The sequence below is a fragment of the Betta splendens genome, chromosome 4 (genome assembly GCF_900634795.4).
Source record: "Betta splendens chromosome 4, fBetSpl5.4, whole genome shotgun sequence".
In the NCBI taxonomy this organism is placed as follows: domain Eukaryota; kingdom Metazoa; phylum Chordata; class Actinopteri; order Anabantiformes; family Osphronemidae; genus Betta; species Betta splendens.
In genome coordinates, this window is record NC_040884.2 from 29,013,273 (window position 1) to 29,142,605 (window position 129,333).

The 129,333-nt window shown below is 44.1% G+C and overlaps 11 protein-coding genes, 1 long non-coding RNA gene and 2 other non-coding genes across 22 annotated transcripts; 5 read left to right on the top strand and 9 right to left on the bottom strand.

Annotated features, from left to right (window-relative positions):
• The first annotated feature begins 972 nt into the window (after nucleotides 1-972).
• Nucleotides 973-14,305, top strand: bcl6aa (BCL6A transcription repressor a). 3 transcript variants are annotated; one of them, XM_029148402.3, is made up of 10 exons: nucleotides 973-1,376; nucleotides 6,342-6,434; nucleotides 9,932-10,103; nucleotides 10,220-10,441; nucleotides 10,529-11,476; nucleotides 11,727-11,908; nucleotides 11,993-12,160; nucleotides 12,248-12,378; nucleotides 12,511-12,648; nucleotides 12,727-14,305. In XM_029148402.3, exons 1-10 carry the CDS (start codon nucleotides 1,349-1,351, stop codon nucleotides 12,868-12,870), a joined length of 2,226 nt encoding a protein of 741 aa, XP_029004235.1. In that variant the 5' UTR covers nucleotides 973-1,348; the 3' UTR covers nucleotides 12,871-14,305. The 3 variants fall into 3 exon arrangements, with proteins under 3 accessions (XP_029004235.1, XP_029004236.1, XP_029004237.1); XM_029148403.3 differs by lacking the exons at nucleotides 973-1,376; nucleotides 6,342-6,434 and adding an exon at nucleotides 7,640-7,952; XM_029148404.3 differs by lacking the exons at nucleotides 973-1,376; nucleotides 6,342-6,434 and adding an exon at nucleotides 8,033-9,451.
• A 1,051-nt stretch (nucleotides 14,306-15,356) lies between these two features.
• Nucleotides 15,357-17,029, bottom strand: smx5. Its single transcript, XM_029149315.3, has 5 exons — nucleotides 16,892-17,029; nucleotides 16,627-16,694; nucleotides 16,322-16,352; nucleotides 16,156-16,215; nucleotides 15,357-15,848 (listed from the first exon to the last, which is right to left on the bottom strand). Exons 1-5 carry the CDS (start codon nucleotides 16,892-16,894, stop codon nucleotides 15,723-15,725), a joined length of 288 nt encoding a protein of 95 aa, XP_029005148.1. The 5' UTR covers nucleotides 16,895-17,029; the 3' UTR covers nucleotides 15,357-15,722.
• A 982-nt stretch (nucleotides 17,030-18,011) lies between these two features.
• inpp5d (inositol polyphosphate-5-phosphatase D) lies at nucleotides 18,012-26,462 on the bottom strand. The gene is made up of 27 exons (XM_029145684.3): nucleotides 25,439-26,462; nucleotides 24,979-25,042; nucleotides 23,975-24,110; nucleotides 23,757-23,892; nucleotides 23,520-23,660; nucleotides 23,340-23,430; nucleotides 22,838-22,915; nucleotides 22,677-22,754; nucleotides 22,464-22,587; nucleotides 22,278-22,384; nucleotides 22,016-22,118; nucleotides 21,733-21,929; nucleotides 21,534-21,651; nucleotides 21,368-21,464; nucleotides 21,121-21,259; nucleotides 20,819-20,927; nucleotides 20,589-20,677; nucleotides 20,375-20,456; nucleotides 20,154-20,243; nucleotides 19,970-20,080; nucleotides 19,814-19,893; nucleotides 19,646-19,733; nucleotides 19,418-19,564; nucleotides 19,278-19,338; nucleotides 18,992-19,195; nucleotides 18,443-18,864; nucleotides 18,012-18,364 (listed from the first exon to the last, which is right to left on the bottom strand). Exons 1-27 carry the CDS (start codon nucleotides 25,570-25,572, stop codon nucleotides 18,324-18,326), a joined length of 3,267 nt encoding a protein of 1,088 aa, XP_029001517.1. The 5' UTR covers nucleotides 25,573-26,462; the 3' UTR covers nucleotides 18,012-18,323.
• A 134-nt stretch (nucleotides 26,463-26,596) lies between these two features.
• gpr17 (G protein-coupled receptor 17) lies at nucleotides 26,597-30,559 on the bottom strand. Of its 2 annotated transcripts, none has more exons than XM_029145691.3 (2): nucleotides 30,122-30,559; nucleotides 26,597-28,695 (listed from the first exon to the last, which is right to left on the bottom strand). In XM_029145691.3, exon 2 carries the CDS (start codon nucleotides 28,669-28,671, stop codon nucleotides 27,652-27,654), a length of 1,020 nt encoding a protein of 339 aa, XP_029001524.1. In that variant the 5' UTR covers nucleotides 28,672-28,695; nucleotides 30,122-30,559; the 3' UTR covers nucleotides 26,597-27,651. The 2 variants fall into 2 exon arrangements, with proteins under 2 accessions (XP_029001524.1, XP_029001523.1); XM_029145690.3 differs by having other exon boundaries at nucleotides 26,597-28,679; nucleotides 30,122-30,556.
• A 644-nt stretch (nucleotides 30,560-31,203) lies between these two features.
• LOC114852951 (unconventional myosin-VIIa) lies at nucleotides 31,204-44,533 on the bottom strand. 2 transcript variants are annotated; one of them, XM_029145683.3, is made up of 48 exons: nucleotides 44,430-44,533; nucleotides 44,240-44,272; nucleotides 44,049-44,150; nucleotides 43,815-43,967; nucleotides 43,111-43,295; nucleotides 42,805-42,926; nucleotides 42,594-42,736; nucleotides 42,384-42,497; nucleotides 42,161-42,314; nucleotides 41,894-41,970; nucleotides 41,705-41,824; nucleotides 41,329-41,468; nucleotides 41,015-41,225; nucleotides 40,812-40,947; nucleotides 40,554-40,729; nucleotides 40,333-40,473; nucleotides 40,097-40,255; nucleotides 39,920-40,012; nucleotides 39,745-39,839; nucleotides 39,581-39,665; nucleotides 39,284-39,502; nucleotides 38,988-39,197; nucleotides 38,702-38,914; nucleotides 38,454-38,618; nucleotides 38,065-38,364; nucleotides 37,816-37,976; nucleotides 37,613-37,739; nucleotides 37,410-37,529; nucleotides 37,151-37,324; nucleotides 36,842-37,069; nucleotides 36,596-36,763; nucleotides 36,262-36,379; nucleotides 35,925-36,051; nucleotides 35,680-35,846; nucleotides 35,415-35,596; nucleotides 35,206-35,324; nucleotides 34,949-35,103; nucleotides 34,574-34,727; nucleotides 34,181-34,336; nucleotides 33,699-33,804; nucleotides 33,490-33,603; nucleotides 33,322-33,409; nucleotides 33,135-33,241; nucleotides 32,805-32,990; nucleotides 32,319-32,435; nucleotides 32,163-32,246; nucleotides 31,965-32,084; nucleotides 31,204-31,861 (listed from the first exon to the last, which is right to left on the bottom strand). In XM_029145683.3, the coding sequence occupies exons 2-48, from the start codon at nucleotides 44,255-44,257 to the stop codon at nucleotides 31,766-31,768; spliced, it is 6,705 nt and encodes a 2,234-aa protein (XP_029001516.1). In that variant the 5' UTR covers nucleotides 44,258-44,272; nucleotides 44,430-44,533; the 3' UTR covers nucleotides 31,204-31,765. The 2 variants fall into 2 exon arrangements, with proteins under 2 accessions (XP_029001516.1, XP_055364625.1); XM_055508650.1 differs by lacking the exons at nucleotides 44,049-44,150; nucleotides 44,240-44,272; nucleotides 44,430-44,533 and having other exon boundaries at nucleotides 43,111-43,210; nucleotides 43,815-43,947.
• LOC114852960 (uncharacterized) lies at nucleotides 42,302-43,237 on the top strand. Of its 2 annotated transcripts, none has more exons than XR_003785480.2 (3): nucleotides 42,302-42,442; nucleotides 42,624-42,749; nucleotides 43,099-43,237. It is a non-coding gene; the product is annotated as an uncharacterized LOC114852960 (long non-coding RNA). The 2 variants fall into 2 exon arrangements; XR_008694640.1 differs by having other exon boundaries at nucleotides 42,314-42,442; nucleotides 42,621-42,749.
• A 643-nt stretch (nucleotides 44,534-45,176) lies between the features above and the next one.
• On the bottom strand, nucleotides 45,177-52,431 carry sap130a (Sin3A-associated protein a). Of its 2 annotated transcripts, none has more exons than XM_041070555.2 (20): nucleotides 52,304-52,431; nucleotides 51,961-52,226; nucleotides 51,434-51,601; nucleotides 51,131-51,263; nucleotides 50,916-51,031; nucleotides 50,707-50,831; nucleotides 50,373-50,511; nucleotides 50,196-50,286; nucleotides 49,987-50,091; nucleotides 49,740-49,881; nucleotides 49,270-49,385; nucleotides 48,860-49,153; nucleotides 48,609-48,780; nucleotides 48,112-48,210; nucleotides 47,666-48,024; nucleotides 47,357-47,584; nucleotides 47,143-47,268; nucleotides 46,928-47,028; nucleotides 46,696-46,809; nucleotides 45,177-46,475 (listed from the first exon to the last, which is right to left on the bottom strand). In XM_041070555.2, the coding sequence occupies exons 1-20, from the start codon at nucleotides 52,413-52,415 to the stop codon at nucleotides 46,317-46,319; spliced, it is 3,165 nt and encodes a 1,054-aa protein (XP_040926489.1). In that variant the 5' UTR covers nucleotides 52,416-52,431; the 3' UTR covers nucleotides 45,177-46,316. The 2 variants fall into 2 exon arrangements, with proteins under 2 accessions (XP_040926489.1, XP_029001518.1); XM_029145685.3 differs by having other exon boundaries at nucleotides 46,928-47,031.
• Nucleotides 52,432-56,642: 4,211 nt separating this feature from the next.
• Nucleotides 56,643-63,249, bottom strand: amotl2a (angiomotin like 2a). Its single transcript, XM_029145686.3, has 11 exons — nucleotides 63,019-63,249; nucleotides 61,731-62,492; nucleotides 61,490-61,640; nucleotides 60,987-61,131; nucleotides 60,802-60,894; nucleotides 59,545-59,840; nucleotides 59,265-59,455; nucleotides 59,076-59,177; nucleotides 58,829-58,989; nucleotides 58,409-58,579; nucleotides 56,643-58,278 (listed from the first exon to the last, which is right to left on the bottom strand). The coding sequence occupies exons 2-11, from the start codon at nucleotides 62,435-62,437 to the stop codon at nucleotides 58,193-58,195; spliced, it is 2,103 nt and encodes a 700-aa protein (XP_029001519.1). The 5' UTR covers nucleotides 62,438-62,492; nucleotides 63,019-63,249; the 3' UTR covers nucleotides 56,643-58,192.
• A 12,675-nt stretch (nucleotides 63,250-75,924) lies between these two features.
• cep63 (centrosomal protein 63) lies at nucleotides 75,925-81,007 on the bottom strand. Its single transcript, XM_029145688.3, has 14 exons — nucleotides 80,695-81,007; nucleotides 80,409-80,586; nucleotides 80,128-80,223; nucleotides 79,849-79,965; nucleotides 79,625-79,738; nucleotides 79,474-79,539; nucleotides 79,066-79,211; nucleotides 78,729-78,872; nucleotides 78,530-78,632; nucleotides 78,264-78,461; nucleotides 77,250-77,336; nucleotides 76,995-77,098; nucleotides 76,643-76,922; nucleotides 75,925-76,558 (listed from the first exon to the last, which is right to left on the bottom strand). The coding sequence occupies exons 1-14, from the start codon at nucleotides 80,742-80,744 to the stop codon at nucleotides 76,358-76,360; spliced, it is 1,884 nt and encodes a 627-aa protein (XP_029001521.1). The 5' UTR covers nucleotides 80,745-81,007; the 3' UTR covers nucleotides 75,925-76,357.
• Nucleotides 80,559-83,778, top strand: im:7152348 (uncharacterized protein LOC559250 homolog). 2 transcript variants are annotated; one of them, XM_029145692.3, is made up of 5 exons: nucleotides 80,559-80,671; nucleotides 81,902-82,119; nucleotides 82,419-82,842; nucleotides 83,036-83,137; nucleotides 83,224-83,777. In XM_029145692.3, exons 3-5 carry the CDS (start codon nucleotides 82,496-82,498, stop codon nucleotides 83,267-83,269), a joined length of 495 nt encoding a protein of 164 aa, XP_029001525.1. In that variant the 5' UTR covers nucleotides 80,559-80,671; nucleotides 81,902-82,119; nucleotides 82,419-82,495; the 3' UTR covers nucleotides 83,270-83,777. The 2 variants fall into 2 exon arrangements, with proteins under 2 accessions (XP_029001525.1, XP_029001527.1); XM_029145694.3 differs by lacking the exon at nucleotides 80,559-80,671 and having other exon boundaries at nucleotides 81,435-82,119; nucleotides 82,422-82,842; nucleotides 83,224-83,778.
• trnap-cgg (transfer RNA proline (anticodon CGG)) lies at nucleotides 81,306-81,377 on the top strand. The gene has a single exon. It is a non-coding gene; the product is annotated as a tRNA-Pro (tRNA).
• trnap-ugg (transfer RNA proline (anticodon UGG)) lies at nucleotides 81,602-81,673 on the top strand. The gene has a single exon. It is a non-coding gene; the product is annotated as a tRNA-Pro (tRNA).
• Nucleotides 83,779-85,759: 1,981 nt separating the features above from the next.
• On the bottom strand, nucleotides 85,760-117,601 carry rab6ba (RAB6B, member RAS oncogene family a). 2 transcript variants are annotated; one of them, XM_029147203.3, is made up of 8 exons: nucleotides 117,292-117,601; nucleotides 104,039-104,097; nucleotides 95,881-95,934; nucleotides 95,466-95,592; nucleotides 94,974-95,085; nucleotides 91,246-91,339; nucleotides 90,152-90,218; nucleotides 85,760-87,791 (listed from the first exon to the last, which is right to left on the bottom strand). In XM_029147203.3, the coding sequence occupies exons 1-8, from the start codon at nucleotides 117,359-117,361 to the stop codon at nucleotides 87,727-87,729; spliced, it is 648 nt and encodes a 215-aa protein (XP_029003036.1). In that variant the 5' UTR covers nucleotides 117,362-117,601; the 3' UTR covers nucleotides 85,760-87,726. The 2 variants fall into 2 exon arrangements, with proteins under 2 accessions (XP_029003036.1, XP_029003037.1); XM_029147204.3 differs by having other exon boundaries at nucleotides 95,466-95,571; nucleotides 117,292-117,590.
• Nucleotides 117,602-119,094: 1,493 nt separating this feature from the next.
• Nucleotides 119,095-128,998, bottom strand: slco2a1 (solute carrier organic anion transporter family, member 2A1). Its single transcript, XM_029148697.3, has 14 exons — nucleotides 128,610-128,998; nucleotides 125,155-125,292; nucleotides 124,542-124,704; nucleotides 123,821-124,033; nucleotides 123,638-123,736; nucleotides 123,421-123,560; nucleotides 122,921-122,993; nucleotides 122,681-122,845; nucleotides 122,375-122,567; nucleotides 122,074-122,221; nucleotides 121,094-121,257; nucleotides 120,621-120,685; nucleotides 119,902-120,022; nucleotides 119,095-119,809 (listed from the first exon to the last, which is right to left on the bottom strand). Exons 1-14 carry the CDS (start codon nucleotides 128,667-128,669, stop codon nucleotides 119,689-119,691), a joined length of 1,863 nt encoding a protein of 620 aa, XP_029004530.1. The 5' UTR covers nucleotides 128,670-128,998; the 3' UTR covers nucleotides 119,095-119,688.
• Nucleotides 128,999-129,333: the final 335 nt, after the last annotated feature.

Consider the following 129,333-nt stretch of genomic DNA (forward strand, 5'->3'; position numbering starts at 1 on the left):
GCTTTAGCAGGATTGGCTGACTATTCGTCCACTCATCCAGTGGATTATCCCATGGCTGCCATGAACATACTGTATGGACAGATCTGTCAAGCTCCCACATACATGTGTATGAAGTTCTTCTGTAGATGAACATTTGTGTGGTATTTTTCCTCACAGTGAGGCTGTGCAGCGAGAGCGAGAGCTTTGGCAGTTCCTCCCCTCTGAGGTAGGCTTATCTGTACAGGCAGCATGTGTATTCATTTAATCTCAGTTCAACATCAGGTGTCAAGTGCGATTATACACTAATACACACGCATTCAGAAGATTGAGTCTATGTTAACGTCGTGGGGAGACGAGTGCTTTATCAATGCCAAGGTTAAAAAAAAAAAGCAGCTATACTGTACATGCAGCTGTACTTTACTGAATGACTTCCTGAAGTGATATCTGCATTTTTTCATGTTTTACTGTTTTCAGGATTTTCCTTCCTAATTTTCTCCCCTGCAGCCGCATCGCTGACCTTCCTATTGGCTGTGCCAGGTTGAAGTGACAGCTGGCGTGATGTAACAGCCCCCTCCAACGAGGCAAGTTGTAAAGAGCAATATCTAGTTCCATGGATTGAGATAAGCTTAGGTAGATTAATGCTGTAGGACACTGACATGTTTGTTGTATAAAACCTCTGTTTATAAAACAATGTGTTATTGCCATATATGAAAAAGTCTCATATGGCAGATGGCCTGAGCTCCAAGAGTTCCTCCGTGTCAGCGGCACGGCCAGTCTACGGTTTGGACTTCTGTGGCTTAATGGGATTTCAGACATCCTCATTCAAATGAATTATATATAGAAAAACTAGGATTATTTTACAGGCAGTTTAATCTCTCTTTTTTTTCCTCCTCCAAAACTCAGCCTGCCCCACGGTTTTAGCATTCGTGGAAAAGTGGAGCGACTGAGTGCTACAATCAATGAACGCTAGAGTGCAGGCGGCCTATCAGCTCAGAGAGCCAGAGATGCCCTGTGGACCGTTTTACTGACATGAAGCGTGCTTAGTCGACTTGACTCACTTCAGCCCTGCTGCTGTGCCCGCCTTTCCAGAAGTGTTCCCATCCTGCTCAGCGACGGACGCAGGGCTTTGCCACAGCTGCTTGGCCACCACGCCGCACAGACTCGCTGCCCTTTCCATCGGAGGACGGCTTCTTCTTCTCTCCGAGCTCCAGGTCCCAGTTGGGAAGAGGCTCGGGCACCGGTGCCCCCCCCCCACGTCCTGGATCATCTCGCTGCTTTGCCGTAGACCACATAGCTCCAGAGCATCGTTGTCATCAGGTAGACAGGTTGACCGGTTGATTTTGACCTGATTTCGACTACAGATCCCATCATGCCTCACTCCTTCCAGCAAAAAAAAGGTGAGAGTTCTTTCTTTTGTTGTCAACACCTCTGCAGGTTAAGGGCAGTACCTCAATGCTCACTGAATGAATGACTGTATAAAGAGGATGAAGCTAAATTGCTAAAAATGGGAAATTAAATGAATTTCAAAATATAATTTTCACTACTTGCACTTGCAATGTAACCCACATATCAGCATCAGCAGCTCTGTCCAGCTAACGCTGACTTGGATTTGAAATCATGCGGCAGCTGTGGATTCTATAGGACAAATAAAACTAAATGTGGGCAGGAACGCTGGCACACGTTCTTCCACAGAACCACAGGCCAGAAACACAGGTTTGCTAAAACCTGCACTGCAGTCAATGAAAACTCTTTTTCCCATTTCCACACAGCTATTTGTGACGATCAAACTAAGTGAGGCATCAGATTAGCACAGTGCTGAATCACTACCACTGTAACAAGCCTGCAAACTCCCACTGAAGGACCTGCATTGTACATGAACTGTGATAAGAACAACTGACATCTGACATGCAAACGAGAGCTCCACATGCGAGTAATTTTCTCCTCCGTTTATCTACGTATGGAAAAACATTTAAATCAGAGGTGAGAGGAGATGTGGTCTGGGTGAAAGGAGAGAGCTGTTTGATTCACTTTTGATTTTCATGTCACCCTTCAAGAATAATTTCATCACCAAAAACAAAGGCTAAGTTAGCGCTTGCAGGAGGAGAGTTGAATCGTCCCTGGTTGGTGTAACACTTTTCACAGGTGATAAACGTATGAAAAGCTCGTGGCGCAGCGTTGCTTCAAAGTGGAGCAGAAATGGAGAAGGTCTGTGTGATGTAGAGCAGATAACACTTACGTGAGGGTTGTCTCTCTGCATCATCACTTCCACCTGCTGTTTCCTGGGCTTCCTTTAAAGCGCAGAGCAGCACAGTGGCTTTTTAAGTCTCGTACATTCGTGCGAATAAATTGTGATCAAAAATATGTTAATTCCTCATTTCAGCCTTGCACAAATGCAGATTAATGATGCTTGATGATTATTTAAGTAGATTTGTTTCTAGCAAATATACGGAGTGGGAGGATTTTCCGAATGTAGAGGGAGAAGGAACCACTGTCTGGCTTTATGTTTTATTGAAATAAGAGTGTAGGCACTGACAAAATATGAAGAAGTGTCTTTATTCTAATGAATAATCAGATATATTTAGCAAAACTAACTCAGAAACTGGGTGAAAACCAAATTACAGAACAACAGTAAAAACATGGTTCATATAGAATAGTACATGCTGTGATAAAGAGTTTGTGATATTTTAAAAACGCAGGAATGATCTCTTCAGTCCATGTCAGTTTAGTTTGCCTTTTGGGGGGGGGGGGGGGGGGGGGGGGGGGGGGGGGGGGGGGGGGGGGGGGGGGTAGAGTGGTGGACTTCTGGTGCTTGGTGGGATTGCTTTCATCCTCCCCAATCTCATGTTTCCATGTTGGATTTAAATCCATTTACTGCTTTTGGCTGGAGGATAAACACTGACATGAAAACACACCTTCAGTGCTGTACAGTATGTACTAAATGAGGCTGTGGCTGGTTCAGGCAGATGGAATCACCACTAAATTAAGGCTAATGCCTGATTTTGGGTGTAATTGCTTTATAAAAGGACTATTTGGAGAAGAGCTTCTGCAGAACTGATGTTGTGGATGTGTGAAGTGGCTCCGCTGGTGCTTTGTGCGCGGTTCTTGTTGCACCACGGCCTGGAGCTAGGGTTGTGTGGTTCCTGTTTAAGCAGCCCTGTAGACCAGTATCAGCACTTGGCTTCAGACGCAGGCAGCTACTTCGACCCGGCAGCGGGAGCAACGCAACATGGGGAGAATTTGATGTAGTCGAGCGCCAAAATTGGGCCACAGCTTGAAAGAGCTCCCTGCGAAATCCACGCCCAATCACGGGGACGCGTTCGTTGTGCGTCTCTTTTTAGCTTCACTGAAAATACGTGTAAATCCACGTACTGCACGGTGCCACGTTGAACATTTACAAAGACTGCTACTATAACAATGAGGTCAGCATCACACAGCAGCGGCTGAAGCTGTCCGTGGCCCAGTGAGCAGCAGGACTTCAGGTTAAAGGACGCCGTGGTTCCGGCTTTCACAAACTAGACAGTCAGAGCAGAGAAGATGGGCATTAACAGGTAGTGGCTGCATCCCAGAGCTTTGGAAGTAGTAACTGCTACCAGAGCGCTCAGTGCCAGTAGTTAATGAGGAGGCAGTGACTGTTTCCAATGCATCTAGAGGGTAAGATGTCACCTTTTGCTCAGATTAAGTGGATTTGATGCTTTTGTAGTCATTTTAAAATACAGTTATTTTCATGATTTTTATGGAGATTTATATAATACTAGGAACAATTTCTATATATTTCTACCATAACATAAGGATGGAATGTGGAATTATTGTACAATATAGATTTTATATTGTGGTTTTATAGATTTTATTCATTATTGATTGGGGAAGAAAAAAATGAGCCACTTCTAACCACTTAAATACTGAATTTACTAGAAAATCTCAGCAAAAGAGCATCAAGTTGTCCCAAATTCACCAGCTCTTCATCGTGTGCTCTTGGAACGCTGCTGTTTTGCAGCCCTGGGCGTGTGGGAGAACAGAAAAAGGCAGAGCAAACACTCCGACTGTGCAGATGTGTGAGGAACGGAGCTCCTGGTGCCTGTGTCCCGGTGTTCGGTGGGAGCAGCTGACCCCGGCATCCAGCAGATGGCACACTGACGAAAGCCTCTGTCTGGCATGCCTGGAAAATTCCATCAGGCAGGACTCTGCAGCCTGCATTCCTGGCTCCTCTCAGCTGGCCTTGAGAAAGTCGTGAATCTACATGCTTTGATTTGGCTAAATTGGAATTCTAGCCCACTAACGCGCCTCAGCTCTGCCCTTAGCATGTAGCTGGTGAACTCAAGGTTAGACACATGGCAAAAACTTCCTCCCTAGTTTTGTGTGTGTGTGTGTGTGTGTGTGTGTGTGTGTGTGTGTGTGTGTGTGTGTGTGTGTGTGTGTACTTCACCTTGTCAAATGGGTTGAGTGCCAAGTTTCAACCTGCAGTGTTTAAATGAGACACACAGGAGCATGGATATAATTTGATGTCAACTCTTCTGTTGGCGAGCGCCTCCGAACAGAGCGCTTCACCTGCACACACCAGCATCTGTTTATTATGCTTTTAATCCTTTCAGGTTATGTCACAATGCCTGTTGTCAGGAATGGTTTTAAATACAGTAACAAACGCGTTTATTGACGCGCTGCTTTTCATGCCTCTTTTAAAGCCGGCCGTGGTGATGGTGTGTGATAAAAGAGCGACTTTTATTGTGGATTGAAGCGGGAAAAAAATGCTTCTGGGATGGATGGAGTTAAAAAAGTGAAACTTAACAATATAAAAAGAAATTCTTTTAAAGAAAGGAACTAAAAAGACCTCTGTAGCTAACAGCATTATCTGTTTGGTGTTACAGCTCGGTTGCATCATGCCTCTCAGAACAAAACTCCACACTCACATCTTTGCTGACAATGAACACTGAAGTTGGCAGAAATTTGCTGTGAAACGAGACAAAAGTGTGCAGTTTATGAAAAAAAAAGTGAGGCAACCTCCGGGCCTCGGGCTTTTGTCAGTGGGCATTTCTATTCAATGACCGATCATGCAGCGAGTGTAGGCAATGATACGGCTTAGGAGCGCTCCACACTGTGTCAAAAGTGTACAAGGGTTCTCCCTAATGTGCAGCTGTTACTGGTCGGACAGGTTTGAGTCTACTGTCACACCCTGCTCTCTGCTCTGATTGTTTCTGAGCAGCGCGCCACACGCACAAAGAGGCCGAGATCCCAGTGTTCGATGGCAGAGCCTGAATGGAGTTACGGGATTAAGCAGAGCGCGGTGTGTAATGTGACAAGGATGCCCCTCTCGCTCTCACACGGGGCATTTCCATCATCGCCTCTTCCTCTGTCCTCTTCTAAGTGGGTCATTTATTTTCGCTAGGAATTGGTTGAGTAAAAGTTTGCCAAGGATTTGCAGTAATTATCTCATCCTTCTATAGCTGGGCACAGCATGGGGCCTCGGTAAATTACACATCTCTCTCCTAACTCCTGGATGGTTTATGGCCGTGCATTATGCATAACTGTGCTGTAGCGCCTTAAACATCCCCCAAGTGGATTGAAATAAAGTTGACGCTGCTCTTTGTTTGGAGCTCAAGATAGTCTCTATTTGGCAGTGCTGAATCGGAGATTGCTGTAAAAGCGCGCGTCTTAATTATTTTGGAGACTTTTTTTTTCCTCTCCCAAATGGTTTGCGAACACCTGGAGTGTTTTTAGTGGGATGCCGGATCCAGTTGGGTGGATGCTCGGGCGATCCACAGGGAAATGTCAGTTCAATTACAGCGGAGTGTGTTGTCGTGCAAAGGGTTAAGAAGGAAAGAAAGTAAAGAAACAAAGAGCTGCGTCTGAATTATCTGGACGATAACTGGCTCAATCAGCTCTGTCAGTTCATTCTTTTACAGTCTTTTCTTCCATGAAACACAGATTTCTTAATCGGTGTTTAAAAATTCAAAAAGGTGTCTGGTGGAAAATGTTTTTCGCGTTACTCAAAAGAAAATTAATTCTACATGAAAATCAGAGGCTTAAAAGTGTCGAACTAAGCTAAAGTATGTTTTTCTGATGTAGGTACATTTAGAAAATTAAAAACAAATCCATGAGGCAAGGCTACGTGTTCAAATGAGAGCTGTGCTGTTCTTCACTTATTCACATTATTTGCATAAACAGAGCTCACGCTTCAGTCGGTTTAACTACCGATCTCTGAAATTATCTGAATATTGGTTTTTATTATTTAAATATTTACCCACACTTTCACAATAAAGGCCTGACTTATGCAAAACAAGACATTCCGCAAATGTTAGGACTTAATGACTCCTTTACAGTTTAAAGCAGCCTAATATATATTTTGTATTTATGTTTATTTGTCTCAGCCCAGCAAATGCTCCTTCTTTGCCCAGGAGTGAATGGGATGAGAAAAGATGGGGAAGCTGTGGTCTGGAGTCACCACAAACAAAGTTTCCAAGGTGAGTCACTGACAGTAAATGTGTGCCCACAACTCGTGAAATGAATGCAGCTTTTCAAATGCACTCGCAACCGCTAACCAAGCAGTGTCTTTAAAGCATATGTAAATTCACAATAGTTGCCAGATGAAACAAAGCCAAACCATGGTTTCTGCTAAACGCCCGACTGGTGAGAAGTTTCACACTAAAAGGGCACGAAGTGAAGCCCAGCAGCCTGAGAAACGGAGACTTTAGTTTATTCTCACCCAGCTCTGAGAGATCATGCAACAGAAAGGGGAGCGCGCTTCAAATCAAATGCAGGGGGCGAAGAAATCAAAATGAATAAACGACAGCAATGCATTCAATTCATTTTCCAGGAATCTTTTACTTTGCATTACAAGGAGCAAATGTTTTGGTCACACACTAAATTTCACGTCCATCACCCACACATGAATAGCAACAGATTACAGAAGAAACAGCCACAGTGACAGGACAAGCAATAAGAGAAATAAACATAATATCTAAAAGCATATCATTATATTAATATATTAATCCTAGCATTATAGCGCACAAACCCCTGGTTTTGAACTAAGACCTATAAAGTGTGCAGCCGCTACTCGTGCCACAACTTTTCTGCAGTGAACTTGACGTAGCTGCTGTAGATGTGTCTCATAACGCGTCGTAACTATGCCCTGGTTTTATCCGCTGGCCGTCAGACGCGCGCTGACACCGGCCGCGACAGCTGTGGAAACCGTTAGATCGGCGGACAGCAATAGAAGGAAAGTCGCACTGTCCGGCCAACGAGCGCCACTTAGCAGCACGCACTCAGCCAAACACACGCATCCACGCAGCACACGCGCATCTGAGCGACCCGACAATAAGACTTGTGTTAAAGCTTTTGCCTGGTTCCACAAACCCCAGCGGCGGCTCGCAGCGTCCCCCCCGTCCGTGAAGGCAGCGTACCTGCAGGACAGCGGGCTAAAAAAATGAAGGGCCGGTGAAAAAGAAAAGGAACGCGGAGCGTGTCACTGCGACCCGTCCGCGCGGGCCTAATTGAGAGCTCGGTCTGTGTGCTGTACGTGGAGGGGCTGTGTGTTAAATGCGACGAAAGGCAGAGAAACGACACATCGCTCAAGTCGCGGAATATAAATTAGTTCTGAGAATTTCGGGGGCTGGGTTTAAGGAACTGGTGACGTCGCCGGCTCGACGTCCTGTGACTGCGGATTGAACCAAACGCGGGGGGGATTCAACCCTAATCCGACTATTTCTTCTGTTATTTGGCAGGTTTTTGCGCATTTTCGCACTTATTTGAGCGTTTGGGTCTCTCTTGGTTTACTGTGAAACCCGTCGTGTGCAGGACGCGCTAGAACCGCTGCTTCAAAAACAGAGAGCTGCCGCCTAACGGGGACCGCACGGCTCTCCCCTGCCCCGGGAAAGTGGTACGGTCCCAGGCTCAAATTCCGAGAATTGTGCTCGTCTGATTCTTAGAACTGGGGTTCTTAGAAGTGGTGATGCAAGAAGTTTCTAGGAAAGCGCTACCAGGTGATTTTTTAAATTCCTTTTTTCCTTTAATTTGGCGCGAACGTGTTATCTAATGTGTGCCGCTGATGCTTTAGACAACTATTTGTCCACTATTTGCTGTTTAAGTGCCGTGGAGCCAGCGCTGCGCGTGGGACGGTGTCTGCGGGCAGTTTGAAACTCTAGAGCGGCTCCCGTAGTGACAGGCGCTGCGCTGCGCCGCTGACGGAGCGTCCGTGTCGGCTGCGCGGCGGAGAGCTGCGTGAAGCCCCGCGCGCGACCCCGCGTCGTTACTCCGTCATGAAGCTCGGGATGCCGCGCCGTTAGGAAACGGGGGCAGAGTCGCTGTCAGAAGCCCGTGTAGTAGTAGTAGAACATGGTGATCGGGCGGCTGTGCCGCGTGTGTGCGCGTTGTGGGCGCCGTGAGCGTCAGCGCAGCCTCGGCGGCAGATGCGCTCTGATTTGAAGCTACTTTGTTGGCTCAAGTGTCAACACAGCGCGAGCGGCGGCGGCGGCGGCTGCCCGCGCGCTGTCGCGCCAAGTTCACCGGCAGCGTGGCGTCCTCGGGTTCGGGGTCGCGCGCTCCAATTACAGGGAGCCGCGTTGAGGCAGCCCCCGCGTCGCCGTAACGCTGCAGCGGAAATGTCAGTGTCGGGCCGCGTGTGCGTGCGTGCGGCAGAGACCTCCGAGGCGCGTCGTCGCGCTAAGTTGTCTCGCAATGTGTCCGCTGTGACAGCGGCGCACGGCGGAGCTCGAGCCGAAGCCCGCCCCGGTACGAGTTGAGCGCTTTGTCACAGACGCGCTCGGAGTTGACCTCAGCTCTCCGCCTCGTTTCCGAAGCTGCGACTCTCACTTAGACGCTGTTTTATTCTCAGGAAACGTTACCGCACGCAGGCCCGGAATAAAGTCTGAGCTATTTCAGTTAGTGCGCTCTCGTTGTCGGTTTATTCGAGTGCGCACTAAAATAAAAGCCGTAGAAAATGTGTTTTGGTTGTTTGGAGGACAACTGTTTGTTCTTGCTTCTATTTTCGGACGCGTCCTGTTACAGACTCCAGGTTTGACGGGTACTCATGTGTAAAAAACGTGTAAAAAACACTTGTGCCTGAAGTTGATTAAATATTAGCTTTCGCTCCTTAAAAATGTCTGAGCCGCACGTGCACAGAGTACAGTGCACGAGCCGTCAGCGCTGCTGGGCTTCATAACACGCTGTTACAGGTTTAACAGCAAACCAGGAAAAGTGTCAGTTACTGCACCTGGTTAGTCTGCAGCTCGACACGCGGCCAATATTATGACGCGCAGTCTGTTGTTTGCGCGACTAAACTTTTTATCTGAGGGGGTTCTCAAATGATTGTCGTTTATTGAAAACGCATGCCCTTAATTAACTATTGCACAACTGCTAAAGCAAAGACACACTTAACTTTTCTGCGTTGTATTTAAGGTCAGACTCGGTTAAAGACTCGGTGTTTATGATGCGTATGTCGATATTGGATTTAGATATGGCTTCAATAAAAAATGATTTACAGGTTAGTGACTTTTATATGTCTAGAACACCAGATAATTGAATGTGTGTTATTTTGAATTATCAACCGAGTCATCTTTTGTATTGCTAAAAAGTATAGTTGTAGATATATAGATTAAGTATATCAAAAGTATTTTTGTCCGTCAATATATTTAACTCGTGTAAATGTAAAAGTTTATTATTGATACTAATCTGTAAACCAGCTCCTCAAAGAAAAGTAAGGAGGAGACAAATTACTCTTACGGTAGAAATTGAAACGTCTAGACAGTGTTTATTTAATAAATGGCGCCGCCTTCTGGTGAAAGTCTGGATCTGTCGCTCAGACACGTTGATAAAGACCCATTCGAGGGTCATAAATAATTGTAGTCGTTAATTTGCCCATGGATTAGCTGTACTCCAGCTTTAAAACTGCCAGGTGTAAAACAAAGCCTTCTGTGCACACGTGAAATGATCTTTGTTTGTTTGCTTGGTCCGTTTCTTGCAGAACTTGACAAAATGGCTTGCGCAGCAGACAGCTGCATACAGTTCACGCGCCATGCAAGCGATGTCCTGCTCAACCTGAATCGGCTGCGCAGCAGAGACATCCTTACCGATGTCACCATCCTGGTGAACCGGCAGCAGTTTCGTGCACACAAGACCGTTCTCATGGCTTGCAGGTTTGTGTGTGTGTGCGCGTGTGTGCGTTTAATGTTAAATGAGGCAATTTTTCTGCTGCCGTTTGAAGAAAGATTGACTGATCTGTGCGCGTCCTTCTCTCCTTTCATCACTGCAGTGGGCTCTTTTACACTATCTTTACTGACTCCCACAAGTGCAACCTTAATGCTATCAGCCTGGACCCAAAGGTGGACCCAGAGGGATTTGCCATCCTGCTGGAGTTCATGTACACCTCCCGTCTGACACTAAAGGAAAATCTGATCATGGCTATTATGAACACAGCCATTTATTTGCAGATGGACCACGTTGTGGACACCTGCCACAGGTTCATCAAATCCAGGTTGGTAGAAGAGTCATTTGTTGCAAATCGGCACAAGTCCATTGTTGTCTTCTGCACGTTTCTCACCTTCTCACACACTTTCCGCAGCGATCCATCTGCCAAGCTGTCCAGAGACGAGTTTTTGGTCAGTCCCTTGGTTTTGCCTCAGGACGTTCACGCTTACCGGCCCCACGACGTCGTCGACAGTCTGCACAGCCGCATGGCTCCGTTCAGAGACGGGAGGCCCTACGGCGCCAACATGTTCAACAGGGTCAGCACCCCGAGCAACTACCATCTCTACGGGCAGTTTCCCATGCCAGGATTTCCTTTCCCCCTCTGCAAGCTGAGCGATGCCAAAAACACTTTTGCTGACCTCTCAAAGAGCGGGCTCCACCACGACGCCGCCAACACCATCAGGGCCGAGTACGGCAGAGCGGTCGGCACGGGCGCCTCCAGCATCATTCACTCCACCACCTACGCGACCAGGGAGGTAGGGAGAGACGAGGAGATGAGGAAGGAAAGCCACGACGGGGCGGGCCAGGCTGTCGGGCTCGGCATGAGGAAGCGCGCGTTTCCGGTGTTGACCCTCGAGCACCAGAAAGACTCTGGCAAAGAGCACGCTCCGCCGGCGGAGGAAGACCTGATCCATCAGCACTACCCGCTGGGAATCTCCTCCGCCGGGCGAAAGAGCCTGATGAGCAGCCCGCAGAGCCCCCTCAAGTCAGACTGCCAGCCCAACTCGCCCACAGAATCCAGCAGCAGCAAGAACGCCAGCCTCGCTCACGCGGCGGGAGCGCAAGCCCTGCAGGGCTCGCAGGACCCCAAAGCTCGCAACTGGAAGAAGTACAAGTTCATTGTGCTCAACCAGAGCACGAAGGAGGACGAGGTGGGGCTGAGGGAGCCCGGGCTGCGTTCGCCCCAGCGCGTCGCCCTGCAGCCGTACCTCCACCCCAGCGACTCGGAGAATCTGGACCCGCAGACCACGAGCAAAAGCAGCGAGCACAATGAGGACCTGCCTGTGCCGCAGGCCAGCCGGCTCAACAGCATCATCAATAGGTGAGGAATGCACACATACGTGAGGCGTTCAATCTTTTTATTGTCCAACTTCAGATAGAGTCTAATAATATCTAGAGATGATATTGTCTTTATTTATTAGTCATTAAAACTGATTTTCTAGAATTTTTGGACATTAACCGGAATATATTTCTATTTTTGAATTCTTTTTGATCCGAAGCGTCTGTAACTCATAACTTCAATTTGATTTGTCCAAGATGTAACTTGAGGCATGTGTTTTTATTGCTCATAGTGCACTTGAGGGGTCACTGAGAAACGGTGAGAGTCACCCGTCACACTACCTGAGCCGCCTGAACTGCTCATCCTGTGGCTCCCAGTCCCCACAGCACTCCGACGTCTGCCCCAACACCTCCAGGTCTCGTCTGGCAGAGGACATGGCAGAGCTGCACTCCGAGTACTCCGACTCCAGCTGCGGTGAGTCTGTCGCAGGTGGTAATTGTCAGCCATAAGCGCGTATCGTTTCCGCCGAGGGGTCAACGCTCCCGCTTTGTTTGACAGAAAACGGCACGTTCATCTGTAACGAATGCGAGCTGAAGTTCGCTGAGGACGAGGCGCTGAAGCAACACATGCTTCAGGTGCACAGCGACAAGCCATACAAGTGCGACCGCTGCCAGGCGGCTTTCCGCTACAAGGGCAACCTCGCCAGCCACAAGACCGTCCACACAGGTAACGCACGGCGGCGCGTGATCTGCCGTCACTCGCGCTCATTTGTGCCACGCGTGACGCCTCATTCCTGGAACTGGTGTTTTTCAGGAGAGAAACCCTATCGCTGTAACATCTGCGGTGCTCAGTTTAACAGACCAGCAAACCTCAAGACTCACACTCGCATCCACTCAGGAGAGAAGCCATACAAATGTGAGACGTGTGGCGCTCGTTTTGTACAGGTAATAACACAAACATACTCTTGCTCATGAACGAACACCAACTCTCAGCTGTACTTATGCCTGGGCCAATCGGTCCATATAAGTGTATAAGTCTATACAATATATAGAGCATTTGTCTTATTCACGCTGCAGGTTGCTCATCTCCGCGCCCACGTGCTGATCCACACGGGCGAGAAGCCATATCCATGCGAGATCTGTGGAACGCGCTTCCGCCACCTGCAGACGCTGAAGAGCCACCTGCGCATCCACACGGGAGAGAAGCCCTACCACGTAGGTCGCCCCCCGTCGGCTCACCCGAGTCCACGGTAAAAGCGCTGTGCAATAACCACCCTCCGTTTCCCTTCGCAGTGTGAGAAGTGCAACCTGCACTTCCGCCACAAGAGTCAGCTGAGGCTGCACCTTCGGCAGAAACACGGCGCCATCACCAACACGAAGATCCAGTACCGGATGTCCACGGCCGACATGCCCACCGACTTGACGAAGGCGTGCTGAAGCCGGAACGGAGGAACCTTTTTTTTCGACCTTGGCATTTTAAGACACAGCCCTCCCCCCCTCGACTTGTACAATCATTCAAAATTGTAGTGCCACACTGTGTTTATCAGACAAATAAATTGGCTGTGTACGCCATTCTAAACGGGTTTCCACTACATGTGAACGTAGAGCCACATACGGCTTCTTAGTCACTTTATTGTTTCTATATAAAAATATATATGTATGTTGGAAGTGTTTCTAAGCTTTGAAGGTACGTATATAAAACTTTATTTTGAAGGATGGAATGTAAACAGTGTGTTTTGTTTTCCTGAAAATACTGTATTTTATATCAGAGTACTTACTTTTCTGACAGTATTGAAACATTTTAATTGACGGGTGGTACATATATTTTAAGATAATGGGATTTGCGGCTGTATAGAGCTGTCTATACATTTCTATGTGGTTGTATGTACATGTTGCATTATATCAATTAATTGGTTTGGATTGGATCGAGTCAAACATATCAGATGACTGCTGCTGTCTGATGAGGATATGCATGAGGCACCGTCACGCCACTGCTGGTTGACAGTGTACGTGAGGTGGGCAACATAAATATTGTGATATATGTTGTAATTATATTAAATCTGTGGGATTGCTCTCTGCTGGCAGAGCCAATCCAAGTGTTGACATGCATTTTAAGGTACTGCTTTGTTATGACCAAGAAAATATTTTGCTCCAAACGTATTTGTATAGATGTGTGACTTTGTTTTTGTTTCTTTTGCTAATTTTTTCAGAAGTGAAGGTTTACGGTTTCTGGTCATTGTTCTAGATCCTACAGTAAAGTTGTGTACGTGTCAAGGTTTCTGTTTGTACATACACTGTGTATTCAATGTGCCTTTCTCTACGGTGACTGAATTCCTCTCGACCCCATCCATTATCCAAGCCACCTCGCTCTGAGGGGTCACAGCAGAGCCAGAGCCGATCTCCGTGGAACCTGGGGGCATTGAAAGGTGGGGAGGACCACCTGTCCATCGCAGGGCTGACAGACGGCCAATCACGCTCACATCTACAGACATTTCGTAGTTGCCAGTGAAGCTATTGTGCAGGACTTGGGGCTCTGAAATAATACAGGAGGCAGCGCAAACTCCACATAGAAAACCACAACTTATCACAAGTGATGGCAATCTCATCCCCCGCTCCACGTCCCCCTCCTGTCATCCCAGCTGTACTGAGGAGCAACTGATCGACACCACCTGCCCTACATCCCTGTGTATGTGTGTGTGTGTGTATATATTTTTAAATGCTTTTCACCAACCATAGAACTTGCAAATTAATCACTGTAAATCTTCAGGATGTGTTTTTGGATTGGGCTTTTTTAACTGCATTAAAAAATATTGTACAACGTTATAGGTGTATGAATGTAAAATAAAGGTATTGGATTTCTATGTATGGACAACAGAGTAAACTCTTATTTCTGTGTTTTATGTAAACAAGAATTGGTCAAATGCAAGTTGACCTGTTGATAATATATATGTTTTAAAAAAGCTTGTTTTGACCTGCAGCCACTTGCAACCTTTACAGAGACACAACCTTTATAGCTCAGACTGATTTTTAAGAGATCTGAATCCTAGGAAATGTGTTGACATGTGTGCGCTGCAAATACTGTAGTAATAAAAGAAGAACACACATACTGGACGCTGTGTGAAAACACCAGCTTAGAACAGAAAATAGCAGGCCTTAGTGAAAGAGACTGTGAAGGTTAATGTAAGACTAAAAGAGAGAAAAGACAAAAAGCTGGGCGGCACGGTGGTGCGGTGGGTAGCACAGTCGCCTCACAGCAAGAAGGTTCTGGGTTCGATTCCCGGAGGCTTTCTGTGTGGAGTTTGCACGTTCTCCCCGTGTTTGCGTAGGTTCTCTCCGGGTTCTCCGGCTTCCTCCCACAGTCCAAAGACGTGCATTAGGTTGATTGGCCTCTCTCCATTGCCCGTAGGTGTGAGTGTGTGAGTGTATGTTGCCCTGCGATGGACTGGCGACCCGTCCAGGGTGTACCCTGCCTCTCGCCCGTAGCCAGCTGGGATAGGCTCCAGCACCCCGTGACCCCGCAGTAGGGAGTAAGCGGTTAAGAAAATGTATGGATGGACAAAAAGCTACAGAAAAGAAGCTACAGAAAACTTGTGTCGAATTTGCCAACAAAAAATACCAGGCCATGTTAGGATGTACTGAACGTAATGACATAATGATGTGCAATGAAAACAAGTATAAGTGTGTTTTAATTATTGCCTCTTTAAGGAGCAGCTGTTTGGCATCACAACTATGTCTCACATGTCATGTTTGCATTCTAATTTAGAAGACAATAACAGACATGTTTTAGTTTGTTCATTTTATTTGCCATGAATAAAGATAGTTCAAAATGTTTAGATAAATATAAATTTAATGCCCCAACTAAAACCTTAAAATATGTTCATTCACATGATAACTACAAAACAAATGATAACTTGAAGAGGAAATAAATAAAATAACTTTTTATTGTGAAGGGGCATGGGAAAAAACATGGCATTTGAAAGCATCAGTATGAAACAGAACCATGACAACTATTTTTACATCTACTGAGCTCAAAACTAAATGTAGTTTTATTAAAAAAAAAAACAACAAGTGAACAAAAGCCCATCCTGGGAGCCAACGAGTATTTCTAATATTTACTGTTTTGTAAATCAGGGTTGGAATTAAATTGTGGAAAAGAAAAGCTCACATACCAACACGGCGTCATTAGAGCTGCACAAATGGTCTTGTTGAATGAACTTAACTCAAAACTACTCAATCTACTAAGCAGTCACCGACGTTGCACCTCACCACCCACCCAAAACAGCCCCACATCACTGCTTCTGCTGCATCGCTTCCTTTCGTGCAGCATCTTGTAGCAGCTGAGTGTCCACTTCATCTGCAGGTAACTGAACATACCGAACCACAGATCCGCGGATGAAACAGTTTTTTACTGACAGCTGGAGCGGACACAAAACAGTATCAAGATTAGAATTAAAAATTGGTTTAGAACAAAAATTGGGTTGTGTACATATATAATAGTGCAGGAATGTCCTTATCAGTGTGTTATACCAGGTAAATAGTGTAAACACATTTCTTGTGTAGCAGATGTCTGAAATGCCAAGAATTCAAATTTACATTTATTACATTTATTATTTTTGTGCAGTGATAGAAGGGCATGAAAATATGAAGGCCGAATTAGACGCATTGCGTCAAAGCTAAAACATGACAAAACTGAGTGAGAGGCAGCTGGAGCAGCTAACTTACCATGTGTGGGTATTTCTCTGGATCTGTCACACTGATGTCTGTGAGCTTAATGTTAAGGTACTGAAACACACACAGAACCATGATGTCAGTATAACAGAAGTGACAACTGGGTAGTCACAAACAAAAAGTTCAAACTTGATGTAAGGTAGAAAGCATTATTTCCAACCTGGTCAACAGAATGAAGAGTTCCACAAATGCTGCAACATAAAAGATTATGAAGAAAATTAATCACATATGCGTATATCTACTCATAGATACTTGAAAGGGAAAACCAAAGTAATAATGTCTAAGAATCAAAACAATAGCAATACATTTTATTTGTACTAATGTAATATACTGCATTTTGAGCTTCACTAGCTGCCGTCACTCATGCTGCGCCTCCAAACAGCTAGCGCAATGTTGCAAGTCAATTATAAACACAGTACAAGAGAATACTGTTAATGTTACAAAATAAAATTAAATAAAACTAACCTCAGGTCGTTTTTGAGCTCCACCACCACGTCCTTCCCCACTAGTGATTTGAAAAACGAGTAGAAAAGCTGGAAAAACACAACGGCATGGTAACGTTAATGCTAGCTGCGGCTAAATATGAAGCGTAATACAAGCTTCTAACAACCTAAAACGCATTGCAGCAACACAAAGTGCCGAGAGTAATTCAAAACCACACTAAATGCATACACAAGTTGTTTAATGTGAACTGTGAAACTATATCCATACGTTCACAACTAGTTCTCACCATTTTCGCTGCTGTTTTCCGTCGCTGGTCTGTCGAATGTTGATGACGTAGTGCCTGCGTGTTATTGCTGCGTCTTAACTGGGTGCAAATACACAAACTTTCCACACGAGGAAGCCAGAGGTGCGTTTAGTGCTTATACTGTAGGTGTGTAATATAAGAGCAGAAAAATAGCATCATAAATAAATTGTAGCTATAACGTAGCATGAATGTAATGTTTTGTATGTTATTATGTTGCGGATAAAATTATTATTTTTTAAATCCTTCTGTCTCAAAAGATTTCCAACATCATAGCAGGTCCAACCATGGGAAATGTCCTGTTGGCCCCAGTCTCATTTTGTGTCACTTCAACAATTACATTGTTAACAACACTCAAAGCTTTAAGAGACATTTTATATCTTTGCCCTGAACTGTGCCTTACAATAAAATACTGATGTGGGGATTTATAGAGAAGGCGCACCTTGGTTTTTGTCCTGCCATGTAATGTAGGGTGTAATAAACAGGTCAAGTCAATTCAGTTTGCCACAAGTGGACTCCAAGAAAGTTCAAGACTTCTCAAAATGAAATAAAATCAGTAAAAACAATTTAAAATTTGAGAATTTTAAAGTAATTCTATAATTAGTCATTTTTTTCATTTTACATACTGGCATTAACATTTATTAAAAAATGGAGGAGTATGAATCATTTCTGTAGCAACTGCGTGTACAGTATATTGCACTGTATGTGTAATGTCAACTTATATACTTTGTAACAGTGAGCCTGTGATTGAATCTACATTTAATGCCGTTATTGCCATGAAGACATAACACTAACCAAGAATTTAGACAACAACAATTCAATCTGTTTAGCAAGTGTTGCCTTGCTATAGTTTACACTTGACCTCAGAAGGTCTATTATTAATATATAGTGCACCACAAAACCTCCTTACTGTGGAAACACATCCATTGATCTTTAATTAAATTTAGTAAAAGTAATTTATTAGGAGGAATTAAATATATTACATCAATCACAGTTTGAGTCACGTCTTATTCAGGAAAGTAAATCTAAGCATGATTTAACACAGTATCTTCTTAAAAATCAAGTGACAGTCATGTAGACAATAATAAGAATCAAAACATCCAAATCTCGCAAAGCTTTAACATTTAGATTTATTTGGAGTATTATACACAAGAATAAGAATACTTTATGGTAAACAATAGTAACTGTATAGTGTAAAACTCTACCTACAGTAAAATGTAACCAACATATTTCTAAGCAGAGTTCCAGGTAAACCTATGTTTTAATGCAAGCTAAGCAGAAATGACATGTAAAAGTGAGTCTAATGTTCGTCTAAGTTCATTAGAATACACTTTGGGAAACTGAGTTATTCTCCATCTTGCTAGGATGCAGAAATAAAGAATATAGAAATATTTCCCAAATTGTCAACTCCCTGATTTCACTTCACAGAACGGCCCATCTTGGGGACATCAGGATGCACTAAAGAGGATGAGAAAAGAGTTGCTATCATCGTATACATGACATAATGAATTTAAACCTAATTAGGACTTTTCTTACTGTCTTTCTGAGGCTGTGGTTGGCCGGGTCTTGCCGGGACCCTGAGTTTGCTGGCCAGTTCCGAGCTGTCTCTGTAGTCCCTGACTTTCAATGCCTGCGGTTCTGGTACAGCGGGCCGGAACTTAGCGGGCAAAGGAGGCCGGTTGTGTGCCATTCCTCCCTCGGAGCGAGAGGGCATCACCGGCTTCTTCTGCATTAGGGGGTGCAGGGTGATCGGGGCTGAAGGCTGAGGTTTAGTCTCTGAGCAGGTGAAGGAGCGGTTGCGTGGGGTGGGCACCGGCGGGCGCTCGGGTTCCACTTCCGCCTGTTTGGAGCAATATGCAAGAACGGGGTCGGGGGCCGTCAAATGGTCTTTCTGGGCCTTTCCCATTGACCCGTACAGAGGGTTGTCAAACATTTCGGACCCTCTTTCCTCCTCCCCCCTGCAATACAAAGAATAAAAAAGACATTCAGTTTCACCTTCGACTAAATCAAATCAGCCCCTGGTCATTATTTTTAGACAGGTGTTTTCCTGCGTCTCAGTCTCAGAGACCTGAAACACACACTTACTGGGGACATGGCTTTCCTGTGGGACTGCGTACACCCACATCATAACCAGTCTTCTTAGAATCTTTACATCCCTGCCCTGCACAAGGTTGGTTTTTAGGGGGCATGCTGTAACTCCAGCCTTTATCTATAACGTTCCCAGTTTTGAAGGACATCCCCACCATGTAGTTTGGGTTAGAGATATCATGCGCTTGGGTCATGGAGAACCTGTTAAGAAGAAGACAGGAAACATGAGCAGGAAATCAGGTTTGAGGCATCTTGAAGTAACCAAGAGAAATGGATGTCTTACTTATTGCAGTCTCCGCCTTTGCCCTTTGAGGCGACATCATCCCGCTCAACCTTTATGAAGTCTGAAAGCAGAGGGAAACAGCTGATGATGCAGCCAGAGTCGAAGCAGAAGGCCCACGATGGGCTGATTCCCCCACTCACCGTACAGCTTCTCGGTGGGCTTGCCCTCGGAGGTATGCAACTGGATGCCACCGGTGAGGACGCCCGTCTTCTCCCCCTGGTGAGTCAGCGTGACCTGAAACTCCGTGTAGCAAAACTGGGCGGCTCGCAGCGCCACGCAGCCTTCGCCTGTTGGAAACGACACGGCAGCGGCTCGTTAACTCACGCCTCCGCGCTGCTGCCCCCAAAAACCACACGGTCGCTCGTTACCGAAAGACTCGTCGCAGTCTGTGGACTTCACGCAGATGAGGATGTGCTGGTCCAGGAGGTACTCTGGGTCGGAGATGATGGGGGTGAGCTTCAGGAGAGGCAGAGGACAGAATCATTGGACGCCGCTCGATGGCGCAGGAGGTGAAGAACTGAGAAGCTTCACTTTACCTCCACCTGATTTCCAAACCAGACTTTAACCGACCCCTCTGTGTCACACGTGTTCTCACCCTCTGAAGTTTTCACCGTTTCTGTAGATGATACAGTAGAATTGAAGTCAGACTCCAAGCAACTCGGTTAACAGCGGACTATAAGAGAGACACATACTTTCCAAGCAGCTGGAGTGATATTCAATGAAGAACTTGGTCTTTGATTTTGTGCGTAAAGTGGCCTTGCAGTTCATGATCTGGATCCCGCCCTGATGGGCACTGTTGGGATCTGAAACATGGAACGACAACACTGCAGAGCACCTTCACACATCAGTGGCCACACACTGGAGGACGTAACGGACCTTGTTTGGAGACAAACTGCGAAGCTACGCCAACTTCAAACGAGGCGAAAACCGGCGAGTGGTCACTTGTCAATATGTCGTTGGTGCATCCTGTGGAAGTGATTCAAACACGGAGGATTTCATTTCCAAAACACTAATGCGCTACAAAGTGTAGCATTTTAACATCAAGGTCTCAGCAGATTACACAGTCGTTTATAAGAGGCTTATGGAAAATGACTCACCGTACGCTTGGCAGACGACGTGAACCAGAGGGTACGACTTTCTTAGGACTCGATCACACCATGAGGGTAAATTGTATTTAGTCTGCAAAGGCACAAACACGGTTAACAGAGAAGATGACGCAGTTGTGTCATGAGCGAAACAACCACACGGTTTCACACAGAGACGGGTTAGTTCACTGTTTCCAGACTATGACCAGTGAAAGCGCCAGCTCACCCCTGTGGCCTTGGCCTTGGTGTAAGCATACTTGTCTCGCGTGTCTCTTTCGAAGCGGTACGTGGGAGCAAACGTGATTTCCTCCTCATCTGCCATCAAATAAAAGGAGGGAAAGAAGGAAGGCGTGTGTTTAATATTAGGATGCATGCTTGTGCAGAGAATCAACAGACATAAGCTGTTTCAGGCAAAGCCGGCCTCAGAGGCCGAGCAGCACAGTGGCCAAGACTCACCAAAATGCAAGAAGACCCTTCCCTCATTCCTCTCCATGCTGAGCTGGTCTTTACTGAGCAGTTCCTGGTACTGCTGCTGTTTGATCTTAGTCACAATGTTCTCAGCTTCCTGTAAAGGGAAACAGTGCAAGCAGTGACTTCGCCTGCCTCAAAGCAGCTCAGGCACCTGACAACCAGCAGCTGGCCAATGCGCCAGCCGCTGAACGGCACCCACGCATAGAAAAGAAGAAGTTTACAGTGCAAATTAAAACAGAAAACATTTTGTGCATTCTTTTCTACATGCGTCTGCCTCCGCTGCTTACTGAAGAGGGGAGGTCCACTCGGTAGTTCAGGTCACCGAGCCAGAAGAGGTGCGTGAACCGGTGAGTGATGTCAAACGGATTGAGCTTCTTATCTCCCAGGTTGAGAAATCGCAGGATATTGATGTAGTTTTGGTTGCGTCTAAAAACACAGTGTTCACAGGTGACCATGTTTTAATGTGAAACTTGTCCAAAGGAACAGATTATCTTAAACACTTTCTGAATAGTTTGACAGTAAACAGCTGCTGACCTGAGCTTCTTCTCACTTCCGGAGGTCAGGTGACTGTTGACGAAGCCAAAGGACGTTCCATTGAACATGAAGGACACTCCCACCGCTCCCTTGTTCCCTAAGACACACACGCGTCACATCACGACTGGAGCCATTATAAGGTCTGTGAAGAAGTGGAAGTGCTTACCCAGAGTGTTGGCAATCCCCGTCTTCACGCTGTCAGAGAAGACATGGGAGATCCTGTTCTCATGCTCGGGTTTCACTAGAACCATGATCCGAATGTTCCACAGACTGTGAACGGCCACCTGCACGTTGAGAGGCATGGACGGATTGACAGTGTATCCTTGCTGCTGTGCATTCTGGGTATTGTGATCGTGGCCACTCACTTGTTTGAAGCTGATGTTTGTTGTATTCCTCAGGACGCTTTTGACGGTTTCCGCCCAGTCCCGCTCACCCATCGGATCCTCCTGCGTCCCGATGACGTAAAAGTCGTGTGGGATGTGATCGGCAGTGTCGTCCCGCGTCTTCCCTTGGCCCTTGCACTGGAACCAGGATTTGATGTTGGAGGGAGAACCGACATTCCCTGCAGTTTCACGTGTAAATCTGTTACTCTTGACCTTTGACCTTAGACAAATTCAGCTTTGTTCAACCTCGTGTAAGCGTCTTTACCCATGTTCCATGTGCCAATAAAGACTGTGATCATGTCTGGTTCAGGCTTTTCAGAGTGTTTGTTCTTCATTTGTTGAAGTAGTTGACAGAATCCTTCCCTTTTCTGGTGAAACAAATACAAATGTGATTCCTGATACTGAACACAAAGCTTGTAGGAGCGACACTGGGTTTCTGTATGGATCCATCATTTGGGTTGTGGTACAGTAATGTCATGTCGTGAAACAGTGAGTGCGTTGATCAGCCTGAAGCTGCCGTTTGTCACCTTTGTGTCGTCAAACACAAACTCCTTACGCAGAATCTTCTCTCTCTCTGTTTCGACCACAATGACGAGCTTGGCGTGCATTTTCTGGGATTTCACCAGCTGCAAGACTGAGAAACAACAATAATAAACAATACTGGGACTGTTTGATTAGAACTGCTGTATTAGTCAGTCAGAACCACTTCCTACTTTTATTGTGCATGAAGCATTTGTCTTCAGGTCCATCTTTAGATTTCTTGAAGATGATCTTCCCGCTTTCCACATCGACTTTCAGAAACATTTTTGTGGAGATGCCGAGAGATTCTTGTTTGACCTAAGCAAAAAAACAAGAAACTGATTAAATAAACCAGCAGATGTTTTGTTTTCCTACTGTATCATAAAACAACGCATTTAGCGAAGCACCTCAAATGTAACAGCTGGTATGAGAGATTTTCTGTGGCCGCCGTCATATCCAGTGGACTCAAACACAGAACCTTTCACCTGAGATGAAAAACAGAGGTGTTGTTTAACATGTACATCATTCAGTCAAATGTCAAAATGCAAGATTGTTGAAGAAACGTCACCTTGTCTTCTACTGAGTAGAGCAGTTTTGTCAGTTGCTCGAGCTTAAACACTACAGACTGACTTGAATCTGCAGAAATCTGCAAAAGGAAATAAAACATGATGATAAGGGTGTGATCGCGTGTGTGTGTGTGTGTGTGTGTGTGTGTGTGTGTGTGTGTGTTTGTGTGTGTGTGTGTGTGTGTGTGTGTGTGTGTGTGTGTGTGTGTGTGGGTGTGTGTAAGCATGTGTGTGTGTGTGTGTGTGTGTGTGTGTGTGTGTGTGTGTGTGTAAGCATGTGTGTGTTTGTGAGCATGTGTGTGTCTGTGTGGGAGCATGTGTGTGTGTGTGTGTGTGTGTGTGTGTGTGTGTGTGTGTGTGTGTGTGTGAGTGGGTGTAAACATGTGTGTGTGTGTGAGCATGTGTGTGTGTGTGTGTGAGCATGTGTGTGTGAGCATGTGTGTGTGTGTGTGTGTGTGTGTGGTTTTATACCACAGGTCTGGTGGCGGACTGAATGCTACTCACTTGTCGTGTGAACTGTCCGGGCGCTGGAGAAAGCTGCTGGTCCAGCACTCTTTGAAAAGCCTCTAGCGCCGGGAGGATACGAGACATTTCACTGCCTCACAGAAAAGGTCACATGTTTAGGTCAGGCCTTCGCGTGACGACACGTACAGCTTAATGCAATGGGTCAGTCGGAGACGCTACCTGTTCAGGTTTTTACAGATCGCCATCGTCAGCTTCTTCAGCCCAGGGAGGTGGTGGTTGCCGTTCTGGATTTGTTCAGCATCTAAGAGGATGGAGGTCCGGAAGTAATCCTGAATCGCCATTTGATGCTCCTCACATATTCTGCAAATATTTAGAGCAGGGATCAGTTCAGCGGTTCTCACATGGCAGCAGCTATTTCATGCTCTGTGATGGGTGATGGGTGGGGGGGGGCATTACGAGGACAGGTCCATGTACTGCAGCCTCGCCAGGAGGGTGTCTGATAAGGACTTGCTGGGCTGCTCCGGAGCCTCGCTTTCTTTCACTTCATTACAGGTGAAGTTTCTTGGTGGGAGCTGTGGTGGAAGACTGGACTCTGCAGCAAGGACACGTTACACATTTAGAACTGGACACGCTGTGTTTTACAGCCACTACACATGAAGCAGCGTTTCTTTCACCTGGCTCCTCCTCCACGTCCTCCTCCCTCATGACGGCGTACTGCAGATGCGTGACCAGACCCATGTTGGGATTGTAATAGGCGTCGACCAGCTCCGGCAGCATGGTGAAGAACCTAATGGGGACGCCCTCAGATGCCTGAGGGAAGATCACAGCGCTGTCGTCTCGTGTTTTTTGTGGTACAAAACGCTTAAGTAGATCTGAAATACCAGATTTCTTTGTTTTGTTCCTAAAGCAGGTGACATAACCTTTAAGTCTTACTTCACACATAATGTCAGATGTACTGTCTTGCTTTCTATCAGCTGTACTTTGACAGTGTAGCTGTCATATTTTAAGCCTTTAATACAAAGCATAACTGGGCACCTGCACCTGAAGCACCAAACTGGTTCAGCCTCTACCTCTGCACACACTTATCACTAGCAGCAGTATTTGAAACGACATGCAAAGCAGACTGTAAACTATGCAGGTGCATGAAAGCAGGAGCTGCACAATTATAGACACGTGTCCACATAATATCATGCCTCATGTGTCCTTGACAAATATAATAATAAGTAAGATTCTGGTTTCTCATAATAAAAAGAGAAGGATTATGAATAAGATAAATCCCAAATATGCTGGTAATATTCTCCTCATTTGATGAAGTGCAACTGGATCAATAAGACTGAGAGGGTACATTGGTGCAGCTCTCTAAGGGTTCAGCACATCCACTGTGTAGTGCAAACAGAAAACAAGGGGATGGACTCACACACACTCACTGGAGCATGACCTGTAAAGCAGCACCACCAGCCTGCTCCCTCATCGTTTGCATAAAGGTACTGGATGGAAATTCTGTGCTACATTTAAATGGAAACTGCTTTTTATGCAGCATCAGTAATGTTTCACTTTTAACACGTTCCCTACATTTAATAGCGTGAAGGTCAAGATCACCATTTGATCCTGAAGTAGGGATGAATGTTTCTGATGGTGACGTTGAATAAAAAAAGGAGGTCGGTGTCGGTGGACCCACCTGCACAGAGAGCTTCTTGTCCTCATTGGGCAGAATCCTGTACGTGTACACACAGTTCTGGAATCTGTGATTGAAACAGCAAAAATGCAAGCAGTCGCTGAAAAGATGATTAAAGATTAGATTAAAAGGCCTCTAGTCTCGTGAAACATGACGCAAGCTGAGGAGGGCAAAGGGTGTCGCTTTGTGGCAGCACAGTATGCAAATAAAGGGGAACTAGCCCTGTGTTGCAGCGCAAATGTGAAAGAAAAAAGACATTAAACACTGGGGCCTTTAATGTCAAAGAAGGTCACACATTACAACTATTTGATGCTAAACCTAATGTTACAAACAACATCAGAACATGTCCTTTTGAGATTCTTCCATTTTTAGGCTCATACAGTTTTGCTCAGCCCAGAACCAGACGAACCAACTATTGTTACATTCATGTGCAACAGCTACAAACAAGTCCGGTCCTACTTACAAAACACAGAGGGCGTACGCTCCTTGTATGGACTCACTGTCCCGGATAAGGAAGCTCCCATCCCTCGCCGCCTTGGATAGAAGATCCTCGGCTTTGGATCGAGTTATATTACCATGGTACCAAGGCTTTTGCATCCTGTTTCTCGCCAAAAGAGCCTCCGCTCAGGAGTCTTGCATTTGTTGTCGAATATGTTCCAGCAAACCAGCCACACACTCAATTTCTCCTCTTGGCTATTTTCATCATTTCGGAGAGCGTAACGTTTGCAAGTCCTTTCTTTCACTTGTTCATCCCCTGCCTCCGAAAGCTGTAAAAGGAAGCTGCTACTGGCTCTGCTCTGAACTTCCTCATTTGAAAAGTTAAGAGAGGAGGGCCTTCGCTGCTTACATGTCACATTCACCGTGCTGCTGATGGAAACGCAGACTTTCTCTCGCAGCACAAGGCTCTGTCGCACTAATCTAATGACTCATCTGGAGCTATTTATTCCCTGTACACCTGCTGGTCAACGGCAGCTGTTCATACAATTGTGAAGCTGGAATAGTTAAAATAAAATAGTGGTAAATTAGTGCTGCTGTGATATGGACACATTAAATGTAGTATCAGAAACATATTAGCTGTTTAACGTTGTTATTTCTAGTGATTCACAACTCAACACTATTCTTGGGGCTTTGCAGCAGTAACAATAGTTGAATCATCCTGATTTAAAACCCAAGTGACTTTTTTAAGATCAAAGTGTCTTTGTCCTTTGACCTATAACCTAAAAAGCCCTGTGTTCTGAAAGGCCCAGCATTCAGTAGTTCCATTCAACATGAATCACAAGAGCTCAAGATTTTTTGAATTGATACAGGCTACATTCAGGAAGCGCACGTTTAGGCTGGTTTGCCGCGTTCATGTGATGGACAGGAAGTCTTGCAGAAGTATGAAGAGTGGTGGGGGGGAGCTGCTCGAAAAACCGCAGCACAGGTCATGTGACCCAAAAAGCGAACTACGCGCAGATAAGTCACTCTAGCCGCGGAGGTTTCTGTCCCAGCGCTTGAAATAGTTTTTGCCACTTTCACAAACTGCCTGTCGAAGTGTCTGACTTGAAGTGAGAGTTAAGACGATGAACACGACTTAACACGGACGTGGAAGTCATAGTCAGTTTCAACACACAACAAGGGAAAGGTTGTCAGCTGACTTCTTTTATATAGAGTAACAGCGTTGAAAAGTAGATAGTATTGATACAAAACATGGAAATGAAAACAGTAAAATTATTATTTTTTACATGTTGAAAGATCTGAGCGCAGTTCCTGTATTGGGTTGAATTGAGTGAGTGAAGCCCATCATGCATAAATAAATGCACAGCATAGAGGAGTTAGCTGCATTAAAAGAATTGATATACACTGAAGATTTGTCATGCAAAACAAAAGCGAAAGGACACAAGTTAACACATTTCAAGTATACATAACAAAGTGGTATGAAATATGAACATTTTAAAAATATATCTTACAACAAACACAAGGTTAAGACCCCAATTGCGGTTTACAGTTTTACAAGTGCTTCCATGACAACATTTCTATCTATGTAATGTCCATTAAGCCATTTGTCTGAGTCTGAGCGTGATTTACTGTCAGACACTTGATGCTGTGGTCATGGCAACGCTTCAGTAAGCTCTTTTACCACCATGTGGACGGAGCCTGATCACCTGCACATGCGGTCAGCGTGTCTGAACGTGGAAAGCTAAATACAGCTAAAAAGCTAAACACAAAAAAGCTAACGAATAAGTATTTAGCACATGTAAAACAGTAACAGGATAAAACATTGGGTACATTTTTGATCAGTCTTTTGGTTTTTGACATAAAAATATCTTTACATCACCTTGAGGTTTGTGTAAAGTAGGAAGTCATCATTCGTTTATTTGCGGCATCATATCTAGAACTAACAATCAGATTATAAATATAAAATGTTTGCCGGCTGCTACTCATCTTATAAGTGCTTTTTATCTCTCCTCGTGTGATGCTTAGTGAACTGACACTCACACGGGTGATTTCAGTGAATGTCTGTGGCAATGGTGGACGCTGGAACTGGACCTGGCGTTGGAGCTGAGGGGAAGATGTGCCACATTAGCTACTTTATTACATGAGGCCACACCTTAAGTGAAACAAAGGCAGCAGCCAGTCAACAGAAGGACCAACTCCAGGTTCTGTTGGTAAAGCATTAGTTTGAGTCCTTCCCCCTCAGAACTCAGACTTGGCGCTGACAGAGCTCTCGTGTGTTCCTTTCAGCTCTCCGCTGGTGGCTCCTGAAACCCCCGCCTTATCCTTGCAAAAGAGCCGAGTTAGAGTCCCGCGGAACTTCTCCGCCCCAAACAGGTAGACGAGCGGGTCCAAGGCCCCGTTCAGGCAGGTGAGCGAGGAGGTGAGGCGGTTGGCCAAACCCAGGCCTCGTCGGGTTTGGCAGGAGACGCCGGGGTGGTTGTAGCCCAGGATGAAGGTGGCCCTGCTCACGTGGTAAGGCAGGAAGCAGACCACGTAGATGAGCATGACCAGGCCAATGGTGCGCAGGGCCCTCAGCTTGAGAGCCGGCTCCAGCCTGGAGCCCCCATTCAGACTGTGAATGATGAGCAGGTAGCAGGACAGCGTGGCCAGAAACGGGGGGGTGAAGGCCACAGCCAGCGAGATCAGAGCGCTGCGCGAGGCCTTCTCTCTGTACAGCTGCAGACAGACCGTTGTGCCGTCCACGTCCGTAGTCTGGTGGGTGAGCAGCAGTGGCGCCATGGAGACGGTCACCAGGGCCCACAGAGAGAAGCTGATGACGTGAGCGTAGCGAGCACGCCGCACCTTCAGTGACCTTACGGCGTGCACCACAGCCAGGTAGCGGTCCCCGGCCACACAGGCCAAGAAGTACAGGCTGGCGTACATGTTGACGTAGAACAGGAAGCCCGCCACCCTGCAGGGCACCTCCCCGAAGGGCCAGTGTCCGCCCGTGAGGTGGTAGGTGGCCCTCAGGGGCAGGATGATCACGTAGGACAGGTCGGCCACGGCCAGGTGTATCAGGAAGACGTTGGCTGGAGAGGAGGCACCGCGCTGGTGGGAGAAGATCCACAGAGCCAGGCTGTTCCCGTTCAGCGCTAGAACGAAGACCAGGATGTAGAAGCATCCGAACAGCGTGTCCTCGGTGGCGGTCTCCACCGCAGCACAGCTCTCTGAAGACTCATTATACAGAAGGGAGGGCAGGGCCGTCGTAGCAGACTCCATGATGGTCTCTGAGGGGAAAGAGGGCTGTTAAAAATGACCAAAATAAAAAAAGAGATGTTGTTAGTATTCAAACAGCAAACTACCTGTGACAGGAAACCAGGCCAACACACACACTGACAAGAGGCAGAGTGTTTGTCACGGTGCCAGCGTTAGAAGGTAACAATAGACGTCAGGCCCAATGCTCACATGCCCTAAGTGGGTAATTACTCCATTCCCACCACAAGTGCTAGGCTTCCTCTGCACTTTCAACTCCAGGAAGTTGTCTAGAGCTTATTAGAGCTGAGGGGCCCTTAAAGTTTCATTTGTCAGAATGAAATCTAGATCTGTTCATTTATAGCTGGACAAACAATAAATCGCAGGGAAAGACTTGTTTTCCTCAAAGATCTGTCATTTGAGGCTTTTATCTGCAAATCGTCCAGACAAATAAGGACCTTTAAACTTCTATAATTCGTTTAAATGCAAATCTCTGGCAGCCTTTGGATCCTTTCCTCTACGTGACCATTTAATGTTTAATCTTCGCCACACTGACCCACACATATCCCAGCATTCCTCTGAGGATCGTAAAGTGATTCTTCATCCCAGCTATTTAGACACACCTCAAAACTGACCAGCCGCTCCCATGTCCCTCTCCCATTGTCCTCTGCTCTTCTTTTTTTTGTTGCTTCCTCCCCAACATCTACCCAAACATCAGTGGGTGTGAACAGCTTGGGCTGGAATTAATTAAACTCCAAAACAATGCAGGTTGTTTCTCAAACTTTCATTTTGGAACTTGTAACGCATTCAAGAACAACATAAAACCACACGCAACATCTGTAGCTGAAGGGAGGTTCCCACATGTACAGTGCAGATTCACCAAACACTGGACTGAAAACTACATGACTAACAAAAACCCAAAAGCACTGCTTGTCCCACTCTCACCCCATTTTTAGCAGCCTACCATCCAGACTTCTTGCCCATTTGGAACCAGCCAGATGTAGCGAGTGTGTCCTGCGAATCCCCCTGAACCCCAACAATGGAGGCTGTTTCTCAGCCAAGGCTCAGGATCGCAAGCCCCTCCTGCCACTCATACAAGAAAAGGTCTGAAATCCCAGCAGGGATAAGAAACGCAGAAATGCACAACTGAGGAGACAAGCTCCGGATCCCAGAGGGATAATGTAGGAGACAATCGTGAAACATGCCGTCATCCCAGCGATTAGTCTGCAGCTCGCTGCAGGTGAGGAGCATCTTGCTCTAGCTCTGGCAGCTAAAATGTAGTTAGTGGTTTAAATGTGAGAGCAACGTCACATTCACTTTAAAGAACTGCTTCTCAATATAATAATCTGCAATAGGTACATGATAAATATTACTAAATGCCATTATCTTTTTAACCAATAGTGGATCAAATTAGGGAAGATGAAATTAAATGTAACTCTGCATTTTATTCAAATTGAAGGGAGAAATAAAGACTTACCCGAGCTCCGGCTTGTTTCAGAGGGCGCCCAAACAGACAGAACACTTGTCCGATTATGGAACTGTTCACTCAGAAGAGTTACGCAGCAGTTGCATATGGAGCAAAGTGAAGACTGAGGGTCCGTCCGCTGAGCTGTGGAAGAACAGAAGCCCTGACATAAAGAATGCTGTCCTCTAACCCCCCTGTCGCTCCCTCAAGATGTTCTTGGGAATGAGACTGTAGCTCTTTTTGTGCCTCAACAAATTTGATAACAGAACGGGAGTCCCGATGGGAGCCTTTCGTTTGAACCTTGACCCCACCCTTTCTTTCTCCGTCCCCTCCTCGTCAGAGAGCCACTTGTGTGCTCCACAATAGCCTGAGTCAGAATAAGCAGCACTTTCTAGCAGCGGGGAGAAGAATGGCATGCCTCAGTCGCAGAGACTCCTGGAGTATGACTCCATGGAAACCAGCCTAGTGGCGCAGCGCGCGCCTCTACCGCGAACTCCCACCCTCCCACTGATAGATAGAAGATGGACTGTGTAGTTAATGGAGCAGTCTATGACTGAAGTCTTAGAGATGATCTTTTGTCGATGGGCTGTTTTAAAGAGGGCCCCATACCCTATAGGAAAGCCCATGAAAAACAAGAGAAGCAAGGGAGGAGGGGGGGGGGTCGTAGGAAACAGAGGCCCTTGTTGGGCGCTCGCCTCCTGGGGGCCATCCTGAATTGGAATGCCCAAAATAATCAGTTGCATAGCCATCAGACAGATGTGGAGAAAAGAGCCACTGGCAGGAGAGGGATAATATTTCATTCATCCGAGGGCCTCACAGCTGTGTGTCAGACACATCGTCTCTTTCTCTTTTCTGCAGCATCCTCATGCTAATGCTATTCTCCAGACGTCAAAGGAGCTACTATCAGCGCAGCCTCGACACCACCACACTGTTAATCCACAGCCAACCGCTAATTGGGGGGAAGCTCCCCACTTTTGTTGGGCTCCGCCGCGCTCTCTGTAGCGCGTCTCATAAGCCCCAAGCAAAAACATTGGCTTGCTATCACAAATATATCTGTCGCGCTGCTGATGTGGGCGACTCAGTAGAAAAGAGGCAATAAAACCCATCACCCTTGACTGAGAGAATAGTTTAATTGCTATAACGGAAATCATTTCTCAACAATGAACGTTTTCTCATCTCAAAGCAAGAATCACTGGTTAAAATGTTCCCTGGAGAGAACTAAGGAGCAATATCTTGACAGACATGTCAGTAGTTCTACATAGATATCTGCACTAACACATGCGTTTAATTTCATTCCACTCATCAAGACTTCAGACAACACTATAATATAATGTTGTGTGTCATGTGCAAAAAGTGATGATTCTCAAAATGCAGTTCCCTTTCCACAAATACATGATTAAACTTCAATAAATATGTAGAACAAATATTCCTGTGCAGCTCCAAAACTGTTTTATTTTCTGAAGACACCTCTCATATCTGTAAACATAAATCATTGCAAACAACACTGTTGTCACTGATACTAATTTCTGTCCTCAGTGCACCATCCTGCACAGATTTCCTTTAACTTACTGCAGAGCACAAATAAATTCGAGCACTTTCAGAAACAGAAAAACGATCTTGCTCTGTCTCTTCAGGTAGGTTAAAGCCTGTCGCTGCTCAGATGTTGAAGCGCTGGCCTCTGGTCTGCGCTGGCCTCCGGTCTCTGAGGTACATGTTGACATAGGAGGTTATGAGATCGTCCATCTTGTAACCCTTTTAAAGAGAAGATTGAGATGTGAAGCCAAAGGAAATGGAAAAGCACACTTTCAATTAGCTGAGCTGAGAGTCGAGCCTCGTGTGTGATCACGGTTCTTACCAGTGAGGTTTCACACAGGAATTTGCTGCCTTTGACTAAGTTACCGATAGTCATGTGAAAATAGGTGCTTCCACTGCACCAGCTGGCGATGCGGTTGAAGGGGTGATTGGCCAAAACATCCTTTGCAAAGACAAGTTAGGGTTAAAAGTGAAAAGTTAGGTAAGCGAGTTGCATCGAAGCACTCAGTCTTTTTTCCACCTTGGTTTTTGGATGGATGATGGTGAGTCCTTGCTTGCTGATGGCGATGCGGACGATGTCTGGGAAATTAGGCTCTGATGTTTGCTGAAAAGACAGTGGAACTAGTACCGCCAACCTAAAAGAAAGCGTGAAGGCAAGTAGGAGTGCGGTTCTCACCTTTACTTCGAAGAACGCACAGCCGAATGTTGGCCAGCGGCTGACGGCCTTCAGAAAGGCCACCTTGGTCTCCTCAGCAGTCATACCGGCCTGTTTGTTATAACAGGCAACAATATTCTGAAAATGAGAAAAATATAATCACACTGTCATAATGAGCTCTTTGTCAACACTTTCCCCTCCGCGTTTCACAGCGTAAATGAGGTTAATGATTTTCCAACTTCCCCACTGCCCTCAGGCAAAACTGTCAGCAGGCCCACATAGATCACAGCGACGCCGTAAAACACGCACAGCACAATATGAAATGTCTGGGAACGACTGTGGGAGGAAACGCAGGGAGCGGAGAGATGACGTGACCTTTACATCAGGGCGTTTCTCCTCACCACAAAGCTTAGTCGAGGCTCCTTAAATTTTTTTTCTCTTTGTATATTATTCCTAAACACCTAATGTTTTCTCATATAGAGCCAAAGCGTCTTCATGAATGCAAACCTTCTTCCATTCGTTTTCAGACATGACCTTCAACTGGTCAACAGGCACCAGCTCCTTCAGCATCTTGGGAACCATTGTTAGTTGATTCTTATCATTGTTGGTCTTTATCCTGAAGAGAAGAGTTGCAATGTTGATCATTTCCTCCTTGGTGCAAACATGGTAACCTCTTAGATACTTGGGCATTTCCTGGAAGAAAGAAGATTATTGAATAGGTTTACAAAATGAGGTGAACTTTGACCCTTTAAAGCAGGTTTTCTACAAACAAAAAAAGAAACTAAGTAACAAGGATGGAAAATATAGGGCCCTCTCCTGACCGACATTCAAAAGTACCTGAGGGAAATGGAAGATAAGATCGGCCTGTGCGTCTCTGCCAGGGATCACGTTAAACCACAACTTCCTCATGAAGAACACATGGTACGATATGCTGACTGGCCCACCTGAGAAGCGTGTGGACATACAAACAGGTCAATGTTGTCAATGCATCCGTTGCTCCTCAAATCATAAGATGTGCCGTTACCATCTTTAATCCTCTTAGCTCTCTTGGACCAGTCAGTGATTTGTCTCAGACTATCAAAGAAGTAGTCGGTGTCATTCAAACTTAGGACCTGTAATAAGAAGAATTACTGTTTTTTTTTTAAAACCAGCAGGTTGGTTAATCATGAAAAGGTTCTAAGCTGAGCTCAACCTTGTCATCGGTTTTCACAAAAATGCTGAAGCCGTCCGCTGAGGCCAGATTGAGCTTGTTGGCGATGTTCAGGATGAGGTCCTTGATCCTGGTGTTGGTCGCTACCTCAAATACCTGGAGACAGACAGGCAGGCAGCAACACTGGCATCACTGGACGAGTATGTGATTTGAAGTGTTACGCGACCTACAGGCTCCGGTTCACACAGTACCTCGTCTGTGTCGTTGGGGAAGTTGATTTTGTGGAAGATCTGGGTGCTGTTTTGCTGGATGGCGTCTAACTCCACCTGGTGCGGCGGGAGCTTCCTGGGCTCCATCCTACACAGAGAATAAATGGTTTGCTGTGTGATTTTGCTTTGACTTGGTTATTTTGCTACCAGGTCACAGACTGAGCTCAGACGATGCCACATGTATGAAGGAGGATAGACATAATAGGGCCTCTCATCAGCCGGGTTGTTGTGCTGTAGGTAAATTAGGTTTATTTATAGAGCAGACTGTGCAAATACTGGCTGATCACTTCACTCTGACATTTCATCTTCTCACGCTGGGCCCAAACTGGGTTAGAATGTTGCAACGGCTCCGTGTTCGTCTACAAGCAACATTATCTGCTCTATTTGGATCGCGTAGCAGCTGTGCACACTCTCTAATTGTCATTGTGTGGTCAGGAATGTATAACGCAGCGTGCCGGCCCGACCTCAGGGAGCTCTGGAGCCGCTTCAGACAGTCGGAGGCTAGCGGCTGTTTGCGTCGGGTCTCCAGGAAGCGCTGAGCGTGTTTCAGAAGAGTCTGGCTGGGGGGAAACAGGCCACAGCAGAGCCACAGCAGCTGCCAGCCCTGCTCCATGCTGAACCTACGTGACGGACGAGGCAACATTTACACCCACGCATTGTTTATAATTAAATCCACCTTAATCATTTTACTTCTTCTTTATGTTTCCTATTATCTCAACAGACAAAAACATTCACTCGAGCAACATCAATGCACAATTCGGGCTCAGTTTAACATTATTTCTTCTGTAAACCAATATGCTCATAATTAGCTTAAAACCTAAGCATTTGAAATAGTGATGGTGCAAGAAATACAATACCGATTGTTATTGCTTGTCATTTGCTTCATGATCTGGCAGTAGATCTCATCCCTCAGGGCCTCGTGTTGAGTGGCAGGGCCAAAGATCTGGTCAGTGAGCTCCAGGGGACTCTGCATCTGCTTGGAGGGGTAATCTCCCATGTACTTCAGGATGGGTGCACAGCAGTCAAGGGTGGATAAAAGAACTGGGACCGGCCTTACTAGCTGGTAATGCTGTGGATGCGTTTAGCTTGTTTGGTTGGGGGGCTGAGCCAAAGATCTGATCTTAGATCTTAGATTAGTGCAGAGACGTCGCTGGACCACGTCTCTTGTCTAAATCCGGATACATAGGTAGTAAATATATACTAAAGCTCACATTTCATTGTGTGAAGGATATCTGTGAAGGCCAGACAGGCACTGTGGCTGACCTCTGCGTTTCCTAACAGCTTCTTCAGGAGCGGCTGGCGGATGGGCTCCCTGGAGTTAGCCCACAGCCTCTCGGGTGCAGCGTTCCTGGAAATCACCTGGCGGCTCACGTCCTTAATGGGCTGCCTGCAGGGTCAGAGAGCAAGACACAGACCGCCCGCTCCAGTCAGCGCAGTTACGTGAGTGTTCCCCCGGCCAACGTGGAGAAGCTGGTGTATTTTTAGCAACCTGAAGTACTGGACGGAGAACTCCTTGAGCGTGGCGGGAGCCAGTCTCTCCATTGTGCCCGTTTCCTTGTGTGCTTGTATGATGTCCTTCCTCTGGTTTGGAGACATGTTGAGCAGGCTCTGAAATAAAAAGCATCATCACGTTATACCCCACGTAACCAGGGCATCAAGGTTCAGTCCAGTAAAGACACACCAGCGACGTCTCCGTACCATGACCTCGTAGGTGGGTTTGCTGAGTGTGGGAAGGATCAAGATGGCCTCGATCGGGACGGCCCCCGTTCTTCTCGTGCTCTCGGTTTGGCCCTTCACCCAGCCTCGCTGCGGGGAGAACTCATCGTCTTTGATGAGTGTAATGAGGTCCCCTTTCTTGAAGCTGAGGAATGTGGGGTCATCTGGGAAGGAAGTCATCGGTCATTTAGCAGTTAGCATGAATAGTCATTTAGCAGTTAGCATGAATGGCACCAGGTCCCCTCACCTTGTGTGTCAGCGTCCTTCAGGGCCACGGCGTACTGAGAGCGCTCCGTCAGGCCGCTGAGGAACATGGTGATCAGCTCATACATGTCCTCAGTGGTGGAGCCACTTAGAGTGAAGTCCCCTTTCAGAGTGCGCAGACACACCGCCTGACCCGTCCCCTTGACCTCCCTGAGGGTGCAACCCTACGCGTTAGCACTACGCTATAGAACATACCTCTGTACCTGGACCACTGACTGCCGACTGTACCTTATGGTGTTGACTCCTGTCACTTCAGGGAAGGAGAGCTGCAGGAGCCTCTTCTCCTTTTCATCCAAGAATGTGATACCAGTCCAGTTTATGGCTACAATGAACTTGCTCTTTGGCAGTGGAGGGCCTAGATCATTCATAAACAGAAGAATAGAACAGTCCAATAAATCAAAGAGGCACGAGGAGACCGTCTCTGTCCAGCAATCTGGCACATGCTAATGTAATTTTATCAGTATTTTAAACTGTTGCAAAGGTTCTATTAACATAATCTATAATTCATATTATTTCAATAACCCGAAATAAAGATGCCTGACACTTCTGACTAATAGATCCTTACCTGACACTTTGGAAACTTCAAAGAACCTGGAGAAGAACATGGGCCACTTCTCCCTGGCGTAGTCAACCATCTCTGCCTTTACTGAATCTGCCTTTTGGCCTGAACTCAAATATGGAGCCTGGAAGAAATACACAGAACATGAATTCACACAGACGCAATAGGCATTTTATTGCTTTTATTGCTAATTTTCATGTTAAATAAGTTCATGTTAAACAATAATTGTTTATCACTCTTAATAAGGTGGTACTTAAGGAATAGGTTTGCAACCTTAATAACCATAACAACGTATTGATTAAAATTTCACTGTAAAGCTCTGACACAGGGCACGGCTGACCTGAGCGTGAGCAGCGCCGACCATTTGGAGCCATTTGGCCTCTGACTTGGCCTCCAGCAGAGAGTTGTTGATGCACTCCTGAACGGCTTCCCTCACACGGCTCGCGCTGCCGTCGGAGCCGTGCTGGATGTACAGATGTTTGGCCGCGAGCTGAACAAAGTCATCCTCCTGCGAACATGAAACATGGACAAAGGGTAACGTCTACAAGTAGAGAAAGAGCAGGAGCTTCGTTGAGCTGACAGATACCTTTTCACTCTGGTACTCTCCGAACTTCAGACCATGGATGATCTGCTTGTATATGAGGTCGGTGCTGATCAGGTCCTCCTTACAGTCATGCCAGGGGGTGAAGACCTCCTTGCGGAAGAAGAGGCGCCAGGGAGCGTGCTGCTCCTGCCCTCCTTTCCTCTTCACCTCCTGTTCACACTGGGAGATGGCGTCCATCACATGCTCTCGCCCACCGCCCAGAGCCCACACCTTCAGGACAGGTTAACGCCTTAGCGTTGGGTGTCTAAAGTGACATTTGTTCATGTACAGTGTTGTGATGAGACTGCTAACCTTTTCGTACAAGGCCACATAAAGAGAAAAGCCAAACGTGTCTTTAAGTTTGACTTTGTTGGAGAGAAGCTGGCAGATTTCTTTTGAGGTAGATGCAGAGTCAACAGGCACGTTGATGGAGCGTCCGTCCATCAGTGTCACCGACACGACCATGGGCTTCTTGGTCTTGGTTGCCTATTACAGAGAAATGATTAGTTGGTGTTTCCTCTGGGCTCTTTGGATGCTGTGAACAGCAGGAACACATGCGTATCTGAAGTACCTGCAGCTCCAGCCAGGCCGGAGGCTCCCCTCGCATCCCATTCATCACTGTGCGCCGCAGTCTCTCGGCGCAGTAGTCGGAGTAGCCTGCCGGAGCGGAACGGATGAAGCTCTGGAGGTACTGCAGGGACGAGAGTGAAAAGGTTTGGGTCAAACAGCAAAAGGGGAATTCTGTTGACGCCTGAGCAGAACTACCTTACTTACCTTTATAAAGCGCTCAGTTGGAGGGAAAATGCCCAAACACAGGGACAACAGGATCCAACCGCGGAAATAGCTGTTCCGATTGTTGTTATCCTGGAGCTGCTTGCAGATCTGACAATAAATCTCATCTCTAAACGGGTAAAGCGGGAAATGCTGTTAAATAATGACAAAAAGTTAAAAAAGAGAGTTAATGCTGATTATTATACCTGAGGTCACGTCTGAAGATGGCGTAACCCACAATAATGTGGAGCTTCTCCAGAGAGGTCAGAGGACGGTCCAGGGTGGGCTCCTCCCCACTCATGACATTGCTGTTCTCCTTCACAGTGTCCAGAGTGGGAGGCCTGGCCACTGCAGTCAGATCATCAGACTGGCAGAGACAAGAATGTCAAAGCTTCATGAATAAATGAAGGAGTCGGCACCGATTCAGTCAGCATGTACACGGGTTTCCACTTCACCTCCTCCATGATGACCGAAGGTTTCCTGAAGCTCGAGGCCGGTTTTTGGAGGCCGTTTTCCTGAACAGCGAACGGTTTTCGGTTCCTGGACAGCATGTCGGTGAATGTGGATCCCTTCCTTGGCCGAGCGCCTCCGTCTGGTACGGTGTACGCCCTCGGGTTCGGAGCCGACTCCCCGCCTGGAACGGCAGCTTTCTTGCTTTTTGTCAGAAGGTCTGTGAACACAGAGCCCTTCCTGGTTTGTGCCGGCTGCTCTGGAACGGCGGCGGGTTGTGCTGCTTTGTTGTTCCTTAGGATCCTCTAAAATCAACACAAACGATATCTTTTCAGTCTAGAAGAAAGTACTGTTCACGTGCAATAAAAGGAAATAATATATAAAAGTGATTTACCTGATCCAGCCCCACCATGTGGCTGAGGCGCCTGTCCTTTCGGGAGATGAGCTCCTGTGGCAGATTGCGGATCTGTGTGGAGGCTCCTCTGACTTGAACCTGCCTCTTTGGTTCAGGAAGGTCTCCCATGAACCTCAGTATAATCCACCACACTGTCAGTGAAGCCTGGTGAAAAACAAAACATGGCATAAATGTGATTTAAGCTTGCAGTCAAGATCAAAATAAATAAAGAGGCCCAAGACAAGCACCAGAACGTCCTCCTCATCCTCATGATAGAGCAGCGGCTGCTGAAGCCTTTGGCGGATGTGGGTGTAGGACGCTGCCCCCTGGAAGTACATGGAAGCGAATTTGGAGAAGGAGTACTCATCCAGGTCGTCATAGTCTTCTTTGGGAAGGTCTTCCTCCATGGGGAGGTCATCAATGTCGATCTCCTCCATAACCGTCCTTTTTCTGTCAAAGTTCTGAAAACACAAGCACTCGTTAATGCAGCGAAAGTCAGTCCAGAGGGATGTGCCGGACGTTTGACGCGCACACCTCAAATCCCACAGGTGCCTGTCCCTCCTGTCCTCCAACCATCGCGGGCAGGAAGCCAAAGATGCTGTCCACCATCTCCTGGTCCGTGATGGATTCGGACCGGGCTTTGGTCTCCATCTCCCGCTTCTGCCTCAGCACTTCCTCCAAGCGCTGCTGTCGCTCCAATGCTGCACGGCGTTCCTCCTCTTTCTCCCTAGCAGAGAGGTACATCTGGAGACAACAACAGGAGATCAGGTCTCCACACAAGCAGCATATGGCACCTTAGCAGAAGGATGGGAATCAGCGGTGGACCCTACGTCTCTTTTGATCTTCTGCAGAGCTCGTCGTGCCAGCATGCCCCGGGTGTGCGCCTGCAGGAGGACCACGGCGGCTCTCTTGCGTTTCCACTCCTTCCTGGCAACGTATCCTCGGGCTTGGGCCTGCAGCACCACGGCCGCCTGCCGCTGCTTCTTATAGTGGACGTGCAGCTGACGGGAGCGGACCTGCGCCTGCAGCCTGGCAAAGCCCAGCTGGACCTGGTTGAGGATTATTGTACCATAGGTATTTCAAAAGCACTTTGGGTTTGCTATATGCTGATATATTCGGTGACTCACCACTTTGTACAGTTTTCTGCCTTTGTGGCCTCTCCAGTGCTTCTGGATGACGAGTGCCGCTGCCCTTTTCCTCAGGAACTGTTTTCTTTAAAAGACATAAACCCAGACATGAAATTTGTGTCACACCTGCAGCCGATTCAACAGACTTTTTCCTCGTACTGCACCTGTATTTGTGGCCTCTCAGTACTTTTTGGATTAAAACTGCTTTGGTGTTCAGTGCTTTCATGCGCTCCAGCTCAAGGGTGGTGTCATGGAAGTCCTGTTGGAAAACAGCAGCAAGTGTAGCTGTCCGTCTAACCTGAAATTGGAATCATAAAATGCTTTTGTGCGTGTTCACACCTTCAGGAATATCTTGGTCTTGCCAGTCTTCCAGTCCCCCTCCCCAGCAAGCACAGTCTCACAGATGCTCTGGCAGCATTTCTCTTTGCTTTCCTGTCGAAATAAAACACACACCGTCAACGAAAAATGGCTCCTCGTGTGGTGCTCAAAAACATTTCCTTACACTGTGCAACTCACTGTCTTGGGATCACAGAGTGATGATCTGAGAAGGGCCCGGTAGCGCTGGAGGAACTCATCGAAGGTGTAGCGTACTGGATACCCAGCTTTCCGGATCTTGATGGTTTCCATCATTCCGGAGTAACGGAGCTGCCGTATGCACAGCTCCCTGTCAAACAGCTGGCACACACAAAAATAGTTTTGGTTCGGTTGCATATACATTTTATGGAGGTTCACTGAGTTCAAGCTTTAATTACCATGGGCTTCTTGAAGTCATTGGGTTTAATGCAGCGTATGAAATAGGGCTGGCACGCAGTCAGTGTTTTCATCAGGGAGTCCAGAGACTGGCGGAACTGGCCGGCCAGCGTTGGGACGCGCTTCTTGGTGTCGGTGGTTTGCTGTCAGACACAAACACACGTCAAACTGCGAGCGAGTCGCTGCGAGACTGATCCTCGCTGTGTCTGATGCTGACACTGACCCGGAGGCTGTTCTTGGGCGTGTGGAGGGTGAGCCTGGGGTTGTTGCTGCTCTTGTTCGTGTTGGTGTTCAGGGACAGCTCGTTTTGAAAAGCCTGTTTGAGCAGTTTGTTGGTTGACGTCTCCACCAGCTGAATGAGATCAGAGCTGAGCGCATCGCGGTTTTTCTCCAGGAAACCTTCAAAATGAGACGAAACAGACGAGAACGTCACACACAACGTGGCACCAGAACTGTTTGTCGAGTTTCAAACTAAAAATACCTTTTGAATCGTAGTAGACCTCTCCAGCAAAATGGCATATTCCAAACTGTGTCTCGTAGTTGTTCTTAGGGGACACGTAGATCTTGCCTTTGCCGTGGACCTGATTCATCTTTTGAAGAAGAGTGTTGTCTGTGCCCTGAAAATGAGGAAAGGGTTAAACTATGCTTGGCTTTGTCACAAGAGACGGGAACAAGGATAGAAACCTGTGGGAAGTTGCTTTCTTCATCAATAAGCGCCAGCATGTTCATGGGCTTGCTCGCGAGCACGTCCAGGGTGCTTTGGTTGTCTTTGTAGTCGATGTGCTTCCAGACGATGTTCTCTCGGGCGTACTCCTCCTGCTCCAGCTTGAAAACGTGCCGGACAAAGAACTGCTGCAGCTGCTCGTTGGCGTAGTTGATGCACAGCTGCTCAAAGCTGCATCAGCAGCACAAAAGAGAAGATTGATGAGGGCTTTGAGCCAATTCAATAATGGTGCCCTGCAACTGGGCCCTAAACAGCAAAGCGATGGGCTGCCGACCTGTTTATCTTGAAGTTCTCAAAGCCAAAGATGTCCAGCAGGCCGATCGAGTGCCGAGCCTCGTCGGCGTCCTCGTCCGCTTTGTGAATGACAGAGTTTATTTTGTCAACGACCCAGATGAAAAGTCTTCCATAAATCGCCTGAACAAAGACAGAGGATAATAAATATTGCATGGTAGCACACACTGCACCAACAAACCAACACTATCTCACTATTATGACATTTGACCCAGATCATGTATGTTAATAAATTTAATGTTATTCCTATGATAGCATAGTAACATGCCAACATTAGCATTCATTCAGAGGGAGTTTGATAAAATGTTCTATACTGTTCTTTTCCTTTAGGTGAACGCATGACTTGTGTTTCTATGTACTTTGACGAAGGCGTCACGTCCGTCCACAGCCTGAGCGCAGGTCAAAGACTTGGTCACACTTTCCCTAGCGGTCATGAAGGAGCGCTGAGTCAGGGCTTTCTCCAGCACTTTAGGGTCCACCTACGCAGACGCAGACAAACATCATCTCTGCTCTCCACTGGTTGGTTTGACTCGAGTTCAGGTTCGTACCTCCAGAAGCTGACTGGCCATGTTGAAGTGGGAGGATTTGAGGATGTCAGAGCCCTCCAGGTTGTTCACTATGGTCCCTAAACATAAGCAAGTCAAAATGTTATGCTTTTCAGATTTATATTAATGCACTGATCCACATACATGTTTATCTCAAAGATTCTGTTAAGCAGGATGGACACTTCTTTGATCCATCCAGTTGCCACCTTTGAGATAAAATTGACACAGATGAATAAGACACACTATTTAATTGTGTAGCACTGATCTTACCCTCAAAGTCAATGTTTCCCAGGTGAAGTATAGCAGCGAGCAGTTTGGAGATTTCCCAGGAGTCATTCTCTTTGAACATGAGGATCTTCATAGCTGAGCGGAAGTGGGCATATTCCTTAATATCATCACGGCCGTCGCAGCTGGTGCAGTTTCCCTGGTGATACAACAACTTGTTTACTTGTTTAGACCAGCATGCAACTTTACAAGCCATCATTGTCCGTACCATGGTCAGGTAGTTGTACTGTGCAGCGTTCCCAAGGGACAGAATCTTCTTCTGCTCAGGTGACATGCCCATCAACATGTAGTAGAAGACGTGGTAGTTCCTCTCCTCTGGGGCCTGCATGTGAACACGCATGTGTTTTATCACAAGACAGCCTCACTTGAACCCTGATCCTGTCCCTGTATATGTGATATTAGCGACAGGTTCACCCACCTGACGACAAACTCTGCTTTTCTCCAGCAGGTACTGCTCAATACGGGCTCCTTCGATGGCTCCGCCCTTGGTGAAGTTGATGTCAATGTACTTCCCAAAGCGACTGGAGTTGTCATTACGGATGGTTTTGGCGTTACCAAAGGCTGAAAGGAAAACGTATGTTAAACCCACGCGAAGGAGGTCGACCCTTATGTCAGTGTGTCGCTCATACCCTCCAGGATGGGGTTCGCTTCAAGAATCTGCTGCTCTATCCACGAGTGCTGGCCGCTCACCGCAGCCAGGAACTGCAGCATCAGCTTAGTGCTTTCTGTTTTTCCTGCTCCTGACTCTCCACTGATGGGAAAAACAAAGAATTCTGTACTTCCTTTAATTTGTCCAGGAGAAATTCCACCCAAAAAACGGTTTAGATCACATCAGCAGCCCCTTCGCTTGCAATGTAATCTCTTCTATATCATATATAGAATATATATATCAACTATGTTGAGCCTGAGCTTCTTGTTCTCAGACATCAACACACCTGATGACGCAGCACTGGCTCTTTCGGTTGCGCCGCATGTTGAAGAAGCAGCTGTCGGCGATGGCGAAGACGTGCGGCGGCAGTTCACCCAGCCGTCGATCTGTGTACATGTGCACATGCTCAGTGGTGTAAATGGGCAGCAGCTGGTAAGGGTTGACTGCAACCAGAATGGAGCCTGTGTACGTCTTTAAACAGAGAGGGATGTTAACCGTCACACAGAGGGACGTTTGACAAGTGCATGTGTGTGTGTGTAAGCGAAATAAACGCGCTGTTGTCAGCACACAGAGCCCCCCGACCCCGGCGCCCTCTTATTCGCCACAGCAGCAAAGCGTGAGATATGTTCTAAACATGATTCACTGCATTTGAGCATTTCATGGATGGATTATAACAATAAAATCTGCTGCTGTGGACCATCATACGGCAGTCATGTGCATCATTAGGGAACATTGGTCTTTGTGTTTCTGCCTCCTGCTTTCATTATATTTACACACATAAAATAGCCTCAGTCTTAATTCAACACAGCTGTGATACAGACACGCTCTTTTGACAGAGTCTCATTCGTCTCTGTGGAGACAAACAGCACTGTTGTAAACCACCGGGCAAAGTCTGAGACAGACAAGTATTTACAGCAAGGGAGGACGTAGCAGGTTATAGACGTCATAAAACTGATTGGTTATCTCAGAACCCAGGGAAAAGAAACCTACATAGATGGTGCCCTCTTTGTGCCGGACCAGGAGGTTGCGGAGAAGCCCCGCCTCGTTGAGGTCGCCCAGCCTTATCATGTCGTCCACACCCTTCACAGAAGTGGGGTGCATGGGCCGGACGCTCCCCTCTTTCTTCTTCTTGAGCTTGTGCTCCTGAGTACGTATGTCAGAAATAAGTGAAACGAACCGAAGGCCAACTCTGATTTCCCTGAATGTGCGACAGGATGTTTGTACCTTTCCTTCATCGTCGATCAGTTGAAGCTGTCCCGTGTCTGTCACCTTGACCTCTGCCCCGATCGGCACCTCAGCACCAGTGTCCACCCACACGAAGTCGCCCTAGAAAACAAAGGAGCCATAAACGAACCAGCGCTGAAGAACTTTAGAATTACGTTTGAGACAAAATTTACAGTTAATTAAATAATTACCTTGCTCAAATGCAGCATGACAGAAATGTAGATCTGACAAGATGTACAAATTTAAGTCAGTTAATATATTACGTATAAACAGATAAGAAACTGTCTTAAAAAGTACATTATTAGACAAAATTTGAAATTCTTCTTTCACACTTTTAGTCATCTTAGAACAAAATGAGCTTTGCTTTTAATAATCACTTACCTGACAACAGTAGCTTCTAGTGAGTAGAAGCAGCAGCTGCTGCAGCGAGGAGCCCTTTCCTTGAATAACTACAAAGCAGGAAGAAGAGCTGTTTCCCAGCAAACACCCATTTATGGCCCTTTGACTTTGCTCCTGTCAAGGTAGAGCCAAGCAGTGTCACTTACTATCAGACTCCAGGCTGACACAGAAGCTCAGTTTATGTGGTTACTCCATATCTGATGTTACTGATGATGACGACATAGTATCTTAAAACTTTTGAAATAAATGTTTTTCCACCTAAAATGAAGTCCTGGAAAAGAAATTCTGTTCAAAGAAGAAAGGAATCATCTAAGTGTGACAAAGCCACTACTGCTGATTCATAAATCCAGCTGTCGCAGGTCAGGTGCTGCAAACACATGTACCTGGAGGCAATTATGTTGTAAACTACAGATAGTGGAGAGGAACAACTGACCTCACTTACAGCTATCTGAGCTTTACATTAGTTATCAAAATAGCTCATACAGAATATGACGTTCAAATTCAAGAGATTGAAGACAAATTAACGTGATCATACATATCTGGGTTGAATATGTTGTATCTGTTCAAGTTATACTTTATTCTAAAGGTAAAGCTTAATTAATCCCATTATCCATGATAACACTGCAATGTCGTCATTCTCACACAAACTGATTTCTTTATGTCATCAGCTTGGTTTCATTTCATGAATTGAACTGCGTGTCATTGATGACATAAAAACTGTGCACCCTGTATTGTTTTAGTATCTTTACTATAATTACACAGACAAAAACCATGTACAATAGCTGAATGTTTCAGGCTCACCTCATGTCATAATACCATTATTTTTTACACTCACAAAAATGAAGCGGCGCAAGTCACACGGCACAACATGTTTCATCGAGTACAAAATTTGAAAAGAACCAGGTCAATGGAAAAAAATCAAAAGCACATTTACAGTGATTCACATCATCTGCCTGCCACTGTAATCCTACGAGGTCACTCGTCTTCTTTCCTACGGAAACCAAATCAAAGTAACCAAATGACAGATTAACTGCATGACTCGTGGCAGCTCTACGCGTTTTAACTTTCAGACAGCCAACTCAACCTTCGAAAAGGACAATTCTCCTTTGAGGGCATTTTTGTACATGAAATCAATTAAATTTGCCACATTTCACTTGTCCTTTATGAAAAACTACATTAACCTAATATTCCAATACATTCTGGAGTACATCTAAACTTGGTGGCTGATAGCGAATAATTTACCCACACCAGAAAAATCAAATCAACTCAAAAAATGCAGGTAGAGGAAGTTTGAAGAAACAGTGAGTCTAACCTGACCGTCTTGTGTTTGAATAGTAGCTTAAGAATATTGTGACAGAGTGTGGAGCCACTTTCGCAGGTCTTTGTCCGTTTCAGTGAGAAAATGAAGGCACAGATTAAATGAAAAGAGCACAATTGAGATTAGGCTATAGTTTGATAAAGGACTCCTTTGAAATGCTTTCAACTCCACATTCCACCCTGGCTCATTCTTTGTAATGGAAATACTTCCATGACTCCTGGGGATTTACTGCACATGCAAATAGTGGAAAACGTCACAGAAATACAACATGGCAGTTTTAAATATTGTCTAGAAGGAAGCGGACAAAACTACGTTAGTAAAAATGGTTTGTGGGGTATTTAGAAACAGAAAAAACAGGGGTGCTTAATATGCGCACGGTGTCTGTTCCTGATGGGCTTCTTGATGCCCTCGGGTCACTTTTTCTCTGTCCGGCATGTAGGGAGGGTGCTTGTGATTGTATGCAGCAAATCATAGCACCAAATTCTGAGCAGCTCCTTCATGGCCTCCATAGAGGAGATGGCGATGGTTGTGGACAGAACAGCAGGTCCAGATTACGCACGTTCTTTGCGCTTAAGTTTGGAGGACTTCTTGACTGCGCCGTTCTTGTTGAGCAGCTTCAGCACTTTCTCCTTGTGGTCGAGGACTTTCATCATGGTGTCTCTGGCCTCTGTCACTTGGTCCATCACCAACTTACAGCGCTGCATGTTACCCTGACACATAACACAATGTGGTATCATTTCTGAGAATACTATATAACCAGCCTAAGAGACTGAAAGTCTTTGAAGCTGACTTTTTATTTACACTCTCTGTCAGTTGCTGTATGCATGCAGAGACCAAATGCAGTTGAATAGCTTGTTTATCTTACCACATATGTCAAACTGACTATTTCTGGCTCGATCTTATTATTTCAAACAACAGAGCACACCTCACCTGTATGAGTTCGTTAATTCGGTGCAGATCATCATCAGCGCCCGCCCTCTTCTTTGGAATCAGGCCCTCTTGAAGGTTGGAAAGGCGGCTGTAGACGTCATGCTCCAAACTCGACTTGAGATAAAGTAACAAACAAATCAAAAATCTAAACAAATGCAGCTTAAACTAATGTCACCAGTTATTGTGAAAGGAGAAAAAATACTATGTAGAGCGATATAAGCTGTCTACATACCAGCTGCCTCAGCTGTGCAGCACACAGATGAATTTTCCAGCCTTGTGCTCTGCATGCGACTCCTCTCTGATTCGCCATATCCTGTAGGGTGCCCTTTTTTTCTTCTAACAAAGATTTAATTTATTATTATGTTGTTATTATTAAAGAGAAAAAAAAATCATCCTTCTCATTATTTGTTCTCTTTAGCTGAACGTCTGCAGGCATAAGCTACTAACCTTTGACCCGGATATCGCTGTACCTCTGGAAATGGTGGTAGGCAGCCTTCCAGGGATTACGATACTGTCGCAAAAGCGTAACAGGAGGGCGAGGTCTGACTGGCACATAACGCACTCCTTCTTCATCTAAAATACAATAACAAGGATGAAGCATGGCAGCGCAGACAGCATCCTGATCAGAACCACAAAAAAATCAGTAGATTTCTCTACATACCAACATACTCCCTGGGTGGAGATTCACGGCGCTCGGCCCTGCCAGTAATGGCCCTGCCTGTGGCCTTCTCTTCATCTGTGCTGTTGGTCTCGACCATTTCACTCTCCTCTGTAGAAATAACATGTTGCTGCTTGCGGGGCTTCTTCCTTGGGGAAGCTCCAGGGATCAGCTCTCCTGTGGTAGGAGCTGGGGTAAGGGCAGGAGCTGACGACAAGGTTGCATTGGGGTCTGTGGGAGATAAATACACAGTTCACACATCTGTAGGCTTCTACTTACATATGGTGTTTAACTGCTCATATAACAACATACCTGGTTGTGAGGTGTCCATGGTCTCCGCCTCCTGTTTGATTTTCACATCTGGACATGCAGAGCTGGCAGCACAGGCCGCTGTGCTACTCGCTGCAGGCTGAGTGGGAGAGGCCACAGTGTTGGCCATTGAAGCAGGGACAGCAGGCGTCACAGCCATTGCAGCAGGCAAGGCTGAGAGGACAGTGGAGGGCTGGGAAGGAGGCACAGGCCCCGGTGTGGCAAGCATAGTGGGGATGGCTTGGACAAGGTGCTGGGTGTTAGAGGACATGGCCTGCTCTCCTCCCTGAGAAGGCAGTGCTTCCACTGTAGCCATGACAGGAGGGGCCACCGCCATGTGAACCTCAGGTTTGGGTTTTACACTTAGAAATAAAAAAACAAAATGTTTTATAGACTATGGACTTGGAACAGATGTAAACATGGATGTGACTGATGGGACAGAAGCTCACCCTGCAGGCCGGGGAGATCCTGCTCCTCTCACACCAGTCTCAATCCTGCCACTGTTGGCTTCACTGGGTTGGGCAGGAATCAGGTTCTTACGAACGCAACTAAAACACAAAGGAATGCATTACATCAACCATTTGGACCTTGTACAAGACTTTATTTATTTTTTTAGTTTGCTCGTAAAATCTAATGCTCATCCTGACTGAGAATTTGCAACTAGCTAAACCTGAGTACAGAGCAGCCTATATTTAGGTTTTAAAGTTGTGGTTTAAAAAGCAGGTCATAAATGGGTGTGCCATAATATGGTAAATACTAATACTACAGAAGTTTTTTATATTAAACTCCACAGAAAAATAAGGGACAAAGGCTACTTGCATTAGCATATTTGTAGTGAAATGGTATCGCAAACTACTAAAACCACTGTATAATGCTTTTAAAGCTATTAAAACAATCCCTCTGTCCATTCTAAGACCACTATCTCACATACTAGGGTTACACTCACCTTTCATTAGCAGGCTTTTTGCGGAGAATGCTGGGTCTTGGGGAGGAGACCAGGGTGGGAGTTCCTCCTACTCCTCCCTGGGGGTGTGCTTGCACCATGGTGGCTACTGGTTGCGTGGTGCTGAATGTGGTGCTGATGGGACTGGCTACAAAGCCATCAGCTAAGACGACTCCTGAATGAAGTAAAACATCGTTTATCAAAAGGCCAACACGTTGTATAAGAATTAACAACAGTGGATAAACAGTCATTACCAGGTTTAGCTTCAGTTTGCGGTTGTTGCGGTTGCTGCTGAGTGACTATAGGTGCCTGCTGTATCCCCTGTGTGGCAATTGGTGCAGATGTGTGCAGGCCCTGCACTCCTATCGGTGTCGGCTGAATGCCCTGAGCAGCAATTGGTACCGGCTGGATTCCTTGCGTGCTGATTTGTGCAGAGGGCAGACCAATCCGATCCACTGCCATCAGCTGCATGTGGTTTAAATGGACAGTTGTTGCCACACCAACACCAGGCTGGGTGGGCAGTGCTGAACTGGGTGCTTGAGGAGTAACTTACAGGAAGGGGTAAAAATAACATTCACTATATTTCACCCAATTTCAGTGTTTCAACAAAAGGTTTCATTTAAACAAATATTAAAAGTTTAAAATGACTTCAAATGACACTTACCAGGATACTGGCGGATGGTGGATACAGAGCTGGTGATGGGGGTGTAGGTGTGTGTCAGAGGGTACGATGAGGAGTAGGCCGGCAGGTAATACTGGAACTGCACGGGCACCGAAGGCCTTAGAAAGACAACAGTCAGCAATAATACAGCTCCAAGCAAAAACAAACAAACAAACACAATCATCAGTTTGTGACAGGAGGCATAAAACAACACTTGCCTATTTTTTAATAAATCATTTACTTTGCCAATTACACTCATTTGAATTACTAAAACTACACATGCAACTGAAGAGAAATGAAAAATAGAAACAGATATGTTTACAGAAATAAAGATGCAGATTACTGCCAGTTTAACACTTTAACACACTTTACCACAGATCATATGTGTCTTCTATACTTCAAACGAATGTACTTTTTGGTTAATAACAATTTCCTCATACCATGTATCAGGGTATCGCACATGTTGTGCTCACCTGTTGTCACTTCTGGCTTCCATGGTCACAGGGTTAGGAGATGACCTGTGGCCTGCCAAAGGGATGAGGTTGGGTCTTTCTCCCGTGTAGTCAGGCTGCACACGGGACGAAGAGTGGGTAATAGGCTGAGGGACCACTTTAGCTGAAAAAGGAACAAAAAAAAAAAAAGGTTTCAAGATGCTGCAAACTTTAACACCTACTACCTATGAATCTCAAACAGTGTTGAAAACTAGTACAAACAGCTTACCAACAGGTATGGTAGAGGTGGTCACTGCTGTAGCATGGGAGGAGTGTGAGGCCATTGTCATTGTGACAATAGTGCTACTGGTCATTTGGGTATGTGGTATAGAGCCTAAATATAAAGTAAATAAAATTAAGAACAATATTGGCAAGTTGACTTCCAACTTTCATTTAAAGGACCTTTGTTCTATGCATAATAACTAATTAATATAGTACCTATTGCGGTGGTTGATGGCACAGTGTTTGTGGCAACAATTGGTGCCACAGTTGCTGCAGCTACTGGTGTTACAGTGCTGAAGATGGGCTTCTGTGGGGTACAAATGATGCAAATCTTACGTCACAAAGTAAATGACCGTTTATTCGTTTTGTAGATAGCCATCAAGAAACAGAAACCTGCGTCATGGTGTGTGGAGGCTGAGCCTTTTGACCTCCAATCGCAGGATGTGACGGCAGTGTGATCCGTGTGGCGGTGTCACGGGACGTCTGAGGCCTCTGGACGGTGGCAGGGGAATGAATAGTCAATGAGGGGCGACTGAAAAAGACAACAACAACAACAGAAAAATTACCAAATGAGGAAACTAAAGATTCATAGATGGACTAAACAGGTCATAGATTAAACTGGAGCTGTCTCAATGCCATAACCACCATCAGTTACTTGGTCTGATATTATCCTACCATACTCATACTCACTTATTTCTTACACATGCAATCAAATTATTGTGCTTACCCATGTGCCCCCTCTGCTGAGTGTGTAACAGATGGATTGATGACTGGGGACTGTGTTCTAGTAGCAGAAATGGGGGCCACCACAGTTGGAAGCACGGGAGTAGATGTTGTTACAGCAGGGCGAGACTGAAAACAAAGACAAATGAGCCTGTTACTAACAATGCTTTGAAATGCCTGATAGAATTCATATACTTGTTGTAAGAAAAGTACCTGAATAGTCTGGTGGATTATATGCTGCACTGTGGGCTGTCCAGGGCCTGCACTTGCTCCAGTGGCTGGCCGCAGGACAGTTTTAGTGCTAGACATAACAGCAGCAGCAGCAGCCCCTGCAGGACAAGAATCCACAGGCATATAAACATATAAATGGACCTTTGTAAAGATAAGCAAGAATTGGGACTGGCATGCCATCAGCACAATATGATTACCTCGAGGTAAATGAGATGTGAAAGTCTGGGGAGGGACTGTAGGGGGCCCGATCAATGTAGGTGCACTGCCTCTAATGATCTGTATGTTGGGTAGATTGGCTGGCACCAGATGGTGAAGATTGCTGGAGTGGCCCTAAAACACAATAAAGAATGTGTGAAATATATAAAAGTGATTATAAAAAATTACATCATTTTAGTGGAACAAGGAAGTACTGAGATCCCTTCCCTTTGTTGGCAATAATGTATTTAAAAAAAAATCACATTTACTAAAGCCAATATACACTGACAGAAACAGTTACTCACCTGCTGACCACTGATGGTTGCCACAGGAATAGTGGGGGTTGTGGCAATCGTGCTTTCTATGGTGACAGTAATGTGGCTGGGCACCTTGGAGGGCAGGGGGATATGAGCCTGGTTGGAAGCTGGTGCTGGGGCAATGAGACGACTTGGCATAGGTGGCTTGAGGACAGCCTTGTTAAAAAAAAAAACACAAAAGAAAACATTGTCTCAAGGAATCGTGTTTCCGAGGAGCTGAAGCATGACTGAAACTGTTTTTCTTTAACCTTACAAACGGAAATTCTATCCGTAGTCCTAACTCCATTCGAACAACTGGTTCAGCTGAGCTTTACACATCTTCCAACGCAATCTAGCTTGAACACATGGTTTCAGTGAAAGTTTACTATTTTACAACTACATCAAGTAGTAGATTGTGCTAAGAGATTTTTTTCAGTCAGGCACATTCATCTTACAGTTAGATAGTAAGGATAGCACATATTGTAGTGTAACTATTCACACAAGGCATGTTGAACAGTAACAGACATAATTGTCACCTTCATCTGCCCCTCAGTGAGGACTGTAGGCTGCCCCTGTGTGTGGTGGACAGAGGCGGCAGGTACAGTCACAGGCGGGCCAGGCTGAATAGGAACAGCCTGTGGAGCAGCTTGTGGCTGGCTGTGCGTTTGGACTTGTGGGTAAGGTCTGACCACCATCGTCTCCTGCTTGTCATCTCTGAACGCCAAGGTTCCCCCACCACCAGTCTGTGAATGGTCCTGCTGCCCGTGATCAGTATCCCGATTGCTGTCTCCTTCTGCTCCAGCTATTGAAAACAATTGGTCAGCACAGAATCTCAGACATCTTCCTCACCAACCTGCAAGTTCAGTGACAGGACGATACCTGGTGTATTTGATGGCTGACTGACAGATACAAGATTTCCAGCTGCAGGGATCTGAGATGCTCCGCCACTGGAAGCAGGCAGAACGTGTCGGGGGAACTGCTGGGAACTCATGTCAACTATTTACGACCTAAAACATCAGTAAAGGTACACATTTAAACCCGCACTTCGTTAATTGCATTTTAGATGACTTTGAAACGAGTACCATCGTGTCAACAACACAAGCCCATCGGTTTAACTCTCAACAGGCAGCGCGGCGTCGTAAACAGGCTAAAGCGGGTCTATACATATACACGGGATCAGTTAGCAAAGCGACCCTCACGTCGAACGAAGAATGTATAAAAATGCGCGTCCGTATGAAAACATTTAAGACATTTCTCAAATAGGCGTAATCCTTTGCAAACTGACCGACAACTGTAATGTTGCTAAGCAGATACCAAGTTATTGTCCAGGCAAAATGTCTTAATAACGTACTTTTCGAATTGAAATGACCACAATCGATACGTGCTCAGACAATATTTACGGTGTCCGGTGCATTAATTTGGGTATTGGTAAAACTAAAAAGCTACCATGTTAGCTCGGTGTCTAAGCTAGCAGAAAGCTAACACAAAATCGCTAACACTGTTGCCCCTGTTCTTCCCCTGTTAAATCTCTAAGTTTCTAAAGACTACAACAGCATGTACTTCGTATAGTGCAAATTAACGAGCACTACTGAGTAGATGTGTAAACATTACCGTATAAAAGGGTTACTGGGCAATGGTCGTTGTGTGGATTATTTTTTTTCCATTCGTCTTTTCTTTTTTCCAACATGTAAGCCGGAAGAACGCTCAAAGAGAACAGCACATCCCTGCTTCACTCTACCAATCCGAGAGAAGAGTCCCAGCTCGCTGACCAATCAGAGCTCTGCAAATGTTATGACCAACCTACACTTACACCAGGGACGGACAATCGCGAGGGACCGTCATAACAGGCAACATCGTGGTCACATGGTCAATGTTGGCACTAGGGCGCAACCATGGGGAGCAGGGAATAAACAAAAGCATTGGCCAGTGGTAGAAGTACAAAAACAAAAATACTAAGGCGTTAACAAACGTGGGGGGTGCAGTAAGACAGAATCGGTAGCGTTGCATTGCAATGATCTGTATGATCCAGACTAACTTAATTTATTGTAAACAATCACAAACAGCATTTTTACGGACGCATGTCGTAGCCGTAAGTGACGTTTACGTCTCTTAACTCTTTCCGTATGCGTTCCCTTAAAAAGCGGTTCATTAAATAGTTTGCCATCACACAAAAAAAACTAGGTTATGTACATTGTGAAGTTTTGGGGAGGAGACAGCTGTGGGTCACGTGACAGCCATTTTGCAGGTCGTAGCAGTCCGCAGAGAGTCTCCCGCTTTTACAAACTGTAACCCAAAGCCCTGGCTGGGCTGTACTGCGACTGAGCCCCGCCCTTTCCATTGGGGTTTCTGTAAAGCCTGCGAGCAGCCACTAGAGGTCACTAACCACTCATAAACATAACAGACTACGACTTTGAAGCGCGTGGCACCAATTTGTTGAGTTTTCATAGCCCTATTTAGAAATTATAATTACACGTGTTGCATTAGTTTCTAAGTGTAACAAACCAAGAAAACAGACACGAGAGACAAGTAAAAGATTGGACATGCAGAAATAGGTTAAAAAAGACACATGGTTGTTTGACCTGACAAATTAGTTTTAATCAGCGTATTCTCTGAGCAAAACAAAATTTACACTAAATACATAGCCGTAAGACTTGTTCAGTCTATCATTAAATTAGATGTTTTTTTATAATAATGCTATGTTACACAAAGTGAATTATTAGGTCATTGTAATAAGTATAAGAAAAGCCTTTAATAATCCCACAGCAGGGAAATTACTTAATGCATTAGAGGTGTCATATGTGCATATGTGTGAGTGTAAACATACTGTTTTATTAGTTTTGATTTGAAAAAAATATATGACAGCACTGTTTTGCAGAGAACCATTCAAATGAATGGTCATTCACTTACAATACATCTGGGTCATAAAGGGTTATATAATGCATTCCTGCAGACTGAGGCAGGGCCGCTAAAATTCCGCAGCTGTGCTCAACCACTTGCTCAGTCACATCCACCTGTCGGCATGTTGCTTTAACCAGGAACTTGTGAAACCTTCACGATAAACATTCTTTGGATATTATTGCTGACTGGTTGGGAAAACGATGTGGGCTGAAATGCAGCTTCAGAGAAATTTCTCAATAAAAACGTGCTCAGATACGCACATGAAAAGCTGAGACTGAGCTGGTGTCACAATATGAACATGTATCCGTGGCCACATGTACTGCAGCAGCCTTTACATTTAACCCTTGGGTTGTCGATCCTCTGTCATGTCACATACTGATGTACCACTTACTCATTTGTCTGCGTTGTCAGTTGCTCACTGACATTCCAGACAAAGAAACTATTCACAGGTAGGTAGCTTGCACCTGGCTGCACCGCGTCTGATATTTGCTGTTGACTCAGCTGTTGTCTCCGTTTCGTCTAAAGACATCAATGTCATTCTTTGTTGCTTCAGACGTAATGTCTCATCCTCTTCCTACGGTGAATCAATCAGAAATCAGTCGAGCGTCCAGAAACCGCTGGCAGTGCCAGACTGCAGCAGCCACGGCAAACATGGCACCTCAAGCAGGTTCACATGTTTTTGACTGCGATATGAGGCGGTTGGGGTCGTAGGTCAAGATTAGATTAAACTACCTTCATGATAAAACAACAAAATGTTCATCAGAGGCTTCTACACACACCCTGAGGGAAAATATCAGGCCTTTAAATTACAGATGTACTAGTTACTTCATCAAATCGCGACCACCTTTCCACCAGAAAGATCTTCTACAGAGTGCAGAGAATAAAATAGGATTATTGCAGCTTCATTGAGGCAAACAAATGAGTGTGAAAGACCTTATAAAAATATACAGTATAACAGTTACTTAAAATGAAAACAGCTTTAAGTGACACAACTAAAACTGTGCATAGACTCTGCCTGGCTTACCTTAATTCCAAGATCCAAATTTCCAGTCATGTTAAACATGTACCAATGAATATTTTAAGCATGATGTATAAAACATGCCCTCTTTAACAATAAAAGTGAACATTGTGGCAAAGAAGCAGCAGCACAGTGATAGGGAAAAGAACAGGTGTAGTGCTGTAGATGCTGTCCTTCTACCTCTCACACCTAAAGCAAACCACTCTTTTGCCTTCACAGCTAAATTGTACTGCAGTTGCCACCAACGAGGGGCCTGCTACAGTTTGTGAGAGTTCAGTAAAATCCCTAAAATTAGAGGACGGTGCTGTGATTTATGTGGAAAAGTCAAGGGGGTGGGAGCACATTCCATAAGCACTGTAGGCAGGAAGTTTTGGAATCTCCATGGAAATCAAGGCAAAACAGAGTTATTTTTCCAAGTATTTACACAGGCCTTTAGTGCAAAATGTGCTTAAATGCCTTAAAATGTAGAAAGAAGATTTTTTATACCATTTTTCTCTTGACTGGCTTCTAGACACACTGATTTACTCAGATTGGAGCTTGTTTTGTGCTTTAAAACTGCAGGTTTGCAGTGCAGTTCAAAAGCATCAACAACAGGACAGAATATGAAAAATGCATTGCTTCACATTACTTTACGGTTTCCTGTCCACGTTACTAGAAAACCACAAACCTTCTGACGTCTGCTCTTCATCCACATCTGATGTCTTCTCCAGTGTGGCCATTCACAATTACTTAAAATCTCACGAGAAACACTTTTTGCAATTCCTGTCAGAGTCCAGCTGATTGGCGTGTCCACATATACTTAAAAGGAAATATTTCTGCACATTTGTGCAAAGACCTTGGGCTGCTTCTGCGTGTCGCTCCAGATGTGTAGATGTTAATAGTTCTACATACACTGACATGACAAGTAATATTAACTGTAGCCCTATTAGAAAAAGCAGCCTACAGCTCGGTTGCCACAGGCAACAGCCACGATGCAAGATATTATCAGATATACACAGTAATATAAACGGGGACATACTGGAGGTAGAATTTTAAAGAGTGAACAAAATCTTCCTTGTACATCAGATTAGTATAAGGGGCGAGTTCAGTTTATGATAGAGCTACTTGTCTTCTGCTATCATAGATGCTGTATCACATGTAACTTTAAACATTAAAGTAAAACATGTTTCATGTTTTTAAATGCTTGCTGTTATGCAAGTAACTGTATCTAATGACCAACATTAAGCTTATGTTTAATTTATTTCAATAGGCTGTAATGCAAATATGTGAACAGGTTTAACCAAAAACAAACAGGAGGCTGCATTTCAGACATATATTAAGAATTTTAATCTATTATTGTGAAATGTTGAGGCATACATACAAGGATCTTCTTTCCACAAGTTCACAGCAATATCAAAACGGGTCGACGAGCTGAAGCAAGGTACCTTAACAGAACCTTTTGTGTTTGTCATAGATTATAACTTAAAAGTAGAGTCTTTTAAAGTCTTTGGCACCAGAAAATGAAACAAATATGTTTAGAGATGTGGAAAAAACAACAACAAACAATATATATTAATATTAAGTTCTCTCACTTCAAATTGCCATTCATGTAAACAGATTCCATAAACAGTGAAGGGCATGAACTTTGACACGCTACACTGACCAGCAAATGCAGTGTGAAAGGAAACAAGAAGAAAAGGAGGGAATAGCAGTTAAATGTGAGAGTCTATGATTCATACATAAGAGTTGGAAAACTGGATGATAATATATTAACTTCTTCAGAAATGTAATTACATTGAATTCTACAAGCATTACCGTCTAAAAAGTAGAACAAATCAGAATTATGGCACATTCCAGTTAAATAAATATTCCCGGGAACAGGAGTCTACATTCGGCAGCGTTCAGTGATTCTACACTAAGCAGGCGAAAATAAATAGAAGGTTACTTGGGAAAAGACGCAGTGGAGTCGGAAATGGGAGATAGTTGAGCAATGGAGAGATGTGGCTGAATATAACACAGCGATGGCGTCAAATGCAGGACAGTTATAGTTGACCGTATCCGGGCTTGTGGTAGAACCAGCCACCACGACCCAGAAGCAATCGGCAGCCCTAAGAAAAGGAATCATGTGGAGAATGCGTGTCATTTTAACAAGGGCGCGGGGTCAGACTTTAGATAGCCTTTTTCTTTAACGGGAGCATTCCCTCAGTGAGGAATGTGAGAAGATTAGCTTCAGCGTGTCAGCGGAGAGGAGCAGAACGCCAGGCAGCCGCCGCCGGGGGCCGGAGCGTTAACCCTGGACACGGAAAATTAGACCCCGCTCCATCCTCATAGTCTTTTTAAAGAGGGAGATACGCAGGCACTGCATTTAAAGGAGGTTCAAAGTCCTTTCTTGAGCTGCGCGCAGGCCCAAAATGTATCCATAAGACAGATGCAACCGCTAATTTAGCTTGGAGTTATTCTGTGGAACAGAGTAATCCTCAGACGTGTTCATAGTGAGTCCTGTGCATCCCCACGCTACTGGGAACAGCCGACAAACAGGTCGCACACTCGTATATAACTTAAAAAGTGAGCAGCTTTTACATTATATAAATACAATACTAAACATGCACAGTGAACGCGGTGTTTAGGCACAAGGAGCAGCCCGCTTCCTGGTCTAACGTAGAACCCTCTCCAGGTACATAGAGGAATTCTGATGTGAGGCCGGTCGGTGTCATCTCGGTTTCTGTCACGCACAGAGGGAAAGCTCAGCTCTCCTCGTCGCGCCGCACCAGATTTAAGCAGTTCTTCACTTGTGGCCGCACATGGAAGGCCCTAGAGTCCCAAAAGTCATGGTTCGGCCTTCACTCGTCAGTCTGTTCGGCTTCAGACTTGACTCATATGAGGATTTCAACCACTTCTGCATCCGAGCCGTTGACGCTGTTGAATATCTTGAGCGGAGGCTTCAGCTCCTCTGAGGCGTCTGTGGTGAAGACAAAGTGAGCACGTTTGAGAAACTGACAGTGATGCCCACACCTGACCCTGTTTCAGTTTATGTCGTTCCATCCACGGTCAGAACCAGCTAAAAAACACTCAACAAAAGCTGAACTCACCAGGTACGGAGATCGCCTCAGACACCTGTGGCCCCACCCCTGGCCCCGCCCCTGGCCCCGCCCTCGGCCCCGGCTCCCGCTGGGCCCCGTTGCTTTGGGTGCTCGAGTCTCTGCTGGTGCCTCTGGGCGCCACGTGAGCAGCGCTCGTCTGGTCGTCCGAGAGGCTCTTTGCTGTGAAGACAAAGCGGAGGCTGCTTAATTATTCCCTTACATCTGCCGCGAGTTCTTGCCACGACTATTCTGGCTCGGACTATTCCGGAGCGATAGATGATACGCATTCCAGTTAAAAACACCTTGTCTATTTGGGGGGAGGTATTTTTTAGGAAGTGTACATTCTGCTCGGTGACGGCCAGTTGTCGCTCAGTAGCATGTGCCATTGTAGAGTCCAGTTCGTGTGCGGCATAAGGGGCGATGACTCACCTTTAGTGTCCACGCTGCCGGCGGCCGTGTTGATGGAGGGAACGGACCGGGCCGGACGCAGGCCCTGCTTCTCCAGCTTGCCCTGCTCCCATCTGGAGCGCTGCTGGAGGACTTTGATCATAGCGTCCTTCTCCAGGAGCTGTGCATGGAGTGCCCGGATCCTAACCACACGGAGAAGAAGGACTGAGTCCAGAGAGCCCTGAGCAGCAGGTGTTGGCTGTGGTCCAGCAGAGCAAGTCTGACGTACCTGTTCTCCATCTCCTGGTGCCTGTGACTCGACAGAGGCAGGTCTTCGTTGAAACTGCTGCCGGGAGAATTTCTTGGCGAATGATTGATTATGGTGGTGTCTCTAAAAGGCAATAGGACTTCTGTTAACACACTCGAGCGCTACAATGCAGCATGTTCTGCCTTCTCATTTGCACACGCTCCACTGTACCTCTGTGCTGCAGCGGTAGCAGCCGCGTCCATGGCGAACTGCCTCATGGTGCTCTCCTCCAGGTACTTCTGCTCCCACTTGGTGATGTCGGCCTCCAGGGCCAGAATGTGCTCCTCCTTCTCTCTCATGTGCTGCTGCATGGTGGCAGAGTTCATTTCTGAGGCCGCGGGGTCACACGCCTGGTTCTGAGACTGACACAGCACGTCCCAGAGGTGAACACTAGGCTTCCGTGGACCGAAAATCGCAACGTGCCGAACTCTGAAATGCAGCGTCTCCTCACCTGCTGCGCCCTCAGGCTCTTCAGCTCCTGCTCCAGTCGCGTGCGCAGCCGCAGCTCCAGCGCCTCCCTCTTCTCGCACGCCGCCTGCAGCTGGGCCAGCGCGCTCTGCAGCCGCTCCACCTTGTCCACGTAGGCCCGCTTCCTCTGCAGCTCGTCCTCCAGCTGCCGGTTGCGGGCCTGCGCCGAGGCCAGGCTCTGCTCCAGCAGCTCCCGTCTGCGCTGGCTCTCCTCCCCGGAGGCGCGCAGATGCTGAACTTGCCGCTCCAGATGTTCGCGCTCCCGCTGCTGCTCTTCATCTGAGATGAGGAGGGAGGGACAGCGGTCAGTGCACATGTAGTTAAAGGACTAATGTGTCTGAGTGATGGGGCCAGCTACGTTGCTATGTGAGCTAATAGACATTTACATGCTACTATAAAGGCATTTAGTTCAACGGCACACCACTAAAAGTTAGCTTGAGTTAAAGTAAAGCCAGTTTATCTGTTGTGCCACTTTGAAAGGGGCTGATTACACAACATGAGTGCATGCCTGTGGAGGGAATGCAGACTTCCTCTTATCCACTTACGCACACAGGCATAGCTTTGTACTGGGAAAAGCTCTGGAATGCTTCTAAGGACGCGAAGTAAACAAGCGGCTCAAAATACAATTCAAGTGCTTCTCGAACGCCATAAAATACACATCCCACTATTGTGCTCCGCGTTCGATTCTGCCGCCGGGAGGCCAAAGCGGCCGTCGTCAGGAAAGGCAGCAGCCCGAAGCCACGGCATGCCATTCCAGCAGGGTAATGTACAACAGCGGTTATATAAGTGCATCTGAAAGGTTTGGGCAAAGGGCTAACTGGGTTTACACACGCAGGAGAAGCGTCGGCAGCGCAGCCGTCATGGTCAAAGCAGGAGGTTAGGAAATGCCCAAACAAGGCGAGCGCGCGAGCCAGAGGTCACGCTGGACGCTCTGCGGTCCCACACTTATTAGTTCCCCCTGAGGAGGGAAGTCAGCCGCGCCGCCAGCCGGGGAGCTGGACGCGCTGAGAGGCCTGCAAAAATGCAGGGAATCCAGGCCGCGTTTTCATGCAGTGAAACATTGCTTAAATGTTGAAGATAAAGCCATTTGTGTCTCAACACGCAGGATGATGGCTTTATGACACAACGCATAACACTGATCCCCGCTCAGCTATTCTGCTGTCTTCTGGTGCAGTTCGCAGGAACGAAGAATAGATTCTCAAGTGTTTCCCCCCAATGAAAACATCTGCCGTGAACTCACTTTGCTCCACGAGTTTGACGAAGACTTGCTGCTTCTGGTCCGTGCGCTCGTGTTCCGAGGCCGCTCGCTGCTTCGCCACCGCGTCGAGTTGGTCTGAGCGGGCGAACGGGAAACAAAGCAGTCAGGCACCCGTTCGCGCAGGTGCACGTGTGCGTCATCCAGGCCCGTCTGGGCTCTGCACCTACCTCTCAGGTCCCTGTTGAAGTCGTGCATCCTCTTGAGCTCGGCCTCCATTTTATTCCGCATGGTTTTCTCCAGAGTTTCGCGTTTAGCCGATCCTTTCATCAGGGTCTCATACGCCTCAGAAATCCTCTGGATCTCCAGCTCCAACTGTGGGGGGAAACGTGAGAGGGACATCAGTCCGTGGAGGAGGCATCTCCATCAATGAGGCGTAATTAGTCATGAGTACAAGTGCCACATCCTTTTCTCCGCACTGCCTGCGGGCAAATGGCTTTTTAACGGCGGGGATCGGCATTCCTGAGTCAACGCTTATGAGGCCCAGGTGTCAAAGCTCTTAGCGTCTCGCGTAGCGAGACAAAAGACAAAGGTGTGTGTTGTGAGAGAACGTTCTACACGCGGTCTCACGTTTCGGTACTTTGTAGAAGTTCATCTGCGTCCGCGTGTTGCCAGGCTGACATGTGCTGGCAGGAGCCGCTCTGCTACACCCACGCCCTGTGAGCTCCCTCACCTTTCGCAGCCTGGCCGTTTTCTCCGTGTGCATCTCCAGCTCCTTCCTCAGCCGCTCGTTCTCCCGCGCCAGCGCGTCGGCCTGGGCCGGCTGTCTGCTAGCGGCCGCCGGCGCGTTGCCGTGACTCCCCTGGGACTGAGCGGACACGTACCTGCAGAGGAAGCGCACGAGTCGAGTGGTTACAACCAAAAGGCCCGGCGGCAGCTCGCGGGATGAGCGGGATCCGTGAGCGGGGATTTACCTGTGATGCTGCGAGTAGAACGGAGGGGGGGGGTCTCTGTGGTACTGTCCCTGTGCCTGGGAGTGACTGAGCATATATCCAGTAGGTCTGGAACAGAGGGGGTAACCGGGGGGTGGTCCCCGCTGGTCCACACACTGCTGAGCCCCCTGCCTGTCAGCCCCCGCGGGATCTGCAGCGTCGTTACACAGCTGTGGGAAGCTGTGTGAGGAGCTCATCGGCGCCGGGTTGTCCCTCGGCCCGTTCCTCTCCAGAGAAAGCTGCAGGAGCCTCTCGCTGAGCGAGCGAGCATGCTCTCTCTTCAAGTCCCACTGTCCTTCATTGCAGCTCCCCATTATGTCCTGCTCCGCCCGCCCCTTCTGAAAGCTCAGGTACTGGGAGTGGGCTTTGGCCTCCTCGTACGTGGGGAGCTCCTCTCCATGAAACTGGTACAGGTGGCACACGGGGCTCTCGCAGTTCAAGCGGTCGGCCTGGTGCTCCTGGCCCTGAGGCTCCTGCCGCGCCGACATGTGGATGTACTGCGTGTCCTCCTGGGTCAGGCTCTCCAGGGAGGAGCGGGGACTGCCCGGGCCCCCTCCGCTGCCGCCCCCGCGCAGAGCCTGCTGCTGGATGGCCAGAAGGGTGCGCGTGTCGGTCAGATTCCCGTAGCGGAGCTGCTCCTGGATGAGGCGGTGCAGCACCGTTCCGGAGGGGCCTTCGGACGTTCTCATGTCAGTCAGTGAGTGGAAGCGAATCAGCCTGGAGGTCGTGACGTGGGACGCTAATCTGAGGACAAAACAATAGCACCGATCAGACCCACACTGTGTTGCGCTGTGAATGATAAGTCGGAATCAATGGCGGGATGTTGACAAAAATCCCCATTTACATTGTTTTATAATAGCAGCAATTAACATGTTAACATTATGTACACGCTACTTTTTCTGCGAGTGAATGAGCTGTTGCTGGAAAAAGAACAGCGTGGGCCCACTTTTATTGTCCACACGTTCTCCAGCAACACAGAAGTGTGATACTCAGCATCCCACATTTCCACCCCGTAACTACAAAAGGCACGTTTTCCCAATTAGAAGCCATTCGCAGCCATTTTTATAATAAAACAACAGAGCTCACGGCGGTGTGTGATGATCAAAGTAAATAACAATTACACGTGAGGCATCAAGGTTTCAATTGAAACGAAGCTAACAGGAATCCAACAGCCCCGTCTGCGCCACGCGCAAATCCCGGTGCAAATGTGCGTCTAGTTATGTCTAAACACAATCTGTCCCGCAGTGAGCGAACGAGATGAAAAACTTACCGAACTACGGAAATAATAGTCGCTCCGGTTCTTCTCCTCAACTTAAATAGGTCCGGCAGCTTCCTGCGCGTCCGTCCTCCATGTAGGTGTTCGCGCGCGGACGGGCAGCAGACTGAGACTGAGCGAGCTGGAGCTGCGAGCCGCACTAATAAATAACTGAGGGCCGATTGTTCGCTGCGGCTGGAATGACAGGAATGTAAAGGCTCCGAGTCCCTGTGGGATCAAAAGCAGAGCGCAGGGGAGGACGGGGGAAGGGGGAGGAGACGGGAGAGCATGGGGAGGAGAGGAGAGGATGAGGGTGGTGTGCGGTGGGGGGCATCAAAAATCTGAAAGGAGGTTGAAATTGTTGTTGTCGTTTCGAGGCTTCAGGAAGTTTTAGTCTTAGAGTTAATGCGAGGCAGATAAATCCTTTACTTGACGCTTCACAAGCCACACGTTACTATAAAGTCACAAGTTCATGATGTGGCATCACCATTATATTAGTTGTTATTTAATACTATATTATTGTTGCTTCATTCGTTTAGAAATTCTTCATCTCGTGTCCCAGAAGCCTTTGCCTCAAACAGTTTCTAACTACATGAAACACAAAAAAAAGTTAAAAAGGACAATAACCTGTTCTAACGTCATAGATGTTCCACAACAGAGCAAAAACTGAAGTCTATTGTGATGACTTTAAATATTTTACACCAAAGAAGCTCAACACAAACATAGCAGATTCCTTCGGGCAGTGATGATAAGACGGCAGTATGAACATACTAAGATGTGGATGAATCATTTGGTGAGCAGCCCTTTGTTTGTGTGCGCCTGGTAAATATTTAAGCCGCGGCCCGTGCCAGTTAATTGCAGAGTGTGTGTCTGTGGCCACCGAGCGAGAGGGGAGGGTGCGAGGCACGCTGCCTGCCAGCTGTCCGTGGACTGAAACCCCCTTCCCCTCCTTTAATAAGAGCTGTGAGAGATGCATTGTTCTCCCCCAAAAAGCAGACATGACGGGGGCTGCCCCGCCATCTGCTGCCCCCCCCCCCCCTACATGCTTCACTCACACACATGCATGTGCACGGACGGCACCAGGGGATCATCTGGCCGTGGGGGTGGGGCTGGGGTTTTGGATAGTGATGTTATTGAGAGCCCTACTTTGCATGAAAAGGGTTGCCCTATAGTGTGTTACTGGTGGTGGTGGGGGCTCCCAGTAGGACACTCAAATATAGGCAAATGTTCACCTGCTGATTTGCATGGCAGTTGGCGTCTGACAGTTAGAGAGGAATGCTGATTGCTCCAGCAACTGATAATGTTATGTTTCATCTGGCGGCTCCAGATAAGACGTTTATAGCGGCTCCGTTGTACTATGTACCATCATTTTCACGAAATGCTTGTACGGAATGCAGATTAGCTTTAATGCTGAAGGTTAGTGTCCATTGGTCCAAGTCGCATGTTTTGCACATGTGGTGTAATGAAGACCTTGCTCCAGAGCCAGTGTAGCTTCAACCCCAAACAATCTCACCTAGATTTACTTTGTATTTGCTATTTCTTTAAACGTGAAGGTCTCGTCAGCAAAACATTACATCCAGTTTAATGAATGTTGTGAAGCATTTCTGTTCCGAGTCGTCTCATTTTCAACATGACTTACTGACTGTGTCCTCGTCAGCGGGAACCAGTGCTGAACTCGCTGGTGCACATTTCATCACAGACAAACAACCCAACTGAGTAACTGTCGTCGTCTTCCCTGGAAGTCCCTTAATTGTAACTGGAATTGTAATTTAGAAATAGCACGTTATTCAATTGAGTCAATTATTTTACAGGAGGGAATAGAGGAATTGGGGATATTTCATGCTGTGCTACATTCGTCTGGTTTCTCACAGGTGGGAGATTCTCAGGAGAGTCAGGTAAAACCTCGGTGGAGTTTTTAAACAGCTTGTTGGTCCAATGCATATTCCCAAGTGATCAAGGACAAAGATGGACAGAGGACTCAAAGTGCCTCAGGAGTGACTCTCAGTTAGAACCTGTTCTTAGACTGGCTCAGGGTGACTGGACTCACATAATACACAGTGTGATATGGGAGAGCCTGATTTGTTATGTGAGGTGGGACACGCCAGGCGCTTCGGCAGCTCTTTTGTTTTGGGGCAAAGGAGGAAATGGCCGCATTCCTCACATTACCATGTCCATGGGATTCAACCCAGCCTCCCATTTGCTGTGTTACTGGGTACAACAGGACAGGAGGTGCCACCAGGAGACACTGGTGCTTTATAAACATACATGAATTATTAATCAGGAAATGAGGATAATAAACCTCCGACATTTTCCGACACTTCGGTGCAACGGTCGTCCTGCGTTTCCTTCAAACGACGGACGCCACGCAACATTTCAGAACCCACAGACAAGTTGAACATCTTTACACACCATCACAAGTCGGACTTGCTGCAGGTTTACTAGGAAATTGCGCCCTGCACCTGATCACTTCAAAAATTCCTACGCTAACCATAAAAGTAAACAAACGAATGAGCGAGGAACAGAACATGGCCTGTGGGTGATGCTGTTTACAGATAAGGCAAGGACACATATTTTCATGATTGCCCTCTGGGCTTTTGCCCTCAATGGTTTACTCTGTTTCTACTTTAGCTCAGTCCAGCTTAATTTAACTGGATCCGGACCATTTAGCACAGTTTGATTCATGCGTCCATTATAGACAATTTTATGTAAATCTAATTTATTTTCTTCCCTCATAAGACAGTACTGTAATGGAACCTCTAAGCGCAAGCAGGAAAACAATACAAATATAATCCATTACAATATTACGTTAGTGTCATTAATGACTCACTAGTCTACTGTAGTTTAATCCCAGGTGAAAATGATGAAAAATATGAGGTCAAAGACATTTGGGGCACACCTCTAGTAAAGTAAATGGACCTCAACTGGTGACCTACCACCTGCTGTGATGTAATATGTATGTTTGTACGTACAACAACTCATCAAACCTGTGTTAATGTTTATTAACCGGCCTGTAAATTATTGGTACGTGTCTCTGTTTTCTTAAATCAACCCGTCAGCTCTTGTCTAGGTACAATCACTCGGCTGCTTTATATTGTTTTATCAGACAGTAATAAAAGCTATAAATGCTGTTGATCACGACTTGATAGTTTCTGTATGTTCCACAATCCTTGACGGGAGGTTCAAATGACGTGCTACTCGTGGGTCCACAGGTTTCAGTGGCCATCTGCTGGAGGGCGAGGTCAGAGAGCAGGCAGGGAGGTGATAGTTATCTCCAGCTACGCCAACATCCTGCTGCCTCATTTCACTCAATACATCCAGTTCAGCTAGTGCAGTGTTGGGTGAGATGATTCCTCATGACTACACTCACATAGGTCATTATATAGGGTCATTTATGTGAGATGGCAATAATAATAAAAAAAAATATAATAAAACAAGCTAATATTTTGAATTTTTTGAATTTTAAATATTTTTATAGAACTGTAAATGCAGCAATGACATCTGAGTGATGTAGGAACCGCTGATTCCTCCTATCGCTGTCACTGGTGCAGAAATCCTTTAAAGGTTGTTGAGCTCAGTTCAGCCGTTTCAGGACAACAAGCAACCGGTGTTTTGCTCACAACACAGACTCTGTGTCAACTGACAACACGCGCATTCTTTGCAGTGCACCGGCCGTCTGATCCGACTAATGCTGTTTGTTGTAAAATAACATGTGTGAATGGAGGTTTAGGCAACAACAAGAGGAGTAAGACGGCTATATTTGGATCAGTACCTGCATTTGTACGTTAGTGGTTCTAGCCAACAATGACAGCTCTCTGCAGATCATACGTCTTCTTTTCAAACCAAAGCACGGTGCGTAGAAGGATAGCACACGGCTCAAGGCGGAAGGGCAGATGTTCAGGCAAACAAAGCCCAACAGACTCTCTCCTGCCCTCCAGCTTAGAGGCAGATGCACCTGTCGGCCCCCCCACCCACCATATGGACTCCACAAAAATGCAGTGTACGCGAGACAAAAAGCCGACCATACAGTCCACAACCCAGGAGCACAAAGAGAGGACAAAACACATCCACCACCTGTTTTCCTCCTTGACAGCATCTACTCAACCAACCTCGTTCTCTGCTCCAAATATCCAAAATTATCATGAGTCTCAAGTATCACAATCTCGCCGTTTCAATCCACTTGTGGATCCAACACAACAACCAGTGAGTGTCAAGCACCCCCCCCCCCCTCATCTGTGCAGCCTGGTGCTGTCTGCGTAGAAGCAGATGGCTGGGTCAAGCCATGGCTTCCACCTCAGATAAGGCACCTCCAATCTGCTGAGTGGTCACCAGGAGGTGAAGGATGCCGCGTTACGCCCAGAGGCCAGAAACAGTCCTGAGTCAGGCAGGGAGCAGGTGGTGGAGCTGCGGCAGGAGAGGTGAGGGTCAAACACTGGGACAGAAGGAGAGACCGCTCACAGTCTATGGCCACATTAAAGCAGCTTACATTATACAACATATGCTTTCAGTTATTTTAGTGCATTTCATTTCTAAAAAAGAAAAATCTGATGATTCTTTATCAAAGCTAATGTTTGAAAATATATTTTAGGAAGCATAATAACCCCCAACTCTAGTTTCTATCAAACCATCATGTTCCAACTGAAACGTATTATGTACAGAAGCAATTTCTGTTTTTTAGCATCAGACGCTGAGAAATAAGACACTAATTGTGTTTACCATCTGGCAGTGCTAACATCTGTTTGTTTACATCAGGACACAGAGTTGTGCCCCTGAAGATATGTAAATAAAATCTGCAAACAGTGGTAAAACTAATAAAGATGTTCTAAATAAGGGTCGGTCTCCAGGATGTGTGACCACTCCGGTTCCTTAGAAACAAGGATATTTATTATTGAACCTACGTGTGGTAGAGCAGGTTATTGTCTGAGAGCAGCGCCTGACACAGTTTTCCTGTCTGCCCCCACCTCTGTCCCAAATGTCTGACTTTGTGTTTCTGGCAATTTGCTCCCATTGTGCGGCACTTCCTGATAGGAGGAACTCTGGAAGACTGGGCTCAGTCAACTGCAAAGGAATGCGACATTCCTTTCTAAAATTACGGATGTTTCTTTGAATTTCTGGGGCCAATTTCTGCCATTTTCCCTGGGGTGTCTGGAGAAAGTGTTTCTGGACAGCGTGAACCCTCGAGTGAACATGATATGTATATTCTGGACTGTTTTGGTGACTGATAGCAACAGACTGGTGGAAGCAATCAAAGTATTATTATTAATATTCACTTTTTTTTGTTATTTATACTGGCTATTATTACATATGCATTGAACATAATGATTATACAAATAGCATATTTTAAAATAATATAACAATTATCGCAGCAGTCATGAAACATAAAAACATGATATTTAATAAAATACTCAGTGTAACAATAAATTGTATGAGCTGTAAAATAGTTTTCTTTCCCAAAACCAAAGAAAAAGTATATAGCTAGATTGAAGATTATAAAAATGTAATTTTATTGTGTATTTTACCTTTTGATTTGTAAGATTAATAAAAACAAGCCGTAATATATTATTATTATTATATTTGTCTTTGTTAGAAAATGTAGAAAAAACTATTTACTCAGCAAAGCAACAGTATTGATTCAACTTGAGTCAACTGCAGTATTTTCTCCTCTATTAGGACTTCTTTCTCTCCACCAACAGCAGAAGGTATCAGCATTTTTAGGAAACAAAGCTGGCAGTAAAAACTTGCTTCTATATAAGTATGTATATTGTGGGCGCTAAATACTTTTCTGACTGGATTGAAACCAACTCCCACAGGCCGTGTGTTATTCTGTAGCATAAATCCAGTCATTATACTGTTGTTATGTTATCCCCCTGTCACTGTCCATCACGTCGCCTCCCTGCACATTACACCTCCTGCCTTTGACCCCTCTGTTCCTCCTACACTCTGGTCTTTAATCTGTTTTAACCTGCATCTCTTTCTCTCTCTCTCAAATTCTTGGTAATCTGCAACATGAAAAACAACTCAACTGAGACTCTAGTGGTTTGTTTGCATGACATTAGAGGAAGGATGGAAATGTAAAGGATGGAAATCTTAATAAAATGACCACTTGACTGGTAAAATCCCCCTCTTTAGCAGCCTTTTGCAAATCTTGCAGTAGCAGCTCCAAATCCATGAAAATGTCTTGGGCTGCACCAACACTAACAAAGTTTAGTCTTTTTTCTACTTAAAACCCCAGGGTGACTCCCAGTTATTTTGCAGCTGAATATATTTCTTCTTTATGTCAGGTGTTCAGTGTAGCTACATATATTTGTCAGTCTGTTAATATTTATTAAAGCACTATGTCAACTGAACAAACATGAAGAAGGCCACGGGTTTACTGTGATAACCTTTATCTCCAGATGGTAGATGTGAGTTAAAGGGAAAGTGGAGCTAGAGGAGCGCGAGGCTCAGACGTCAGGAATGAGGAAATCCCACCCTGGCTGCAGCAGATATAGGACAGGAAGCTAAGCCTTTCACATACAAATTCACCCTCGCCAATGCAACACATGCAGGTCAGGGAGAGTGTGAAACGCGTGGGGGGAGACCTGCAGACCACTGATACGTCACAGTTAGAGGGCCAGTGTGTGCAACTAAGAGATAGCAAGAAGATGCTTTAATGTCAAGTCCAGAAGGGCCCGAAATAACCAACCCACTGCACCTGGGTAACACTACTGTGAGCAGCTGTGAGATAGATTTATGGCACAGTCACCCTGCAGGGTGATCACTGTAGGGGATGACGCCTTCCCCTGTGATCTCCAACAACGCTGACAATTTTATGGCTTGTGTAATTAAAGACTTAAACATACAGAAGAGCCACAGTTGGCTCAGGCATGAAAGGAAGGGAAGCTGTTCGGGGTCAGGAGTGTGTATTTGAATGTGTAGCTATTTAAAGTGGTTTTAGAGATTAAGATAAGGTAGAAATATGCAACGTGCTTTACATGAATCCAGCAGGGTTGGTTAGAGTTCCACATGAGGAAGAGCTCCAATATTATTACAATGGCAGGGTGCTTTCTGTGAACAACGGTTCAGCATAACAGATCGCGAGGCCGAGTGGTGAGTTCATTTTCTCGTACCCTTTAGTGGGATCAGGCAGGAAATTAGTCTTTATTTGCGTACACTTGGTCAGCGTGTGCAGAATTATTAGACAAGTCTTCATTTAACAGACAAAGTATGCGCAGAAAAGAAATGTTTAAAATGCATTAAGCGTCCAGAAGCATTTGGGTTCCAGCATTTTTAAGGAGGGCAAATTAGTCGACTCCGGATGTGCGACCTGCTACTGACACACTGGGAAGATCACACCTCAAATAAGAAACAAGCTACAAAAAATAAGTTTTAGGCAAAATGCTTGTTTATTGTTTACAATAGTAATATTACACTGTCAACCTTTTACACAAATAAGAATTGTAATTTTTCTCAAATGTGACGTCTTCTTGGTAAAAGACTGACTGTTCCTAAAAAGTGGAAAGATTTGGAACCCATGACAAAACAGAAACTGCCCAGTCAGAACCACGGTTCTAAGAAAATGTACTTGCGTAAGAACAGTGAACAGTGTGGATGTCACCACGTTGTAAAACATTCTTCATGCTACACGGGACAGCAGAGACGTGATGAGACTGATAATGACTTAAGGTAAGTTCTCGTTTCTCATTCTCCTTCCTGGAGATTGTGGGAAACCTTTTATCACAACAAACCAGCAGCAGAAGCTGACGTTAATTCTGTGGTGCTGGCAAAATGTCTTCAGCATGTTGGAGAGCCAAATGTGAAGTAACTCCGACCACTGCAGAGACCTCTGCTACCTAATCGCTTTTGGCCCAGCTGCTCACCACATGTAGGCTGTCAGATATTAGCGCAACGATTTATGTTCCACTATGGTTAGTTGAGGAGGAAGCCGAGTCTCTGTGAGCGCTTTAATTGACTGCTCCTGAATGATTTAGCTCAAACGTAGCCTCAATCAATGCATCAATAAAAGCTAAAGCTTGTTTTCTGCTTTATGCTAAGTACATGTTAAGACAACAATGCTAACATGCTAAATCACATTACGAACAGGGTGGATCCAGTTTCACACTGGTCTTACAAGCGTCCCAACCACTGAAAACTATTGATCAGACCCCATAGCATAAACCACGACTTAAATAGTGCAATGTCTGCAGGATCCAGGGTTAAAAGACAAAAAAACCAACTAGCATGATGCTAGACTCTGATTTTACTTACATTTAGTTGCGTCATGGAAGGGTGAGAAATGTCAATCGTTTATCTTCAATAGAGGCACAAATCCAAAAATGTTCTGCTGTGTATGACACTAAAGGTTAAAGAATGTAAACATACGGTTTGTCTAACAAATACTTCAATGTGTCCCAGGACGCTTGTGTGGCACAGATTGTAATTCGTTGTTTTCCTCATTTTGTATCACAGATTTAACAGAAAGTCACTTGGTTGTAACAGTTACAGTATATTCTAACTTTAACGTTGCCATTTGAATAATGAATAATAATCTACTGCTGCAGTGAAATGACATTTGCTACTTTTATGTGTAATATTTATTATTACATTACGCTCACACATGTCGTTGTGTAAGACAGTAGGAGGGAGGAAATTAGGGGAGATTGGGATGTTTGTGGTTGCCAGGGAATTTGCAAACTAATTGCACAAGACGATCCAAACGGATGGCCTCATTAGCTGTGAATGAACAAGGAATGTTTTTATATAGCAGAACCAACATAATGTACGGGCACAAGTGTTCTGATTGGGCCCAGCAAGTCGAGGAGAGGCTTAATTCTTCCAAGCTTCAATCGTCCACATTTAGGAACATTGGAGCTGTATGATAGCTAACGTTATTTATGAAGATGTTTCTGGATTTAAAAAAAGAATCAACATTGACAATCATTCTACACAAAGCAAAACATCTGGTGGAGCATTTGAAGGGTTAAAGACGATGCAAGCCACTTTTGAGGCCTTTGTGAGGGACATAGATCCTACTGCCTCCTATCTGTTGCCATTCTGGCATTCAAAGACATTACACATTCATGCATGGATCATCCAGCAGACCAAGCTGAAATCCAGAGGCTCTGTGGAAAACAGCTGACAGGTCAGTATATTATACAGAATTAAGTGCATAATGTGACACATTCCCTTCATTTCGTTTTCCACAGTGCAGTGATTGTCTAACATCTGCAGTACCAAAGAGGAGAAAATGCTGTCAGCTGTTTGCTCAGCCACCGTTTTGTAGCTAGGACAAAGACATATGCATCACCTCCGTCTGTCTCCAAACCTGCGACACCAACATGTACTGTAATTGTACAGCGATTCCAACACCCACCTGCATCTTCTGGTGCCAGACGTCACTCCAGCCGACGACAGCCTCCTCTTCCTCATGCTTGTTACATTAGCAGATTCACCATCTGTACGGCTAAAGCCCACCTGTTGTTTCAGCATCAGCTTCCAGTGGACCTCTCATGCAAACAACCTGTCCTGGTCTCGGTGCACAGCCCAAGGACTCATAATGGAAAAACCTCTGCAAAATGTTGTCAGCACCCAGTCTTGTAACCCATCACCAAGTCCAGTGAGCTTTAGACCAAGCATCTAAACCCCTGAACTGCTGCATAACACTCTACCTACAGTTAAACAAAAGTATGATTTGTGCTCTTTATAAAAATCTAACAAAAATACATAGATTTACTAAAGAAATTGAAACATGTATAGTGGTTGCTCATTCAAATGAGGAAGGCTGAATTGTCATTTTAAGTGTTTCACAGCTGTACGTTAAAAACCTAAAGAAGAAAAATGCTGTAAGAAACAAACAGGCCTTTTTGAAGATTTCAAAAACTAAAAGTGAAATAAACACAGATGTCATGAAGAAATGTCAGCTCTCTATGATCATTGATGCTGTAATGAAAAGGGGGCAGTTGTAAAGGCAGGTCATTTTGAGGAGCTGGAGTTGACACAAAGAAATGGGAAGATCCCTGAAGAGAAACTACCACAGGAGTCAGAAATGTTACAGCGTTTGCTATAAAATGTCAGAAGGCCAATTATTTACTCCATGACACAAAAACACACTTGATCAGTCCATGGCACATCAGCTGAAAAAGGACTCGATCAGACTCTTACAGTAAGTATGTCACTGGCCATTTTCAGTTCCCCTGGTCTCTGCGACACTAAGTGGAACGCGCCCCTCTGTCGTCGCAGCATTCCTGCAGGGAATGTCAGGCGTCCTGCTGCACGAGACGTTCCCTGCCACGACACGCACACACTCCCTCGACCCCTTCCTCCCCGAACAATGAGGCGCATAAGGGTCCCATCAAACAAGAGACAACGGCTGAAGCCAGAAGTGGGACACGGACACACGCGAGGCACGACAGGCATGTTCGCCGTGGTATGTGCAACAAAGAACACATGCAGGCTGCAACAATTCTGGGAAAAGTTGTTTTTATCCTGTGGAGGAAGTTCGGCATAGAACAGCGGTTATCGCGTCTGTCGAGGTGCAACAACCTGTGACAGGAGAAGCTCACATTCAAGCACTATTTGAAGTTCACAAGTTCAGAACGCAAGCAACATTTTCTCCAGGAAATGGTTTATCTAGTTTTAATGTTTTTTTAATCAATCAAATAATCAGATATTTTTCCAGTCCTGTGCTCAGGAATCTCTTGGAAGTCAATGGCGCCTGCTTCAGAAACCCCCACCACTCTGCCGCCTTTGAGGAATTGTACAGAGATAAGTCACACGTCTACACAAACAATCTATCTTTAATCTTCATACCCAGTGACAAGTTTAGATCTTACAGATGAAGGAAAACTGAATCAAATCAAATACCTCAGATGACTCCCAACCCCCTCAAAATGACACGATTATTTTCCCATGGAGTTTTCTTTACGCTTCACAGATTGGCTTCATTATTTGTTCATGTGCTAAAGACCTTAATAGATAAATTGGCTTCATGGATCCATTAGAATATTTGGTGTGTGACATAAGATGTTCTACATTATGCCTGCTGCCAAATGTCTGAATAACAGAACTGACTGATAAGGTCCAAACAGTAAAGCTTTTAGTGGCTCCCTCTGTTGGTGGTAAAACTAGATAAGCTGCGAAATACTCCGCTCTGAAACAATCACTGTTCACTTGAAGCGATTTATCAACAGGCTGACTCAGTGACTCAGTGGCTGTGCAGAGGAAAATGTTTATCCTCGAACCAGAAGTGAGTGAACTGGAACCACTCGAAACAAACACTCACCATTGGCTGCAGGTATTTTATCGCACTTCACTAACAACAAAGAAACACAACTGGACCGAGGAAATTCTTCACGTTGTTTTTCTGGCACTTTTAACTTAGCAAAAGTGGGAAAGATCTTACGTCTTGTGTGTGTGTGTGTATATACATAAAAATGAGTCCATGCAAGTTTGACTCTCTTATTGCAGCCTTTATGACTTGACAGATAGAGTTTGGTCAAATACAAAAATGCAAGTGTTTGTGCAATGTGTGTCTGTAAATTCAGGTTTTTATTGACCTGTTGTGTCTGAAAATACCAACAACTAAAGGATGAGATGAGAAAACAAAGCTGCAGATTTCTGCTTCTGCTGCTTCCATGTTTTAGTAGCAAGTGTTGCAGGCATGCCGGAGTCTATCCCAGCCCTCATTTGGGCGAGAGGCGGGATGTCCCCTGGACAGGTCGCTGGGCCTTCACTGGGCCAGACAATCACCCACCCTCACACTCACGTCGAATCCCCAATCAACCCAGCACCACACAAGTGGGTGACCCCTGGTCTATCCCCTGCACCACTGTCACATGCCATAATGTGACCATCAAAGAAAAGGGAGAGATTTCTCACTTCTCCTCACCAAAATGACACATTTAGCATTCAGACATCTTACAGCTAAATCAAACTCTCCCAGCAAACATTACACAAACATCACAGCCTGAGCTGTTCCTGGACGTGGATCAACTCCGCTCGTCTTCCCTTTCACTAGGCCTCTTGAAGGAATCTCCACATATAAAACCTCTTCACCTCCCTCCAACGAGAGCCAGAGGAATGCTTGTCCTGCCAAATTCCTCACTGCTGTTTGTTGGGGCTTACAGCGCTAGTAACGCAGGATACCGAACGCCAAAATGACAAGTCACCCGTCTCTGAGACAGCTGAGCATTACTTATGTATTGTTATTGTAATATTATGACAGAAAAATGGAAACACATACTGCCTGAAAATGTTTCCATTGTATCAGCGTATTAGGAAAGCAGTAAAACATAAGTATTGCCCGCGGCCGTTTGGTGTTTTTGAGGTTCAGCTCTCCACATGGTTGAAATTAACATTCCATAAACTTTTTAATGATGAGGACAAAGCGGGCCGCAGGGGAAGGTTCATGACAGCTCTGGCACCGTGTGCACATTCCTGCACTAGACTAGCTCGAGGGCCTCTGCTGGGTGGGTGGGTATGGCAGTGGTGCTGGGGGTTTTGGGAGATGAGCAAACAGGGAAATAAAGAGAGCTCCAGTATGAGTGACCTTCTCTCCCTCCCTGCTGTCTGGCATGTCTGGACAGACGTGTACATACGCGGTATTTTCCCAGTTAGGATAGATGGACACTCGTCTGGCTCGCAGTAGCATTCTTTTGTCTGGATATAAATGCAAAGTGCACGTTAATGCTGCATTCCAGGCAACTTGAAGAACTGAAATATGCTGCCTCCTAGAAGTAACACTGTAGAGGAATGTGGCCTAAGGTCCAAGTAAAATACACGTAACTCAGGTGGAATCCGGCAACCAGAAGTCAGCTATGTGAGGTCTCCCAAACACTGCAGAATGCACCATGAATGGTCAAATTGGTGCTTTTTATTCTTAAATATAATTGGGTCTATGAACTGATGATAAATACGATTTTTTTGGAACGACTTACAAAAGATTAATTTAGTCTTAGACAGGAACTATCTTTATTAAGGAAATCAAGCGTCTTCTTTTTTTATCCAAACCACAACCAGATGCCAGAGGTTGTACAGAAAGTGGAGTGCAGCACATGCGCCCACACATCTGAGGTCTGCAGCATCTTTAACACAGACATATGTTATGTAATCCTGAAAATGAATCCAGACTGTTTCCCCATCTGAATGAATCCAAATTGTATGAATGGATAACATCTGAGTGAAGCATGGGAAGTCAATATGTGATAGAGCCATGACACATCACCAGCTACTGATGAGATCCCTTGAATGACCACTAGAGGAAATAAGACTATGTTTAAAATCTACAAAAATAAGAAGAGCTGTATAGTTCACAACGCTTAACCTACACTGTCTACTGCCTAAAGCCACAGCAGCTTAAGGGACCCTCTAGCCCTTTTACTCAGTCACTGACCACTGGGTACTGGTCTGCAGAGCCGGGCCCGGAGCCACTGGGCAGATACTTTGACACGGTCCTGATGTTGCTCTCCTTCATATCCTGGATGTGACTGTCCAGCCTCTGGAGCAGCTCCTCGTTCCGTAGCATTTCTTCCTCGAGGAAACAAGTGACCATGCCATGTGCAGGGGATGTAGACAAAACCTCCTACGGACAGAGGAAAAAAAAACAGCCTGTAAGATTTAAAGCTTGATAAAACGCAGTGTGAACTTTATTTGTGCTCATTCTCACCAGTGGTGAGTTACAGGGCGATATTTTGTCTCGGGACACGAGGCTGAGAGAGTCTTTGGAGCTGGAGCTTTTTCCCTCGGGAGCAGATTCATCTGAACACGACGACGTTACCGAATTTTTCCTTGCGTGTCTACTGGAGGAAGAGGAACAAGATGCTGAAGAAACCGGTCTGCTGTCCTGGTTACAGGGCTGTTTGGTGTTTGGAAACTGGGATGAGGTCTGGAGCTGTTTGAAAAGCCTCTGGATCTGTTGCAGCTTACTTTCCGAGACATCTATATTCCTACAGATGAAACAGATGCATGCATCAGAGCCTTCATTTCTGGGTCGTTTTGTTTGTATGTATGCTACTTACCGGTCCTGAGCAGGCGGAGCTTGGTTAATGGTGTGCATCTCAATGAGGGCCTGCTTTAGCCGCTGATTCTCATGCTCCAGGCTGCTCGGGGAGGAACCCCCCAACTGAGCAGAGATAAGTGATTTCAGGAGGTTTAAATAAATGATCAGTCACATTTGCACACAAGGGTTGAAGCCAAATTAAATTAAATTAAAAATAATATGTCTGCTGTGGTCTGGAAAACCATGTAATGTCTGTACCACAACTATGTCAAACCTTGGGTGACTGAGACTCCAGCCTATGCAGCAGACTCCTCAGATGATTGTTATCGGTTTGTAGAGCCTCCAGCTGTGCCTGAGTCATCTGAGAACGAGAGACAAGAAAATGTGACCTACTTTTACAGAACACCTGAGTGGATGACTACAGGAACACTGTATCAAACCAAAGCATGCGTTGGTGAGACGTTGGTAAAGAAGTGACACTAGCACTGACACTTAAAAAAATTGTTTTACTTTGAAATGCTTTTGAAAAAAAATCAGCGAATTGTTCATTTACTGAAGCCTAAAACAAAGACAAAATTGTACTGCTGCACATATGGTAGTGACTCATGCTGTGGGCACTGTTGCACTTCCATATCATCACTGTTACTGGAATCTTTTGCTGATACTATTTCTTAAAAATGTAAATAACTTTAATGTTAAACATGTACAGCTTGTTTAAAAGACTGAAAATGAGTTATTACTTCTTCATACTACCATATTTGACTATTCTTTGAACGGCAGATATAAGAGTCTAAATTGGCCATTCCATATTTGTGTTTTCAATTGCACTTCAGGAGTAGACATCTTGTTTGCGCTGAAGAGCATTCACATAGTAAATGAAAACGTGTGCTTTAAGACATTTTCTTGTAAAGAGAAAACTGTATGTCAGTTTGTTATTCTCAGTAGAGCCGTTTGAAATGTGTGGCTTTTATAACAGCTCTTAGACCTTTATAATAAAAAAATAACAAGGCATTGACGTATTTTGGAAAAACAATTCACATGCTCTGCAAAGCGGGTATTTTTATATGTCAGGCCTGCAGGGAATCTTAACTTCAAGGTATTGTTTACTTCTGCACTATTTCACATTAGAACGTATCAGGAAAAAAAGAAATAATTGCTGTGCTGATCAATTAAGGGGTGAAGGCCTTTTCAATAATGAAGGACTCTCACAATCTTACTTTGGAGACTTTCTTGATTTTGGCAGTTTCCTAACAGCCGGCCTTGCTGAGTGTACACAGTATTTTCTTACTTTAAGCTCGGCCGCCTTTTGCTCTGCTCTGTCCACTTCACAGCGAAGTTGCTGGTTGATGCTGGATGAGGAGCCACTCAGTGTGGCAACGGTGAGGTCGCGCTGGTGCAGCTCACTCATCAGTTTTGACACCTCCTTCCTCATTCCTTCGACTTCACCTCTGTGGGTTTGTTTGGCCCTTTGCAGCTCTTCTTTAAGCTATAAAATAAATCATTACTGGGTTCGCCTAACAAAAATATATTAAGTACAATTAAAACTAAACGTACCTGTTTTATTTCAGCCACAGCAGAGTTGTGTTCTGCTTTAATGATCATCAGTTCTTGCTCCGTCTTGGAATGTTCTGCTCTCTGTCGACACATGTTCTCCAATCTGAGCAAAACAAAGCAGCACAAAACAATTTATATAATATATATTGTTTTGTGTCTAGATTGTTAATACTTTGCATATGCAAATATCTCAGTTTACCTCTCTTTGAGACATGCCTGTTCAGCTTTCAGATGAACCTCACATGCTTGTGCACAGTGAAGCTTTGTGGCTGTTTTTTCCAGATCTTTTCTGAGGATTTCAACACCAGCACAGTCCTGAGCTGTCAGACAGTCCTCCAGAGACCTGCATGGACGAGAATCTCTGCCTATAATTTACATTTCACTTGTTTCAACTTTTGTTATAGATTTCTGCAAACCAAGTGCCACCCCGCCACACTGCCGTCTCCCACATAACAGTATACAGCGCCCTCTTGTGCATGTGCTCCTTTCCATCATGAGGCTTCATAATTATTAACAGATAAATAAGATTCACCCACCGAATGACTTGATCCTTAGCTTGCATAATTTGTTTGAGCCTGGCTGCTTCGTTATAAAGCCTCTGACGCTCTAGACTGGCTCTTTGCAGAAATGAATCACGAGACTCCAGTGTAGCATTAAGTTCGTCACGTTCCTCTGAAAACACCTGGTCAGCAGCGTGTCAACACATTATACAAAGTCCTTTGTTACAGAATAAATTACTTATTTGTTCATTTTATTTATTAACTGAAAATTAAGTGACATAATGAAAGAAGAGCTTCGATTCATGACCCTTAAGAGTAAACATTTGGTGTCAGATCATTATTATTATTATTATTATTATTATTGTAGGGTGACACAGGATCCAGCAGGGCCCATAATTATCATCAGCATCCTTCTTGCATGTGTGTTCCTATCATTCTACTCACCTGTTTTTCTCTCTGGTACTGTCCCTCCTCAAGCTCCCTTTCTGTTTGCCGAGATGCCAACAAAGACTGGAAGCAAAATGACAACTTGTAAAAAAATGTTCTCTGTTTTATCTTATTAGAAAACCCTGACTTGTTCCTATTTCACATTTACTTTAATGTGTGTTGTCTCATCAGTCAGTCTCTTGTTTTGGGCCTCCAGTGCTGCCACTTGTTTTTGATACTGGGCACACTGCAGCTCATATTCTGCAGCACGTCGTTGGTATTCCTGCAGTGACAAACAAAGGGGGCTTAACATAACCGGTGAATTACACTGGCCACTGCTTACAATTTGTAGGTGAGTGGTATATTGTGAAGGAAGGATGTAAAAAACTGTACCTCAGTGCTTTCTTGCAGTCTTGCAACCTCTGAAGGGTCCCTGTCTTTTGCAGATCCATGGTTTTCCTTGAGGTGTTTGCGGTGAAGCTTGTGGTAACTCCGTTTTAATTTGTCTAACTATAGGGTAAAAAAAATCTAATTGTATCAAATAGATACTAACTATAGATAAAGTCTCTCTATTCATATTTTTGATACCCTGATAAACCTACAGTAGATTTTAGCAACTTCCAAACTCAACTCCTGCCTGAGGGATCATTTGTACCACAAAAATTGTCCCACCTCTTCTGAAAGCTTTTCCAGCTGTTGCTCGTACTTTGCAACTAACGCCTGTCGACCGGACTGGATTTCTTCTAGCTGCTGGCGTAGCAATCCAATCTAAGATGGAAATGGCTTTAGACAGTGCAGTAAGCTCAATTGTACTATACAACAGTTTCTTTTAAATAATTATATTCCTCTCATTTCATTGTGGTATGAAGGACCATATGACTCCTTGTAATGCCCCGCATTTAGTGTAACACAGAAATCTAGCTAATCCTAATAATTTTAGATGTCTACTTTACCTCCAGGTCCCTTCTTTCAATAAGATTTCTTGAAGTCTGCTGCTCCTCCTCTGCACCTTTCAGCTTAAGCTTAATGGCCTGAAGCTCAGCCTCCCACTCTTTCTTTTGATGATGGATCATAATGTCAATCTGTCTCATCAGCTCCTGGAGCTCCGGCTCACACGAAGACAGGACTGAGCTGAAACACAGATGCAAAATGTCTAAACGTGGTGACGTTTGCTATTCGACGTAGCATCATGCCTTGGGCAGCTCTCCATTACAAGGTGAGATAGGACTGTCTTGTTACCTCAGATCAGGACTTTGCATGTGACTAGGAAATCCCGACGTACGCTCCATCTGACTGAAAGTAACAGCATCAGCTAGCTACCAGCGTATTTCTAATATCGCTTACCTAACAAACTCTTTGACGGGTTAACTTTGCAAGCTAGCGTTAATTTAAGTAGTGGTAAAATGAGCTGCGTGATTAAACAGATTCAACTTGGAATACACAAGGCTGAAGCGGGGCTAAAACTTTTGTTTACACCGTTAGCTGAACTCAGTGAAGCGCATCGCTGCAACTTCCTGATTAGACGGCGGTAACTCCTCCTCCGACCTCTGACCTCAGTACGTTACTACATAGTAGACAGCGGAGGCCCAGGTGGTCTCTGCAGGTAGGACTTCTGTGTACTATAACGATGACGTCAAGAGATTCGACCTTTGAAATGACATAATGTTTCAGGGACACACGTATTACCTGTTATATTTCGCAGGCTTCAATTAAAGGTTATCTCCGTGTCTTTCTTCAGGCCGGTTATGTACGAAATATGTTTTGTACGCGAAAACCCTGCACATAAAACCAGTTACGTAAAGGTGTTATGCACACTATAAATTGTGTTGTTGCGCCTTTTTAGAACACGTGGCTCGTTGGTCTAGGGGTATGATTCTCGCTTCGGGTGCGAGAGGTCCCGGGTTCAAATCCCGGACGAGCCCTTCATTTTGACTGCTGGTCAGCTATTACGCTGTTCTAATTACGTCACTAGTGTCGGTTAGGTTTTTCTAAAAACTCTGTAGATAAACATAGTTATTGCCACTGCTGTGCTTGTTCCTGATACGTTAGCAAGCAATAGATTAAAATTTATCGATAACCAGTAAGCCAAACATGTTGTACATGTAATGGTATCTATTTAAGTTCAACTGCTGGCTTATTACGGTGTGGCTCGTTGGTCTAGGGGTATGATTCTCGCTTTGGGTGCGAGAGGTCCCGGGTTCAAATCCCGGACGAGCCCAATTTTTTTTATCTGTTTTACAACCCAGCCTTTATTTTAATGATCGTAACTGCCCTTTTACTTGTTTTATTTTAATACGCCCATTCGTGTTTGCCGTATTAAATTGTGAAAGGGCCACTATTGTGTTTCATCCTCTTTTTACAACGATCCAGTTCCACACCCCTTTTCCCACCTGTCCTCCATCAAAAACCGAACAAAGACCCAGCCCTGTCCGCTCTACTTCCCCAGCTGTTGGCCATGAGTGAATGGTCGAGAGAAGAGAAAGAGAGAGAGAGCGAGAGAGAGAGGGACGCTTCTCTTCCGCCCCCACAAAACACATCACACGTTCAGAACAGGCGGCAGACGAGCCGCGTCTCCCTCTGCGTTCTGTCCAGTCTTCAATTATACTTGAAAAGGGGCATCGGGTGTGTTTTGTGAATTACGATAAGACGGGCTTCACGCAAACTGTAAGTAGACAGATATACTTATTTGAAAGTATACTTAAAAATACTGGCCTTTAAAGTCATTAATTATAATTTCTAATGCTATGTTAAGCTGTACAGGCAATTCAGCTGCTCTGCTGAGCTGGAGTCTATTTGAATACACATATAATTAGTAACTTTAAGCCTCTAAAACGCTGTTATTCAAGCCTTAAATCTAATGAAAATAATTGTAATGAATGTATTTTTGAAAAACGCACTCTGCTTGACATACAACGTGAAAAGCTTTTTATTATTTGTATAGATAATAGCTCAACCTTTTTCAGCAGGAACAGGGGAGTTCAGGGAAACGCACCACTTAAACAGCATTGCTCATCAGCAACAGAGCAGGGAGGTTTCCACCATGGTTCTGTGTGAGGACGGCGAGTGCAGCGTCTGCCTCCAGCCGTACTCGAGGATGGACAGGATCCCCCGCATGCTGCACTGCAGACACACCTTCTGTGAGCCCTGCCTTGAGGCCATGTCGCAGGTCAGGAGCAGGCTCCAGACCGTGGGCTGCCCCCTGTGCCGTCGCGTGACCTGCATAAGCCGCGGCCTCAGCCTGCAGGAAGCTCTGTGGGTCAACAGCAGGCTCTGGGACCAGATCCTGGAGGATGTGGACAGAGAGGAGGACCAGGAAGACCACCTGAAACAACAAGCTGAGGACCAGAGGACAGAAGCTACACAAGAAAGTGTCCTACGAGTAGAGCGGTAGGTTTATAACACATGTGGATGTTCAACAAATTCATGGGACTGTGATTTTTCCAGTCAAAAATTCCAGTCATTCCCACCAATTCACACCTTCATGTTAATCAGCGCACGCGGCTTCTCATTAGCACCTCGACTCCACAGTCCCACTTCCTAGACGGAGTGTAACACTAACACAAGCATGTTTCCCCGTCAGTGTTCCCATCAGGTCCAGAGCAAAACTCAAGTTGCCCGGATTCTTCAGAAGGTTCAGTTTATTAAAGCAAAGCCAAGAGAGGATCGTGCCTGGGAGTAATGTGTAAGTTCAGCCTGTGTAGAGGCAGAGAAGTCCTAAATAAATGTGGACTAATGGTATTCATGTATATTTGTGCTATTTTTTTCCAGGGAAATGAAATCCTGGCGTAGGCTTTCAACTGAAGAGACGGTTTAAACAAAGAACTGACAATGACAACAAGGTGAAACGTCCCCAAGACAGTACTTTTACTTTTCAGTGTCAAAGCCCGTGAGTGTGAGACGTGGCTCAGCTTTGTCCGAAGAAACCAAGTTGAGTCCGTTACGACTGAGAATCCAATTGTGTTCCTGTCAGGACATTGTTTTGTTCCAGCCAAAGGTGCCCTTTCCTCCCCACTGCCCCCGTTATTTATTGTAGGCTTAATTCCCCCAGCTGGTGCTTGGGGATTTGGTTCAGTTGTCCCAGTGTGGCTAACACCCCGAGAGCCCCTGGAACCAGATGGCCTCCAGAGGACGCTCCCTTTTACATTCCCCTCAATAACGTTAAGTACACATTGTTTCCTTCTATTTATGGCGGTTGGTTATAATATTTAATAAATATTTTTACAAGTATTTTTTCTTGTAAATGTTAATTTTGTGTGAATCTAAAGTCTACATTTTAAAAATTGTTTTGTAATAGTAATAAAATGTGAAAATGAAATGAAATGAAAAATAGTGGAAAAGTGTAATTTTACATAATTATTAACTTAATAATAATATTCTATTTCACTCGACATATAAGAAGCACAAAGTATTTAAGTGACTGAAACAAGTGAAGCAAATAGGAGATTTTTAAAGAGCATAATGTCAATATCACTGGATACACAGAACAAACCAAATGTCAAAAAAACTCATTGAACTGTGAAAGTGGATTATAAACTCTATTCACTGAGCATCTGGTAAATTAGGAGATATTTGAATGAAACATAATCACTTTCATGCATCAAGCTTTGTTCTTTTGTCCAACCTTATGTGCATGTTTCCATTTAACACCAGCCTCCTTCTGACACGAGGGTCTAAATCTCAATACTAGGTCACAGTTCAGTAAAACTGTGTCTCAGTCATATTAAGGACACTGAGCCATGTCCTTAATATGACTAAGTCGCATTGTCTGCCAGTCGGGAGGCTGTTTGGGGCAACAGATGCGTTAGTGGCGGCACCGGTTTGGTTACCAACTCGTTGCAACAAGCCGTCTCAACTGTACAGTTCTGTTCCCACGTTAACAGTGTAGCACATCATCTTTACTGGAAATGTCCAATGGGAAAGAAGATCCAGGTTTTAAATGGGAAAAGCAGGGAACAAACCTGCAGAGAACAAACAAGTGTTGTGAAAACGGTACCGTCCCAGTTTCAGTTTCGCAACAAACGTATTGGCTCTCTGCAGCCCTGGTTGCGTTAATCTGTGGGATAAGGTTGGAATGCAACAGGAAACAAACGCGGAAGGCTGGCAGATGAGGCGGAAAACATCATGAACAGGAAATAAAAACAATAATAATAATAAGAAAAGGTTACAAATCAAATCAGTCTGTCTCATAAAAGCTCATCATAAACTGAAACAGATGTAAACACTTTATATTATGAACTAATGCCATAATAATTTAAAACAGTAACTAGAAAGTCCAGCTGCCACATCAGTGTACTACAGTAAAACACACGGACACAGAGGACAGATGTAAAGACAGAAATGATCTAAGAACTTCAGAGCAGCTTGACTGAAGCATCGCATCAACACTTTCCTAAAAAAGTCTAAGGAGGGGAGTTTGAATCCCAGTGCTGCCAGACAGCTCTAGATTCTGGTTCAGTCAAGCTGGATTTTTTCAATTTGTGAAGGTAAGTTTGGTCAAACCCAGAGATACGGGCATTGTTCACACACTTCTTTGTGTAGTAAGTTGGTGTTTCAAGGATTTAAATGTGAGCCACAGCAGAATTTCTCACAGTGTGGTTCTCCTGTTTGTAAGTCGATAGAGCAGAACCATCCTCTGTGAGGGACGCCAGATGAGGTCAAGGTCCATATTGACCTGTTCATTTAGATGTGGTCTTTGCCATTTGGGTTAAAGTTGGAGTACCTCAACCTGCTTATAGTTCAGTAAACTGCATGCAAAGCCACTACAGACATTCCAGCCTGCGTCACCTGTCTTTGGTAACACCAGCATTCCTTGTTGTTATTACACAAATGACCTGGATCAAAGCACACTATTGCCTTAGGTTTGAGGTAATGTGGTCGAAGGCGCTGGATTTAGACTCCAGTCACCAGTTACAAACCTAGTGTCGTAAAGCAACCGTCTACCGCTGAATGAACAAACCTTGAGTCACCGTGGAGCCTCCATGTTGGGCCGCTGCTTGCCTGGTTTGACCGCGGCTGTGAATGGTTGTCTGTAAATACGGCCTGAATGACAGCTGAGGTCCCACCAGTTCATAACTGGCTGGAAACACAGACATTTATTCTGGAAGTTATTGCTGGTTTTTCATCTTGGACAGTATCGCGTGGACATGCCACAACATGTGCTCCACAGATAATTCAGTACTTGCGACAGAACTATTGCTTGATCATTTCTAGCACAAACCTTTAACAGAGAGCCAAACAGTGACAGTGAACTAGTGTGTAGTTTTATTCATTCTTTCCTACTTAAAGAAGACACAGTTCTGCCTGGTTTCGGTATAAGACATCTTTATTAATCATTTGGAGAGACATGCTCGATCTCTGTACAGTGTGAATGGAGAACCAGCTTTGGACTTATCGGGTCTGATGATAAACACCCTCATGGAATGGTGGTGGTCTTTACCTTCCAACGCAAACCCCCTCCAACACAAACAGACATTTGTTCATCACTCGTTTAAATGGACTAAACTCCGTCTACAGCTACTGATCAATCATTTTGTCTTTGTTTGAGTCTTTTCTCAAAACGGGCTCCTTATGACTAATGAGCAGTACATTCCTCTTTCAAGATAATAAATATCCAGCAACTCAAAGGACTCAAATACTATAAGGTTTTTTTATATTGAAGGATTTGAAGTTGAATTTTTTGTCAATGAGAAAAACACCAAAGTCAAGATCATTTGTGAATCTTTTGATCCAACTCCATCTGTTCTTTTTCTAACTATTATTATTCTTACTATTATTATTTGGCCCATTACAGGGTTACACCTACTCCATTTCCCAGTGTGCTCCTCAGTTTTGCACATGTGTGAACTGAAGTTACCACTCACTAAGACACAGAACCCAAATGATTTTTTTACCAACACGTTCCAAAGTGCAGAAGATTTCACTTCAAAGGCGAGTCAAATCAAAAGTGTTCTTAACACTGGCTGATTCCACCACCAGTACATTATGACAACAGGCACTGGTTAAAAAAAAAAGAAAGAACATTGCATAATGCTAACGTCAGTAGTCGGTTCAAACAGAAGCAGCAACAGATGCATGGGCAGTTTGGGTGAGCGTTTCTATGACGATCAGAAAGGTCTAAAATCCAGTGACTGTACATTTACAAAGAAGCTTTTCATACCTTCATGTTAACCTGAAACATCTACATGTGCAAATTAGTCTTTTTCGTCAGGAATGAAAACAGGTTTACAATGTTAAAAGGACTGTTTTGGTCACAGAAGCTGCATTAATATCTACAGATCCCTACGTGTCCCTCTGTGAAACGAGACGAGAGCTTTGTTTCTCCACCGCTCGCTTATGCTGATGTGCAAACTACCATAGTCACGACCACCAAAATATAACACAATGCAACAGCAGCTGTCATATTTGTAGTGAGTGGGGGGAGGGGGCTATGACATACTGCGACCAAATGGTGACTCAGTGGTGCTGTGATGTGGCAGTGGCCCTCTACATGACTGCATTCTAATGTTGCCTATACACAAAGCACATGTTAACACACACACACACACACACACACACACACACACACACACACACACACACACACACGACAGGAAGATAGTCTTAAATCAAGTATACAAATTCAGTTCAATAAAACAACTAGTTGTTATCAGAGTGCATTAAGTCACGGGTGTAATGTTACCATTTACATATTCAAACTTATAAACACTGGTAGACAGCACCTATGCTCAAACCCTCAGTATTATCTCACTTTGTTCTGCAATGCAGCATTATGGATCCCTCCGCGGTTACAGGCAGTAGTGCTGTGATCACCTATGTGTGGGTTAAACTAAAAGAGGGCTAAGTTAGGGCTAGGTAGGGATGCCCGTAACAACAATGGCATCCGTAACATCACATCTGCAACCCACTAGTCCTCTCGAAATCCGAAGCATTAGTTGTGTGCATCTTTAAAAAGAAAGTCCAGAGAGATTTCTCCAGACATATAAAAATACAAAAAGAAAGTGGGGATTTTTTTTGTGTGCTTAAAACATCATACGCATAATATGCAACTCAGGAGTCTGAGATCTTTGTCTTTTTTTGCAAGATGTCGGACCTTTTGGCAATTTCATTAATAAAGTAGGCTACACTACTTCAGAACCAAATTCACATATTGCTGGCTCCAACCAATGACCAGAAGTCAGTGCAAAATCAACTGCAAGTTAACCAATAGGAAGCAACAGAACAAGCATGTGGCGTGAATGATGGGGCTTCTTTTTTCAGGATGTGTTATGAGCATTAACAAGAACATCCGCCTTCGGTGGTCTGGGGCTCCTGTGGTTTGTCCAACTTGATATCAATCACTAAGGAAAGGTGTTAAGGAAACTGCAAAAACATTTGGCATTGATGAGAATTAAGTTAGCGCTTCCACTTATGAAACGTCATCTGTTCATATGGACTGAGCTTTTGGATGCCGGGCTTGTAGTACTTCTTAGCTACCACTAGGTGATGCTACATCCCAATTTTTTAATGTCATTTAATTTACCAGAGAAATGCAACACACTTTTCCTAATGCATTTCATACATGCACCATACTTTTTACTGGAAGTGAAGTGATGTTATTCAACTCTACAATGAAGCCTTTCTTCTATTCGCAGCATGGTAATAAACAGTATTTTTGGTGGCTAAGGTTGTTAAATTAATGCAAGAAAGTGCACAATGGCTTGCTAATGTGTTGGTGCTTTGGGTTGGAATCATTGTGTTGTTTTATTCCAAGTCAATCCTCTAAATGTCTTGTCTAATCTTTTCTCCTACACTGTTACTGTGAAGATCCTTTAAATTCAGCAGACATGTCATGACTGCTTACAGAGGCTGCAGCTCGTTTTATGGTATAATATTTATAGTGTGCAAAAGGGTATGGACACAGTCAGAACATGCTTTTGCTAAATGAAGTGAACCTGAACCAAAGCAGTAACGTTGTGGGCCCCAAAACTAAATGAATGACCTAATGCAGGAGTAGATCAAGCATGTTTTATATTTTACAGCAGCAAATGATGTCAAGACCTCAGCATCTAATATTATACAAACCGTAGATTAAAAAACATACAGTACTATATTTTAAAAGGAAGCAGCAGATAAACTTACAGATAATGTAACTCTGGTGAGTGCTTAGCTGTGATGAACAAGTCTGCTGTGATTCATTTGTCAGTCTGACTCTCTCAAATTAACATCCATGATCCCAACACTTGATCTGGGTCAAGCACCCTCTTCGCTCTCTGGGCCTGCAGACCTACAGCAGTGATAACACACAGTGACTAGACAGGAACATGGAACAGGAACTGTCCCACTGTGACATCCACCATAAATATGTCCTCAATTTAAACTGGCAATCTAATGGAAGATGGCTCTATGGGATAAGAGCCGAAGTACTCAATGTTCCCTCATTGAACGTGTCATTTTTAAACTTTTGCATATGCCCTGCAGCCCATATTTCAGGCACACTGATCGGTCGGATCAATATTGTTCACAATGCAATAAGAGAGGAGCTGCTCCATTAGGTGACAGTGTCAACTGAGGCACAGAGCTGCTGAGGAGCTGCCATCACCTGCCATCCATCAGCATGCCTCCCCCCAACACTGCTCCCTCCCACATCTATGACGCCTCATTAAGGCAGCGATGAAAATCAAGGACAAGGTAATTTATGAATGAATGTGAGTGATGCCTCTGTGTAAATAGTAAATGGAATACATGCCCCACACAAAGGTCAGTATCTGGTTTATGCTACAGCAGATAAATGCTACAGTGTCAATCAGGACAAACTACTGACACTAATAGGCCTAAAATCAAAGGCAATTTCATAATTCATCCACAGTAGGTCTAGAGAAATCACCCTGCTTTGAGTTTTAGTGCTGAGAAACAGTGGCAACATTAAACACTGTTGAGCCAGTGTGTCTACATGTTGGAAAATATTCATAGACATTAGGAAAAGGAAATATAAATAAAAATCATTTAAAGGGAGCATAAGACATATTGTGAGAAGTTGAACATCCTTCTTCATCCTGCTTTGTTGTGCTCAAATGCCTGAAATGAGAACAAACGGCTCCAGAGCGAGTGTTTAGGTGCTGCTCTCTTTAATTCTAAGAGAGTCTGAGTGGGAATTGGGCTTCCTCACTGTAACCCACACTGGCTGCAGTAGCAGATGTTTAGAATGAATCCATGTTCAGAGTATGAGAGGAACCCACGCAGCCCCTCAGCTGCTCATGTCCTTTGACATCACACATTAATGTGTGTTTTTCTGTGTCGGAGCAGAGCAGATAATAAGCAGACTGTGTCCAAATGAGTGATCAAAGATGGAGTTGTGCCCTGTGAGCGTCGCTGTAATGAAGGCTACTGTACTTTCAACAATAAGAAAACATTTGAATCTAGTTAAGAATCTGTTCAGATTTTTGCTTCCATTTCCTTCACATGGTCGAGGTGTGAAATGCTTAATTGACAAGTAGTAGAGGTGCCAGTGAGGAAAGCTGTGTGACTGACAGCTGGAGGTTGAAACGCTCGTCCACGGTAGAAACCAGTAAACCTGCCCAAAAGCCACAGACAAACCAGCAGGCACCCTCTCTCTGGGCGACTCGCTCCCTGCTGCCCTACTTAGTCACCGCACTTGTTAGCAAGAGCGTGTGTAAAAAAGCATTTAATTGGACAGCCAGAGTCAAACAGAAAAGGATACTCCCTTCTTTGCTTGTTTCTTGCATACTCTCCATGCCTGGAAGAGCAGCGGCCACACGCCGAAACAGCTGCAAACAAAATGGGGACACAAGAACATACAACATTAATACTAATACTATGTCTACACAGTAAATTATGAGAAAGGCAAAGTAAAACAGTTCAAACCAACTCTCAGCAAAAGTTACTGAGTCTCTGTAGTTCACTAGAAGCTAATGAGACCATGAATGACCTTTATATTACTTTGCAGAGATCTGAATCGTTCCCTTTGAGATGTTTTTTCATTTTGTTAAAAAGTAAAATTAAATCAACAACGATTCAGAATTTTTAAAAAGTTGCTAACTCTGAGGGTTGCTGACCTTTGACAAGCACTGCATCTACAAATAGGCATAAAATCACTGCCTAAAAGCTGATACCTGCTGACACATCATGTCAGCAGGTAGCGATGACACAGCAGAACAGTGTGAACAGTGGAGCCGTTGGACGGAGGACTGTGACCTCTCTTTTACAGTTTTTTTGCTCTTGGTGTCCACAGGTGTGAAGGAGGGTAAAGAATAGATGACACTGTCTGAGGGGTGAGAAGGAGATGTGTCTAGCAGCATCACCACATACAGCTTACACCTTTGGAGCAATAAACCCAGCTACACTTCTTTGTATTTGAAAGTCTCCCTTAAAAATGAATTGAGGGAGTGGCAGACACTGGAATAAACACTGCACTCGGAACTTTAATTACCAGTTTTTCTAAGACCGGCATTTGAAGAACATTTTAAAAAGCCTCCTGTGGCATTTTGACAGCTAGTAGCCCATACTATTTATATGTGATGGATATTAGTGCTGCCAGTTTTTTAACGTCACACAAAGCAATGCAGCCAAGGAAGGCAGGGAGGAAGACTGACAGGTAGCAAACAGATCTGGGCTGAGATCTACAGTGTAACACACAGGAACACACATACATGCAACTGTTTATAAAAAAATCCATATGACACTAAAACCAACACTAAATAGCATTAATGCAAAGGACTGTGTATCTACATGTTTACTTTGTTCTATTAATTAAAAAAAGTGTGCAGTGATGTTAACTCAGTGGTCTGGTCTCACCTGTTTGACATTGTAGCCCGTCTTGGCACTGGTCTCTATGAACATGACACTCAGCTCCTTAGCCCTCTGTTCACCTTCCTCGATTGTAATCTGCCTGTGAATAGATCATCGTTACGAATATTAGCAAATTAATTCATTCACATCCAACAAAGGCACGCATACAGTACCAGACCAACAGAGTAACCCACTATTTGTAGCTGTAGTCCTTGTTTTTGTGAGCTAGGGAAAACAAACCATACTTAATTTGCTAATGACTAAATATGAATAATTACACTTTCCTGGCAGAAATTATTAACAACCAATTTGCACAGTATTTTAATAAATTTGGCCGTGATTGCTTGGCTCTCTGTGTGAAACAGAGACTCTGTGAGGTGTCCATTAGTACAACCAGAACAAATGGTGCAGGTCTGCTGATTTTCAAACCTGCATAGTCATCAAGTCCCCCTCTTTTCACCGAACCATTGCTCATTTCAGAAATAGAATTAAAAGAGTTAAGTTATTTGTCTGAGGTCGTATTTTCTTAATACTTAGACCAACTAGTTAGACGAGTGACTGTAGGGAAGTAACAATCAGGAACAATGACATAACCAGTCTCCCCTCTTTTACTCCTGCCTATTAGAAAATACATTTGCAGCCTTTTATTTAACAATTAAACCTCTTTATTAACCGAGAAAAGAGAAACATTTTCTGGATAAAGGAAAACAAACAGCTGTGGAGAGAACAGAGAACCCTGCACTGGAGATGTGCTCACATACAGTAATAATGCCACCTGACCAAGCTGCACCAGCGCTGCTGTGAGTATATTTCTGGATGTACATGTCTGACTCCCCACCTAAACAAAGCCAAGGTTTTATTCATCACAAAAGAGAAATGGATGCACAGCATGCAGCACCTAGCAACAACAATGAACTCGAGCAGACCCTTTGTTGTCCTAGAACCATTACGTTAAGAGAATGAGAAATATGAAGACGACAAGCATAAATTATAGTGCTCATCTTTGTTTGCTTTCATTAGTAATAGGTCTCATGACCTTTGTGTTTAGCACTCATCAGTAAACCTTTAGCCGCTCAGAGGCAGCAGTTCTGGGCCAAACACATTATGATAAATGTCCCTGTACCAAACACGGTGAAATAAGCAGTCACATATTTCTAGATAAGATTATTTTAAGGATGATGTGGCTCTAGCCCTCCTGGATGCGTAACTAGGCAACTAGTTAACACACTTGACAAAACATTATAAGGTAATAATTAATATGTTACAGCACTGTCCCCCAGTAGACGAAACAGCTTTCGCTCCGTTCATGGAAGTGGTATGTTTAGGAAATTTAGAAAAGGAAAGCATGGTAATGAATCAAATAATACTGCTGCACACATATTTTGCAATGGACCTTAACAGTAGATATAAAGGTGATAAAGGAATGTATGTGTGGGTTACAGTAACTGTTTAAGCTCCACCACACATGAATGAAAAAAGGTGGTCAAGTGTCCACCACATCAGAGTGCACCCATTTACAGGTTTATCGCACGCACGCACGCATGCACGCATGCACGCATGCATGCATGCATGCATGCACACTTCTTCTATATAATGCTAACTATGCTCCACTGATTAACTAATGTAAAATTTGATAATTAAAATTGGACAAGGTCAAGACCACACACAGCTACTGCATTTATTACTTTAAAAGCATTTTATCGGTAAGGAAAAAAATAAACTAAAAAACAACAAAAAGCAATCAGGCAGACTGACTAATAAGAGGAAGCCAATTAGGAAGAAGCTGAGGTGGTTGTAATGCAGCTTTACTTCCTTATGCCATTAAAACGCAACTAATGGGTTCAATAATCCTTAGCACTCTTTCTAGAGGTCCACAATTTTAATTAACATCAAGCTGATTCCTGTGTTTTTGTGTGAATTTATTGATTGAATCTAGAGACTTGTCTTCTCTCTTCTGTCATTCCTCAACATGTTAACAGTGTATACCGTACAGTACAAAAAAAATAATGATCAGGCCTAAAACTCAGACTTGTAAATTTCCCATATCATTTTATCACATAAATACTAGGTAAGAGGTGTCATTTATTGTTAAGTCTTTCAGTCAAGTTAGGGTTATGCCATTAAGGTTTTGTAGATAATGAGGACCTTCATATTAACTATTTTATCAGTTCATGGTTACGTTATGAAGTAATTACATAAAATACGATAATGCATTCATTGTTTCCCTCGGGGAAATTGTGTTCTCTGTATCTGATCTGTTTACTCACTGTGGGTAGCAAGCATCCACTTTTTGGGCACATTCCAGGTGTGAAGTATATAGTATATATAGTGTAAAGTGTTCCTCAAGTACCTAGTGAGGTCGACTAAGTAAATTATGTCTTTTATTTTCTTTTATCATTTTATGTAGATATTTCACATAACCATAAACTGATGAAATAGTTAACGTTGATGTGAAATTTGCTCATTACCTGTATATCAGGTACTTGAACACAAACATAAGGTTTATGTGTAAAATTGCATTAACTTAATGTAATCCTATATTCCTAAAGGTATGTAATTTCACAGCATAAACCTACTCACCAACCTGTTTCATTGGTTTAAGTAAAGGTTATTTGATTTCTTACATATAGTATGTGTTTGAGCATATTTTTGTTATGTTTATTTTAAAAAGCACAATCATTTGAAATCCTATTTTTCATGTATATAATACTAATATAATTATGATGCTCTCCTGGATATATTTAAACTATGCATTACTGCATGTATGTCAAATGCGTTGATTTGCACTGACAAACTTTTATTGCCCTCATTAGGAGTTAAAAAAAAAAGGACTTTATGTGCATGTACTTCCTCATACTGTATTTGACATATAAATGGCATTTTGATGATAACAAGGTTGACCAAAACCACAAACCTATGAAACTATTATAATTCAGGAAATCAAATACATTGATAATGTTAAATTAAAACATTAAAATTCACATTAAAATTAAGCTCTACAATAAGAGTATTTTTTTACATCTAAACCACTAACACACAGTTCTCCCATTATTGTCTGATTGTCTTCAGTTCGTATGGATTTATGCTTCATTTTTTATGTATTTTCATAGTTTTCCCTCCTCAGATCCCACTTTCTTTTCACCACAGCTTCACAATTATATACCTGCACATATGAAAAACAAACCCCCTTGAGCATAGGCTGGCCAAATATCAGGAGGAGATCATTGAATAATTTCCCCTAGCAAGCAGTAATTTTCTCATTTCAAAGCAAATAGTGAGACGGGAACTGCTCCAGTTAGACACAGCTGAGCCGCCTACTGTCAATCACAATCACTGTATTAACACTGTATGTAACAATATCGGTTATGGCAAATGTCTTAATGAGAACACTCATTTAACACATTATGTAGCAAACATTCATTTGCTATACTTTACATATCACTGAGATACAATCATTATTAAAGTTTACTGGCTCAAATGTATTAAGACATAGTGATCCCAAGACAATCATTTCTGTCTCATTAATATACAAATTTATTCAGCAAGATGCTGATGCAGGACAGGCTGTGAAGTCAACCTAATACATTTATCATCATTAGCTCTGGAGGTTGAATGTCTCTACAAACTGACAGACAGGCACATTATACTTGTAGTTGCCATGGTGTCGAGACGTTAGAAAGCTAACTAGAAGAGAAGAACACAGAGAGGGTGAGGTTAGGAGAGTCCCTACATACCTTTTATCTGCCAGGTCTGTTTTATTGCCAACGAGCATAATGATGACGTCGCTTCCTCTCTCTGTTCTCACATCGTCGATCCATTTTGATGTCTGCTGGAATGAGTTAACGTCTGTTGAAAAGGTGAGTAAAACAAAATAGACTCATAAAGATGCTATTTTTGGGAGGAACTTTTAATAAAAAGCCACACTGAAACTGCTTTAACTAGAGAACTGCTGAGTTAAGAACTTTAAATTATTACTGACCAGAAACAGAAAACGTGACAATTTGTGTAGCAATTGAAATAGCTGCAGTTTCCTTTCATCATGGTTACTGGGTTATAAGAGAATGTGATACAGGGGAGCGAAATGTGATTAGTCACATCCAATTTAAAATGCGACATCTCATCCAAGGACGTCTTGTCTAGAAAATCCATCCAACATATTGTTGACACAGCTCTGCAAAACCTACAACTTTAAACAGGTAATTGAAACATTCTTGAGGGACACTGACTTGTGATGTCGTAGACCACCACAGCCACGGTGGAGTCCCGTATATAACTGGGGATGAGGCTCCTGAAGCGCTCTTGTCCTGCTGTGTCCCAGAGCTGCAACCGCACCTGAGGTTCAGATAGAGAAAGCTGAAGAGGCTGAGATTATTCTGATAGTCAGAAAGTCTGGAAACCGTAGGTTCCCTCTAAGACACTTACACATCAAACACACAGGCACAACTTCAATTAATGGAGTCTTTGTCCACTAATGCATAACAATGCTGTATAAAGGATTCCCCCTATAGTGTCACAGACCAGATAGATGAGATGCGGTTTATCAGTGACGCTACATGAAGTCTGAATACATGTTGGAAAGACAAACACAGCATGCGCCTCATCTCAAACATCCAACAATGACATTGAACAGCTGTAACTTACTGTTCGATCTTCTAAGTACATGGTTTTCGACAGGAAGTCAATCCCAATTGTGGCCTGGTTAAAGACAGAAGATGTCCACACGTAAGCATTGCTGTGAATAGCTGAGAAAGTGTAATATTGAAATCTAAAATGTACAGAAAGTGAAGATGACACATTGTGGACCCCATCACATTTATTCGTACTAGGTTAACAAAAACCACACAATCCTGTACAACCTTGTAAAAGGACACTTGGGAAGTTAGTGGTTATTGATTCAGTTTGTGCAGGTACTGTGGGTCAGAACTGTGTGTGTCCTCTTCATGGTGAAATGGGCTGTTTAAAATCCTACAGCCCCTGAATCACATTTGTGGCATGAGTACTGCATCCTCACTTTTAGGAATGTTTACCTTCGACAGCCGAGGCTGCAGCTTTCTGCTTGGCTGCCTATTGTGTTTTCATCAGGTGCTCTGGCTCAAATCAAACCCTAAAATCAATGTCTGACTGCAGCTCCGGCCTTCTTAGTTTTACTGAGGTTTTAATGTTAGCTCTGCAAACAAGGACTTTAAAAGCTCACTAACTGAAAATGACCTGATGTCAAAATAAGAATATACAGCGCTTTCAAAACACTATTGCATTCTTATGGAAATTAATAATGACACTAACCATTCTATTGGTATTTTGCTATTGAAGCTTTTCAATATTGTATGAGAAACTATGCATATTTGTAGCAGTAAAACACAGGTTTGGTTTAAAGGAGAACTCTTCATATGTTACAAACATAAGTGGTATGCGAGTGCACATGGAAGGGGGCATGGGTGTTATGCAGGAGTCCCCAGGTGTCTGTTAACAGCATGTGTGAACCCAGCTTGCAAACTCCACTGACCAGCTGGAGTCCAAGCACAGCTGACCGGGCTCACGGCCTAACAACACATCACCTGCCTTCAGTCGACAGGATGCAGCTTCTATTGTGATTTAACATCATCTGTACTGATATACATTTTGAAACAATTGTACCCACGAGTGATTGAGCCGGTGGGCGTAGCTGTTGTGTTTGTCTATCTTAGGCGCCAGCAGGGTGCCCACTGCCCACTTTGACAGAACTGCGCATCAGAAACTTGATCACGCACCCGTTTCCTTGGCGATGCCAGCTAGCACAGTCGACCAACTCAGAGGCCCTGGCACGAGCACAGGACATCAATTATACTCAGTCAGAACCAGCACTGCAATCGAACAATAAACCCATCCATCCATCTTCTTAACCGCTTACTCCCTAGTGCGGGGTCACGGGTGGTGCTGGAGCCTATCCCAGCTGGCTACGGGCGAGAGGCAGGGTACACCCTGGACAGGTCGCCAGTCCATCGCAGGGCAACACATAGACAGACAACCATTCACTCACACACTCACACCTACGGGCAATGGAGAGAAGCCAATCAACCTAATGCACGTCTTTGGACTGTGGGAGGAAGCCGGAGAACCCGGAGAGAACCCACGCAGACACGGGGAGAACGTGCAAACTCCACACAGAAAGGCGCCAGGGCCGCCTCCGGGAATCGAACCCAGAACCTTCTTGCTGTGAGGCGACAGTGCTACCCACCGCACCACCGTGCCGCCCGAACAATAAACCCTTAAATAAAATGAGAAAATACTTGATACAAAATTATATATATTTATTCTGGTAGAAATGTTGAGTACATAAGATTAGATCTTTAATTATAAAGAATTTAAAAACAAACTGCTTATTTGGATTTTTAGTACTGACATAACAGCTTGAATAATGCTAAACATGAGGCGCAGTGGGCTCTTTCTGGTCCTGGTTTAAATATAGAAGCCCACACAGACAGCTATACATGAACGGATTAGATCACCACAAATTATTAATATTTCCTTTCAATTTTTAACTAGCACACATCTTTGCAAGACAGTGAAAGACTCTCTAGGGCAAAGATAAGCTTTTAATAGATCTGAGGGATTTCACTGACATTTTGGTATTTTTGGACATTTCGTTCTTTAATTAAGCTAAAAAGATAGAGATTTTACATGTGAAATCATCACGAAATAGGCTTTGAACTGCCAGAATACAGAGTAATACAATGAATTACATCAAATTTAGATCAAAGAATCAAATTTAGACAAAGCACAGTAACGCTACTGGGATATATGTACATCCTATGAACACAAATGGTTTTGACTATAACTCTTTCAAACAAGTCAAGAGCCCGGTTACTTTTCATTGCAGTGGAGGAGCCTGCTGGTTCACTATTTAGTGTCACAGTCATATTTTCTACTTGATTAAATTTACCTGGCTAGATGCACTGTTAACTTTTCTTTATGAAACTGGTGTTAAAGTCACTATTTAGAAGGCGCCTTGTCCTTCACAGGGTTGGCAGAGCATCCAGCCGGTGCCACCAGTGCATCTAGAACTTTAGTTGCACAGTAGGCCACCTCTGGCTGGGCAGAAGATAAACGCACAGGCAAAGCCTGGAGATCAGCCACTCCTGCAGCAAACAGCCCCGCATGATAAAACTGACACTACTGACAGAAGGGGTCTAGGGCCATAGGTGTAATGGCAACCACTGGTGACCACTATGGGTCCAGCCTCCACTCTCTCACAATTTGTGTCCTCCTGGAGAGAGCGTCTGCCCCTAGGTTCAGGCAACCTTGAATGTGAGTGACAGGAAAATAAGCCTTGCACCACAGGAGCAGGGAATGACAGTCAACCGAGAACGAGAGGGTGTTCGTTTATGACACCACTGTTATGTTGTCTGTTCCAATCAGAGTACGTGGTAGGGCCAAAACCCCTGCAAGTAACTCAAGCTAGTTGGTGTGACCCTGCTGAAAAATCCTGGGGAACAGTCCAGGTTCTGCCCAGCACAGAAGAGCCAGGACCAAGCTCCTAATGAGGTGTCGTAATACACACAAGTGATGAGAATAAACTTGGTCCTCTCTCATATCATAACTGCTCTAGAAAAAAACTGTAATTATACAGTAGATGGACTGTAAATATCTAAAGGTGCCAGGACACACACAGAAGGGATCAAACATACTATATATTTTCCCCAGTGAGTCAACTGAACTGATTTAGAAATTTATAATATAGCAAAAGGTGACGTGTGTAGTATTAGTATTCACAAAAACCTGGTATTTTTGGTTGATATGGCAGATGTATTAGTTGATTATTGATCCACCAGACAAAGTAATATTAGCACATTCTTTTTGGTTGTTGTTTTTGGTTTTCTTACAGTGCACAACCGAGGCCAGATGTATGCTGCAAACTAGATCCTGATGTAGACTAAGTCCCAGAACATTTGTGTTCTGATGAAACAGAAATACCACATTGGGTTTTTTCACTTTTGCACATCAGTAATTCAGTTACGAAGCTCAGGATTCAACTTGAAATGTATTTAAAAGTTGTTCTCTATTGTGGCTTTTCAGCTTTAATGATTTCCTCCATCTCGTCTCATCGGGACTTCCAAGGTCTTCCGTCTGGTGGGGACGCTGATAAACCAACAGACCTTGAGTCACAGTGAACACAGTGGCATCTGCTGTCTTTGCATCTGCAGGGGTTTGTGACGACAACTATTACTCACTTTAATGTAGCAAAGAAAGAACTCTTTGAAAGAAACGCTTTGAGTAATATTTGAGGGACATAACAATTAAACAATTGAAGTCTTAAACAGATTTAAACATAAACAATTAGCAAATAACCTTAAACTACAACACTAGAATGTGCTGTACAGCATTGGCTGTGTTCCGTATAAGAGACATCAAATTCTTCCTGCATGTTGTCATCCATCATGTCCATTACTTTGAAAAAAAAAAGGTAATGTCACACTGCATTGTATAGTGAACATGGGCCATAGAACACTCACTGGATGTGCACTACAGCACAATATTAATCATCATGCTGTGACATTTAAATCATTCACAATCTAATATCATCATATTGTGAAATGTCTAATAAATCAGATTGAACAGCTGCTGCACTAAGTATCCGACTATTTGGACAGAGTAGAGACGCAGTCACAGCCTGGTGGTCAGCCTTGACTGACAGCTCCAGCACAGCAGACAAAAGCGTTCTGCCTCCGGAGGCCTCTGAGCCCTTTAGTATGTGCTGCCAGGCAGCAAGGACGCCTGCCTCGCTCTCTCTCGGATGGGCGGCTGCTTGATGGGACTCTGTTTGAAGCAGCAAATCTGGCTCCTCTCGCTCACATCTTCCTGCTGACTAAAGCTGCTACCTCGCTTGGTCACCACTTTCTGATAACCTCTGACCTGCTACTATACTACTGTATATACTGCTACGCTCCCTTCAAAACCCGCCACTCATATGAAAACATGGTTTCATGTATTTTCCTATCAGGACAGATGGCTCACATTCATAACCTCACTCCAATCTCTCTGAGCATCAGCATAAACACTCAAGCTGAGCTAATGCATTCTGCATTTTAATTAATACTCAAAGGTCTCCGTAGCAAAGCTGGAAAAAATGCCAAATCATTTAGAGCCCTACCTGTCATGGAGCCAGGGAGGGAAAAGGAGCAGTATTAACTCAGGAGGGAGTCGAGGGCAGCATGCAATCACAAAGAAACACCAAAGAAAATTCACTGAGGAGAGACCGAGCTTTGCTTTTGATTCGTGGCTGCAGAGGTTAAGGCACAGATCACAATGTTAATCCAAATAAGATAAAGTGAGGGGAAGAAAAGAATGAAGAGGCCTTTTAATAGTAGCCTATGAGAATGAGTTTGTCCCACTCATAAATGACACAACCATCAAATTTTTCTTGCCTGGCTGCTACAAGCATTTGGTGCAGAGGCTATTCCAATTTTGAGAAGCAGGGGCCTGACATTAAATAGCATATGGGGACGTTATTAAATAAGCAGATGCTATCCGTCTGGTATCTGTCGGCCTTGTACGCTCCCTGCCTTCTTAAGAGGACATGGAAAAAGCCAAAAGGTGACGAGATCGCTCTGTCCACTCCTCACTGAGACGACCATTTGTGTAGAATCCTGGTCGCCTGTGCCTTTAATAGTGACTAAATGTAGAGCCGACAGTGACGGCTGTTGGACATCGCAGCCATAATTCAAAAAGCTGCATTCAGATGAGCAGTTACAACGTCACACAGTTAGCAAACTCCCACTCAGTCACAGTAGCTACTGAGGAGCGGGTACTCTGAAGATGGCCACTGTGGCACATGTACAACTCATGTGGTATACAGTATGTTGTATTTATAAAAGTTTTATTTTGTTTAAAGATTAATACAATTATTTTATATGAGCACTATGAAGCATTTGTGCGTATAAGTACTGTAAATACTGTACTTGATTTACAAAGCATAGCTTCTACTTTAATAGTCATTATCAACCAGTGGTGTATTAAAAAACATCTTGTCAGTATGTTTGAGGATGAATGGCATTTACATTTAACATTCAATTAAATATTCTCCCTGTAAACAAACAGCTGCACATCTGGACACCAGTCTGTCAAACTGAAGTTTGCTGACGACACCACCCTCATCGGCCTCGCCTGAGGCAGCTAAAGAAGTTTCATCTCCCTGTGAAGATGCTGGTGAACTTCTACACTGCCATCATCGAATCCATCCTCACGTCCTCCATCACAGACTGGTTTGCTGCGGCCACGGCCAGAGACAAGACCAAGATGCAGCGTGTCACACACTCTCCTGTCCATCAGGACTAGGACCTCACACCACAAAAACAGCTTCTTCTGCAGTCAGTCTATTGAACTGTGCCCCAACTCCCCCCAGTTGCCCCCCCCCCCAACCAAAGGACTATCGCTGCCACTTACAGGTCACACCATCATTTTGATTCTGATTTATATAACCTATGTAATGAGGGTGTGTGAGTTGTTCATCATTTTATTTATCCGTTAATTTTCGGCCACAGTATTTTGGGGCTGTACTCTGGGGGTAGCGGCAGTGCCAGACTTCCCTCTCTTGACACTTCCTCCAGGTCTTCTGGGAGATCTGAAGCCTGTACCCCCTATCCTCCAGAGTGGCAGAGCTCCTCACCCTCTCTCTAAGGAGGATGGACTCCTCCACTATGGCCGCTTTTGTTACCCATTGTGCACACCCCACAAGTTGAAACATATGACAGCTAGAAGTTCCTAACAAACCCTGACCATATGTTTGGGTCTTCCAGGTGGTGTTCAGTTGACAGCTCAGCCCCTCGTTGCCCCTGACTGTCTAAGACATACGGCCTAAGGTCAGATGACATCATCAACCTCTGACCGAGCCTGTACTGGAGCGTGGTGTTCGTCATACACACTTTATCTAGCACCACTCAGGTTCAGATGGGAGAGGTTGTTTCTCTCATATACAGTACGCCTTTCTGAGTATCAAAACATAATAGGGATTAGTGTTTACAGTACTGTGAAACACAAGTCTTCAGATTTCTGACACAAAACATACAAATCTTAATACTGAGTATGCAATGTCCCTCTGTCAGGAAAGATAATACTGATAAAACGCAGCATCTGAGACAATTTAATCCAATAATAAGCTATTCAAAGCTTAATACGGCACGCACAGCACTGTATGTGTACAGTTCAAACACTTGAAGACAGAGCTTTTAAAGGGGGTTAGTAGATACAGTATGGTTTAAAGAATAAACACCGCAACATTGTTAAAGCTGATGGCAGTGTTCTTCCCATGCTCTGCAACTGTGTGATACAAGAGTGTGTACGTGCAGTAGGAATAGGTCAAAATGGAAGAAAGTGGCCAACCACCATAAAACCTGAACTGTTACTGCACTTCTCTTGGCATCTGAGGTGAGCTGGGCTAATTAGGTGCTGTACGGACACTTTTTAATTTAAGTTCTGCAAATTAGAGGTACACTTGGAGAGGACGGTCCAAAGTGGTACAGCGGGTTTTATTTATAGATCATTATAGATCATCATCCTGTAAAGAACAAAGCGTACTGTATAGAAGTGGTGATTAAAGGGGGGGCTGGTACTTATCAGACCAGTAACTGTGACCATCCCTAAAGACCACTGTAGATGATTCATAGGCAAGGCCAGGCTGCCATAAGGGCTTATGGGAATGAGGCTGCAGGGCTTCTGATTTCAAGAAGAACACTATTAACGCTCCTGACCTGATAAGAAGCCTGCTGGACAGTTCTATACCTGATGGACATGTCCTTTCCACCTCAATAATGTTTTTGCTGTAAGTAAAAGCAACATCTTTTCACAAAATATTACATAGTTGGTGACACTTAGGAGACAAGCTCTCTGTAAATGGACTCTCCTGTTCTACTATACTGTATATATTATTTACATCACTCTTATGGAAACCATCAATCTTATTTTTTAGAAATCTGAAAACCTGATGGAAACACAATGTATGCTGAAAAAACTTCATTGTTCATCTGATCTCAAAAAATTTAAAATTTAAACGTGAAAATAATAAGCATAGAAACAGGGTAGGTGTATCGAGCAGTGCTTTGTGCAATCTTGGTATGTAAATTTCTGAACTAGCAATATTATTAGAAAATAAGAATTGCTCAGTGACTCGAGGTAAGGGTAAGGAAAAGCAAAAGCAACAGCAACTGTCCCACGAGCCTTCATCATCATCTTATACTGATGGTATTTTAGCAGTTCCTTAATGTGCTTACAGGACTTCCTTCACACATTGCATAGACTCAGTGCTGTACACCCCCCCCCATGTAAGTAACAACGGCACACATATACACACTCTGCACTATAAGAAAATGAGGGCAGACGTTTTATTTTTTTAGTTCTTTTCTATTACTCTATGAATATTTCTGCCTATGTAGCAGTAATACTGCAGGTTTCATTTAAGGTTTCGTTGCTGCTTCGCAGATGCTTACAAAGATGTCCATAAGTACTGTAAATGCAGAAGCAATGATATGACTATAGAACAAGAAGCAAGGTTGGGTGGGAAGAGGGATAGAAATAGTGATCGCCTGAGGACTTATAATGCTCTTGATGATGAATGTGAATCATAACATATGCTGACTATAATCTCCTCGAGTTACACATAGGGAAAAATTGTTATTATTTTAAATTATAGAATTATTATTGTAAGAAAACATGACTTGCAAACTCTTTGATTTATGTAGATCTGTGTATTTTACTATCTAAAGTCGGATGCACAGTGTGACTAATTATTTGTGAGATGCTGAACATTGCTGTCCGCAGTAACACTCACCTGATATGTGTTGTCAAAGCTGTCATACATGAACCTTGTGATCAAAGACGTCTTTCCCACTAGAAGAGAAGATAAGGAGAAACAAGATCGTAAGACACTACGGTGGTATTGGCGGTTATGATGTCATTTCTGTCCAGGGAGCGTATTACTGAGTGTGCTGGTAACCAGGGGTCAGGGTTGGTGTCAGGCCTAGATGTAATTAGGCTGCTGTTGCTATAATTAGAATTCTGTTATGAAAACACTATAGGTACCATTTCAGCACAATCGTATTTTACTGGGACTTACAGTACAGTTGGTCTTAATCTGCATAGCATGGCCGATTGAGTCTCATAAAATGCATGAATACTCACTTTTCTATTAGAGATGAGACCATACCCAAACATAATATTATCCATCTACTGCTCTAAAGTTTCTGGGCCTTTTAGATTTTATGGGGGCAGTGCATACTGTTTGACAAGCATTTTCAACCAGATACTTATATTTAATCAAATTGAAAATCTATGCATAAGAACAATATTATCTGCTAGTTAGAAAATATTTACTTATTTTCCAAAGAAGGATCTTTACAATATGTTCTGTCTGTGATACCTTAAATCAGTGGTTCTTAACATTGTTGAAGGTACTGAACCCCACCAGTTTCATTCATTCATCAAACCCTTCTTTATTGAAAAATAAAATTCGATTTTTTTTATTAAAGACATAGATATATGTTTTACTGGTTAATGAAATGGAAATGCATTAACATCACTGTTTTCAAAAAAGGAAAACCAATACAATGCAAGAACTCACAAATTGCATGCATAATTTTTCACAAAGCCATGACCTTATGTAATACTACCGCACTGAAATTGTATTAATTTCTTACCTTATGTATTCCAATAATGAACTTATGACCTAATTTCCATCAGGCTACACCTCTACAATAATAATGAATATTTAGTGTTTTCTTTTGTGTTTTTTAACACTGTAATGTCCAACACCACTTGAACACCACAGCATCGTCAAAAGCATTCGACCTCCTTTAACAGGTTTAATCCGTCCATAAAACGTAGTGTCACAGACAGGCTGATAAAGCTGCTTGGTTTACTCACCAGTCTCTGCACCACCAGAGTCTTTTCTTTTAGTAGTTTGCTTCGGTTCTGATCTCACATTTGCTTATTTTCCCTCTGGTGCGGGGTGTGTCAATCATAACAACATAAAAACATGACGAACAGCAGTGTCAAAACTATTGTCCATTGGCTCTACGATATTGTAGATCGTACAGACCCCAAAACTAAACCAAATTCTCTGCAGTACAGATTGGCCAAGCAATGTAGCGGGATCATCTGCAGCCAATGATCGCCATGCAGGGCGTGTCATCACGAATCAGTGTGTCTTGTGTCTTGACCTCCGCCAAACCCCTGAGACTGACTCACTGAACCCCTAGGGTTCAATAGAACCCAGGTTAAGAAACACTGCCTTAAATATTGAAGCACAAGGACATTTTCTACTAGTTGAGCCCAGTATCACCAATGAACTGCAGTAACTCTTGTAAGCAAACTTGTACTGCAGTTATAAGATATAATGGAATTAAAAACACAAATCCGGTGGTCACCCACACATACAGTATGTACAGTATGGTATGGTTTTATAGCTGTAAGTGGTCAAAAAAGGCATTTTACTGTATTAGTGATTGATTCTGTAACATGAACAAAAAGATGCTGTCTCTGTTCACGCTGTTGGCATTCTGCATCTAATCAGGCGTCTGCATAGTTACACAATCTGAGTTGTCGCAGATGTGCTACAGTACATCCTCTGACATGAAAAGAAACAATGTTAGTAACTAATGCACACTATCGCATAAATACAACTCGAGCTAATTGAACAAACTGGTCAAATGTAAATGATTTATTGATGTGAGATGTGATGTGATCATTTTTAGAAAAACAAAGGAAAAGCAAAGCCCATCCTCCTCCTTTCCTCTATTACAGATGGCTGGAGTAGAGCGGGTACGTCACATTACACTAGGAACAGTCAGCAGAGATGATGCACACAGTCTTGTCATATGATATTGACTCCTGACTTGATTTATGCAGATGTATATATGTTATATGTTACCACTGAGCCTATTATGTCCATCTTTATCATCCGTTTCAGCTGTCATCCCATTTGTCGAGTTTAAGTTTTTCAGAAGCTGAAGTTTATTATTAGTGCACCATGCAGCAACTGAGAACTTAACACTTGCAGTCAATGACTCAGGCTCTAATCAAAATCTATTCTAAATTTACAGTTCGTCAAACAGGCACCTGGTCGCAATTGTTTACAGAGAGAGTTTTAATCAGCCAGACTAATTACACATGTCTGTGCCCTCACTTGGTTTCTTTATCTGCAAGGCAGGATCTGATGCTCAGCTACTGATGCTAATACACTCTAATTTATCAATGCAGCATGTAGCTTATTTAACTCTTGAGCTACCCTGCTTTATTCAGACCAGCTAATTTACATATGCTACAGTTGCAGTCATGACTTATTTAAATGCATGTTTGATCAGTTGTTTGAAATCTGAATCCGTCTCTTACCTTAAAAATGCAATTCAGTACTGGCCACAAAAGTGTGTTTTTCACACAGAATGCCATCAAACCTGGTGTTCATGAGAGAACAGAACGTGGAGGGCTGATTCGGAGTCCTCGCTACTGGCTGATGCTTGACCACTACGCTAGATAAGGCAGGACTCCATGTGCTCTTCAGTCCCTGCTAAAAGGCTTAAAAACTCAGAGGCGGACAGCGTGGCCTTATTTCTTAATCTAACTCAAACAGCTTCCGGTAGAGTGCTGAATGAAAAGGCACAGTGAGCTACAGTGGATCACAACACAGGCCCGACAGAGAAGCTAAACATATCCAGATGGAATCTAATCTGATGCAGAACCAAACTATTTAATGGTTGTCAATATCTTATAACTATATACAGTATAACTTTAGCTTATTGTGTGAATTTAATTACTGTGGTGGAGGCAAGAAGCTTATTTATCCCCATGGCTGCAATAATTTGGTGAATATTCTGTTAGAAAGAAAACAATTAAAAAGGCAGTTTTATGATTATTTTTTTGATTACATTTTGGTATGAACAATGAATGCTATTTTAGGGACCACGATGGGTTTCATATTATTTGCAGCTCCAGCTAGACAAAAATGAAACCCTGAGCAGCAGCAGAGCTAACACAGCTATAAACTTGTTCGTTCAGGGTGTAATACTGTAGAGGTGTGTTCTTACACAGTGGGTTTACAGAGGAAACTGCATCTCACTGAAGTTCAGCTTCCATTTAAATTGTGTGTCTGCAAGTCAGCAACAAACCTGAAGCAAAACTAATAACATACAGTCATCTCAAGCGCAGAAGACAATAAAATAAAAACAAAGTCTTAAGTAGATTATTTGGACCTAAAGATAAGGTCCAATGCTCAAAAGCAGGTTCAATGAACACTGCAAAATCCCTTTGAATATAAGATGGTACAGAGTGTAATTGTTTCAGAGTGGAACCAGAATTTATTGTTAGTGCCCAATTTGTGTTTGATTCATATCCCACTGACTCCAGGCCATCTGCCCAAATGTCTCATCTTGACATTTAGGGAATTTAATGTCGCTTCTCTTCACTGTCTTACACAAACTTATTATAGTCACATTATAAAACAAATAATCGTTGCAAGTTGTTTGTACAAATTCTAAACATAACACTAATACAACAAGCCAAATTCAATACCAACAACCTGTGCCTGCTAGGAGAGACCCAGTGGGTTTCCTCCCTCTTTTTATTTCATTGTCTGCATGGTTGGGAAACAAAATGCTGCATTGTTTGGTTTGATTTCTGGGCAATGCCACATTTAGAGCAAAATTAATTGCAAAACATATTGTAAACTGTCTGACTCTGCATCGATGGCAATTTTTAATTTCGAGTCTTCTTTTAAGTATTTGCCGTGGGAGGTTTATTAGGTCCATGCCTGAGATGAAAATAAAAAAGAGTTGTCTTAAAAAAAGTTAGTTTAGTTAGCAAGCGAAAAATTATAACATTAACAGATAACAAATGACCCTGGCAGTATCTGCCTATGACTGAAAACATTCATAGCTACTACTGTACATAACTTATCTCTACTGAGCTGTTTTACTGAAACCAAGTAATATTATTCAGACCCCACGTGAATATCTAGAGAAAGTGGAAAAATTCAACAGGTAAATACCAATTACGCCATTCCTGTTAATGATATACAATCACACTGGGTTAGCTATAAATTATGCACCAACCTTACAGACAGCTAAATAAATAGTAACACAGATAAGGGATTTCAGCCTAGTGGGTTTCCAATTACAGCTCTGGTTTTAATGAAGTCTTTAAACAGTGTGACGCTTCAAAGCCTTTTTGGAGTGAGTTAGCAACACGGAGCCAATTATCAGAGAGCACCGAGCACCTGCTGCTCCACAACCTGCACCTTCACCACCAGCACTTGCTGAGCATCGTCAGCAGACATCTCATCAAGGCATCTCTTAAGAGCTCAAAATGCAATTTTATGGCACGTTAAAGGCCTTACACAGTCAAGATCACATTAGGTTCTGCCTACTTCTGCGATTTGTGAACTATGCAAACACAAAATATGATAGTTAAAGATTCTCTCCACTCCAAACCTAAACAATCACTCACAAAATAGATGATGTAGGGCCAGCTTAGCCCCCACTGAGGTATTGCACACAATGCATACATGTCTGTACCCTCAAGGACCTGGCAGCCAATCAGAGCATGGCAGAGTTCTCTGCATGAATCTAGTCCTACCTCATCACAAGCATGATAAAAATGTCTCTGTTTGCCATTGCGCGTTCAGATGTCTGAAATTTGATTCATGGCAACTGGACTTGATTCTATTAAAAAAAAAAAAGAAGTTCGATTGCCATGACTAAACTTTAAGACAACCTTAACTGGAGGGTTAAGAATCATTGATACCTAATATTTCTCTAATCTTTATTCTGCTTAAAAAAACTGCACATGCTGGGTAATGAAAGCACAGACATGTGGAGAAGGTTGAGTGGCGTGTTCTGTGCATCTATACACGTCATAAGGATTTCAAACTCATTTCAGTCCATGTTAATACATTTCAAACTCAATTCAAAAATACTGAGTTGTCAGTTAGTCAGAACCACCCTCGGCTACTAGCCACTAACCAACTTGATTAAGGAATATAACAATCACACACATCACACAACAACAGTTGTTGTGAAACCCCCAAATCCCAAACCTGATGTGTGTGTGGTACGCTGGAATCTGCTTCATCATCAGACCTAGAATCATATTCAAAACACACACATACTATACAGAGCAATACGAACTCGTAGCAGGACACGTCCATTAACCGATCCCTCTGAATAATGGATGAATGTGCTTTCAAATTCAACAAAGGCCGAGTCTCCTATGCACACATAAAGCACTCAGAGAGCCATTCCAGCCCCTGTGCAGTCTAATGAGGCATTTGATGTCACTAAAAGAAACAGCAACATACACACAACAACAGTCCAAATCCACCAAGGTGTGACATCAGCTTTGATATATATGAGCCTTGTGATGTTTGTCATTGCCCTGGGAAAGAGACAGAAGTCATAAGTCTGCTGTTTCAGGCCAAGGGGCTCGAGAGACCAACTTGGTGTTTTAATGTTTAAATTAGATTCCATTCTAGGAAGGCAGAGAGCAGCTGCAGGCTGGAGAAATGAAAATAGCATCGTATGGAAATACACAGCAGCGCTATCATTTACAGTCTACCGGACGGAGAGCGTGTTGTTTCTAAGATAATAAGATATACTCATGTTCTCAGTGTTGAATACAGAGCATAAATTCCTAATTACATTACACACTCAGCAGAAATTAGATGCTCAGGGGTTGACAAAGCAAATGTATAGAGCCAACTGCAAATAACACAAGGACTGTCAGTGAATCTCATCCTTGAAATTGAAAGCAGGTGTTTAAACTGTCCACAATACAATGCTCTTAAACCCAGGCCTCAGTTAAGTGAAGCAGAGGCACCTATTGACCCATCAAATGTACAATATAAGACAGGTGTGTTTAGGAGAGCTGGTGTTAGTATGACCTGAAATATTACCTGACAGCTAGGAAATATATTTTTGCTATTATATATTTTGCCTTGTGCTTGAAAGTAAAACAGTTTCTGTAGTGCAGAGGCCTTATAAGCTAAAGTAAAAGCAACATAGTGACGAAGTATTAACGCTGCTTCATCAGACATTTAGTGTTAACTAAATACAGCTCTAGTGTTTGCTGCCCTGTGCACTTTATGATAGTGACTTAACACTTGTAGTAGGTTGACAATAAGCTTATCCTTTTAAATTGGCAAAAATGACTTATACTACTCTTACATCACTAAAATGAACAGAGGTCATAAATGAAAACTGTGATCCATGGGCATATTGAACTGCCTTGGAGATATTGCTAAATAAATAGACAGATAGATGGATGGATGGATAAGCAGATGAATGGATAGACAGATACTTTATTTATCCCAGAGGGAAATTTAGATCTCCAGCAGCATAATGCTCATGGATAAAAAAACAATATATAAAAAGCACAAATAAAGCACTAGGGTAAAAATGAAAGTGTCCTTGCACCCAGTAACCGTAGATGCAATTGAGTGCACAGTGCAATTGTCCATGCTTTCGCGAAGGTGCAAGTCCTACTGTTAAAGTGTGAATGTGTTTGGAAGTTAGCATTGGCAGTCCCAGCTACGCAAGGCTTTATCCAGGAAATAATTTAGAAATCAACTTATTTCTCCATTCACATTGTGATACTCTTTTAATATTCTGGACAAACCATCACAACAGAGCAGAAACAGAAAAGCTGATTCAAAGCTGAGAACTCTTGTTTACCTTCTTTTTTGTTCTACAGTAGGCCATTGTGAGCTTGTTTTTGGGATAAAGCTTTGCCGTTGCTCCATACACCCCCATGGCTTAAGGATTGCGTGAGGTTCTAAAGAATAATTTTAAAAATAGAGGCCCTGGAGATACTTTACTTGTGACTAACAGGATGCACACAGATAAAATAAACAGCATGTGTTTATAAAGAACTAAATCCAAACCTTGGGTAGGGATAGACAGTATATTGACACCATGAGTAAGACTCTGAAGCATTAGCGGGGTCCTACAGTGTGCCTGCCACCTGCTTCTCTGCGAGCTGTCTGCTCCGTGATTGATTTGTTTCCAGAGCTACTGTAGCTCCAACAGTCTCTACTAGTGTATGTTAAACAGGATTGATGAACGCTCAGCTCGTGTCCCAAAATCTGCTGTACTGCACAGCGCTGATGAAAACATTAATACACATTTATATTCCTTTAACAAATAATAAAACATATTAATATATCAAATGGTAAATCAGGCTCCACATCTGCATGAGACTAAGCAGCCCTATGATGACGGCTCATGAGGGGAGCCAGAGACAGAATGAACATTGATGGAAACCTGTTGAACTTGATGAAGTGTCACATCCCATTGGGGCTAAATGACAGCCTTCCTCTGCAGCAGAGCTTTTATTAACAGAGCCATTCTGAGCCTCTGGGATTATGTTTAGCCAGGCTTTTCAACCGAAATACCTTGAATGTAACAAAAGCCCAATCTATTTATAAGACGCAAAGGTTACATGTCTTGGTCCTTCCAATTGATCAGTGCAACACATGTTTCTCAGTCTTGTGGAAAGACGTTCTCTAGTGCGTAAGAAGAGGTTTTTGTAAGAACCGCTCCCACACATGACTATGTCATCGGATTTTGCTTCCAAACTCTTTTCACTGGTACAGGAGGAAGTGAATCAGACCGTCCATCTACATCACTGCATGGGCAGCAGATGGATATGCAGTCATGGTTTTGTCTAGGCAGAGCGTATAAGTAAGGCTGTGCTTTCCCGAGGGCCTTTGGGAACACGCCCACTCAGCTGTGCAGCATATGTATAGAGCTACCTTCACTCTGCTTGGTATTCTTGGCTATAGATCAGCTTCGGGTCTAGAGACGCCTCTTAATACATGCAAAAATGTTAGTTTTTTTTGAAGGAACAACTCAGGGTTATTTTTAGGCCCCTTAGGATCTTTGTTAAATGTGTCAGCCGCTGAAGGTTCTAGACTTTTAACAAACAAGTTATACGTTTAGAGTATTTGGGTATAGTTTAGGCTGCATTCACATCCTTATGTTCCTGCTTATGTTGCTGGGATTGATGTCTTTGGATCAATCGTCCCACTAATGGGCAGCTGAAATGATCGATAGCAGATCAAGCTGTTATGGAGACATTTCTCCTACTCCATCAGAGATGAACAGCTCTTGGCGGGAAGACGGAATGAGATCTGACATGAGAAAGAGGCAAGATTATCAAATGTTACAGCAAAAGGATCTGCAATTCTATAAACAAGAACCAGACTCCAACAGACTTTCCTGCTGGAACATCAGGTTGTTCTCAGGTCTTTATCGACAGCCTATCTTATATTTAACGCTCCAAAAGAATCCTACAACCTGAGGGTCTAGTAAAAATTTACTACAGAGTGTTGGACAGAGTCTGAGTAAAATGTGTCCTCATTACACCAAATAGTAAATACATAGGAATCCTGTATTTAGTATTTTCATGTAAATAGAGGATTCCATGAAAATGATGCTGCCTTCTTTATGGTTTTTGCATTACATTTGTCCTGATGTGATCTGATTTGATTCATGTTCAGCTTCACAGTAGCAGGAGGTCCAAGAGCCTTAATCAAGATCCTCCCTCCATCATGCTTCACTGCTAGAATTATGTTTTCACGGGACTGAAGGGTCCTATTTTTTTGCCATACATACCGGTACTGTGTTTCAGTAAGGACTGTTCATCTTTCCACAAGACCTTTTCCAGGTACTGTAGCTTCAATGTGGTGTACAGACTTCTGGCCTGCTGCAAAGTTTTGTGGGAAGCTATAAATACACTACCATGAAAAATATCATAATTACCAATGCAGGATTTGACTATGGTTGCCTCATGAAAAGAAATGTTAATCAGCTGCAATGAAACCAATGGCTTTGGTTCCAGAACTGAATTGAAAGTGATTGAAATTCAAATATCCAATAAAAGCTAAAAGGCAGTTTCTCTCCATAACCATATATTTGCAAATTGCTGGTAAACACACTGTTGACGTCAGTCGTTTAAAGTTGCCAACCCAGGCAAACTGCGCCCGCTGCTTATCTTATCTTTGTGCAATATCTATATTAAAAGCTGCATTATAATAACGTGTAAGCTCCATCTGCATTTGTGGTTTCTGAGTCTGAGTGAGGAAATGTGTCAGCTGCTCTCTGCAAGCCAAACCCTGAGGTTTCATTGTCACACAACGCTGTTTCCTGGAGACACAGTGATTGATATTAGACAACCAATAAACTCTACTTTGAGGCATATTGGTCTGGTGACTCAGCAGTATGTTAGAACCAGTGCTACTGTAGATTGTGCAGCGACAATCTCTGTCCGGTGAGAGATGGAAGATGGCGTTTTTATTCAGTGAGCAAAATCTCATGACAGCCATGCGAGCGCATCAACCAAATATAGATAGCGTCAGTGAAATGAAGCATGTAGCAGGGGATCACCTCCGAGCAACTGGCTTTTACAAAGTACCACGCACACGGTGCTGATGGTAAAACGTCAGTGACCCTGCTGATGCAGAGCAGTGATCTAAGGTGTGCTGACAATGACCTGGTTGATTGCTTTGAGGCTGGAACTTGTACAAAGCTGCTCCCACTAGGAGCGTGGGCACACGCTCTTGGAAACAGCTCACCGGCCTGTTTAAAGCCTTCAGCTTTGTCGAGGAAATCTTTAGCCAGTTTCCTTTGTTCAAGCAGAATAGAAAACACACCAAGAGGCATGCAGGAGGACAGACTTCCTGACAGCTCATTTCACATTCTGCCGGCTTCCACCCACTTAATCTGGAGCTCCCACTTCTGAGACGCTAGCTGATTTTTTTATGAACAACAGAACGCCGTGCCATCTTTCCCTTTATAGACCCATTACTCACACACTTTCACCATTACATGCCTTCACTGTACACAGGATCCACCAACCTAAAAAGAACAAGCAGTCTTTCCAGCACACCCCCTGCTGTTGCCCCTGTTCCTGACAAGCTCGAGTCCAGTCATGTTCATTAATAAATGATAGTGGCAGGACTGACGGGATTCACGCCCGCCTGGGCACCGGCTGCAATTACAGCCAACATGTCAGAAAGACACAGCACCGCCGGAGACGACCCAATCAAACATGAGGCTGTCGCAGCCGCTGTCTGGATGAGCAGTGGCTGACAAATAATATCCTTTCACAGGAGACACAGACTCCGCTCCTACCGACTGGCTGCGACCCCTCTGCACAGACCTGTAGCATCTCTAGAGGCTTTAGAGCTCTGCGACACAAAGACTTTTACCAAATACTCTCTAGACTGAGGCCAACAGCTGCCTAATGTCCTGAAGCCCTACAAACCTACAGGACTGCTGCATATAAGGCCACAGGATTACAATACTGATAAAATTAAAGCAGTCACCATAATTATCACTCAGCTGTGATGTCAGAGGTAATTATGCAAGAGGCTGAATATGGGAACCTGGGTTATCTATCATGGGAGCAACAATCAATTTGTAGCTTTGTCCTACTGTACAGTATATGTGACATGATGCCAGTGAAAAATACAGCTTTATCGGTGAACAATAAATGAAGCACTGTAATGATTACTTTCTCCTTCAGACTTTGAATACTATGTTTCTTTACGTGAAAAGCTATGATCTTTCTTTGTACTGAAATCAACCCATTAATCATCTGAACTGCTTGTCCTCCTCGGGGTCATGGGGTCCTGGGGCTTATCCCAGCTGTCATTTGGCCAAGAGGTGGGGTACAGCCTGTACATAAGTAGCCAGTCAATCACAGGGTCACACAGTATTAAAATATGCATTTCTCTTTAATTGCTCTAAAAAATGATTCCCGAGTAGAGATCACAGGGCTGCATCTGTGAAAAAATATCTTACATTTGTCACACTAAATGAATATCTTCCAAAGTTGCAGCCTTTTCATCCAATGACTAATGTCTGGGCAACAATGCTCAGAAGGATACTAAGAGAGATGTTCACATTAAGAGCCTTTGGTTGGAACTTGCAAGATTAATCAACTTACGTCTGCAGAAGCCTCATATCAACATCTGGATTCGTTTTTTCAAAGAACAACTCTTTCTTGAACCCCATCACTTCAACTGAAAGATATTTAGGGTGTACTCTCTACATGGCCACAACATAACTGCAGCAAACAAAGCCAGCTTCAGAGTCTATTTAAGACACCTGATTATATCTTGAACCAAACCCTGATCTCAAGCTGTAAATCACTGAACAGGAAGTTCCACCATTATGGAGTTTAATTAAGAGATGGTTCACACTGCTTATGATGAAAAATGTTCTTCATTAATAATTCAGGCCTAATGTGTTCCAACCAAACTGTGTGCATGGTTGACACACACGACCCTAGCACTTCTGCAAACTGAAAACCACACACTCCACTCATTTCCGGGGAACTCTCAATGCACAAACACATACAGTACTAGACAGTAAAACCCATGGGCAAGTAATATCCATCAAGTAGCACAGACATCAGACTGATTCCAACTGGTGCACACCCTACATATGAATATCTATATATAACATAACACACATAGAGTGCTCAAGTATGAACCTGTAACTTATATGAAGGAAATACATTAGTTCCTCCTCCACTAGAGATTTTAATAGTTTACCATCCACTGAATATGACATGAGGCTTCTTTATCTCACCAGTCAGAGCATAATTTATTTACATTATAACTAACCACTCAGCCAGCTTTGTGACCTGCCAAATACAGCACACTCCCTGATATCATCTTTGTCCAAATTCAAACATTCCACTTTGGTTTTTGTAAACTATAGCTGTATTTACTGTACTGTGTACATGCTAGATGTTGTACTGTGTGTTGTTTTCCTTTGTAGGCCACAGTTACATTTTCAGCAAAATCTTATACTGGTCTTTTCTCTCATTTATAAACTCTCATTTAATCTATTAAATCTATTATTGTCTTGGAATGAAATGGTGCAAAGATAGTCAATTCGAAATTAACGGAGAATAGAACTTTTTGGCAGGTAGAACCAGAAAATGGTGTTGGCTGATGTCTCAACAATGAACGCAACAGAATGCCATCCATTGTGTAACACTGCCAGGACTTCTGTAAGGTTATTACATGTTTTTGTGTAGCTAAACTTTGCTTAGTTGTACAGTATGACAAGGTGTTGAAGTATTATTTAGGTATTTATACCAACTTGTAAATGAAACACTGCACCATACAATGCATGGTCAGATTATACTGAAATATCATTAAGACCTACCAAAGGACAGATATAATGACTAATGTGGTTGATTTAGCTGCTGTGGGAACTGAATGTAACCTCATCAGCCACGATAAAGACTCAAATCGTGTCTCAGCAGCTTCAGTCTAATCTGGGGAAAACAATTTTGTTGCCACACAGAAATCTCAGAAAGAGAGAAGCGTTTACTGTCTGAGGGTGTGGGCGAGTAAAGCTTGGGATGGAGACCGACAGCGATAATCATTTCGCGTTATGCTGAGATTATTCATTTTACCCCAAACATGTATTAAAACGAAGCAAGTGATCCTGAGGAAAAAGAACTTGGTCATCCTCCGATCCAGGCGGACAAAAACAACACCAGGGCAGAGACTGCGGCCACACAAGTTGTGTCATCGCCACTGACAGCCTGGGTGTGTCTCCACACAGCGATATTTACCAACTTGTATCATCCGCAGCACCAGACCCAAGGCTGCTCACGTTTGGACCCGTTCAGCGAGCATTCGCCATCCCTCCCCGTCGCTAACTAACAGCAGCCCAAACGCCTTATAAGCAGCGGCTCAGCGCTTTTGGCTGTTAAACTTGGAGACTGCGGGGCACCGACACTGTTCACACGCTTCGGTCCATTGTAGAGAGCATTACCGGTTTGGTAATTTGATTAAACGCCCCCCACCGCGCTGCAAACACCAATAAAATGTACGTTTCTCCCTCAAGGACATTTTTTCTTCTTCTCCGTCAAACTCTGGAAGTCCGCCGGACTAGCTAGCGAAACGCCCGATGCTCAACTACATTAACTTGCTCCAGGCAGCAGGTGCAACGGGTTCACTTGACACACAAACACCACGGCACGAAGTTCTCCGCGGAATAAAACGCCGCTTACCACTTTGCTCCCCCAGAAAGACGAGTTTGAATTTTCTTAGAGGGTTCCCAAAGTCACTGACCACGGACATTTCGAGAAGGAGGAGGAGGGGGCTCTGGACACCGGAGGACAGTGCGTGTACTTGCGTGTTCCCACTCGAGTTCGGCGTTGGGTGGAGAAGATGCTGGATGGAAAAGGCGGCGTAACTGCTTCCCGTCCAGCTCCGCTCGTGCTCTCTCTCTCTTTCTCTCTCTCTCTCTCTGTCTCTCTCTCTCTCACACACACACACTCGCTCTCTCTCACTCTTCGTGATAGGGACTCACTGCTGCTGCACAGGTCCGTGACGCTCGGGGTGATTTTTTTTCGATACCCGAGGGGTTGTACGCATGCGCGGCCTCTCCTCGTTCTCCGCCGACCTGACAGTCGTGGTATAGGATGACGTCATTTGTTCTGAGGGCGCGGAGAGGTGGGGAGTATTGTGGTTGAGTTTAAACTTTTTCTCTTTGTTCTCTTTACATGACATATTTTTATTGTAGCTGCTGTTGTTTATAGAAATTTAAGTGTAACAAAGGGATAAACCAGTGTTGTACAGCATTCATGTATAATTGGGAAGTAAATATAAAAACGGTGCACAAGCTAAAATGTCCTGCAATTCTGGGTTTAATTACGCTGTAAGTCACAAAATCCTACAGTGAGCCCTGCATTTTCAACAATGAGACCCTCCATGCAATGTCTATAGATTTGTCACACACCCAGTGAATATATACCCCAACTCTGACTATGTTTGCTTAGAACACTTATTGATATGATATTTTCATCTCATTATTCTTGTAATAAATAAAATCTAATTTAGGGTCGGCAAACAAATGTATGACTCCAACCATGTTAAATCCTTTACACAAAGAATCCAATTTTCTGGAGTATCTACTTATACTTGAACCAATTTTATTCAATATCAAAGTTGAGAACTAATGATGTTTTATACTGATGATGTTAAACACCACATTTAACTACTGATAACACTAATCACACCCTGGTCGGTGTCTCTTCATTCTCCTGCCCTCGGCAAGAGATACAGGAGCATACAAAGCCAGACAAACAGGCTGAAAAACAGTTTCTACTCCTGGGCTACCAGACATCTAAACAATACATAGCACATTAAATAATCAGTCTTGTGCAATATTTATGTGTGGACAGTAACTATGCGACTGTGATCAGTGTGGGACATGTGTGTTGTTGTTTTTTTTACCGTATTGTATTGTCTGTTTGCACCAAGACCACATCCAATTTTATTATATACATGCTATACAATGACAATAAAGGCTATTCTATTCTATTCAAAATCTTAAAACGTAGTACACAGTTCTATATTAGGTGAGAGCAAAGCTGGGTTAAGACTGAATGGTCCCTGAGGTGTCAGCTCTAAATGATTGGTCCGTTTCGTGGGACAGACAGTAGCTGTGGCGCTCCTCAGGCTTTGTTAATTATTATATCAAGGTCAAAGAGGAATCAACTCTGTGATGGTGATAAAATCCTTAGACCCCACAGAAGTGGGTGCTCTTAGGTGGGACACAGCACAGAGTAAGAGTTTGGAGTCCATGGGTCTGGTCCGTTTGTCTCCAAGTGATTACGTCTGGAGGTGCTTCTACTCTATGGGGTCATGACCCCTGGCTCTCATCACCCAAAGTTGCCGGTGGACTTGGATGAGGACTGATGTGGACTGCAGAGGGAGTGGTCTGTTATGATTCGATTCTCCTTCCACCAAGCAGCGTGGAGCGTTTGTTCCTTCCTAAAGCAAAAAAAGCCGGTATCTCAAAACGGACAAAGACTTGAATGTATTTATTAGCCAGCTGACCGTACACATTATGCACTTCACTACAACAATCATGTAACCACAAATAAGAGGCATAATGTACATCTATATGCTACCTCATTTTCTGAGTAGGTGTATTTATATCTACACATTGTTTTGCAAAGCACAGCAATTAAATCAAGTGTTATAAAGTATATGAAATGAGTACTGGATTGCAGTCTCTATGTATGAGACAGTTTAAAAAATAAACTTAAATATTAAGCTATACAGTTAATGTGTTACAAATTATGTTTCTACTGTAAATAGAAACATTAAAAAATCACTACATTATTAGAACAAGATTAGAACATGCTATATACATAGATCTTCCTTTATTGCTTAATCATCAGTCAGATTCTGGTCCCTGTCTCAGGTGCATCTATAAAGCATGGTGTTATGAGGTACCACGAGAGAGCTGTTTCATCGTCCTTTCTTAACTTGTAACCGTTGTAACTCCAGGCAGAGAACTGAGCTCTGAACTCTGTCTCTCTCCAACTGATGCAGGTTTGCTTCTCACACATTGTTCATCAAATTGTTTCACACATTAGCAGTGGAAAGTCTCCGGGTCACAGCAGTCCCTCTGGCTTCTTCTCCAGACTGTATTCTCGGGTCCGCTGCACTTTCCAGCCCAGCACCATCAGCAGAAAGATGCCCATGACCTTATAACCCACCTGTAGACCCAGGTACCTGCAGAAGTCAGACAAATAGAGATGAATGATTGTCTGCAGTGGTCTGACAGTAGTGGACGTTTGTGATGCGTATGTGATATGGTTTCTAACCGGTTCCGTAAAACGTTATTGTCATAGTAGCTACAGCTAAACTTCTTCCCACAGACGCGCTTCCACCAGATACATGACGTGTCGATCGCCATCCCGAAGAGAGCAGGGGCAGGTAGCCAGGCTGGAGGGAAGCAGACAGAGAGTGAGGTCTGGTGTTCTGGGTTGAGCACTAAGGGGCCCTCTAATATTTACTCAAAACCAAAAATCTGTGTTCACCCTAATTAGATTGGATGTTGGTCACAGCACCAATAAATGTAATTCGGAAGTATGTTTAATAATTCCTGATTTAATTCAACAGAATGGAACTCGGAAGTTTGCTATGTTGAATATACTGTACTGTAGAAGTATAATCAAGACTTTATAATATTTGTACACAGTAGAAGTATATAGTTTTTTATTATAATAGACATTTTTATTTTCTTTTTAAAAAGGCATATTTTCCATATTCTGACTTTTAATTTATTTATTTTATTTCATGGTGTTGCTACAATGTAAATATAAAATTAGAAAAAGCCATTAAATTTAAAAACAGCAACTGTATATAATTTCCAAAAATATATCAGTATCGATCTACAAGACCCTTTACGTAGCAGTACTATATAAACTCATTAATTGGACTATTTCAGTTCTTTTTAAATTTATTTATTTTTGTTCTTTTTTACAAAAAAGATTATCTTGATTATCTTAACGCCATACAAAGCATTTGGCTTCTGACTTACCTAATAATCTCATGAGTAAAAATTGGATTCCTATAGCAAATGACTTTTCTTCAGAAGGAACAGATCTGAAATGAGCAAGGCAAAAAAATAAACTTACTTCTTATGAAATGTTCCAACTTCTGGGTCAAGTCTATTAGATTTCATTATGAGCTCTGCATGAAGTTCACATAATTTTAGCTTTTGTGTTTTTATAGACCGCCAGCAGAGTCTGTTAAGAGCAAGAGTAGCTCTGCCTTTTACAAGGGCAATTATTGGAAATGTCTATGAAGGTGTTTCTGAGAATAAAAGACAACAGACTGTGGGAGAGAGGCTGTCAACATGTAACATTTTGTTAAAACTAGCAGATAAGAAGTCACGGCTGCATAAAACCACCTTTTTGTAAATCTACAGTCAATTAGAACATACAGTGTATTCTGAAAAGGAGGGTATATGCAGATTGTTCCCTGCCAACATAAGTCATCTTCCTTTCTTACCTGAGCACCATCATGTACATGGGGTTGTGAGTAAGGCAGGCGATCAGTGACGCTAGAGCGATGACGAGTATCACAGGAAGGAGCAGATGAGGGCAGCTGTTTGGACACGGAGCGGGATGGGCATGAGCCTGGCTCCCAGATATACAACTGCAGTTGGTATAGAGCTATATCCAGAAAGAAAGGAAAGGAAATATACATGGTGCTGTATGTAAAAACAAACAGTTCCACTTTATGTGTGAAGACTAAAGATGAAGCAAGGGAAGATGGAGGGCGGAATCTAAATCCTAACTGTGTCTTTTTACTTTGTTTCTGAAAATGTTTATTTTTGATATTTCGGATTTTTGGATCGGAAAGAATTATTCTGTGACCTCGTGGGAATAATTCACTGAGCTACCGTAGCTGTAGCCATCACTGTCCGTGTTTGTGCTTCAGTGTCACACACTGGCCTTACATTCTCCCTCAAACCGATTACTGCGCTACAACAACAGACACAAAATCCACTTACTGGTAGACTATTCACACACTGTGGGGTTTAAACAATGCTGTTTTGTTAATCTGACAACACCTCCTATATCTTGTGACTAAGGGTGCCTGATTTATTGTGGACTGTAAGACACCCGTGTCCCTCTCTGCTTTCTCCTACAATGGAAGATCCCAAATGATCAAAGCCTTTTATTCTTATGCAGGTCTAGCTTATGCTAGGTCTTTTCTATATGAAAATGAATCTGTGCAACCAACTGCAGCAAAGTTTCAGATCTGAATATTAGAACAAGCAAAAGTCACTTCCAGTTCAAAGCATGCAGGTAAAAAACTGGTTAAAAAAATGTTTACTCTGCAGATTTCAGACTAACATTTTTTAGCAGTAGTTTACAAATCTTGTGCCAGGATATAAAAAATGCTGATCTCTACATTCAGTGCTGTAAAAATGATTAACAATCAGGCTTTTCTGTGTGAGGAAACCATGAGCAGGAGGCACTCACCTGAACCCTGTGGGTGTTATTGGGGTCTAGAGTAAAGTTCGTACAGCCTGCATGACAAGGGGAATAGTACTCAATGCCATCAGAACCACACACGGGGTTGAAGGCGCTGGCAGGACAGGAGCAGTTGGCATAACACGTGGATTGAGACCTGCGGGGAACAGAAAGCAACGTAGAGGCTAGGCTGGAATCACAATGTATCGTGTCATTCAGAAGGTTCTATTGAGTGATTTCTTAAAACATGAGTCAAATTGGTCTATTTCTCTCATAGAGAGCCTATATATACACAAAACTCAGACCATACCCCTGGTTAAAATTGACCTCTGAGACCTTCTGGGTGGGACAGCCCATGAAGAAAAGTGGGATGCAGAGAAGGGTGGAGGTGGTCAGCATGACCACAGAGAAACGAGGGATGGTCTTCAGAGAAAGACCTGCTCTCTTCATGATGACTCCGCCAATCAGCATCCCCACTGCTACCGCCGGCAGATTCAATGCACCTGGAATAAACCATCAATGGAGTCAACAGTTCCCTTTCTATGGCTGACCCACAGGGCCATGTTTGTGATCAGTAGATGAGCCACCTTCATATCCGCACTCCTCCAGCACCCACCTACTAGCAGACTGCTGTATGCGGCCGAGGCACTGTACTGCCGCTCCAAGAACTTGTTCAGAAAGGTAGAAAGACCCGCGATCACAGAGGAGAAGCAGCACTGGGCCAGGACCAGAATCAGGAAGAGAGGGCTCAACAGGAGGTGGACGAACATCCTGGGAAACACTGATCACATGCAGAAAATTGTCATATTACTTTTAATAGTATTTTTAGTTTGCAGGTTGATTATGATGGACTTACTCTTCAGAAACTCAAGTAGGGAGATGTCAGGCTTCTTAAAGTCATCATTTATGTCACTCTCACTTTCAGTCACCTGGAAAAAAAGTGGCATGAAAACATTAGAAGAAGCATCTAAAGCTTATTATGGAGCTTTATTGTTATGTGTTATTTTTGGTATTATGAATCCCAGACTGTAACTATAAGATGAGCCCAAGTTGTGTTTTCATGGATTCCGATTGTGTTAAAAAAGTTAGTCTTTAGTGAAAAGACTGTACAAGTTGCACTCCTGTTACAACATGTCAGTGGTACTATTAGGTTACTGGTCATTCAAATGCTCAGAAACACTTCCAAGTTGGTAAAAAAACTAACTTGCAATGCTGGTGTGTAGCCAGCGGGTGGCAGTAATACATGACATGTGCAATAAATCACTTTGAAACAACATTTCTGCAACTTTCAAAAGACACACTAAATTAACGTTGTATTTCTCAAACATCTGTTGTTTCTCTGAGAGAGAAACTTACATCTTCCTCTGGAGGCATTTTACGGGGGAAGAAGAAGTAGGGGATGGAGGTGAGGAACAGGCAGCCAGAGATGATGAGCAGACCCATCCACCAGGCGCCGACCCAGCGGGGGTCACTGGGTCTCAGCTCCTGTTCAGCTCCTGCAGGAAAAGCATGCGTATGCTGAGTCAGTACTCCTACAACAGCTATGCTTTACAGTGGTGTAAGGTGACCTTACCTAAGCTGGGTTTGTCCACATCCACATAGATGCGTAACATGACTGAACCCAGCAGGTAGGCAAAGGAAGGCCCGAACACAGACACAGCAAACAGGATGGCTGTGAATGAGAGGCAACGCCGTCAGACAAAGACTCCACTTTATCCAAATCAAATTGTCTCCGTCTGAATGACAGGCTACTCACCTATGTAAAGAGGGGAGTTGCCGGGCTTTGCAAAATCATCTATGTAGGAAATCCCAAAGGGCTGGATGGGCACTGAGCCCAGGCCGAAGAGCAGCTGAGCGCTGCCCATGAGCAGCCACAGGTTGCTGGTGTCGGCCAGACGCCGGTTCTCCTCTCGGCCACAGGACTCAGAGCTGCTGGAGTTCCGATGCAGGTTGCAAATGTCGTGGCGACCTGTGGCGCGTCACGCGGTCGGAAGAGGAGAGACGTAATTAGACATGGATATCAGTGGAACTGCTTCAATTTCCTGGAGCCTGTCTGACTCCTCGCTGACATTGTGAACAACATCAGGCTAGTTTGTCTGGGGGCAAAGTAAAAAAAGGATTAGGCCCATTGTTATTCTAAATTAAACACTCGGGGAGGAATCCTCATCTCTTTAACATTCATCAGAGCACAACAAGACTTTGGATTTTCTTCTGATGAATACCAGAGTTCAGCTAGGGAGCAGCGAGCCAGACAGCAGATACTTGCCTGACTCGTCCTGACTGCTATGGAGCCCCTGCTGACGAGACATTCGAGGGCTGCGAAGTTTTACACTAACTCCGGACTAAAGTCATAAATTGCATTGACATATTTGTACATTCACAAGTTGCCTGGTCTGCACTGAGTTACATTAGCTGTCGCAGCAGTGACAGTGGAGACAGAGAAGCAATGCGGCCCGATATTAATGGCTTGGACTTACTGAATAGAACCGAGTCGTATTCGTAGCGCTGGGACAAAAAGTGAGGTAAGGTCAGGAGCATGGCGCTGACTGCCATCAGAAGTCCGCCGACTCCAATGACACGAGGACGATGAACTCGATTTCCAAAGTAGCTCACGAGCACAATCAGCACACTGTTACTGACCTGGAAGAGAGACGGAGAAACATATTAGAGAGGGAACAACCAGCGGGAGCCTCACACCTTTCACATCAAACACAGCACACAGATGCCACAGTCAATTCAAAACCAGTGATGTCCCGTCTTATAATGATGGAACTGTAGTTCACCAGTTTGAAGCAGACACTGGTGACCAGCGGTCGTATGAAACAACTGCTACATGTTTATCTCTGTGCTGCGTTTAAATGCTCCTTAATGCTCCCGCACCCCCTGCGACAAGCGCATACAGAACATTCCTTCATTCTTCCTGACCCCTGTATCTGTGATAAAACTCTTCCAAAATACTCATGTCCCGCTTGAATTGTCCGGAAGTGCAATGTTCCTTATTCTTCAATTCCTCTCTTGTCACCGGCATCCTTGAAATGAGGCTGTACAGGGTCCTGGGCCGAGCGAGGGCATGTTGTTGTTGGCACCTACCTCGTTGAGAGAGGAAATGGTTCCTGAAGAGTAGCTGCTGAGCCCATAGCGTCTCTCGATTGTGGTGATGGTGCTCTTGAAGTAGGCGCTGTAGAGCAGCTGAGAGAGCTGCAGGAGGCCGTGGCACAGGACGAACAGCTAGGACACAGACGGTCACAGTCAGAGTGATGGCCTTAAAGAATCACAAGTGAGTGCAAAGGTAGCGATGGTGAGACAGGACTGATTCTTACAGTGAACACGTGGAACAAACATCCGGCACGCTCTGACAAGAGTTTGCAAATGTGATGGACGCAGCTCATAAACATGAATGTCGGCTGATGTGCCACTGTCTGCACACTGACACGGTTTTACGTGGAACATATTCAAGGCTCAGAGCATTTTCCTGCTTAGAAGCCCTAAACTGGAGGCCAGTTCACAGGAAGCACATCATCGCACAGATACAACATTAGTGACATGTAGGCAGTATTTCAATGCTGGCTGAGGTGGAGCTGAGTTCTCCAGTTAGTGATATGCGTGTCTCTCCTGGGGATCAGTGTAAGGTGGTGGTCAGAGGCACTCAAGTGGGCGTGAAGGCACAGATGATGCTAAAGAGACGCATTGAGACTGGGAGTGGATCCGCTACAAACGCAGGACTGACTCTCAGCTTTGGGTTCGTTCACCGGCTGCCAGGGTCAGCGGAGGAGGAGCAAACTGTGCCCTGAACCCACAACAGCGAATCCTATTAAAGCCTAGCTTCATGGCGGCTTAGCACACACAATAGATGCTTGTTGCTAAAAATTTATCCTTGTATGTCTTCAAATGGGCTTTAATTATCAAGACTATACAACTGAGACTATTTGAGCAGGCAGAAAATCTAATTACCATAAAAAGCTTGGCGTTCACAACACAAACACAACACAAAAATTCAGATCATCGAAATCATTCATCAAAAACCCATATTAGGCCTTAGCATGGATTCGTGTTTTTACAATGCTGATAACAGCTGATGAATATATCTTGTTTTAGCTCCTAACAACTTGGCTTCACGTCTGACAAGCCATTACTAACAACACATAATCCATAAAGTGCACAACTACCAGTCATTACTTAGGATGACATAGAGGAGCTCATTTATTCTTGATGGGGGGGGGGGTATACTTCATAATTGTGCAACATTCATAATCAGAACTGCACTGCACTACAAAAGGAAGAAAAATGAACCACAAGTACAAATAGTGCTGAGCGCTGCCATGTGTCAACACCACGTCACAATGTGAAGAAGCAAGATTTATTATTTCTCCACACTGTTAACATTAGCAATTTAAGCCCATTTGATGTCAGTAAGCAGGAAAGTGGACGGGCCCGGCTTGGATTCTCCACAGATCAGGGACATATTTATCCCTTTTGAACACGCTCAGTTCCATCTGTCTGGTAGCTGTTGTCCCAGGCTTCAACCTGCTGTGAGGGAAAGAATTGGGGGAAGTTGCTACTTGAATTTCCATTGCTTTTATTTTGGGGGGCGCGTGTTACAGTTGAAGGGCGAGATGACCATTGTGAAATCAAGATAAAACGGATCCACTGCACAATAGCATCATGAACAAAGGAGTGCTTTTGTATTTTTAGAAGAGTAGTAAGCCACCAAACATTCAATGATATATAAGAATAAAACTAGAGCATTTAGACTGAAATCAGCAGGCTTAGTTTTCTGCAAAATGCCTGTTCCCTCATCAACTGCTACTGTACTAGTATTGTGTTGCATAACTCCTGTTGTAAAACTACAACCTGTAGATTAACTCTATCGGTCCAGAGGAAATTATGACTCTATCATTATGACAATATTTGTGAGATCTGGGGCTGGTGGGAAATGACTTTGCCTCCGTTGCTGTTTTTCCCCTGCTCCAGTGTCTGTGCTACACAGCCTGCTGCAAATTGTGCTGCTCGCAGACAGATAAGGCAGCGGTATCATTGTTCTCATCTGAGTCGCAGCAATAAAGAGAAGTAGTCCATGTCACGAAGCGCTGAACTGAGCGTTTTCCTCATCTACAAACGCTAGGTCACAGGCCGAGGTGCAGGGACGAGGCTTCAAGCAGCTCTGTCCGGCGGGACACGAGCACTGTGTGTCCCTGAGCAGAAACTTGGCTCGGATGTTGACGGGAATATCCTTAAAAGAGAACTTGATGGAGCAACCTCCGCACGGACCCAAGGTGTAGCCCGCAGTAGATAAGTTCAAAGTTGTGCAAAAGGCAAACAGAATGTCCTGGTGAAACTAAGCAAATAGAGTGCGAAGCCATGCACAGCGTGTACTGGTGTCAGGAAAGAATGGATGGATACAACTGCTGCCGCTGAAGCTATTGTTCAACAGCTGGTTCTGCTCAGTGCGCATGGGTCTAGTTTCAAGTGGGAAGAACCCTTTTCCACTATTTTGCTGCAATTGTCAGATTAAGAGGCCCACACTTAATTCAAATGTACCGCTTTTTGTACAGCGGCTATTTCACATGTTTTGAACAACTAATATTCTCTAAATATAGAACTTCAGGGACATTCATAGCGTGCAGTTCTGGCCTAGAGTTCAGTGTCAACTCCCAAAGTGAATGATGTGATGACATGTGTAGGAGAAGTGCACAGCTCAACTATCTTCCACCCACCGCCCAGTCTATATTTGCACATCTCGATTTCAACACACAGGGTCTCGTGCGTAAAGATCTCAAGCGATGAACACACGCTGAAAGTAAAAACTGCTTTGAAGCTTTTTCACGTAAATCTTCACCTTTAGGGAAAATAATAAGTTACTCAAGTTGTTCCTTGTTGCGTCGTCCGAACTTACAGTATATAGGTGCATTAGTCATACCTCATTCACAAAAGTCATGTCTCATTATTACTCACCTGGAACAAAGTGTTCTACCTATCTATCAGAAAGGAAGCGGGTCGAAGCATTTTTCATATTTACAGACAGAAATACTGGAAATATATAAGACCTTTTCACGTGACAAAGCTACTTTTAAAAAAATATGGATTTTTTTTAGAATTATCAACGAAATTAGCAAAAATGATTGACAGGAAATTATTAAACAATCAACTACACCGTTTGGCACATAATAACCACCACATAATAAACAACCAATATTAATTTATTAATTGATAATACGTATTTAATTCTCCACATTCTTACTGTAAAACGTTTGCCCTGAATGTGCATCATTACTTATTTCAACCAGCGAAAAGCCCGACTCTCCGACACTCGTCTGATGATTCAGTTTAGCGACTAATAACACTTAGAAGTTCAAGCAAGTGATATTTAACCTGTTTAAAGGTACAACACGTCGACGTTGTGTGCGACAGGTCGCTGTCGAACACCTCGCACAGGTCCTGACTTGTCTCCGTGTTATGACATGTTGAGCGTATACCTGATCCAGGTGCTTGTATAAACAGCGAGAGGACAAGCGCTGCGGGCTACCAACTTCCACGGCGGCGCCTACCTTTATGTTGCAGCATGAAGTCCCGCGTTTCTTCACGGTTTGGGGTGAAAGTATTTCCATGAGTGAAGCTCGCGTCCCGTCGCGCGCCACTGAGTCCGGAGCGTAGAGGCGCCTCTCCGCTGTGTGTCAGAGGGTGAATGTTGCTGTTCTCCTCCGCTGAGCCCAAGCACCGCTCACAAAAGTGCGGCTGATGTAACTGGACTCAGCCCACAAACCCACGCGTAAATGTTTTGAAAGTTGTGAATCGCGAACGGAGTGTCCCGCTCTGATTGGCTGAGTCACGCACGAGCCGGCGCGACACACGCGCGCACCTGCGGAGAGCGTGACTCGACCTGTTAATGACACAGAAGATGGCCGCTCACCTTTAATCGCACGTCGACCGCGATTTGAGGAAAGGAAAACGTCTGCGGCCTTTGTTGTTTTATTCGCGCTGTCGTGATTTGAGAGAGGCGGCTTTGTTCCGTTGCACCTAACAAGCTTAATGCTTCACTGACTGCGGTATGTGGCAGCAACGAGTGAAGGTCCACGTAGGGAGAAGCTGGTGGAAAAGAACCCTATGGTGCGTTTACGGAATTCCGAGGTCAAAGTATTAAGGCAACATTAGAATCATTATTATTTCCGAATTAAAATACCAAAATATCAACTTCGGAAATTAAACCTAAAGTTCAGAGCTTTCAACTCAAACCTTTGTAATCAGATGAGAAATAATTAAAGTCAGAATTGT

What these genes read in the sequence shown, in the direction of transcription:
- bcl6aa (XM_029148402.3), top strand. Translation starts at nt 1,349, where the DNA reads ATGCCTCACTCCTTCCAGCAAAAAAAAG. An exon ending in CTCAACAGCATCATCAATAG is followed by an intron (nt 11,477 to 11,726) that starts GTGAGGAATGCA and finishes TATTGCTCATAG; the next exon opens with TGCACTTGAGGGGTCACTGA. An exon ending in GTGGCGCTCGTTTTGTACAG is followed by an intron (nt 12,379 to 12,510) that starts GTAATAACACAA and finishes TTCACGCTGCAG; the next exon opens with GTTGCTCATCTCCGCGCCCA.
- inpp5d (XM_029145684.3), bottom strand. Translation starts at nt 25,572, where the DNA reads ATGCAAAAGCCTTGGTACCATGGTAATATAACTCGATCCAAAGCCGAG. An exon ending in CAAACATCAGCTTCAAACAA is followed by an intron (nt 21,652 to 21,732) that starts GTGAGTGGCCAC and finishes CTCAACGTGCAG; the next exon opens with GTGGCCGTTCACAGTCTGTG. An exon ending in AAGGGTCTTCTTGCATTTTG is followed by an intron (nt 20,678 to 20,818) that starts GTGAGTCTTGGC and finishes ATTTGATGGCAG; the next exon opens with ATGAGGAGGAAATCACGTTT.
- im:7152348 (XM_029145692.3), top strand. Translation starts at nt 82,496, where the DNA reads ATGGTTCTGTGTGAGGACGGCGAGTGCAGCGTCTGCCTCCAGCCGTAC. An exon ending in AGTGTCCTACGAGTAGAGCG is followed by an intron (nt 82,843 to 83,035) that starts GTAGGTTTATAA and finishes TTTCCCCGTCAG; the next exon opens with TGTTCCCATCAGGTCCAGAG. An exon ending in ATCGTGCCTGGGAGTAATGT is followed by an intron (nt 83,138 to 83,223) that starts GTAAGTTCAGCC and finishes ATTTTTTTCCAG; the next exon opens with GGAAATGAAATCCTGGCGTA.
- cep63 (XM_029145688.3), bottom strand. Translation starts at nt 80,744, where the DNA reads ATGGAGCGTACGTCGGGATTTCCTAGTCACATGCAAAGTCCTGATCTG. An exon ending in CTGTGGCTGAAATAAAACAG is followed by an intron (nt 78,462 to 78,529) that starts GTACGTTTAGTT and finishes TTTATTTTATAG; the next exon opens with CTTAAAGAAGAGCTGCAAAG. An exon ending in GCTCCGCCTGCTCAGGACCG is followed by an intron (nt 76,923 to 76,994) that starts GTAAGTAGCATA and finishes TTTCATCTGTAG; the next exon opens with GAATATAGATGTCTCGGAAA.
- slco2a1 (XM_029148697.3), bottom strand. Translation starts at nt 128,669, where the DNA reads ATGGAAATACTTTCACCCCAAACCGTGAAGAAACGCGGGACTTCATGC. An exon ending in CCTACTTGAGTTTCTGAAGA is followed by an intron (nt 122,846 to 122,920) that starts GTAAGTCCATCA and finishes GCATGTGATCAG; the next exon opens with TGTTTCCCAGGATGTTCGTC. An exon ending in ATGTACATGATGGTGCTCAG is followed by an intron (nt 120,686 to 121,093) that starts GTAAGAAAGGAA and finishes TGCTCATTTCAG; the next exon opens with ATCTGTTCCTTCTGAAGAAA.
- LOC114852951 (XM_029145683.3), bottom strand. An exon ending in TGCAGAAGATCAAAAGAGAC is followed by an intron (nt 39,198 to 39,283) that starts GTAGGGTCCACC and finishes TGTTGTCTCCAG; the next exon opens with ATGTACCTCTCTGCTAGGGA. An exon ending in TTCTCCGTCCAGTACTTCAG is followed by an intron (nt 35,104 to 35,205) that starts GTTGCTAAAAAT and finishes CTGACCCTGCAG; the next exon opens with GCAGCCCATTAAGGACGTGA.
- sap130a (XM_029145685.3), bottom strand. Translation starts at nt 52,415, where the DNA reads ATGAGTTCCCAGCAGTTCCCCCGACACGTTCTGCCTGCTTCCAGTGGC. An exon ending in CACCATCCGCCAGTATCCTG is followed by an intron (nt 49,154 to 49,269) that starts GTAAGTGTCATT and finishes CCTTCCTGTAAG; the next exon opens with TTACTCCTCAAGCACCCAGT. An exon ending in CATGGACACCTCACAACCAG is followed by an intron (nt 47,585 to 47,665) that starts GTATGTTGTTAT and finishes TATCTCCCACAG; the next exon opens with ACCCCAATGCAACCTTGTCG.
- gpr17 (XM_029145691.3), bottom strand. Translation starts at nt 28,671, where the DNA reads ATGGAGTCTGCTACGACGGCCCTGCCCTCCCTTCTGTATAATGAGTCT.
- smx5 (XM_029149315.3), bottom strand. An exon ending in GAGCTCAAAAACGACCTGAG is followed by an intron (nt 16,353 to 16,626) that starts GTTAGTTTTATT and finishes TTTATGTTGCAG; the next exon opens with CATTTGTGGAACTCTTCATT. An exon ending in CTCTTCATTCTGTTGACCAG is followed by an intron (nt 16,216 to 16,321) that starts GTTGGAAATAAT and finishes TGTGTGTTTCAG; the next exon opens with TACCTTAACATTAAGCTCAC.
- rab6ba (XM_029147203.3), bottom strand. Translation starts at nt 117,361, where the DNA reads ATGTCCGTGGTCAGTGACTTTGGGAACCCTCTAAGAAAATTCAAACTC. An exon ending in GCTTTGACAACACATATCAG is followed by an intron (nt 95,935 to 104,038) that starts GTGAGTGTTACT and finishes GTCTTTAACCAG; the next exon opens with GCCACAATTGGGATTGACTT. An exon ending in AGAAACAAGCAAAGAAGGGA is followed by an intron (nt 87,792 to 90,151) that starts GTATCCTTTTCT and finishes ACCTTTCCTTAG; the next exon opens with TGATTGATATCAAGTTGGAC.
- amotl2a (XM_029145686.3), bottom strand. Translation starts at nt 62,437, where the DNA reads ATGAGAACGTCCGAAGGCCCCTCCGGAACGGTGCTGCACCGCCTCATC. An exon ending in AGAGCCTGAGGGCGCAGCAG is followed by an intron (nt 59,456 to 59,544) that starts GTGAGGAGACGC and finishes GTGCTGTGTCAG; the next exon opens with TCTCAGAACCAGGCGTGTGA. An exon ending in GCTACCGCTGCAGCACAGAG is followed by an intron (nt 59,178 to 59,264) that starts GTACAGTGGAGC and finishes ATTGCCTTTTAG; the next exon opens with AGACACCACCATAATCAATC.